The sequence below is a fragment of the Lates calcarifer genome, linkage group LG10 (genome assembly GCF_001640805.2).
Source record: "Lates calcarifer isolate ASB-BC8 linkage group LG10, TLL_Latcal_v3, whole genome shotgun sequence".
In the NCBI taxonomy this organism is placed as follows: domain Eukaryota; kingdom Metazoa; phylum Chordata; class Actinopteri; family Centropomidae; genus Lates; species Lates calcarifer.
Genome location: NC_066842.1, coordinates 13,179,642 through 13,323,820, shown reverse-complemented (window position 1 = coordinate 13,323,820; position 144,179 = coordinate 13,179,642). Strand labels below are relative to the sequence as shown.

The 144,179-nt window shown below is 38.3% G+C and overlaps 1 protein-coding gene and 1 long non-coding RNA gene across 4 annotated transcripts; one reads left to right on the top strand and one right to left on the bottom strand.

The window, feature by feature from the left end:
• Positions 1 to 25,791: 25,791 nt before the first annotated feature.
• LOC108875105 (uncharacterized) lies at positions 25,792 to 119,597 on the bottom strand. The gene is made up of 4 exons (XR_001959818.1): positions 119,335 to 119,597; positions 118,488 to 118,552; positions 118,277 to 118,333; positions 25,792 to 26,100 (listed from the first exon to the last, which is right to left on the bottom strand). It is a non-coding gene; the product is annotated as an uncharacterized LOC108875105 (long non-coding RNA).
• Positions 119,598 to 122,190: 2,593 nt separating this feature from the next.
• lysmd4 (LysM, putative peptidoglycan-binding, domain containing 4) lies at positions 122,191 to 125,923 on the top strand. 3 transcript variants are annotated; one of them, XM_018664408.2, is made up of 3 exons: positions 122,191 to 122,321; positions 123,710 to 123,987; positions 124,096 to 125,923. In XM_018664408.2, the coding sequence occupies exons 2-3, from the start codon at positions 123,724 to 123,726 to the stop codon at positions 124,606 to 124,608; spliced, it is 777 nt and encodes a 258-aa protein (XP_018519924.1). In that variant the 5' UTR covers positions 122,191 to 122,321; positions 123,710 to 123,723; the 3' UTR covers positions 124,609 to 125,923. The 3 variants fall into 3 exon arrangements, with proteins under 3 accessions (XP_018519924.1, XP_018519922.1, XP_018519923.1); XM_018664406.2 differs by having other exon boundaries at positions 122,232 to 122,287; XM_018664407.2 differs by lacking the exon at positions 122,191 to 122,321 and adding an exon at positions 122,332 to 122,992.
• The last annotated feature ends 18,256 nt before the right edge of the window (positions 125,924 to 144,179 follow it).

Below are 144,179 nucleotides of genomic sequence, written 5' to 3'. Positions count from 1 at the left end.
CATCTGGCACTAACCACTTCAAGAGCAAATTTTTTTCAGAGGGTATTTTGTTACAGAGATAATAAAAGAAGCTATGTTAAAACATTAACAGATGGAATGAAGTAAAATATTTGGTCATTAGCTCATAGTTTATACAGTTTAATAAATAGTGACAGTTATACTGGAATTGACCATTTTGCAAAAGCTAATATCCCAGAAATATGAAATAGTATTTTGTTTTCTAGAAATATGAATGAAGAGTCCTGAGTTTTACTTTGAAACATGACCGTTTCTAAATGGCACAATATATTTTTTATGGGTCATTTCTTAACCCCTAACAACTACATCAGATATATGATGTATTGACTGAAATGAACTGAAATCCAAATAAAAACATTCAAGCAGACAAAAAGATAACAGTGGAATACAAAAACAGGCTAAAATAACACTTACTGTAGAATACTGACCATGATCTCATTTGTAACTTACTATGAATTTGTTCTGTCCATCCACATTATTGTGTTTTTTATGTCAGTGTCAATCTTTCAGTGCAATTCCAGACAACGTCCTGAATGTAATGTTGACAAATCAGGATATTTTATCCTTTACCGGTTTAAAAATTTCTGGCTTAGTTATTAAGTGTACTTGCTCCTTTTTCAACGCTTTCCGACCCTCAACCTCAGAGCTGAACTTCCAAATCCCTCCAGTCGGGAAACCATCTGAGTGAGCTCTTAATGAACGCCAAAATAGAGCACTTGTTATTCCAGCTGTTGATACAGGCAGGTTACTGAGTGTATAAACACAGGGAGTACATAATTTTCACTCTTCAAAGTAGCTTGATTTATATCATAGAAAACAGAATTAATAATGCATAATTTGTATCAAATGGAGAACATTTCCAAACATTAGTGCTAGAGTTACATTAGAATACTATGCTATTGAGTCTCCTATATAAGCAGTCACTGCCACCCACAGTTTAAAACCTTACTCACTGTAAGGTAAATAAAGGAACAATCACAGATTTTTTTTTCCACTGACTAATTCCAGCAGAAGAAAAAAAAGAAAAAACAATTAAAAGTCCCTTCCCCTTCCCATCCAGACTATTCCCACGCATTTTTTGGCAGAGCTCTCCTGATGATCTCCAGAGGCTTTGCTTCTTGAGGAACTTGTCAGGAAAAGATCTACATTTCCCAGGGATGAGTGTGGGTGAAAGTGAGAAGGAAACTGCAAGACAGAACAGAAGTTTGAGCACAAGCCAAAAAGTGCGAATTAAAAGTGAAAAGAAGAGTTCATGTATTGACAGAGGGGAGACGTGGGGTTAAGAATTTGAGGACTGGGCTCAGGGTGCAGGGGGATTTGTGATATCCACAGAGAAAGGGAAGAAAAGGATAAACTGAAAAGAAAAAAAATGGCACCTATCTGTCAGGGATCTCGAGCTGACTTTTGTATGTTAAAAGAACTGATGGTATTAAGGAACCAAGGGAGAAATATAGATCCTTTAATATCACTTTTGTTCTTCAAACTGTGACCCACTGAACACAAGTGCATTGCTAATCAGTTTAACCCTGTTATACTGGTTCAGCCCTGCAGTTTCACATGATGTGCGACTGACAGCAGTGCCAGGCCCACTCTAGAGACAGTGTGGCCTGGAGCCCAGGCCAGGGCAAAAGCCCCGACCTCAGAGGCATACTGACCTGGCAGGGGGACACCTCTCATGGCATTTTGACATCAGGTTCAGAGACAATAGAAATCTTTCCAACAGCATCTTATAGACTCCTCAACCTGCCACTATTATGACATTATCCTTATTCAAATGAGGGTTCATTGCTTTTGTTTTTTGATTTGTCTTCAGTGACATTTTGTTGATGGACTGGGTCAGTCCTATGAGTAGTGGGTCACAAGCTGACAAAAATGTCAAAACTGGTTTCCTTGGCTTTTCAAACATACACACACACACACACCATGCCTGTTTGCTTTATCTCTTGAAATGATGCAGCAGAGACAGATTGAGTGACTGATGCAGATCCCCAACAAAAATAAAGGACTAACATTCAACATGGCTTCATTCCTCAGTAACATTTGTAACACAAACCACAATATACATTACATGCATACTGATTTAAAATGGCAGACATATACTGTATATATGATCTACTTAAGTTGACATATGTAATAGTTAAATAAAAATATACACCAGGAAAGATCATTGTAATACAATGTTAAGGACTTTGTTAGCCCCTCCCTTATGACTAATAGTTCAACTAAAGGATTTCTATCTTGTTTTCTTTTAGTCCAGGACATGTTCATCTCAAGGGACCTAGAAACTTCACAAGCCCAACAGGAAGTCACTACCGTCACACCCGTTAGGTCAATAAGCATTTGTGAATCAGGGGAGGCCCTACTCTCAGCTGTGGTTATATTTATATTATGTAGACAAGATTATTCCCTTTCCTTCTCGTGCTCTCTATTCACTCTATGATACAAGAAAGTTTTATACACTACTGTGAGAATCTTAAGTGGGGCTTTGCTGAGAAGAAAGAATTGCTTTTGTTTGTTTCTCTGCTTGTTGTGCTTGGAAATGTGACAAAAGGACTTGAATGCATCACATTTAGCAAGAATACAACCATGATGGTAAACAGTGTCTTTCCTGGCAAAAAGGCTTCACCATGTGATTCCTAACTTTGTTTCGAACATGGACACCTCATCCTGCGTTTGATATCTCACCACTGAATCACAAGATTTACCTTATCCCAGATTTGAACAAATCAGAGGCACACACAGCAGTACTCATTCATCCTATCTTTCAAAACTTTGTGCCAAGCCAACCTGCAAGCCTAAGGCAAAAGTAATTTTAGAGTGTTGTATTATTTTAAAATCTTTTCTTGTTGTTAATATTGTGCCAACAGTGAAAATTAAAAACAAGAATTGCTTTAATTGTGTTATCAGATGACACACATCGGCAGGAAGAATTGCCTAAAAAATGAGGTCAAACAAAAAAATCATCAGGTTTTCATTTCCTTGATGCAAGGCAGATGGTCTATGTTTTTAACTATCCAGAAACTAGCAAAATATCATCACTGAATGCACTCTTGGTACAGCGCCTCTCCTCCAAAATGTGGTTATTTGATGAGCTACACTTTATGCTGACATTGTCGGAGTCTCATTACAAAGCAATACATCCCCATCGTTACATCGCTACTATTGTCAACTGAATGGTAGGACATCAACAAAGAGACAGACAGCTGAAGTTTGCAGGCAACAAATACCTGGAATACCTATAAGATACTATAGACCCCAAAGGGCGGATAGATTCTTGAGTCAGTTAAGGCCAAGTTCCTAACATTTTGCTCAAAACCATACACTATGGTTGACTGAACAGTCAAAGGAGAAATCAGGGGATCACCAAATCGATCCATTGGGATTCACTGGGATTCATCCTCTTGGCACCAAGGGTAACTGTACCAAATGTAATGACGATCTGACCAATAGTTATCAAGACATTTCACTTATAAATGAAAATGCCAACCCCCATGGTGTACAGCATTTCATGGCAATCTATCCAAAAGTTGATGAGATATTTCAGTTAGGACCAACGTGGTTGACCAACCGACTGAAAGACCAACATTACCATTGCTTCAATTGCGCTGCTAACAGTCTAAAAATGTTACCTTGTCTACAAGTGCGGAACTTAGGGTCCTTAGCAGGCCCGTGGTTCCATACCTTAAAATTTAAAACCCATACTTATAACCTAAGACTCATGGTCTTGAATATTTACTGCTTGTCTCATAATGCTTCTTCAACATGTCATGCCAGATGGGAGATATCAGACAATATACATATGTTTTATCAGAACCTTACAGATATTCTAACTGTAAATATGACCAGGAGGACCAGATTTTTTTAATATTTATTTCTTCCAAAGGGAAAAAGGGAAAAATGCACTGCATTTCAAGCTGCATTGGAATCAGTTCAATCCAAACCAACAGAGAACTGGTGCTTTATTTTACATGATATGGGTCTTACATCTGTACTTGGTCACAGGCTACCAAAGAGTAGTGCATGTCAGTTTGTCTTTATTTAGCAACAAGCAAGTTTAATCAATGTTGGGGAAACTGTATGCTTTCTTCTCTCTAATGTGCCATTAAGAGCCATTCAGAGTGACTGAACAGTTGTCACAGAAAGTGGAGAAACACTGAGTAATCAATGATAGTTAAGAACTGTAATTTATCACCTTGCCACAACTGAGGGTTTGCAAAATGAGCCCTCCTGCTTGTAGGGGAGAATGTGTTGGGGGAAGCTTGGGTGATATGGTGGCTGAGGCACACAAGGGTCAGGGCCCAATTACTCTTCATCTACTGCTCCTCATCACCACTGGCAGAAGCACAGTTCAATTGCTGCATTATCTAAGCATATCAATAGTGCGGAATTAAAAGTCATTGATTTTTTGCAAGTTTTTTTTTCTCTCTCTGGTCAAAAGAAGGGAGTTGGGGGCTGTAACATTGAACTGATGTCTTTAAATGAGTAAATGCTAGGTGAGATGGAAAATTGAAAGGGAGGAGCAAATTCAGTTGCTCTTTGTAATATACTGTTAAAAAAAACATGCATAGTCAGTGGTATCAATGTACAACTGATAAAAAAAAGTAGCTTTATCACTAACTTTCTGCCAATACTTTAATGTGAAAATTACATTTACAAAAGTCTGCTTCCATAGAGCTATATTACACAAACAGTGAAGGAAATCAAGATGCACCTTTAAACTTTTGGTATTTGTTACACACGTCTGACTATGAAGTAAGTAAGAGTTCACTGTAAGCTGGAGTCTCTATCATGACCAGAGTAGACCCCTCTGTAAAATGCTCCAACAGACATAAATAAAGATCCTAGCAATCACACATCAATCACACTGTGCATGAACAGTCAGAATGACCACAGCAGGAAAGGGTTGAAAGGGCCAAAAAAAAGAGAAAAATTTCAATTTCAAGAGCATTATTATTTTCATTAATCATAGCCCTGCCATCAACCTATCCTTATGCCTTAGTGAGAGATCTATTATACGCTCCATTTAGCCTCAGCCATATTACCTCATATGTTTTCCTGGCTGACCAAATAAGACTTAAGAGATAAAACAATTTACTGTTCATTATGAGCCATGTCACTGGAATCAATCTATTAACCTGTGTTAACTGGGATGGCTGGCAAGATCTCATGGACTGTATTGAGGTAAAGAAAATGGATATTTATGTTTTGTATGTCTACGGTCATAAAATGACTGGGCATTTAATTTGCCCCCTCCAACTCAGTGGATGGCTTTATTTTTCTGGTGGCCAAGGCACCCTCCTCGCCTTTAAGCAGCCCCTGACCTGTGAAAGATTCTAACAAATTAGCTTCTATTGTGAAGCCAAAGGTGCCATCAATGAGGAGACGCTCCACTGCGCCTAAAGTATGATGGTAGAGGCAAGCAACAGAGCACAGAACCTTGACATGATTGAATTAACCCTTTGTAGGAAATGTGCTGATAAGGATGGTGGTGGAGGGTGGGTTAAAGGCCTATACTGTTTGCCTTGTCTGACAAGAAACAGGTGCTATGCCTAAATCTTGCTTCCTAAACACAATGACTTTGCAGGGACCCTGTTATTAATGTTGAGTCATATCCCCAATACGATTAAATCAAAATTTTGTTTGTGTTGTCTTTAAAAACCAATCTGTGTTACGTATGAAGTGAAATGCATAGTCCTTAAATGTGCTAAATCGCTAGCAAATGTGAATAGCATACCGATATATCAAAACACAGTGGTGGCTAAAACAAAATGAAGCCAGTGTAGAATTAAAAACACTGCAGTATAAGCTTTTAAACCCGTATGTCCCTAACTCAGTATAAAGAGCTAGGTTTATGTGCACCAGAATTACAGTTTTACAGAGGTTTCGTACTCTCAGGCAACTTTTGCTCAACAAATCAGGAAAAGCTCATTAAACCAAAAAAGAAGCAGCAACACCAGTCCGCATACACATAACATTATTGCTAAAGATGCCAACATAGGTGGGGATGACTGCCTCACACACCATCCTTACTACTCTCAAGTGGTCACTGCTGTCGATCTTCACTAGTTCTGTTTAGTGCGTGATTATGCTTGCTAGGTTTTGTCGGTGGCACTAATAAAGTACTTTCAGGATTTCTCTGCGAGAGAGACCGTAGTGGCATCTCCCCCATGCACCTCTTGTCGATCGAGGACTTATGGGTTGAAGGATTAGTTCACACGTTACCCGTATTTCAGCCCAGATGTTGAATGTATAATGTATTGTGTAATACCATGTATAATATTATATAGTAAAACCACAGCCACACCAAATTTTACACCTCGTCTACACAGGCCACAGAGCGGCAACTTCAGTCCTACATCTTTTTCACTGGATGCATCCTGCCACAGTACTGCGGTAGACCAAGACTTGTTTTGGAAGCAGTCACAGCACCATACAACATCACCACAGTTATACACATAATATGGGGGAAAAAATAAATGTAATGGCTACACAGTTCCAAGTCACAGTTACTGTACTGTAAAGCGCGAGTGAAGCACAAGCTGTTACCGATGTAGACCGCTCTGATGTTTAAAACTGAAGCAAATCTGTTCCATCAGATGCCCATGAGACAGATGACTGAAAAACATGGCACCCTGTGTGGACAACCTAGTTTTGAGAAACTTAAATTCTGTGACAGCTTCTCACCAGTCTTACAGTAAGAGGAGTCCAAGGAGGCATCAACTTAGAGTAAAAACCATGATTCATTTCCATTTAAAAACAGGAAGCTTTCAGAGAACAGCTCTATTTGTTCTAAACATAGAAGAAGAGCTGCATATTGATGCCAAATTACTAATGAACAATATTACATACCATTTTAGTTTTCATACAAGTTATAAGTAAGCTTAAATTGTTTAGCAGTAATGTGAAATATTGTGTTATAAAACTTGTGATGGCATGTTATCTTACCCTAAGACCTCAGCATGTACTATGTCCAGTACAGAACTGTTTGATAAAAAAAAATCTATTTTTTCAAAAGCTGATGATAGATGTTATTGTCAGGTAGTTATGGAAACAAAACGTGCTTTGCACAAACCCATTCCTAATCAGAGTTGAGACAACTACATAAAAATGTCACCACACACAACATAATGTTATTTGGCAGTCAAAAAATAATCATACTGGACTGAAATAGGTTCATAAAATTGGTCCTAAAATATGCTAGACTCTGTTTGGATTCTACTGTTCATTTCATGGCATTGTAAAATGACTTTTGAACAAGGATGCTGATATTATCATATTTTAATCAGACTTCAACACCTGTGACACTTTCCATCATGGAGAGAGAGGGTGCCACCTATGAATATATGTTTGGATAGAAAATTAAGTTCATAGGTCACTGGCATGATCTGCGGGCTAACAGGGGGTGAAATGTGCTTATTTGTTTTTAAGTCAAGGCTGATTTCATTAAGACTGGGAAAGGTCAGCTTGACATGAAAAAGAGATTCAGCCTCTGTGGTGAGATCAACCTACACACCAGCCAGAGAGCTGCTGTGCCTGAGGATGCTGGGTTGTCGAGGAATCTAGGTATACTGGTTTACATAAGGCCATAATTCACTTACTATGAACTGCTTACCAGTATAACATAGTCAAGCCACTAGAATTAGAGTAGAATGAAAAGGAAAAAGCCTCAGTACAAAAGGTTGTGTGATTATAAGTCAAAACAATATGTTCATTAATATGGAAACCAAACCAAAGAACCTGTCCGAATGATTATTAAGCTATCAGGATAGGTAAACACCATTTAAAATCAAAATGTTAGCCGTCTCTAGGTCTGAATGTCGAATGGTTTACCCAAGGAAATGTATGTACCTTATACCTTTAGCAGCAGCTATACAAAGGGGAAAAAAAATAAATAAAGGGAAGAAAGGATCCCATACCACAGTATTGCCTTTAGGGGACTAGGAGTGTGGAGAGGACAATGGGGTCAAAGCAACTTGATTTGTATCTTATGTCCTGTGGGACAAGAGAATACACCAGTCAAATCCAAGTTACCTGGCCTTTGGCTACCCCTTTGCTCCTAAACAATAAGCTGGGATACTACTAGATGTCTACCCCAGAGGTGGAAAAAAGGAAGGGAATAAAATTGTGCGTGTAAGAGACAGAGGATGAAGAAAGGGTAGAGTAAGGGTTATAAGAGGTATGATCACAAATCACGGCTGAGCTACAAGGGAATTTTAGAATTAGAGTGAAATATTCTTAATGGTTGGTCATTGTCTTTGCAATCAACATAGATTTCCATTCAAAATACTGTAGAGTTATCAACCAAAGATCAAACTAGTCAGTAAAACAAAATTCAACAAACTGAGGTTGTTTGGTCAAGTGGAGACAGATGGTGGGTGGAAATGCACGCCTGGAATTGAAACAAGCACAAGGAGAAGCAGAGGCAGATCCTGAAATGTCATCAGATATTTGCAGAGTTTGTTTCAATCACCTTTTTGTGCAGCTTTTCCAAGCAGAGAGTTTCTTGGTTGAGCGTAAAACTGTTTTTTTTTTTTTTTTAACATTTCTGCTATTTTCATTCAGGTATTGATATGAGCAAATACAAAATGTGAGTAAAACCAAGGAGACTTACTTAGTGTGCTGATGTGTTCTGTGAAGAGAGTGATGATGTCAAACTGTGAGGCTGCCATCCTCTTGTGCACTTTACTCATCAGCAATGTAATCACTGAAGTGTTTTTGTAATCTTAAGATTTCACTTGTCCACACAGTGTGCATTTCTTTGTCTTCAGAACAACAATAATCTACAATTGTGCTGATAATTATAGATCAAATTCACTGTCCTACAGCTTTTGTTACTATATACTTACATAGGTGGTACAGAATGAGCTAAGTCAGAACGGGAGAGAGAGAGAGAGATGTGCATCCCGCTGTTGCATTCCTATTTTTTTTTAGGAATTTCAAGCACGAATGACCTGATAAAAACCCACTGTATATTTGTTTTCCCCTATAATCCATGCTCACCACACAAATAGAAAATAAACCCATGAAGGCTAAGACACCAATTTGTCTTAAATCACCAAAAGTAAATCTAGGCCAGGCTTGGTGAGGAGTGATTTGGCACATACAGTAAGCTCCTTGTAAGATATGCTCTGAATTATTCAGCTAAACATTTCATTCTTCCTGTCCCATCATCATTATCAGCTACAGTGATCACATGCTGTTTAGTACAATGCTGACCATCACCCATCTGCGACCTTTGACACATCTTTAACATTGTGACTGCATTATTCAAAAGGAATAATTAACAGAATATTACATCCAGAAATCACCAGACTGAGGTAACTGCAAGAATAACAAATACATTCATGACTTTGTTACTGGACGTTTAAAGTTACTGGTTTGGTGATTTCCTAGCCCTGATAACAAAAACTCCACTTCTCCTTTCCAAAACAAATATTTCTGATGAAATAATGCTTCAGTATAATATGTCTGTGTAAATATGGAAGCAAATAAAACAGACGTAGACGTAAACTGTAGTTGATTTGCTTTCCCTAGATCCCTACATCTGTGATAACCATGATGACCATGAAACATGAAACGACCTCCTTTTTTTGTAGTTGCTGATTATCTAATGGAAACTTAATGAACTGTTGAACAATGTGGGGCCTGAAGTGGGCATTTATGGTTTATGGATAATTCTGCTGACAGACAGCTGGGATATTCCAGGTTCATCAGCGCTGCATGACTGCGTTTTCTAGTGGACAAGTAGCAGAGAGTTGTGCAAACCTTGATCTCTAGGGTTATTGGAATGTTTCGATTTACTGGTGAGGTGATTGCATCCCTTATTAACTCTAGCACCATCAAAATACCCTTGTGATTTGACTGTTAGAAATTCTTGTGTTTTTTTTTTTTTTTTTTTCTCCAAAACACTGGTTTCATGAGGCATGTTACGAGAAACAACCAAGGATTAGGTCTTAGTGACCCAAGGCATTGTGGGACTGCCCCTAGATTTCAGTTTTTGCCTTGTAAATGATTGAACAGTATAAAAGTTAAGTTCAAGTGAAGACTGACAGTATTTAGCCTTAAAACTGCACTTATCAACATTTCTGTATGAATAATGGGTAAAATGAGGGGGGTCCCTCAATTATGCCCTGACTGTGAAGTTTGCCTCAGCTCTATGTAGCGTTTTGGTGTCTTTCAGCACACTGTTTTGGGTTTATAGCCGACAGCTTCACTCTTTTGATTCACTCCCACTGCTGTCAGTGCCTCCAGCAGCAGGCATCTGTATTCAGTATAAAAACTTTAGTAAAGCCACTGTATGCTACCTGCCCAGTACTAAAAAGCTGGCTGGTGAGCAAAGTGGAACATTGTGCTACTTAAGAGCCAGATAATTCCCTTTAGAAAGCAGTGGGAGCCAAAACAGAGCTAAAAGGAGAGTTGAAAATTGGACTTGAACTGTAACATGTGCACCACTATAATAATAAGGTGTTAATTTGTCAGTTTTGTGATAATAGCTTGTTGCTCTGACCCCCATTAACAAAAAACAACAATAATGCAGGTGAAAGATATTGCAGTAATAAAAAAATAAAATAAAAAAAAACAGAAAAACCCAAATAATTAAATAAAACTTGTTTATGATCAGGAGCATATTGCAGCACTCCACTGTGGTACCTTCCTTTTTAAACAAATTTTCAGTGGACACAGGTGTAACAATAAATTGGCAACACCACTGGTCAGTCAACTGAACCCCAGAGGTAATTAAGTGTTGAGGTTCTCTTCACACTCCTCTAACCCGTACAGAGGAAATGGCTCTGGTAACCAATTATCAAGCTATGATATGACATGACTCACATAAATAACATCCGCAACTTATGTTTTTACCTCTGCTTCCCTGTGCCATAAGAGTTCATCAGCTGTGTATTGATATGTTTTGGCTTCCAATGAAAGCATTGTTGCAAGAATGGAGGAAAATCAATACAGAAAATATTACCTAGTTTAGATGAGGTTGTGAGGTTACAGTGGTAAAATCACAAAGCAACAAACTAACACCTAGGTTCATATCACCTTTAGGGTTTGGGGTGAAGAAAGAGAGAATTATAGGACAATGTTTACAAGGTATTCCTGACAATGTGGTGTATGATGAATGGAAATATTACAAAGCAACACATGTTTAAATGATCAAAAGACACATTACTACATTTGCACTGCATTCAAACAGATCCTATTCGTGATACTACAGTTAATCATCTCACTTGTATTTGAGCAATGCACCCTTCTGTTTCATTACTGTGACAGTTCTGCCCAAACAACCAGTTTCACTTGAATAGGAACTTATTTACTCGTGTCAAATTAAATTATAGACACATTAGTTCCCATTTCTATCCTATTATCATTCATTTTGCTATTCATTTGATATCACTTTCATAAGAACAATACATTATGACATTGTATTTCCTTGACTATTGCTAGTACAGTACATTATCTTCCATTTCTGCTTCTGCTCTCACTACTCTTCCTTCCACAACTGGTCAATCCATGACTGACTTTCTCTTTTCACTTGGGTTTATTCAAAAGTAAATTACTAGGGCAGTAACCAATGCTGGACTCACCTATTTGTGTGTTTAATTGGCCATGTTGTCGCTGGAGTTAATTGGTTCTCTGAGTCCAGGTAGTTACTAAATGTTTGGCAGCATTAGAACCTCAGCACTTTTCCATTAATGGTGCGTGAAATGAAATGTTTGATACTGCAAATAAAATCAGTGATATTCAAGGATGTTATGGTTGGTAATGTGTTGAAACTGCCATTTAATGGGTCCTAGAAGATTGGGGTAGTGTCAGCCGGAACCGCCTGGGCCCTCTCCTGACATTGCTAGTTGCCTCTCCATTCCCTTAACGACTGTCTACACTGATTACACAGACCCCCCAAAAGCTTAAAGCTGGGGAAACAGTCTCTATTAGTAGTCCAATTAGAGTCATTAGCATATTCTACTTCATTTTGATGCAATGATTATGCTGCACAAAATATAAACCTTATATGGAGGAAAATTACAGTCAGTAAGATCGCCTAAGAAGACAAAAAAATTACCTAGTCTGTTGAGGAAATGGGGGGAAAACTCTGCAGCAGTAACAAAATGACTCTATTTTACATACTGTAATAAAAGTTAAGCTGAAAACAAACATTTTTTTTAAATGAAAAGTGCTCTTGTGAAAGACAGACAAGTGCAAATATTAAGGTGACAGGCAAAAAATTGGTTTCCAAAGGTCTAGTACGAGTAATACTGCCTTGTGAATTTTATAATAGTTGTTCCTCTTATTAAATACAAGAAGTCTTTATAACATCCAGAGATTGAGAATGAATATGAGAAAGAGCATGAAGTAGCTTAAGCACGATAATTACAACTGTGAACCGTAACACAGGTCTTTCCTGTCTTTTAGTGTTGGCCTTTAAAAATAAGTGTATGTCAGTTAAGTGAACAAAGGGAAACGTTTAAACCACAAATGCACAATGCTCTCTCTGTGCATCTGCGTTGTTTTTGGTTGGCAGACTGAAAAAATGTTTGTTTTAGAGTCTGGACATAAAGTGATGAACATATTGAGTTGAAGCCCCCATTTACTTGCCCAAAATGCAATGCAATGCAATTGCAACAATGCAATTTTCAGTACAACCACTGTTTTCGAGAAAATACTGTATGTCCACAGGTGGTTACATGGTGGCTAGGTGCAACCCACATGCAAACAGGTTAAACTCACACTGTTCTGGTTAAAGATTTGAAAATATAGCAAACAACTGTATGTATTCACCAAAATAAAAGTAGGCATACAGCATCTCCTGAAAGGTATCACATAGAGCAGTGCAAAAGTATCTGAAGATTGAAATTTCCTTTTAAGGCAATGCAATGTCATGCAATGTTAACATATCAAAATTTGCTCCATTGCATTCTTTGCCAATATTGCTTGAACTGAGCTGGTGCCATCAATCAATAGCATATTGATTCCTCCTCACAAATCATGAACAATTATAGAGATTTAATCTGACTGTTAATTGCAGCGGCTACAAGAACTGAGTCACTTACAGATGCAAGTAATTCTGATTCTCATGACAACTCTGACAGTGATAAATGGTGAAAACAAAGCAGGGCTGTTTGTGAGAGAGAAGGCTGACGGACAGGTTTTAATGAGCACAGCGGTGTGACAGTATCAGGTGAGAATGGAAATGAGGCCTCAATCTATCTTTGCAAAGGTTATGTCCCTATTTCATAAGAACATACAACCAGACAGTCTTTTGCAATGTAATTGATTTCCTATTCTTGTGCCACTAAACGGACACTGTGATATACCAAATCAGCCACTTCCAGCTTAAATAAAGTCTTTAGTGTTTCACAACAGGACACAAAAATGGCATACGGAAATTACCTTTCAACATACTTGTAATGTTTTGTTTACAATTGAGGTAGCTGATTGTTGTGGTAGACTTTTACTTTTCACCCTGAAGATGAAGAATGCATGATAAATAAATCATTCATAGTTAAATTGAATGTTATTGATAAAGCAGCATGTCTTTCAGCATGTCTCCCATTGAAAAACTATAAATTAGTTGACCTAAGTGCAGTCAAACTTGACATAGATATGTAGATATTATTTTTAACTGCCACTTTAGTTGTAAGAGAAGATGTAGTATAGACTATGAGAGAGAAACAGCAAAATCCTTTGTAGGATCCAACATCATAAGTACAATTACTGACATTATTAACTTAGTAAGTGCCAGTCAATCAGGAATACAGCTGAGACTATTTTCCAGTCACAAAAGTAACTATTTTTAGACTTGATTAGTGTCTTAAGTCATTTTAGGCATTCCCCTAGTTCTAGCTTCATGTTTTGATCAGACAGAAAAACAATACCTGAATAAATAAGTAATGGTAGTAAAGTATTCAAACTGATAAGACTCTTATCACACCTTTGAGTTGCCTGTCATTTAAAGAGAAGGAAATACAGCAAAGGAACAAGGTGAAAAAAAACACAACACGCTACAATAAGATATTGTCATCTATATGTACAGATAAACTGTTTCTCACATCTACCATATATTTGCATATCAATAGGTGAAGGGTTTACATGCTTATGGTCCAAATATCAGCTGATATTTCTCGAGAAAAAAAAGACCTCTAACTTGTGCATAAACTGGTAAACATGCAGCCAGGAACACAAGTCTGCTCTTTGCGATAAATATTCAGTTGCTGATGACTGGACAAGATAACCAATGTGTCTTCAGAGGTTATCAGGGAGACTGCCACATTTGGATATATTTTATCAGAGTTTATCTGTTATCTGTTTAGCTAGTGGCTACCACAGAAATCAAAACAGGGGAGATTTTGAATCAAAATGAGATTGTACTTAGTAAAATCAATATATCTCTCTACATAACCTTTTGTGCAATGTATGGACAACGATGCTAAATTTTCTTCTGCTTTTAAATGTTAATAGAGCATTTTGTAAATGGCTTAAAGTAGTAATCAGTGTTCATCTCACTAAAATGTCTGGCTTATTTGTATTAAAGAAATGTCAATTATGCTATACCAAATAGTGTCATCAACATCAATATCTTGCATTATCTATCAATAAAATACATATACAAGGACCAAAAGGTTGAAAGCTAAAGAATATGAGATTACTAACATCATATTTAATAAATGCCATTTGTATATCCCTGCCGATTTGCTTGATGAAAAAACCCAGTGGATCTGTTTCCAGTAAATGAAGTAGATACAAATTCTATTTTCTATCACCTACACTTTGTGAGAGAATAAAATTGTAATTAATAAAACACCCAACAGCCAGCATCTCAGATTTATTCTATACCTTTTTGCCAATTAGGCCTTTGAAGGTGGGACCTCCTTTGAAAGAGGCTTTTAGATTAATCATATTATCTGCAGGTTCTGAAACAAGAATGGTTCTTGACCTCCTCTTCCATAAGAATCCATTATCTTAAACTATCACAGTAATCCTGGCTTTGGGAGGGGAGCGAAGGAAGCAAGAATCAAGCCTAATAGATAGCAAATAAGATTAATCTATGATCTAAGTGCCGATTACACTTGGACCTGCCCTTGAACACTCAGGTGTAACCTTGAGATCTGCATCCACTCTTAGCCAGCAATTGGATTGAAAGTCCCTTAAGGGCCTTGGGTGGTGGAGGGGCGCTTTGCCAAGACCTTACCCCTGAGAGATCAAAGGCCAAGCAGCTTAACCCTTACAAAACCAAAGGTGTTAAATATCATAGGTAATGGCTAGTTATAACAAATCTATGGAAACCATTTATTGGTGTGCGCCCCCCTCAATATCATTGAGTGCTGGTTAAAGCATATTTTGAATTCCATTATGTATCTATATACATAAAGTGGGATATAAAAAAAAACAATATACCCCACTGGTTATTTTGAAGGATTGGTTTATTTGTTAACAGGAATTAAAATACATTTAATTGATTTAACCTGCATTAATTATATTTAGATAAATTTTAAACATGCTGCCTGGATGTATTCTCTATTGTTCACAAAAACAGGTAGCAGCAGCCTCTGCTCTGAATAATTGTTTTGTGATGGACTGCACATGTTTAACATATGGAGATCAATATATAAGGCTTTCACTCAAGGTTCAGATCAGCAACACGAACGAACTGTAGACAAACACAGACTTGCGGATCGATGTTCCCCTCAGTTTGACTCTGAAGCTGACTATTTGATTAATCTGCCGGGGCAGCCAGGGAAGAGAGACCAGGCATACAATAGCTGATAGTTTCATGCCATTAGGATGGCTAGAGTAATGAAATTTCATTTAATTTGTCAGGAAGAGAGTGCTAATGTTAAAAAGCTTTTGGGTAATAAAAAAAAAGTCTTGAGAGATGTGAAGGAAAGCCTTAAGTAATTACTCTGTGTATCTTGGGTCCTCATGATGGAATATTTACATTACTGTCATGGAGGTCCTAAGAGTAATTAAATTAGTGAGGTGGGTAAGCTCTTTATTCCCACATTTTTCTAGCCTTTTTGTGAAAGAAAAGACTAATATGTGGACAAAGCCACTTTTCCTCATGATGGAATTGCTTTGCAGTCAAGCCACAGCATGCAGGCTTAGTGAATGACTGTTATTTTATAGCATATTAAGTGTATGCCACCTTTACCCTTTTGAACTTGAATGTGTGCGGTACTCCAAACCTTTGACAGTGCAGAATAAGCTTCAACAAACCCATCAAGGGTTTCTTGAAGATATGACAAAGGTGTGGTATTGTTGTATGCAGACATTGCCATTTCTATTATTTTGATTTTGTCACAGTATGTCAAATTAGCACATGACCCTCATCTGTTAAAGCTCAAAATTGGAGGCAGAAAATAAAACCCCTTGTCAACATGAGAGGTGGCAAGTTGCAGCTGACAACTGCAGAAGTTAAGAAAATAGATTGTGAGATGAAATAATGAATGATATGTATTAGAACGGGAACAAGGTTAAGCGTAATGCTATTCCAGTTTACATTCCAAGGGTACAGGCTCCATGATGGTGTTAAAAAAGGTCTTCAGAACAAAATAATCATAAATCCAGCAGGCTGTGTGTTGCGTCTGACATCTCTATCAGGGTATATCAGCATCCTTTCTCACTCTATTCGGGTCTTACCAAGACAGATGTGTGAAAGGGCCTGGAAATGTATCTGACCGCTGGCTTACTCTAATGAATAACTTCCACTTTAGGTCCTGCAATGTAAGCAGAAAATCCACCTTGCAGACGCTGGAGCCCCGTCATGAATCTAACCCGACAGCCGACATAATATAAAGGCGACAACACTTGTATGACTTCCATTTTCTTTGCTTTCTATTGATTTTCAGTTAATAACGGAGGGAAATACTAAACGTCCATGCTGAGTACCTAATAAATCCTGTCTGAGCTTTTTTATTGAGGCGAATTTAATAAAAGCAGTGGGCTAGGCATGGGGATTTGTCTCAGTGAGAGCAGACAAAAAAATAGGGATGAGTGGGGAAGGGTAAATCCAGATGCTAAACACTCATTCAAGTCTGATAACCATGGAAATTCATCCATCCATTTTATGACTCTACGTTCTCCTTTCACATTTACAAAAATCCTTTTAGTTATCAAATGTATAATCTTTTTTAAAATATCCATATCAGGCATGTTTATATTGTCTTGATGACAATAAAAAGGTAGTTCATGTGAAGTTTAAAGGCTATGGCCTGATTGCCATAAATGCACCCAGCCACAAACGACATGATGTCTCGTCAAATTGATAGGAGATACACTATTAACAACAAGTAACTAATGACATGACTGAAAATAGTAACTATGTGATGAAGAACATCTCCCCTCAGGGTGAAATATGTCAACCAATGCATAATTTGTCCCTCACAAACATCAAAACATTTCATTAACTCAGAAATCCACATTTAAAATGAAAACTAAAGAGAAATTGTCCATTTCATTTATGTCAAGGCAAGAGGACTACACCACTACCTCTTTATTCACCCTCAGGTAAAAAAGAAATAGACAACCCTGATATGTCCTACAAAGGTAAAACATCAGCTATGTAGCCATGATGTCAATTGGTTGAGGCAGGAGTTTATATGAAGGCTAATTATGTGCCTTTGAGGAATAATTTAGAGTGCAGCATATCAAAGTTTCAATATGCACCACAGAGTAAAAATAACATGTCAAGTCGAGGTTGATAAAATTTTGCAGTTTCACATTGAGGTTCATTACTAGTGCTTACGTCAATGTCCATGACTTCTTGACCATTTAATATCTCTCCATTACACTTATGAATCCAATAACCGCCCTTGTATGCAATCTAATTATCTAATCTGAAACACAGATTTTCAGGGTAGATCTATTTGTGAAAAAAGCCAATAGTTAAGTAGATACTTAATCTACATTGGGTATAATTTTGAAGTAAAATATTGGTGACTCCTTTTCTATCTCAGTTAAGGACAGGATAAACCTACAAATGAAGATGCTTAAAAACAATCACTAGTCACATCACTACTGATAAAGACAACACTACTGCGGATGCCATTGCATCAACACTTAAAAGGAGCCATTACACAAGACTTCATGTGGATACTTAATTATAAGCATTTTATAAGGATTTTAGCACTCCATTAGACCAGCACCCAAATGCATTTTCATGAACAGAACAATCACCAATCACATAATCATTTACCCAAATTGAAAAACAGTATTACAACACATCCACCTGTAACAGTGGTAATGCTACCTCTCTAAACTGTTTGGGCTGAGATTAACAGGAGTGCCAGAGCTGCATATTCAGTTTCCACTGTGGCTGCACTGTGGTGTGTAGCCTTTTATGTCCTGAGCATGTTTTAAAACACAGTTTCAAAATCCACATGCAACAAGATACCTCTGGCAAATTACATTTTTTGATTGTGGGAACAGTTGCCTCTTAAAATTCCTAACCTCATTAAAGGGGTCAATTTGTACTTCCCTTCAGGACTTTTGTGACAGATTTTCCTTACTGGCAAATTCCCACATCTTTCAAACTCCACGTCCCCAGTTTGCAATGGGTAATTTGCAAGTTTCTGTTGTAAACGTGTAGTCTCCAAGCACAAAGTGAAATGGCTTAAGAGACATCACTTGAGTCACTTTCCATCCACATCACCTGTGGATAATCAAGAGGAAATTTACCTCCAGCAGAGTCACCAGGGTTTTTCCAGTGATTGGTGCATTTTTGTCCCTCTCCCTACAAAATTAGATAAAAGATTATCACATCCTCATTGAGATGCATGTGCAGTAGATGTGCCTGACTCCTACCAGTTGAATTGGTAAAAAAACTGAAATTAATTAAGTAGAATAACAAACTCATTGCTTTCCCTAAGCAGTGATAAAATAATATCAGGAATATTACATAACTGTGGGTATACACTTATTTTTCAGGATATAGGTGCCAGTAAATGCTCAGCTCTATCAATATCACACACAGATGCTACTGTTTCCCTTTCTACTTCCACCTTACAAGCTGTAAGGAGGTCAGTCTTTGACACTAAAGAATAGCCTCTGAGTGAAGTATTGCCTTGAGTTACCTAAAAGCTAAGTAGTTTTGCTAACATTAAATCAATGATCCCTGGTTGGTGTCATTGTGGTGATATGCTACTTATAGCTCTGGTTTGGTAGAGTAAATGTTGTCTTGCAAAATCAATGAACAAAAAGCACCGCCTAATGTTGGCTTTCTGCAGTTGATGGATGGCCAGCAGAAGTCTAACTTTACTGCTTCTACTCCTGATGTAGGTTACTGTAATGGTAATGGTTTGTCTTTCTTATTCTTCCTCCCACTGTCTACTAAACACAGGGAGAAAGAAAAAAACCCAAAAGGCAGACTGGCAATAGTTTTATTTTTGTTTTTTTTCTGACAATATATTTCAGTGAATAAGTGAAAACATTCACTTGGTTGTGGCATGAGAGGAATAATTAGGAATCACTGAAGTCATTATGATTCAAAATGATAAAAATAGATAATTTATTAACATAAGAGGTAAATGTTATACATTTGATAACGATTGATAGTTGAAGTAGAGTCTGCCATTATAGATCCTTTGCCATTGGCTGTATCAGGGCTTGCAGAGTAAATAAATAATTCATCCATAGTTTATTTTCATTACTATTAAATAACTTTTATTAAACTACAGTTAATATTATTATTAGTAAAACATTAATAATAATAACATAATGACATTTAATTAGTGAAGAGCTGTTTTAAATCAAAGTCTAGGACTTGATTTGAAACCTGACCCCAGTGTTAAGGGTTGAATCTTACTTGTGACTTGCAAAATAATTTATCCTACCCACCTTGGATATATAATAAACTCCTTTCAGTAGCTCAGTGTAATTGGCCATTATCAAAGGTTTTGAAGGTTGACAGCTGTCAAATTTCTAGCCAAAAAATAGCTGTGATATTGTTCTTTTGAAGCCACTGCACCAGAGAGTTCTCAACATTTACTATGCCTCTCTTTTTGATTTCCTTAACTGCCTTTTGTCTGTATGAGAAAAAGCCACGCGGGGTCAAGCCATTAAAGGACTACCCTTGCAGTGGCTACATTTTCTCACAATTGAAACCTAGAGCAAGAGATTAAAAGACAATTGATTCAGGGGAAGAGGGAAACCAGGTATACAGACATGATAACCTGCACAGGTCAAGTATCAACATCAGTGACGACACGATTATCTGCAATTACAATTCTATGCCAAGTGCAAAAGAAAGAGCAAGTAGTGTTTAGACCAAGTAGTGAAGACTAAAACAATTACAAAGCAAGGTAAATGGTTAAAATCTATGTGCTCTTTGACTTTTTATCCTAAATACTTTTTATGCAGAGTGATAACATTGTCTACATCAGTGGTTCTCAACCTCCTGGGTTAAGACACCGGAGAACACTTTCGAAAAAAAAAAAGAAAGAAAGAAATTAAGGATGCAGCCAATTATTGCTGGCAACAATGCAAAGTCGTATATGTATAAGAAGGGCGGAACTATTGCATCTGGCTAATACTGCTATATGTTTTGTACCCGTCTATTATTGTCCTAACTGGAGGCGCCCCAATCTGACACATGGAGAACATGCAAACTCAACATAAAACAGGAAACAATAGGTCAAGTCTTGATCTGCACAGAGAGCAGAGTCTCAAGTAATTGAGTGGAGACATTTTCATAATTCAAGTTATAAACATCAAGTACATCATCTTATGGGACTCACAAACATATGGTAATTAACTTTTACTACACCAATATAATATATTAACCCCTCTCCTGATACACACACACCACACACACTACACACACAGACATTACCATATTGCATGAGAGGAATCATTTACTTGATTGGACGTAGCTTTTAAAAACTGAAGAGGTCCAAGAGCCTAGCAGAGGTCTTTTAATTTCCACCATCATGAACAACCAACAAATTAGTATCTATGAAAGATTCATAACATGTCCTCTATCAAAGCAGCAGAAGTGTCAACTTGAAGTAAAAGCAAACATCTGGTAAGGCACCCTGTAAGTCTGCCAATGTAGACTGAAAGCAAAGACATAATGAAATCCTATGAATCATTTTACTTTCCCCTCAAACTGGTGAGGATCCAGGAATCTTCACAATATGTTAACATACTATCTGTTGATTTGAAGTGGCCATCCCAAACTGACTGAAAAGTGAAAAGACATTTCAGGATTTCTTCAAGTCCAAGATATTTAACTAAAGTAAGTTATATGAACAAAGGAATATTAGCTAACAGACCATTTGTATTTGTTTTAACTTGAAAAGTTGAATTCTCAAAACCCAAACCATGACTTTCACTAAAATTGACTTAACTTAAACAAAACATTGATATAGTACACTGTATTCTTCCTCTGTATTCTTCTCACACTTTAAACAGAGTCAGTCATGGGTACTACTCCACTTTTTATTGATAAATACACACCGCAAGTCCTGATTCTCCACAAAATTATGTTTGGATAAAACAACTTATTGATTTACTGTAAAATCCTGTTGATGATAACAGTATTATGTGCAGGACCTTACATTTGTTTTGGGGAGTGTGTCTGTTCTCTTTTAATAAGGCGAGCAGGCGGCACAACAGTTTCCTGTGTTTTTGAGCTAGTAGTACCAGACCTTCTCCATCTACTCAGCTGCTATTATTCTGTCAAGAGTTGCCGTGTTTTCCTGATGAAAGGGAAGTTATTTCATTTCCACCTTTTGTCTGTGTTTGAATGTGAGCGACGCTCTTTCAGCAATATTCACTTGTTTCAACTCCCCTCTCCATCCTAACCAAAATATACAACCTTTCTTTGCCCTATAACTTGCGTTAGTCCCAGAAAAATAGGAATTTCCTCAATTGGTGTAATTCCCCACACCAGATTTCAGCAGTTTTTTCTCCTAGCTTCAGCGAATTCCTGCCTTTCCCTCAGCTGTACAGACGGGCTGCCTGTGGAATGATTACGAGATGAGAGGATAGGCAACAAAGTAGATGCCAACAAAATAATGCTGAATTATTAGAAGAAGTGTTTAATATATTTTTAGTATTTAAAATATGTAAAATATATTTCTTTATATATGCCTATTAGAAATGCATCCTGAACACCAGCACTGATAAACAAAGCATACTGAGGGGTATTTTTGTGCATTACTGGCCCCATGACAGTCATAAACAAAACTGTTTACAGTAGCATTTGCATAAACATTGTGTTAACTCTCGCCCTCTACAAAAGTCCATATCATTTTGAATGATGGATAGATTTGAAAAAACAACTGTGGTACTTGTCAAGGAAGCGCCTTAGAAGCAAGTCCCAAGGTACAATTATCATGTGCCCATATACTATGATTATAAAGTACTTTAAGTGTGCTTCCAAGAACAAATGAAATAAAGATTTGGGACACAGGGAAATAATGATGTTATTTTACATATTTTTGTTCTGTTAGAAGCTTGTAGTGCAATAACATGATAACATTAACTCTGATCACATTCTGCACAGCAAGTGGTCTAAAGCAAATATGGCAGAGTTGTTGTAGAAGATTGTGCGAAAACTGCTATTGGAAAATGGGCCAGATACCAGTGTGCAATACTACTGTTTTTTTTTTTTTTCTTCATTGCAGTGTGTAAAAGTAGAAATATGCGCGCACCTCCACAAACCAGCTGCCACCAAGGCTAAGTGACACCAACACAGAGGTGTCTCAAGTTGCAATACATCTTAAGGCTGCAGGATATTGGCACCAAAATGAGGCTTCATAATACAAAAAGTAAGCAAGAAAACACCAAACCCCTCTTATGAAATAAGTAAACTACTGAAAGCTTACATTTCGGTGCTATGCAGGTGATAATTAAATGTCATGATTCAAATCTGCCAAAAAGTAGCTATTTCTGTCAAGTGCCCCTAAAAACATGATTCCAAATGATCAAGTCAGCTTTATGCATATGCTCTATATCAACCACTGAGCTGAAGTGTGTTATCTTCCACTAGCTTCTAGTGCTTCCGCTAACACTGAGCTAACAGTTGGCTGACTTTGGAGGCACCTTGCTCTCCAAGTGAAGCTCAACCTGCTACAAATGAGAAAAATGGATGAAACTGGTCCTTTAAATTATATAATTAGCAAAACACTACCAAGCCTCACACTCCATAGTTTGGACATGGCCTGTCATCAGTTAGATCAAAATTGATATGTGCCAGGGACACTCCTGGTACACCACCTTTCCGCCACTAAAATTACTGGCTGCGTCTCGCCCTACGCGTCTCCGTGATACAGAACTAGTATTCCATGCTCCAAAGATTCATAATCTAAAAGTCACGGGTGTCCTTCACATCTCACCACTCCTGTTATTGTTGCTACCTGACCTACATCGCCCCTCCAAAAGAGACACTTTGCTTTGTAGGACTGCTGTTAATCCTTTAAGAGAGCTACGAGCTTACCCATCTGCTCCTGCATAACCTGCAATAAAAACTGCAGTCTATTTCATAGCACTGTGCTTAATATTTCATCATCTAAACTGCCATCTTCACTAACCAACTGGTATCTTCACTGCCTACACAACTGTTTTGAGGTCAAATTATGTTTAATTCTGATGAAACACATTTTTTCTCTTCTCCTAGTGAGAGAGCGTTTATCCAGTAATCTCTTGCTTTTGGCTTTTGTCCACTGATGTGCACAATATATGACCTGTCCTCCTGCTGAAGGGAGCAGACACATTAGGAGCAATGAAGCTAATGATATCAGAGCACTCTATAGAGCACATCAGTGCACAGGGATGACAAACCTGTCAGAAGGCATAATCTAGGAGGAGGTCGTAACATTCTCAGAAAACCGTAGCGATTTGCACTTTCTTCTCTGCCATCCCCTAATAATGGAGCACCAGTAAATTCCTTACCTGCCACAAGACAGCGAGTAATAGCCAATAGCCATGTAACAGCCAATGGTATAAAGGAATGAAACATATCAAGGAAAATGGTTGCCTTGCAAGGTGCCTCAGACTTAGTTATAGTCTTAATTCTTAAAAATACCCTGAAATCTTTTATCACATGAAACCAGATTGTCTTGTAAGTGCGAAACAACATAATATTTCTAGGACACTCACCAGAGGTGTATGTACTGTAGCATACTTTAGTTGAGTAGCTCTAAGACTGGAGCAAAGTGCCATTATCAAAGGCCAGCTACTGTGTTAGACCAATTTGTTAACCAGCGTTCAAATGATAATGTGGCTGGCAGTCACTGCTTCTCAAGGTATAACACATGACTTTGTAGGTATTTTTGCCCCAGATTTCTCAGGAAACTTAATTCAGAAACTGATTTAGTTTGATAATTTCATATTCCCAGAAAATCAGAGGCCAATGACAGCCCAGCAAGTGGTATGTTCATCTAATCAGGTCCATGTTGACATATGAATAAAGAAGAAAGAAGCTTATCATATATTGAATCACAGTATATGGTAAATGTTGTATTTTCATGGTCATAAGATGTTCAGTTCAGTGAAACAATTTTCTCAATACAGTTACAATACATTTCTAACCAGGGATACGTGTAGCCCAGGGGTTCATTCTTCTGCAGTTAAAACACCAGCTACAAAAAGCCAACACCACAGATGACATCTCCAACAAACCTGAGGCACTTCTTTTAACACCTTAATATAGCAAGATTTCTAATTGAGAGTGCATGTAAACTATTTAACAAGTCAACAGAAGTCCAAATGGATAGCTTACAGGCTACTTGGGTTCATCTGATAGGGCTGTGTGGGCTGTGTTTTGCCTCGTAGTTACATTAAAAATGATTGTTTCTCAAAAAACCTTGTGCAGTAAACATCTTAAATATATATTAATATCCAGGTGACGGGTGAAAAATATGATATATTCCTATGATATATTCTGTGTGTTAATATGTCCCAATATTAACTGCTTACTTAAGACTCTAACAAAAGCTCTTTCTTTGTTAACAAAATGTAAGATAAATCTTTCATTTTGCTCGTATTTGTAAGAAGTGTTCTACGACAAGATGTAAGTATTTGGATCAGGAGAAAGGAAAGCGATGTTTTGTCTCTCCAACATAGGTTGGATGTCAGAGATAATAGAAAAGATTGGTGAATAGGTCTGAATTTTGAAGCATACATGTGTTAATCCTGCTCTAGATTGCTGTGCTGAGACTGCTTGTATTTACATATGCAGAGGATCCCGCTGTTTTGAGCACACCATTGACAAGACAGAGCAATTAATCATCCCCAAATACTCCTGCCGTGCAACAGACGACCCTTGCAGAACATGCTGCCACAGAGGGTGTGCAGGTGTGAATCAAGCTGCAAGAAAAATTTTCAGAGCCAGTCTCTTCTTCAATCTTCCTTGTTTGTTACAACAATCTCTATATTCAACAAAAATCACACATCTAATGTTTGCTCCTGCCCCGTCTGTGAGTGGAAGATATTTTCTAGCACTGAAACTATTTAAGTTACACTGAAACTCTCTGCAAAATGTTTCATCTTTGTTACAAGGTGATGTTAAGAAGTATAGGTACAAAGGTAAATGTTTTTCCTCAGGCGGATGTGATAAACTGCAGCAGAAACTCAAGTTTGATCACCTAATGTCTTTGGCAAACTGAGTCCACAACTGACTACTCTAAGTCAAATGTAATCTTTAAGGTTAACTTGGCCGTTGTTGTCATGTTTGCCTAATGTTAGATTTTTTTCTTCTGCTTTTATTATGCACAGGACATCCATGCAAAAAGAGCAAACTGCTCTTATTTAACCACCCCATATAAACACCATATAAACAGAGGTTGAGTGAATGAATGGATACATAGTTCCTAAAACGTTTCAGTGTCATTCCGCGTGTCAGATTCACACTTGGAGTCACAGGTCTCTGGCCACCTGACAGGTCTCCACAAACTCATGAAAAAAATATTTGCTTGCTAACTTGCTTGACTTTCTTCAGCTACTCACCAAGTTTTTTTTTCAATCCTTCTGCTGCTTGGTGCTGAACAGTGGGTTTATCAGAGCTTGTCTGCCGAAAATGGCCGCTTATTGCCGGTGGAAATGAGGTTGATGAGAGCAGAGGGACTCAACCATACATGAGACCTGAGGGGCCATAAAACCACAACAATTACCAACAAAGGCAGAAAATCTATGTAAAGCTGCAGAGCCACAGGATAATTATCTGGGATTCACTAGTATATGTAACCTAAAATAATGACATCATAACTATGGAAAAACAATTCTCTAAAGACGGTTTACTTCTCTAACATGGATAATAACTCCTTTTAACTCTGTAACTCTCTCTTTGTATTATAAATCCTGAGAGAAAGCTTCAAATGAATGAGAAACTTTACACCTTTCCATTGTGTATTTGGAGATCAATAAAACATGTAATCTGCAATCTCTGCATACAGTATCAGTTCTATGACTATATCCATTTGCCATGAGAGTTACACTGTAAATCACACAATTAAAAGAATGTGTGAAAATTGAAAATACAAAAAACCTAAATAGGTCTGCAGTTTGCAAGTGTCCATGCCAGCAAATCAGATAGTAGGTTGTCTTATTTCATATCAAAAGACGTTGACTCCCAATCGTTTTCAAACCCCTGGAGCAAGGGAAGATTGTTGAATTTCGCTGAAAACCATCTGCTTGTTCTGAACAACAGGGGATAAGAACATGCTGAGGAGTGAGCTCTCCAGATAGCATGCATTGGCTTCTGATTCTTTCGCCTTTAACGTTCCTTCTGGCATCCTGTCTTTGGAGATAGCACATCCACAGGCCTCTGGGAGGTTCGACTTGTTGATGAGTTGATACATAAGCTGTCTATACTTTGTGTGTAATCTAAACCATGGTGTATCACAATTGCATTTTTCATCTTGGGTACAAAAACAACTCTTTCGGCGATCACCACAATCAGTTTCATTGTGATAAATATTTCTGTTTAAAAAAAACAAAACAAAAAAAAATGGAGGTGGTGTCCAGTGCAGTTTAGCCCAGGCCAGGTTAGACAAATGACACACCTTTATTTAAGCACTGCCCCTACAGCCAAGGGCAATTTGAAGTACAGAAAATAACACCATTGGCTGTATGAACATCTGCTCCCTGGGTATTTGATTTCCCAGGCAGATGTTAGACCCCAGCTGCTATCACAAGATAATTTGTGTGTTTGTGGAGAGAGCTCCCATTTGGCTGTTGTGTTGATGGTTATGTCTTCCTTTTGTGAATCAGCCAGCTTCATTTTAAAGTATGTTTTACAGTCACTCCCACCCTGATGCCCTCTATGCCCCAGACTGTATGAATCCACCTTAGCACGATCCCCACGACCACCACCACAGTATAATGTATATGCACAAAAACTTAAATCATAATAGAATGTACAGTATGCATTAAGTAGAGTTAGACTGATATATCAAATGGGCTGATATATTGGCTGATATGAGTTTAGTGATCATATATCAGTTTGAGATAATTCAGAGACAATGTCAGCATCACATAGTTTGTGATAGTGATCAATCTGATAGTGCTAACAAGCTTATATACTGGTTGTAATTCTTTAATGACAAAATTATAAATATATAAGGAAAAAAAGGTTAAAGGTGCAATATGTAAGCCTTTGCTAACGCTACTTAGCCAAACATTAATAGCAGTTTACTTGCCAAGGGCTTCTTCCATCATTGCGTTTACAAGAGGTTAGAATATGCCCTTTGGGCAGTGCTACTTCTTCATCCTCTCATGTTAGACTAAGAGCAGACTGTGGCAAAGTGGTGTGAGACAGAATGTGCCATTGCTAGCTGCTTAGCATGCTACCTTCAGTAGAGTAAAAGTGATAGAAATAGAAGCAAAACAAAAGTTACCCCTGTGCTGATTTTTACCACTAGAGACAGCTCTTGGCAGGTAAAGAAATGAAGTTTGATGCTGAAATGAAAACATTTAATCTAGAATGGTAAGTAAACAGTTGTTAATGCATTGGCTATGTAGAGACATATATCATGTCTAAGCTCTGGATTCAGAGTGAAATCAAAAGAAGAGTTGTGTTACTTTTAATGTTTTCATGATTTATCTGTGGTCTTGTCCCATTCATGACAAGTCAAAATCTTACTCCCAATGAAATTTAAATCAACAAGCACTGATTTTTACAGATCCTCTATGAGGTACCTTATGTATGTGTCGATAAAGCAAAAGCTTAGGTAAAACAGCAGATATACTGCAGTGCTCTTAAACATAAAATGAATAAATATTATAAAATTGTACAATGAAATGTGAATGTAGACGTTTTCTCTTCACATTATCTACAGAATAAATGGCAATTAAAATGACAATCCACAGTGGAATTACTTCATAGATGTACTGTACTATAAGATAAAATGAATCAAAATTCAACCTAGAGTGTATCAAAATTTAACATATCTGCAAGAGGCAGAATTTCAGAGGCTAAAAATAGTTAGCTTGATTCTGCAACATTATGACCACAGAATCATTACAAATATATGACTGTGTCCTTCAAAGCTGCACCTTAGCCTCACACTCTGACCAGTTCAGGTGCAGGTAATGTCATCATCTGTGACATGTGAAAGAGTAGGCAGTCTACGAAAAGATAACTCAAAGGAGATTAGTCCCACACCTGACCCTGGGAAAAAAAAAAGTGTAGCATTATCTGCTAGAAGAGAAGCATGTCAGAGTCTCACAGGTCTTAACTGACCCCACCACACCCCACTTTTGTTGAAGGCTTTAAATTCTCCCCTCCCAAGTTCAGAGTCGATTTGTTATCAAATCAAGCGTCGAGCGTCTGATTCATTGCTATTCAGCACTCTGGCTGATTTATATGCAGAATGTAAAACAGATGCCTTGTGCGATACATATTTATGGTGAGCCCTGCTCTCACAAGATTTATTATAGGTTCTTTCATCGGGGTGTGCATGAGCTGTGCTATGATGACTTGTATTTCCTCTCAGCTGCCAATGCCAAACTCATTAAAAAGAGGTGTGACTATTAATATACATTGTAATACTGACAGCTCCTAATTTATAACCCAAGTACATGTTTGGGGTTTCTTCTTTCCTGTCCTCTCATTGTTGGGGTGGGGGTAGTGATCTTTTTGTATCTTTATGTGTGCATACATCCTCATGTGTGCACATCTATATTGCACATATACCATGCAAATACAGACACCACTTTTCAAATGCCTTTTTTGTTCTCTTATTATATCTCATATTGATTTATAGGGTGTAGTCCCTTGACCCTTATATACTCTGCTTCTGGCAATACGAAGACTAAACCATATTATGTGAGATTCCAGCTCGAGAGCCAGCTATGAGAGCCTACTAACTACTATTATGTGTAAGAAAAAACAGTGTTCTACAACTATTGGTCTACCTTTAATACAGACCTAATGAAGAGAACAACATAGATTCTCTTGGACAGTATGTTATGTTTTTTCTTTGTAATGATCATTTTAAAAATAAGCTTTCACATTCAAACTGTTTAATATGATATGATGAAGCCTCACATTCTTAAAAAAAAAATCTTCTACACACATGCATGCAAAGATACAGGCACACTCTCACTTATATAGACACCACACAAACACAACACGAGTCACTTGGTTATAGCTGATTATTATTCATTTCACTTGTGATTACTAGTGGCTTCTGGTTATGTGCAAAGTATAAGGGTATATCAACAATATGTTGTTATAGTCGCAGTAAAAACAGGTCAAGGAAAGTTAAAGAATCATACCAGTTGGATAGTCCTAGTTCATTATTACCAGGAATTTTCCATTTTAATACATAAGATTTTAGTGATCCTCTCCCTTTCAGAAGGAAAAATAAAATCACTCACTGCTGTTATTTTTTGTCATTTTTTGAGCAAGGCTAATCAAATCTGACCAGGTGAAGGTATTTTATTGTATACAGAAGAATAAAATATGAGAGTATTGACAAAACAGAGTACAAATGAGTCAGTAAGAATGCTGAACTTCAAAACACACTGCACAGCATAAATCCAATGGTTGAGTGGAGAATTATTGTTTTAAAAAAATTATTCTCTGATGAGCTTTTGTGAAATGCCAATGCAAAAAGATTGTTGTAATTGGAACAATCGCTTTAATAAACCAACCTTGGCCATTGCCAATGCCATTAAATTTTTCTGAATCAATCCAAACATGTTGTCACTGAACATTATTAAGACTTCTTTTTTGATTTTTGATTAGAAATATATAGAGTCAGAATGATCAAAATAGAGGTATGGCACTGCAACATACCACAAAGTACTATTATATAAAGTATAGTATATGCAACCCTCTACAAGTTCTTAATGTTCAAGTTTATGTTTTCCTGCCTCATATCAAATTCTTATAGCATTGTTCATGCCATACTCATGTCATGTGGAAGTTGCTGTAATTACCAGTTTCCTGTTTGTAAATGCTGTTCCTGTCAACGTCCAAATCATAATTATGACTGTGGAACTCTTGTGATATATCACAGTTTGCATTAAATAATATGGAAGTGCCTGAAAAAGCTAATAAACTTGGATGCCTGATGTCAGCCAAAGTCTGTTGTTCAGTGAAATTAAAAATGTTAATGGATATAATGACGATGTAAGAAACATTTAAATCATCATACTACCAACTCTGCAAACATTCAACTGCCCTGAGCTGTCCAATACTCACAAGCTGAAAAGATAGAAGACTTACTCCAACCATGAACTTCCATAATGTTTCTTCATTTCTAAAACACAAAATACATTAACTACTGCTATATTGTGTCTAAGTGTCTAATGTCTTACATTATCTTACATCTTACATTTTTGTTTAGGGAGGGCGCACAAACATCCGGCTCTAATTGTGTCACCCCTTTGTTTGGAATATTTTCATGTTTATATACAAGTACTGATCCAGGCTTCTCTTTTTTTTTTTTTTTTTACACCATTTTTTCACCATTTTACACCACGCCACTCTCTCTCATTGTGGTATTTCAAACAAAAGTTTGCATCTTTTTGCTGTCCACAAGGAGCAACAGAATGGTGGGCTTTTGCTCAGGATACACTTAGAGCTGCACCCTACATGTTGCATTCATTATTTGTTTTTTAGCTGTGTCAGTGTACCCAGAGAAGGAGCTTACGTAGGAGCAACAGTGTGGCAGACTTCACAAATGGAGTGTTGTCTTAAAATGACCAAACCACAAAACTAACTGTGATGGAAGTAGAGAAGGGCGATGGAACGGAGGCTGTGAGAGGCAGAGAAGGGCAGCTCATAAACTATATATTGTTATAACCTCCTCTACTGCTGCCGCTATATTCTATAGCCATGTTTCCATGTATGTTTCAATATAAAATAAAAAAGGATGAACTATTAAGAATAATCAATTAGTTGCAGACAGTTAGCTTAGCTTAGCACAAAGACTGGAAACAGTAGTAAGCAGCTAGCCTGGCTCTCTCTAAATATAACAAAATCTGTCTACAGTACCGGTAGCTCACTAATTCACACGTTATATCTTGTTAGTTTACTCTGTACAAAAACGGAAGTGTGAAAAAGTTGTGGTTTTACGGTTAGGGTTAGCCATGTGCTGTACTAATTCTTGGCCGGGACAGTCTGACAGTCAGACTTCCTGGAGTCTCAGCAATTGCTTGGCAATCTCACTGTAATGTCAAGGCTCCAGGAAGTCACTGCGTCCAAGCAAGAAATAGTCTATGCATGGCAAGTATTATATGGTTTTGGTTAAACTTTAAAACTTTTAAAATATAAAAAGACCTGATGTCATACTGAATGCCACTATAAGTTAATGCTTACTTGAAACATAAAATGGGGATGTTTTTCTTTTTAATTTTTTTATGTTTTTAAGTACAACTACTCTATATGAGCTGCACACGAGTACAGGAGAGACTGTACTTTTGTGAAGTTTACAAAGTTTCTTGGTAAAATGACATTCACTTTAATGTGATTGAGTAGGGGAAAAAGTACATGATGAGCTTTGAATTCGCTAATCTTTGAGGACAAAGAAGCCTCAAAGAAGCCATAGAGCTGCATCAGTCCTATGTTAATTTTTGACAGCAAAAACAGTGGTCTCCAGACTGAAAGAAAGTCTTGGTGCCAAGTAGCCAGATGTTTTACAAGATCTTCTTTGAAGAGAAAGGGCAACTGAAAAATCACTTCCAAAATATTAAGGGCAAATTTTAGCCCTTAAAAAGAGAAAGATCGCTCAAGAAAGGCAATGGTATAACAGGTAGCAAATGCAAAGCAGTAAACACAGGCATTTACTAAATAGATAAACCAAAAACTCTTTACCATTTAATACTACTTGACTGATCATATTTTATCATAATTTTTTGAGAATTAATTTTCAAGAAAATACTCACTTTGATGTAAATGTGAACACTGACATAAAATGTGTTAAAGATTCGTTACATTTTCTGACTTTTAATGGATGTAGACATTTACATTTTTTTTAAATACTATTATATCACTCACACTATTTCGTAAACAGTCCTAACAGTCTCTCTCTCTTGGTAAGACAACACAAGCTAGAGCAGGAAAGAGTGAAACGATTTTGTACTCTTATCCCTTCACGTTCCAAATGCAACCCAGCCATCCATCCCCATTTCTGGCTCTTTGCGTTCCTCCCTCAGCCCACACTTGAGGTGCTTTTATGTTACGCGACCACTCGAATTTGAGCCCAGAGGGACTCTATGGGTCCCTGAGCGAGGCAGCCCCAAAAAATCTATAGACCAGATGTATGATGTTATATGGTCAAACTGGCAAACACAAAAGGTCTAAAAACAAAAGCCATGAATTAACCGAGAGGCTTTCAACAGTGTGTTTTCAAAACAGCCCAGCTGAGAGCTCAGATGCCTCTCCTCCCTCTTAGTCACTCCCTCGCTCCAGTCTTGCTCTCAGCATTACCCCATCTCTCCTTTCTCCCTCACTCACTATCTTCCCCCTTTCTCCGTCTCCTCCTCTCTGTCTTATTCTCTCTCTCTGCCACCCCCCGAGACTAAATGCTTAAAAAGAAAAGAAAGGACACCATTTTTGCTAATTAGTTGAGGACTTAACAGGCGCAGGATATGCTGCCTTAGTTTTTCATCTGCTGTCCACGGGCTGTCGACTGTCCTGTGAAGTTGAGCCTGTGTGGCTAAAAGTAGAAGAAAGGAGCAGGGTAGACACACACAAAATGCCTCAGTGGAGATCCTGAACAGGCCTCCAGTGGGGGTTGAGCTCAAAATGGGGGCCAATCATTAGTATTTAACATTTGGGAATAAAGAAGCCTTAAATTAGAAGTGTAAATGGCTCTGTGCCCCACCTCCATCCTTAGAAATGTTCATAGGCTTTTTTAAATCAGAGAAGGTTTTTTTTGTTGTTGTTGTTCTTTGCTATGTTTGTATGTGTGGAGCTTGCATATGTGGTAACAATAAACTTAAAAAGAGAAAGAAATCAACCTAAACAGTATTTAGTGACAAACCTATTGTAGAATTATGGTTCATATTACTATTTTCACTCAATCATAGTATTTATCTTCATTTTGTACTGAATTGGTTGATTTAAAATGTTCAAAATTGTGTGATTGCAGCAAAGTTTGTCTCAGTGGATTTTATGCAGTGATAAATCAAAAACTCACATTTTGCTTACAGTTGTTACCCTGACAAATGCGAGGACCACACACTCTGGAGACACTGCAGGATGTTATCAGTAGACAGCGATCTGCGTTGTTCATCGCAAATGTTACATAACCAATGTTTATGTAAATGACATTTACTGGATTGAGCTCTCAGGCTAAATGCAGTGTGTAAAAATTTGTTTCAAGTATATTACAGGACATATTCTGCTTTTAGTTGAGGAAATCTATTCAATACAGCAGTCAACACTTTCCTGGCAACCAAAACCACGTCCAGGAAGCGAAGTAGAAAAAACAACACACACACACACACACACACACACACACACGCACACACACACACACACGAGAAAGAACCAAGTTCAAGGCATACAGTTAATTTACATTTCAGAAACCAGCAGGTCAGTTACAAGGTTATTCTAAAAATATTAATTCATAATCCCATTAACATATGCAGGACTATAGCAGACAGCTTTCAACTGTAAACCCTCTTAATACCCAGAACGTATCTCATGTCATTGAGTCTAGGGGGGGAAGGAAACTGACATGGTAAGCCCGAGCGTCCGAGGTTGGAGAAGCACAACAAAGTGGAAAATTAACAGAGTGGAAACTTAATAAACAGTTGCTTCACTGCAGCTCAACTTAGGGTAATTCCCGCAGGAAGAGAAAGGCCAAGAGCAGAGGAACAGCAGTGAGACTCGCAGCAGAGTCCTCTGCTGTGTTAAGACAGGAAGTCAGGGGTGAGGAGAGGGAATCTGGGAGTCAGAGTTCAGCAATCACTATTAAAAAGGGCCAGAGTGGCTGTGGCTTGTAACAGCCCTTCAGCATTTCTGCCTTAAAAGTGATGTTACAAACTACTATCTTTCCCTGATAACTGAGCCAGATAAAGCATGGTAGTTTTGTTGTCATGTCCTAAAACACTTGTATTGAGATCTTTAAGTGGCTGTTATATTGCACGCTAAAAGGAGCAGGATAAAACGGCGTAGGTCTGCTAGCATTCTCAGCTACTTTGCTCAAATGGGTGTATTTATCAGAGATGTAAGACACACATCCTATTAAACCAAGGGCACCAGAGAAATTCCTCACATGATCACCACAGCCCCATAACTGTCTGGGACAAAAATGGAGGCTGCGCCGTATGTCAGTTATATGGAGCAATAACCAACTTAAAGAAGTGTGGTAATAGAGCCATTTACCTGATCCTGAAAAATGAGGACAGAGGACCCCCCCCCCCCCACACACCACACACACACACACCTCTAACCCCCCCATACACACACACAAATAGCTGCACAAGCACTCAAACACATTTTAAGTTTTTAAATGTGTATTTCTGCAAGTTTGCTTACATTTTTATAGCACTTAAAACGATGTCATAAAAACATTCCTAAGATAGAATAATAATAATAATAATAATAATAATAATAATAATAATAATAATAATAATAATATAGATAAAGGATTTTCAAACTTTCTGTTTTTTGGCAGTTATTGAGGGTGTCTGAAGTGTTTATAATTTGACTCCTGTTCAATTGGGGCTCATGGCTGCAGCTTGTGGCTCCAGTATAAAGGTGTTGCTGTTTCATTTTGTGAGTCTGATGCCTGAAGAAGGTCTGAGACCTGCATTTTTAAATACAGTTTGTGCTGACAGTGTGTGGTAATCCAAACTTTCTTTTGCGTGATTTCATTTTTTTTTCCTACCTACCTGTCTACAAGGTGTACATTACATAACACTTGCAAGGTTACACCAGAAATTAGAACAGAAAGAAAAATGAAACACACTTTATAATACAGAATGTTAACATAACATGTTATATTAAATACAGAGCAAGTTGAAATTACTTGAAATTACAGGACATTAAGACATGCTAAGTGATGATTCATTACTTTTTTACTGCTCACATATACTGTGCTCTGCTTCTTTTAATATACCGAAAATCATCTCTTATTTATGTACTGTAGAATATGGTATATGTACAGTAAAGTATGTATAGCAAGATGTTGTATCTCCAACCACTGATATAATTGCTTGTCATGATGTATTACCAGTGTGTGAATAAATGTTTTGTTGTTGATGTTGTGGTTTGTCTTGTTATTGCTGTTGTCACTGTGGTGGCTGGTCTTGTCACACACAAATGCCTATCAGCCCTGTACACTGACTTGCGTTATTGAAATTGTTGAAGATTGCTGATGCAAGGAGGCGAACATACAGTAGTTTAGGTCATTGTGCTTATGTGGTTTTTGACGGGCAGCGTGGAAGTGCTGAGTAATCTGACTCCAATAAACAGTAGAGGGATATACAGTACAAAATAAATAAATATATCACAGATTGCTGAAATGTGGAGTAAAAAATCCTAAAAGGACCACTGCTGTTACCAGCCAGCTCTAAATCCATTGTGGAAAGAGCCTATCATCAATGGCAGCTTAATAACTGCGTGCAAGGGAGCAGAATTAAAATATAAACTTTGTTACATTATCTACACCGCACCAATACTATTTTGTCTTCATTATTTTTGTAGCTATAGACACAATCTCGTAACAGTACAGGCTGGGAGAGTGTGTGAACGAGCATGTTGTTCAGAAGTCAGGCAGGATTATGCTCTGAAATCCTCTGAAACAGGAGCAGCAGGGGCCACTTGAGGCAGGGCAATTGGACAGACTGTGAAGCAGGTCTCCAGTAGAAATGTGCTTATTTATGTAATCATGCAAGAAATATCTATTCTGTTGCTTGTGAAAGCATCTAAGATGGGAACTCCAAGCTCCTCTTTTCTCTGATTCACTATCAAAATAACAGTATAACTGCTCCCCCTGGTGTGCTTATCACTGTATTGCCTGGGAGAATAATCTTGAGTGTAATTAGTATGCACCCTTAGGTCAAAGCACTGACTTGGTAGGAGTGCGTTTCCACACAATGCTCCACCTCAGTAGCCTTTCATTCACCTCTCCTGGCAGGCAGAGTTCTTTACACCTTATTCCAGCGCTTCTTTGAATAAAAAAGAGATTCTCAAAAAAAAAAAAAAAAAAAAAAAAAACACTACAACTTGCACAGCTCAATTAAAACGTTTGATATCACAGTCAAAATGTCAGTGTTGTTTCTTAAGCTAATTTCTAAGTCTTGAGTGTTAAACCTTGAGTGTTAAGAATTAAGATTTATATCTCTGCCAGGGTTCATAAATGGAAAAAAGCTACATGAAGCAACTCACTTTTTCTCCTCTCTTTCCCTCGCCTTCCCACACACACACACATACACACACACACACACACGCACGCTACACAAGCACACACATACACAAGCTCATGTAAAGACAAAATGTACTCCTCATAATTCAGTAAGCTCATAAATCACAGCAGGTTAATGCTCCACAAAACCCCTTCAACATCCTTTAAGTGTTAAATCATCACTTTGTGGAGGGAGTGGGAGAAAAGACAGGAAAAGGGGGCAGGCGAGCAAAAGAGATAGTGTTGTACTTTTTCAAGTATGAAGTCTGGGAGTGTGTGTAGATCTAGCCCTTCAGTCAAATATGTTGCCATGCAAGGGATTAGAGGTCTGTGAAGCACTAGGTCTTGACCTGCAAGCCTTGGAGCCTGACTGTAACCTGACCCTATACCAGGTGTATGCCTATGGGTCAAAGGGTTGGGAAAGCATGCAACAAAAGACAGCTCCTCAATAAAACCCTCACTGCTCCAATTAACCGTTTTAAACCCTGTTTTCGAGCCCGCAAATAGCTCCTGCAGTGCACAAGCACGGGTTTGCAATGTGCGGTGAAAAGCCTCATATTTCCTTAATTGTAGAAGCCCACACAAATGTCAACTAAATGAAATGTGTAGTGTGTATATCCTAATAGAGAGAATGTTAATGGCATGCTTACTCCCTGCACCCGCCCGGCTTTGCTTTTACTTTCAAAATAATTTACTGCGCCTTTAAAGCACCCCGTCATCTGCAGCCAGAGACCCATAACTGTCATGTGAGTCGATCATTTACCCGGCGATCTCCTAAGTGTTACGTGTTAATGGGTGGAAGCTGTAGAAAACATAGGGAAATAACTAACACCTACAGAACCAACAGATCATCTCTGCAGAACGGAAAGCTGTATCATTTCATAACACATTCAGGACTGCGGCGGTTAATCAAGCCACCTGCCAAGAGGACTGCCATATCTCAAGAGCATGTCAGAGGAGAAGTCTTTAAGTATGCTCATATGGGACTGAATAACTGAGTGGGATTCTTCTTTCACTTACATTAGTTGTTGACACTAGGGAATTGGGAACATTATATTTTGTGGTGACAAGGTTAATGTAACATAATGTAAGCCTCTCATATTTGGTGCTTATTTCTAGCCGTAGAGAATACCTGATTTTGTATTTATTTATGTCTAATTGTTGAAATGGAGAATTCAAAGATTAAATAATACACTTCCACACAGAGTTCCATGCTGAACCTCTTCCAGACGTGAACATGATGAATTTTCTGCATACGTACTGAGATCTAAAATAACAAAAAATACCTCTGTAATTATAGCCCTGATTATTTCAGTATTTATTAGGCATTCCAGGCTGGGGTGACCTACCGGCTGAAATTGACTACACTTGAACAAGTCTACGACTGGCTGGCCTCAGAGGGTTATTAATTGCTCCAGCATGCCCTTGCACAATGTGTTTGGATAGGTGTTTCTTGTAGCTAACAAAAAAGCCTTTGTAGTGCTTCACTTTAGTCAGTGACTCAATTAGGGAAGGAAATGAGAGTAAATACAAAAAGCCATTGTCTTTCTTCAAGCCACAGCTTGAGCTGAAGATGTTACATAACTTTACAGTATCTTGTCTGTGTTAAGAATTACACTTTTTAGCTGTAGTTAAGGAGATGTTAGGGGATTGGGGAGTAGGTAAAAGTAATGATGCAACATAAGTGATACTAGAGGTAACCAAGCAGTGTTGTTGACATACATATGTGCTGCACTAAATTAACTTGTGTAGATTCCTAGTCTAGAGTCATTACAAACACGCCTTAAAGGAGCTCAACATTACATGGAACATGAATGCTAAATAATGACACAGTAAAGAGATTCAACCAATGATTATTTTCAGTAATTTTTCTTTGATTAATTGATGAATTGTTTTGTCTGTAAAAGGTATATATATATATATATATATATATATATATATATATATATATATATATATATATATATATGATCAATTAATTGAATAACCAGTCCAGCTGTAGACAACCTAAGGTCCAAATTGGTTGGTTTACATTTCTACTTTAGGTACAACCACTATCAGTATGAAACAATAAGAAATAAAAACCATTGTAAATCATCTGCAGTACAGACAATATCACAACCATCAGGGTAGTGCTGTCAGCACTGAGGTACTTCGCTACAGCATGAAAATTCTAAAAACATACAAGCCTTACAGACAGTTTCCTTTGTAGTACTGTGTTCACACTTTGCCTTGTCTCTCTCTTTCACCTCTGTGTGTCTCTCCCTGCCCAGCTCCTCTCATTCACTCTACTAGTCTTGGAAAGGGGTTTCCTAGTGAGGCGAATTCCAGCGTGCACTTGCCAAGTGACCCATGACCATGGGCGGACAAGGTTACCAGTCCTGACTTTTACAGCCATTTCTGCCTCTATACGAGTCTCTGTGTCTCTCTGCCTGAAATAGTAAGTCAGATACCGTCGTAATGAAAAGCACAGGACTCAGAGACTCAGGACAAACCTGCTGCTCTGATGCCCTCCAGGCTCAAGCTGACAAAAACATCAAGACAACGACAGCAAAGTATGAGAGGTGAACAAAACCCCAGAGGATGTTAGAGAGAGGGGGGAGCAAAAGGTGACAGAGCACTAGAATCTACTCGCTAAAAAAAAGTGCAATTTAGCACCTTTATGGGTTCTTTGTCTTGAACACTGCACCTGTGAGGTAGAACTAATAGGTGCAGTGTAGAACATTTTTTGATGTGGACCTTTTTACATGGTTCTACAATAGAAATAAAACTGTACACAGTGCTGTAGATCTTAACTGTACAGAAGCAGTTTTATACTTCAGCTGTTCTGTATTAAATCTGTGAGCTATGATATATCAAACATATGAATCAGCATTTACTTTTCTGTAAATGGCAGCAGAACTCATAACTGTGTACCATGTAATTTTGACAGATACATAGATACTTACTCTTATAAGAATATAATTTTCCTTTACAAGATAATTCGATTATTATACTTGATTATGTCATTATAGTTTTTGTATTCTTGGAGGAATTATTCTTTTATTATTATAATTATTATTTTTTCTTCTTTTTTCACATTGTGATTAAAAAAAACAAGCAAACTTCTCAGTGCTATCACACACAAGAGACAACATGTCTTGTCCATTGTTTACAACAAGAAAAACAATCCAGCACTACAAAGAGATGTCCCCTGTTATCTGCAGTTCAAAATCTTTTTATGAGTAACACAGTGTGACAGCATGGTCAGTAAGGGCTGATGTGAGCTTCAGTCATGCAGAGCATGGACACTACAAACTGTGCTAGACACAGTGTAGTAAAATAACCCCATCTATAATGCAATAAATTCTGGTTTAAAACATTATGGGTAATATGGGTATGCCAGAAACACTGAACATGGTGTGCATAAAAATTTTAATAGCAAGATTATGACAATTTAAAACTTATGGTATCAATAAACAGTGGTCTAACTTAGTCATCCTGGTGCAGCAGGTTTCTAGTCCACCTATCGTACTGCAGGCCACTACAAGGTTTTGCAAGGTATAATGTCATATCAAACATCAAGCATGTTGTTGTTGCAAAGCAAAGGCTTGATATTATTAGAGTAGCTTAGCCTTAGAGCCGTGCAGCAGTCAAAATAGATATCTCATGCTATGAAATTAAAAGCACCAACTTAAATACTTTGAACTGATTATTGCTTTTTTCACAGTGAAGGATCGAGCTAATTCTTTTTAGGTGATCATCAAACCAGATGGCACACGTTAATCTCCTCATTCATACCCCTCATCTGTTGCAAGAGAATGGCTGTAAAATGGTAACAGGGATGGAACTCAATCATTTTCTTCCCCCTCTATTATTAGCTCTAACGTTGGCTTCAGGTCACGGTGAGTCCACTGGTATTTTGCACTGGGGCCCTCAGTTTATCTACTCTGGTTAAAGGTGTGCTTGCTACCACAGAAAGGCACTGTAGAACGTCGTTGTATACAAAATGTAAATGCCTCAGCTGCATTATCAGCGTAGGACATCCTTTACTCGTGGTAATATGTCAATGGTTTCAAAAATCTGTGTAACACTAAAAGAGAAACTGAAGAAAAAAAGCTGAGAGGCAGCAAATAAGCTACAAAATAAGCAGTAATATTCACTCCAGGTTAAGTCAATGTGTTCATTTTAGTCCTGCAACTTCTCTGTCACTTTTAAGTCAATCTTAAAATATTGTATAGAGCAAAGACTAAAATAAATTAATATTAAAAAATACAAAAGGAACAAACACAACACATCTCTGTGTTGTACAAAATACAGCTACAGTGCTTATTACAATCTATGCACAAGTATCAAACATTAAGGGACCAACAGAGACAATCAATTACAGCCATATCAAACTCCAAATTACATTATACCACTTGCTGTATTTCTGTGTGAGTATGTGTGCATTTTAGTCTATAAAGATTACATCAAGGGGGAGACAGAGGACCAAAAGGATACAGGGCTTTTTTGGGAATCAGATGAAGAGTGAACAAGGAAATGTGAAAGAGAAAAGCATGCATGAATGGAAGCCTGTGCAGTGATGGCACAGTCAGTGTGTGTGTGTGTGTGTGTGTGTGTGTGTGTGTGTGTGCTTGTGTTCATGCGAGTATGAGCTCCTAGTCCCCCAGGGTGCACACCCTGTCAGAGAGATCATAATAAACTGTCATCTGTACAGCCAGGGGTAAAGTTCCATGCTGGTGCTGAGACCACAGGAAGACTGAAACACTAACTGGTGCCATGCTTTAGAAGGTTTCTGTACTGTGAATACACACACAAGCCTAAAGATGTGAAGTGTGAACAGTATTCTTCCTCTCTTAAATAACAATGACACAAGATCAGACACCCTGGAAGCCCTGTACACAGGCTCACAGTTCATACATTACATACAGTGTATGTGTGTATTTATGGATATGTGAGTATATTTATATCTATTTCTATATCTCCTCTAACATCTTGTGGTAAACACGTCCTATCTTGTACTTAAAGGTAATGGTTGACTTTTTTGAAATTTAACCATGACAACATGCCTTCCCTAACATTAACCAAGTACCATGACCATGAACATAGCCATAAAAACATTTAACAATGCTTTAGTTGCTACGGATTTTGGATCACAAGAGCTGATATTGTTGGAAAACAAATGCCTTGTCAGTGAACACGCACTCATATGTTAAGTGTGAACATTTTGCAAATTGCAAGATATGTTGATTAATATTTCCTCATTAAATTAAAAAACATTACAAAATGACATTTCCTTAAGGGCATATTAGCTGTTGCAAATAACAATGTAACCTTCAAAACATAAGTTTTATTTTATATACATGTTGTTGTATTCAGGATGAAAGGCTTAGGCTCTACTATGTAACCACCATACCATTATGAGGGTCGCTAACTGTACAACTGCTAAACTCCTTTAAGGTTTGACCTTTCAGTGCCTGTTAGTCATGCCCTACAGTGTGGTGATGAGCACTGTAGGTAGCATCACAGACATATATGCTTTGAAATAATACACAGAACATTAACATGGATTTAGTGAGACTGACATATGAGCTCTCACAGCCCACCCACTCTCATTCTATAACAAAAACTAGGAATGTCACTTGCAGGCTTGGGGGTCAATTGTAAATGCTCAGTCACTGCAGTGTCATGTGAGGAATTCTTCGCCAACCAGCTCTCAATTTCATGGCAAATTTCCACCGAGGACTACATCTGTTTGGGGAATGTAAAGTGAGGCGGCGGGAGGCAGTTCTCCTGGATTAAGTCTGCTCATCAGTTTATCATTCATCAGACAGCAGGAGTTTCAGTACAGAAGAAAAAGGGAGGAGGAAAAATCCCTAATTTTCTACAGCCATACCTTCCTTTGTACTTCAGGATTAACGACAGGGCTGAGAGAACCCGATGAGTTTAAAGCTTCAGAGGAGAGCAGGGTGAAAGAAAGCCAGATCAGAACAGAGATACCATTAGAGAATCTCATAAATCAAGAGTGCTTATGGCGGGGGAATACGGTCTTAAAGACCATCTGGAGTTTCCAACCTCAACATTTATTTTGAGCTGTCTCCACTGGGAATAAGCTTTTAAGAACAGGATTTTCTTCAGTATCACTACACTTAAGGAGGTTCACTTTATATTGTCCCCACATACTCCATTCTCTGTCAGTGATTAATAAGGAATGGTGGTGTTTAGAGTATACAAAATAAAAAACAAAAGCAATGTAAATGTAAGGACCAGGGGCTGGGCAGCAGCACTGATGTTCAAAGCTTAAGAAAAAAAAGAAAAAATATTTTGCTTAACAACATACTGTATACAGGGACTGTGATGATGACCGGTAAAAAGCCTGTGTCACCCATTCTCCATGATCATCAGGTTGGAGTTGGGGTGACACCCATGCTTCTCAGAAAGATAAGTGAGATTCTCTGCAAGGCCTTCACCGGCCTGCCAGCTTCCTGCAGACACCTCTTCCTTTCTGCGCTTCCTGATGTTATCATAATCCGGGACCCAGAGAGGACCTTTGTGGCTCATGGCCTCGTCTTCCGCTAACACACGTGTGCGTCACATTATCTGCTGAGAGGCCAGACTCCGCATCCTTTCGGGAGGGGGAAGGGTTGTATAGCAATGTCGGGAACAGGAAAAGGAAGTGGACACAACCAGGATTAGGTGAGAGAATGGAAGGAACAGAGTACAATATCTATCCGCCGTCTCCCTTCAATAATTTATAAACAACTGTGTCATATTTTCAAAACTGTAGAAAACAGGTTTTGTACTGTGTCAGCATGGTTAAAGGCATCCATTGGGAATCAAACTGACTGACCCCATGGTGAACAGCTTCAGCATTCATTGGACAGTCTACTGCTATAGTCTGACCTAGCTGGTCCATAAGCGCAATAAGACGAACTGTTAAGAAGAAGAAGAAGAAAAACATTTGTCTCTATGTGTGTTTGCACATGTGCAGATGCTGGCCCACCACTTGGCTGCGGTGTGAGCAAAAGTCAAGCCATGAGCTTGGTCTGGCTCTGCACACTTAACTGGGCTTGGAGCTCTTATTTCAGTAGATGCCTAAGTACAGTTTGACTTTGAAGGCTTTGATCAGGAGGCAATGCTATGGCATTTGACTTCTAGCTAAAAAAAAAAAGCAGTGTGTCAGACCTCTGGGGTCACTGGGATCACTTATCGCGGCTGAAAATAACCAGTGGCAAGTCACGATTTGGGGAATCTAAAAGAGGGCTGACATTAGCAGGTGCCCTGAGGTGGAATAGAGACAGCTACAGAGCAGGTCACTGACCTTGGACCACAGAGAACTTCTTTTTCTTTTTTTTTCTCTTTTTTTTTTTTAAACCCGAGGCCTGGTTTCACTTAGCAGAAAGGTTCTTCAGCTGAAACTGGTGAACACCAACACAACTTCACCAAGTGTATAAAACACTGCAAAATGGAGAACTGATTATTAAAACGCAACAAGGTCGCCCTTTTGTTAAGCCTCTTTATAAAGGAAACATTGGAGGTACTGATTTTAAAAAGAAAGTTGTACAAACATTAAATATGAAATACTGTTGTTTGATGATGAGCAGTACTAATAAATAAATTAAAAAACTGTCAATTAAAACATTTATAATGTAATGATCAAGTAAACTTTTTAGGACACATTAGACATAACTTTGGTATGTCTTAAACTTCAGATCACTCTATTTATTATACATCCTCAGGTTATATAGTGAGCCTAATAAACACAAAACAGTTTAGTACAAAAAGAGACATTTTATCATAGGGTGTAGTGTATATACAGTCAGTATGATAAAGTCTTTCGGGTACATATACACAAGCCTTTCCTCCTTTCAGAGCTCTGCCAATATAAACCACACTCTGCCCAACAGTTATCAGTCCAAACAGATTACATTTAACACTACAGGACATTTTAATCAGATGTGCAGTGGTAGAATTCACATTAAGAAAGCAGCGTATCAGATGTTCGATTAAATGTTTGCTCATTGTGTGTTTTTGACAACAGAGTTCATGGTTGTGACAAATTCAAAAGAATCTGAGTCATATTTGAACAGATCTGTAGCCTGCATTCAAATGTAGTGCTTGCAGTGCTACATTTGCTGATTCAGAGAAAACAGTCTATATAAATTAGGTGCTTATTGATTTTTACTTTAGTGTTCAATCTGCCCACACTCACATGAAAGAGACAGACAACTTGTTGCTGAGCAAACCCAGGAGCGAAGAGAAGAAAGGTTGGCAACTGCCAAGTAAGCGATTTTTTTTTTTTTTGTTTTGTTTTTTTTGTTTTTTTTCTCCATTTCTGTGGAAAACAATGAAACTTTGGAAGTAAATTACTGTAGAATGTAACCTCAGTGTGTGTTTTCTAATCAACTGCTCTTAAAACCTCTTTGCATCAAGAATGAATAGTTTCAGAAAAATGCAAATAGGATGTAATAGTGATTTTCCTGAGTGGACCAACTTTTTCTCATGAAACAACTCAAGATAACAGAAATCACAAAATCATCTTGAAACACTACTCGAGTCACGTCCACGTTTTGATAGCAGATCATGAGCATTACAGAATAATAAAGTTTCCACAAACCTTAAAACATTGTTCCATTATCAGTGACAACTTGTGTTTCACTGCAAAGAATGGCAACACTGGTGGTCTCTGTGATATATTATGTCACAAGGATCATATAGTATTTCCGAAGTAACTCATACAACTCAACACCAGTAATGCCCTGAGCCTTGTGTGACACTAGCAGGTGCTCTTTATTACTGGACCTTCCATACTCACTCTCAAGAATAACTACTGAGAATGTTCTTATCTCCACTGACAATCGTTGCTTTAATGCCAACCAATATTGGTAGTAAATATGGGGATCTTGTTTGGTCTGAATCCAAATCTTTAAGAAACATATGTTGGACAGTGTGATTGTGTCGAGACCTATAACTGGACTGAGTGATTCCAGAGAGAGATCTGGACAACAAAATTATTCATAAATGTTATGGGTTTTTGTTCCCAAGGGGCGATCTAGAGCTCTTTGTAGCACAAGGGCAAGAACATGCATACTGTTGTTCAACCTCTGTCTCACCACTTTCTCTGTCCCCTGTGCAAAAAAGAAAGAAAAAAAAAATCAATGGGGCACAGATGTACACAACTGTGTTTACAAGTTCATCTGAGGACATAATGCCACAGAGGATTAACCCACAAACAAGTGGGAGTGAGGATTTCAAGGTACTGAAATCATAAATTTAAAACATAAAAAAGAAGAAGCTCTGTTATTGTTAGTCATTTTTATCATTAAATGGTAGAAATGTCTACACACCATATTTTCAAAAAATTTTTTAATAAAGCATAACACAGAATTTATATTATGATAAAATGTAGCAGGCAACTGTCCCATATTTGCCATAGTTAATTTGAAAAGCAACTGAAAAGCAATTCCATGCAGGTGTACCGTTTAACATTCAGACTATGTATTTGGAGAACTGCTAAGAAATTTGCTATAGAGGTTCCTAAACACTTGAAAGTGCAATAGGTCCATGAAAAGGTATCTCAAAAACTAACAACGAGATTCCTCTTTAAGCTGGGTGTTCATGGTCCCAAGAAGATGAATCAAACTTCTTTTGGTGACTTCTGGACTTTGATCACCATCACCAGTCTAGAAATTTACAATCCTAACATTTAAATGAAGCGCTCTGAAATGAAAATAAAAGGGTCAAAGAGATGGAATGGTCTATGGTCTTTTTCTCTTAAGCCACCATCAGGACAATCCTACAATGCTGATGGTGAAATTGCCAGTACCTTGTTTGCTTAGTCGAGCGCTTTTGTGTTGCAAGGTGTAATGAACACTGCAGGCAGCTAGGAAGGTTTTATACTTTTAGTGTTGTTAATCCCTAAACCACACACCACCCCTGACTCAGCTGCTGCTCACCCAAACAAGAATGGTGTTCTAATAATGGAAATAATGGTGCCAGTGGAGCCCTTGGAGCTCCAGTACAAAGACTCTGTCTCCTATTAGCTTTGTGGTCAGAAAAGGGAGATATTTGTCTGAATCTGACTGAAGTTTATATATTATTTTGTTGGTCTTGTTTGTAGACTGATTAATTCATTATTTAGTCAATAATGTATCCAGACATTAGATTTAAAAAAGCACATCACAAGTTCTCAGTGCCCAGTCACATCTTCAAATGGCTAAACCCAAAGGTATTTAATTTGCAATTGTGTAAAAGCACCAAACTCTTGCATGTGAGAAGCTAAAACTAAACTAAATACTGAATGGTCAAATCAATCACCCTTTTCTATGTTTGCAAAAAGATCAAACAAAGCTGAAACAAGCTCCTCTACACTGTTAACAGTGTATTAAAAGTCTTAAAAAATATGGCAGGGTGGGAAAGACATAAAAGGGAGAGTGAGGTGGCATGTGAAGGAACAGAGTGCAGAAGGCAGATGGGGAAAGGAGAGACAGATCAATACGAGTCAGGAAATAAGGTAGAAAAGGTTATTTACTTGACATTGATCTGTTGTAGCGGCAGCAGAGCTTGCCCTGTTTCTCTTTTGTTAACCTTTAAGTCCGAGTATACTCACAAATGACGGGGGAGTCAACTAACAGGTGTAAATTATGGATCGAAGAAGGTCGCACTACCTCTGTCACCGACTGGCGCCTATATAGTTACAGCTATGAAGAAATTTAAACATCAATAACGATAATAAGGACAATTTTACTATGCACCAAAGAGAGTTTCCTTCTACAAAGCATTGCCAGTAGTGATGCATAATATTTACTTACTAATCCTGTGCATTGCTAATGTGCAGTATATGTATGTATATATGGAGTTTCATGTGAGTCCTATATGTAAGATAGTGAACTGAAACTACTTCTTACCCTCCAACTGAATGTAGAGCACAGTATTCCTACAGTGCATTTATATTAGGAAATTCAGTCTTACATGATTTAAATCTCCAATGGAGAATGAAGGAAGCAGTGTGCCAAGGTGAAAACTATGTATGAGGAAGTCAGGGTGCTAGATGAGCATGTGTTGTGTCTGATTCTCATAATGTTGGCTTCCTTAATTAAGCACAAGTCTTTCTGCTGATTCACCTAACTACTGATTTTTTGTAATATCCAGGTGTGGAAAAGTAGTCATCATAACCTAACTCACTTTAGTTCCCCAGAACAGGTAATACTGCTAATCTCCATTTCATTAACTGCTAGACTTTGCCTAAACATATTGAAATCAGCTTCATCAATCATTTCTTAGTAGCTAATCTTGTGGGCACTGCCAGCACTTCCTGTGATTGTCTCACAGCGCCTTACCACTGTGATCACATTAAAATGTGTTTCTTGTGAAACACACACAGGAAGTGATGAGCTCACATCAACATCACATTTACACATCAATACTATCTTATCAGCGTTGATGAAAACATAAAAGCTGTGAAAATGGTGAGAAATACTGTAAGGAAGTATTATACCACAAAGGATTGTTGTTGCACCACGCCTGAATGAACAATGTGGAAACAATGTTGTAACCACAGAGGCAACTAGTGGTTTTCATGGTTGAGCTGTGGGTGAAATATTTACTACATGGTAGTGTCATTCATTTTAAATTATTCTAAAATGTTAAATTATTTGAAATAGTACTGCACTGTTAAATGAAAGGCACAGTTGAGGGAAGCATTATGGAAAAGGGCTATAGATGCACAAGTGTAATATCTCGCAATGAAGTAAAAAGGCGAACACCAAAACATTTTCAAATCGCTTCAATCCTGAATGTGGAAATTTGCTTTGTCATGGGGCAAAGTAAGTAAAAACATGTAAACTACTAATGATATAGTTAGAAGGACATTTACTACAGACAGAAGGGTCATGCAGTGCAGTGCACATCAGCAGTGCCTGGCTCCAGCCCAGTGAGCACTTCTAGACATCCATCATGTCTCTTTTTTAGTCCATGAAGATGGCACAGACCTGATGCACTGAATGAGGAACTATTTGTTCTTCCATATGCCAGTACTTGTAATCGGTTTCTCCGGATCTTGCCAAATTTTGCCCTTTGCCAACAAGGGCCACATGTTTCTACAAAGGGAAGTCTGGCAAATGGTATGCTGATGATTTTGTAATTTGGGCTTCAGTGGAAAAAATCCTGATACCACCCAAGTCACTACAACCATATTATTGTTTCATCTGTTCTTTCTATCTTTCTTATATTAAGAGTTTATTAGCATAAATTAAAATCATAAAAAGACGATCACAGTGTCTTAACAATGTTCCAAATATCAAAGATTCATGTATATAATTTCAGGCTATTTCCATTAATTTCTTTTTTTCTTTCTGTCTGCTTGTAGTAGATATCCACCCACCTTAGGGCATGTTGTGTCTGAATGCTGACACCAACAACCTGGCACATCCCTCTACTTACACTCTTAAGGCACTGTAATTTCAAGATTCTTTGGCCACACTTACTGACTGAAACTTAGCCAGTCTCACAGAGTTGGCAGGGCTGCTAAATAAACATGCATTGGTTCCTTAGGTTCACAACCTTTCCACAAGGCACAACCATGTGCTGTAATGGAAACATTCAATGTTGCGCTAAAGGCTTTTTTTTTTTCTGTCATGCTCTTGAATTTCATTTAGTTAGACAAAAAATGGCTGCACATAGAAACCAAATGTGGGTAAGCATTTATGGTAAACTATGAATGCTTGAGTAAATACATCCCTCGCCTTGTCACAAGGGTCATGCAACCCTATGAAAAAACAAAAGTAGACAAAAATATATTTATATACATATTTTAATGTCCTTATACAGGTAAATGTGAAGGCACTTCTCAGAAATCAGTCCATTGTGTATTCTGGTAACTCATTTTCAGAGAGGAAGTAGACCCATGGGGTGAGTTGACCCTAAAAGAGCCAGGAAATTTGTTTTTTCCTCCTGAACTTGGCTATATCTCACTTTCTAGAGGTGCCTGTCCCACTCACTCACTCTCAAGGACCAAGCCAATCTCCCTTTGTAAATAGAACTATGTTTTATAATTCCCCCTCTCTCTCAGATGACCGTATCAATAATGCAGAGGAACCGCATCTGTCCAGAGCCATGAGATTATTTCTCTGATTTGGGCTGACAGTTATGGTAATAGTTTGGCAAACAATCTACTCTAGCAACAATGACCACAGATTACAGCTGTTTTCAGATCAAAGAGACTGCAGAGAGGCCCATGATTGATTGCTCACCTAGAGACAGAGTCAAGCAGTTCAGCCCCCCACACCTCACTTTTTCGCCTCCTTTCTGATAATGGAAAAATTCCTTTATTCCTAATCTTCCTGGGAATCCTGTTATATTTTAAATACCAGAGGGTCCAATTAAGTATTTTACAATATTAACACTTTAACAGCTGCAGTTCTTTTGAAACACACACACACATATATATATATATATATATGTTATTGTTATTATTACATAGTACATCATTGGTTCCTTATGTAAATAAAACACGTTCCATTCTATGCCATGCCACAAAGTAGTAAATGTCCAATTTTCTGTTGCTTTTGCTAGATGATCACATATACCTACTCAGACTTTATATATTACACAAGATAATGAACTTTTGAAACTGTTTTTAGGAAAGGCAAGCTTACCTCCAAAAATGTGAGCCAAGCTAACTACGTGTCAAAAGCAGGATTGTGCTACATGAGAAAAACAGGGGCAGGGCAATGTCTGAATATAGTGGAACAAGTTCTGGTTACCCATCAGAGGTATAACTGAGCCAAACAGCAAACAAGCGATCTGTAATGAGAAAAAGCTGTTTTTCACTTGTACCTTCAGCTGCATATTTAGCCTCACCAGTGTTTGTAACTTTCTGTTATTATTGCTTTGCCCGCCTTTTTCTGTGGTCACAGACAGCACAGAAGAAAAACTGTTGGATGGAGATACAGATTAGTGCTTGTTCTTTCTACCACGGTGGTGTTTACATCTGTGTGCTCCTACAATTTACAGAAAAAACATGCACCACTTCTTGGTAACAATTACCAACCTTTGCTGACATGGAACATGGACAGTTACATACAAGACTACATAGAAGATTGATACCTCTACACGGTATGCTGACTTACATATTTACTGTTTCATTTACTGCAAAACTAGGACTAGCTGCATTGTCAGCAATAGACTGTTGTTGTCTGTGTGTCTATGAGCAAGTAGCTCAGTGAGCTCAGTGCATGCTTTCATACAACTTCAGATACCCTAGCATGTACACAGCATAGCCCTTTAAACTAAAATATGAAGTGAGACACACTCGTTCACTGCGCATCATTGTTTGCTTGGGTGAAGACTCTGTATCTAAATACCTCAGATATCCAACAAAGAAGCTCATTATTTATTAATGACACAAAAGCTGTAACACCATTTGGCTAATATAAATTTGCATATTTATTAAAAAAGAGACATTTGTGATTAATGGCATCCAGCCATGTCACATGTGGATGAGGAGAAAAATCATGGATCCTTGATCATGTAAAGCCCTGATCAGTGCACTAGTGCTCCAACACTGTTCTCTAACAAGAAGCCTATGAATTACCGGTTATGTTGTATAATACACATTATTACACCAATTAGGCAACTATGCAGCATTACACAATAGAGTTATGATATATTGTTTAATATATAAATATGACAAAGTTTACTCAGGCACGTATCTTGTAATTTGAGGAACACACTTCATGACACTACATTACCTGAGATGGCTCTATCAATACACTAATTACAAGTTAGTAGACTGTATTGAACTGTAAAATACTGGGTAGAAATACTGGCTTGTCTACCCTTGATTCAAATGTAACCTATAAAAAAGGAGAAAAATAAAAAAGAGAATTAAAAATTGTCTTGACGACAAGGACATTGTCAGATAAGTGGAGAAGGGCAGTCAGAGAGCTATTTAGAGTGACGGTAAATGGCCTTTTTACCATTCCAGCTACCCCTGCCCTCCTGCCCCCCTTCCCCCGTTTAGGGATGGCATTAGAGACTGCAGACTGACATACATTTTTTATAGCTTCATAAAGTCATCCAATGACCAGGTCACCCTTCTCATAACTAGGGAGCAGAACGCTTGAAAAAAGCCATTCATCACCATGAAAGGGCCTGCTTGTCCAAGCGCCTTCAAACATGCACACAGTCTGGCAAGAGACGCTCAGCACAAATGCTAACGTACTTCTGCCACTAATGCCAGATGACCTTCTCACATCTATTAGCGGGCTGGCTGACGCAGAGGGCAGACACGAGCCCCTCTTGTCTCCGGCAAAGATTTCAATGACAAGGAATAGAAAATATCATGCATGATAATGGCTGTTGCCACCAACAAAGCAATCTTTGCCATTTTTTTTGTAACAATACAAGGTAATGTCAGGTGAATATTAAATAATCTGTGATTAATTATACACGCAAGAAATCTTTGTCTCCAAATATACTGCCCTGTAAATTAGTCGTTATTGTAGAGGTGCAGTTAGAGGTAATATAACAGAATAACATGACATGCTTTTTTAAATATGTCCCCTTTGATTTGGCAAGCCAGAAGGACCTCCGATGTAGAATTGGAACGCCCCTCACAGACAAACCATCAGACCACCAAACCCCATTAGTGGGCAATTAGTGACAGCTGGTGGGTTGTCAGCTTGGTAATGGCCTCAAAAGGAGTACCCACGGAATACAAAAACTACCAGCGATGCAATGGCTTAAACCTTGGCGATAAAAGTCAAAACAGAAAGCTTGAAGTATGGAAACTCATGTTCATTCAGCTCCATTTCCAGATCTAAAAAATGTACGACACTATGTTAGCGACCACTATCAATCTAAGTTGCAGCTGTTTGTAAATGTATGGCATTATTATGAGAATAAAAAACATTCAGGATGACAGCTTCCAATGTTGAGCCTTGTGAAAATGTGGGTATATTCAGCTAATCTCATTTCAACCAAAGGTGTGCTATTTTAGTGCTCTACCAGTTCCTCCTCTTGCTGGCCTTTCATTTCAAAAGCAAGGGCTAAGCTATGAGAGGCACAAGAGGTGGACGGGCAGAGAAGAAGGAGGAGGAGGAGGAGGGGGTTGAAGTAGTTTAATAATTTATTTAAGAGGGAAAGAAGGCAGCCAAGGGGAACAAATAGTGTTTCTCCCAGAACCAAGCCCCTCTGACCCCGGCCCTGCGTACCTGAAGCCCAAGCCCCATCGCATTAGTGAAATTCTTATTTGATGGCATTTTAATATTCTGCCTTGATGACTTTTTAGCAACATTTACTTTCGGAGGTCTCGAGCGCTTCCCCCAGAGGAAATGAAACATGTCAAAACCCATTACGAAAAAATCAAAATTTAAATACCTCAGCCGTGTTAGCGGTAATACACACAATCCCCACCGCTCAGAGGCAAGGCTCACAAACACTCATCTGCTTGCCGGCTCGTAATGAGTCTGTTTGATGGGTAAGCGATTTGTGGGTCACCGAGCATACGTTACAGATCCAATTTAACCCTTGATTGCTTGTACTCTGGAGGACCTGGGAAAACGTGTTATTGAAATTTAATACCAGATCATTTCTTCTTCCTCCCATGCAGGGACAAAGGTATGCTTACATGACTCCTTCGATGGCCTGTGCAGCTGGGGGAGGCAGTGGGAAAAGCGACCAAGGAAGGAAGGGAGAGACAAGACAACAGAGAAAAACAAAGACAATTTTATGCATGAAGGTAATCTTTGCCTCATCTGCAGGTCTTGCTAAACACCAATCCAATTAGCCCCTGAAGGCACTACGCTGAGCACCAACTCAATTGAGTATGGGTTCCCTATCATGTGATATATCACTTTTATAATAATCTTTATAGCAGTTTGCTGTTGATTGTCAAGTGTTGACACTCAAAACAGATGATGATGAATTCAAGGAAACAGAATTAATAACTCTTCTATGAGGATGCTGCCATGTTTTTAGGCAATACAAACTAAAAACTGCACAGGGTACCTTTAAATTATATTATCTAGTGTTTGGGAATGGAAAATCAGCTCTCCTCCATAGAAATGAAAATCAATGACAGTGTTACTCGAAATCAGTGCGGTTGCACTGCTAAAGTTGTAGAGCCAACATGTGTACATGCATCTATAAAGCTGATGGTATGTCATCCAAATTACACAACTGCTGTGAATATTTTTTGTCAAAGCAGTGCATATATAAGACATCTTTCAACTGCAGAAATTCCAGAGATTTTAGGTGACATGAACAATAATTGTGTGGCATAGTAAACGTTACGTATTAATACATTTTTGTCCAGAGGATAAAAGATCGCCTGAGCAGCACATAGTTTTAGGATTTTTTTTTTTTTTTTGGCATGCAACAACATTTAAAGTTGATGACAATTAACACTTTGCCATTTTTAATTTGTTCATACTTGTTGTAGTAAGAGAGAAGAGTTGCGTGTCCTGCTGAAGTATCCTTGAGCAAGACACTGAGCTTGCACATGATGAGTCATTATTAGTCACTCTAAATAACAGCTTCTGTCGACAGCTTAAAATGTAAATTGACCCAAATGGACCCAAAATCTCTTAATGTTTAGAGTTGCGCTTTAGCTGGCTTAGGAAACTCTTTACCGTTTTAAAATGAACACTACTGTGGAGAGGATTTGGAATAGTATCATACCTTACGTATTATCCAATGTGTTTCTGAATCCTTTTTGTTACATTTCATTTTAGGAAATCTGAATAATACTAGAGCTCTGAATGGACTGGTAGAGGAGACTTACTGGTAAGGGGGCTAATTGAGAGCTCAAGTGAGTTGTCGGCAGGCTGGCATGGCTCATTCACAGTATTTGTCATTAGACTCGACTGCAGGGAGAGAACAGAGTGCACTGCACCATTCGTGTGTAACCAAGATTTATGCTAATGTCTCCCTGCATATGCTTATTCTACATATCTACATTAAACTTAATAGACTGTTACATTGCTTCTTAACCTCGGCTTCCATACATGATTACCTTTTCTGATTTCTTTGCAAAATGGCATATAAACACGGGGCAGGGATTTTATCAGCGTGTCAGTGAGTTTGTTTCCAGTGGCAGCCCATGGCTCTCATAATCGTTTTGATACTTCAGGGACTCTATCAAGGATGCTTGCCTAAGAGGCTACAGTTAACATGTCACTATGTAGATTTCCCAGAAAACAGAGCAGACCCCTGGATTTCTAACTCAACGTTTGCCCAGGAGGTCTATATTCTTACTGTCAGTGATAACATTATTTTGACAAAAATAACGAAATCTGAAACAACATTATTACAGCATATTTTAGCTACATAGGACTTTACATTTATTCAACAGTTTGCCGAACAAGGTCAAAGTGTCAATTTATTGGTTTAAAAAATATAAAAATTCAGTTAAAAGCTGCTCTAATCAATATGTTTATATTAACAAGTGATCAAATGATCATGTGTAATGTGAAAGGGTGTCTTCACAGTGACAAATCCACAATCAAGTATCACCAACTCTGTTCTATGAAGCATTTTAGTTGAGTTTTTTGTTTTGGTTTTATGGTCCACAACTTTTTTTGGTTCACTCTCACCATTAGCGTCATTTCCAGCCACAGCAGGCAACTGTTTTCAGCAAAAAAGCTCCAATAAACCCACAGTCTGTTTCCTGACCAGCACCAAACCACAAATAGACAAAGGTAGTGACTAACTGGTGAACATAGTGAAGTTTGTGGAGATCAAACAAGAGGAGAAGTAGATGGAATATTGCAGTGGCAGGCTGTGCATTTCACACCTAGGCTTTCACTGGTGTCCTACCTTAATTAACCCACCTCATTATAATGTCACGGCTATAGAAACCGTCAACAACAGAAACGCAGTATAACAGAACTTTGCATCACAGACAGGCATGTCATGTAGCCAGAATAAATGCCATTACTAAAGCAATGCTATAAAAACCCAATTAACACAATTCAATAAGTCTCCAAACACTGCAGCCACAGCTGCGCCACACACATCATCTCAAGCAGAGGCATCAATATTGACTAATAAAATTACAAAAACATAAACAATAAAATATAGGTAAAGTGCATTTTACTCACCAAAACTACTGATTATTTGTAGACAAATATAAAAAAAACTGCTTCTGTTGAGTGGACATTCTCAGTCCTAAAGCAAATTAAAACAACGAGAAACACGACTGGGCAGGCTCGACTTTCAGCATCAGCCTCCATAGCAATAGATAAGGACTTATTGTTGGAACTGAGATGCACAATAACCTCTACAACAGAGCCACTGAACTCTTCCTTGTCGTCCAGCCATTGTGGGTTAAAAGAACTGCTATTAAACCTATACTAACATGTTTTAGCTTGCGCTAGTAGCTATAGATGCGGTTTGCTAGCTTTGACCAGTACACTCTCTGACCATTCAATCAAATGACATAAAAATGCAGACATTATCGTAGGTCTGCGAGATTCCCCATGGTCTCGTCAACAATCGTTTTGATTGGTTAAAGGATTTGCGAGGCAAGAATTTTATTGCCATTTATCTTAAATTACAGGTTCCTGCACTGTCAATTCTGAAGGCCTCAAAGCAGATTTCTTTTAACTTGGCAACACAGGGCTGAAATCTGATTGGATAAAAGCGCCAACATAAACGGACTGTATTGGAAGCAGTGCAACCAAGAGGAAACCTATGAGATGAAGAGAACAGACTATTGGGAACAGTTTAATACATATAATATTAATGGAAAAAAAACATATATAAAGCCCACCACTGGAAGATTGTACTAACATCAACTAACACCACTCCAAATAATGCTAATATTATTCCATGTCCACTGGATCTGTAAATAGGCAACTGTTACAAGTTTGCCATAAGGTGATAACATAGTAATAATGTTGGGCTTCCAGTGTTCTGTGCCGCCCCAGTGGCCAAAAATCAATTTCCACAGGAAATGGACCAGCTTTATCATACCGGATCTTTTTCTTTCTAACACAAGTTAAGGTTAAGGAATTGTCACAGTTTGTTTTGGTTTAGGCACAACTACACCAGGTTTAGGAAAAGACTGTGGTTTGGGTTCAAATAAATACTTATAATAAACATATGGTTAAGGTTGTGGAAATGTTATTCAGAAAAGAAAAAACACTGGCTGTTTCATGCAGTAAATGAACAACAGGACAACAACAAAGTCCTCCACCCTGACCTCCCCCCAAACACAGACACTGTCACTCTACAAACTATATGTCACCTGACTCCTTCCTTTACCCTGGTCATAATTGAAACAGCTGCCAGAAGTCACCTGACAACTAAACGTAACTATGGGTCATGATAAAAACACGTCTTTTATGTGCTTCAGTGTGGTTCAAAGAGATCCACTGGGTGTTTTAATGTTCTGTTTATTTGTTTTACAATTACTCGTTTGCCACTGTAAATTTTGTGAATACAAGCCGACTACAGCTGTTCTCCTTGATAATGGAGCAAGCTACAAACTTTTAGAGCCATCTCTCAAGCCTACCAAATCTTATAATGCGGCTGCATTTAGGACTAAAACCCATGATATATGGCAGATTGTTATTAAATGTGAAACTGTCAGACTAAGGGCTTTATTTTCATGTGGGCGTATTGTGGGAGCACCGTGCTGGTGAAATGACATTTTCCAGAAGTGCAGAGAGGGGTATTCATCACCTGCATCCATTTGGCATTTTGGTGACTCGCCCTGTGCTGAAGTTGGAGGAGAGCCGCAGCAGGGGTGTGCCACTGGCAAGTCAGCACTGCAATTTTGGTTTCAAGGATGGCAATGTTTAGCACTGTTCACCATCTGCCAGTTAGACAAGCTCAACAGCACTGCGTTTTCAGCAGAACATACAGTGCTAATCATGCAACAGCTATAATATAAACCAAGGCAGAATACAGACGACGAGTGAGTGATAACATACAGAATACATGGTTTAGTCCAAAAATGTGTTGCAATTTTCTCTACACTTGATGAAGTTGCCAATAAATGTCTTCTACCACATGATGTGAGATTATGAAGTAACATGCATGTATTACTTGTCCAATTTCTGAACTGGTTTAGTAAGTGAAACAAAAATCAAATACAATCACAAGCCTAAAATTTAAACCTTCAGTAAATACAGATATGCACAGGGAGACTTTAAGGGCTCTATTTTCATGGCAGCACAATCACAATTTTCCACAATCCAAAAAAAAAAAAAAAATTCATTTCCTTATTTATCCCACCAATTCCTATTTTTCCTTATTTGAAACCTGATATCCATGTGAAAATAATGAAAATCTGAAGTCACAGTCATGTGTTTCCATCACAGTTTAACACGTGATATACTGAATACATCTTTGCTGATGAATTCAGGGTTAACTGAGTCCAGCGGAAAATAAACATCGATAATTTTACAACTAAGGGATGATGAGAAAATCTTTGTAAAAATACAAAAATGACTTATTTGTAAAGATTCAAGATATTTTTATTGTTAATTTTCTCTACATTCAGGACATACAGAAAAATCGTTACTTATGGTATGAGACCCTTATGGAGTCTGTAGCAGTAAGTATTATATCTATGGATAAAAAAATGGCCTCAACACAGTTTTGTTGGTGTCTATATTAGCAAGCTGCAGGAAGCCACTTAAGTGGCATGCAAAACTGACTAGAGCTCCACTTGCCCTAAACAGACCCTAGGCTCTCACTTTACACACCATACACTTTCAACTCCTTTTTCCCCCACACTACCCATTTTGCCAGGCTCTTGACTTACAAATTGCTGCTTTAGACTTGGTTTCATTGTAACGGCTTTCTAGGGAGAAGGGAGGAAACATTTGAAAAAAGCCCACTCAGGACACTTATGTCCCTCCATGCAATACAGCAGAGCCAGTCCTTGGCTAACAGTCAGCACATTGTTTCCGCTTGTCCCTCAAAGTACTAACCTCAGCGCTGTCAATAACCTCTCTATCCATTCTCTAACCTTCCCATCTTTTCAATCTGCTTGGACGACTTCCAAGAATCATGGGAAAAAAAAGTTAAAATGCCCTGGACATAAGCCCTCAATAGCTCAGCGTAATTCCCTCTTTAAATGTAAGACAAAAATATCAGGGCTCTTTAGCATTCCAAAGAGACTGCACAGAGAGCAGTGTTCCCAGTGGACGGGTGACAGGAAGAAGGGCAAGTCCTTCCTTGGCATAAAGAAGCACTGTGTAGAGAGAAGACATTGAGCAAAGGAACCATTTGAGATGATACACATGCACACAATCACTCACACAGTATGCTAATATGCAGATATTGAAACTCTAAACACAAATATTCACTGAAACTTTCATGTGTTCTTTCAGCAAAATGTCCAGCAGGAAATAATATGCTTTATCATATAACATATATCAGCACCAAGAGTCAAGGTCTCATCTTGTAAATGTTTTAATCACCTGCAGAGCATTTACCCTTTGGTTCAGATGTACTATCATAGCAGGCAGCTTTTAAACTCCAATCTCACTGAAAGCAGCGCAAGCCTTTTTATTCCTTTTTTCTTTTTTTTGTTCTACCTAAAACCTAAAACACCACTCCACTCAACAGCCTTGTACATTCCATCACACTCACCATGGCTAAGAATTAAAAGAGTAATCCAATGAAATATTAATTAATTGTGGGGTTTTCACTTAAGCGCACCATTTTCATAATTGTTCCATAAATTATATTTTCCAGTACATTTGCTTTAGATGGATAATTAATTTCTGGCTTTACCCTTTTCAATTTGATTTTGTTTATGGAAACTGCAGAATGCAAATGTTTGTGCGTGTGTGTGTGATTTTAACACAGATTTAGCAGACCTTGTAGCCACCACAATGTGACAGTTATTTGGCTCAACTGTATATATGACAATGTCACAGAGAAGTTCAGAGAATCAAGAGGGTCATGGCTGAACAGATGCATATTACAGTGGTGAAGAGGATTTTGTCAGAATGACAAACGTGTATTACAGTATATGAGAGCTGTAGCTGCATGTTGATGAACAACGGCCAATGTGGATCCTTATTTAATAACAATATAACATTATACAGTAACACTGTTAACAATAAAAAGACTAATCACATTGTTTTCAAGCATGTGAACAAGGATGTACAGGCTTAGGCCTGTAGATGACAAATTGCATCCTCTATGTGTTCAGTAGTTATGACAAGCTGACAATCAATATGGAGACACACAGTGAAACGACAGACATTAAACGCAGACACCTTCGTATACACACATGTAGTTGGTTCCTCCATGTTTGTCCTATGATATTTCTTGAGGCTACAAATGGCAGCTCACTGGCTCCAGAATCTTGTTTAAGTGAGGCCACATTATCATTTCACAAGGCAAAGACAGAAGGCAACATATGCCCAGGACTGTCCTTTGGTCCCTCCGACTCAAAGTATTCATCAAAAAGCTGTGCTCTCCCATGAGCTTGCTGCCATATGCCGCTGGAAAATGTCACCAGTAAAAGTCATAATAATTCACCGGTTTCAGAACTGCATTTGATATTCTTGTTTTTCAAATATTAGGACCCGCATCTCATACTGTGGAGTTATATGTTGCCCAGCAGTGAATATAAGACAACTGTAATCACTGGCCTTTACATCTAGCAGCAGCAGTAGTGGTGTGTCCATGCTACTTTACTCTGTAAACTTGGACTGACATGCATCATCTGAGTTTAACAGTACTGGGCTTACTAAACCTAAAGCTGCATTGCAAAACCCACTTCACCAACCCTTAAGTCTTAAACTGTGATTATCTATTTGCCTCTCACTGATATAAGCCTTTCATGCAGGAGGTATGGGGTTTACTGCATGAGTGTTCAGACTGTGTTGGACACTGTGTTCATCAGACTGCTATTATAGGTAAATCTCTGGTTGTTATGATTAGCACAGGCTCTAGTCTGCAGCTTGCTTTCCATAGCTATACTTCTGATTAAACATAGTTACGCTGGATTACACTGCATGATTGTTATATGAAGTCAAACTTCTATTTCACTTGCTTGTGACGTTGTTGATTAAATCTCATTAAATGAGTTTACACCCAACAGACCCACAGTCAACCATGGTCAGTGATCCATTCAGATCCACTGTCAACGCAGGTTTCCAGTCACAACTGACCACTTCATCACCAGTCAGAGCCCCCACTCTCATTACAGGTGTACAACTAACAAAGATGTTATCCCCTGAGGTAGCAGAAAACTGTGACCACAGTTTCACAAGGGTGTTGGTGGTAAGTGACAGAAGTTTCAAAAAGTGCTAAAAGTACCTAAGAACTTAAATATCTGGTGTCTTTAACACCTTTGGAACTGTCAGATTGTATTTCACCACAACAGAGAAAGAGCTGGAAGAACTGAACATGAGGAATGACAACTAAACATGCCTGCATTGTGGACATGACCACACAAACACTTTACACCCAAATTGGAGTGTTCATTCATTCACTTGTGCATTTTCTATCCTGTGTGACAACATTTTATACACACACACAACAACATGAAATGTCATTATTGTCGCAACCTTGTATGGAAAGAAATTTGTAAACCTTACATCAGTTGTGCAAGCCTACTTAAACTGGGGAACACAAGAGCAATAAAATACCATCTACATAAAAGTGGATTGCCAAGGACATGAGAATTTCATGTCACCAGTAAGATATCTGCTATATTCTGCATTGTCCTTGAAAAATCCTCCTGACATATCTGTAAATGCTTGAATAACCTGAAAATTTAAATAGAAGTGACACCTACAGATTATTATTCTATAATTGGTTTTGAATACCAGAACATGGGTCCTTTGTGACCACTCTACTGAGATAGCACTAAAATCCGCTTACATTTGAAAAGAGGGCTACGGTTTGCATGATGGCCCACTGTGGAGAACAAAAATCAGGTGGGAGGGATAATAGTTTTAATTACAAAATTGGCAAACCAGAACAGACAGTTTAATGCAAAAGGGAGAACAATGTACATGTTTATCAGATAGTGATTTCTGATTAAGCTCTGTGTGGTAAAGGTTGTTTTAGTCATGCCTAATTTGGAGAATCATATTTTTTTACACACACACACACTTGAAAACTTAAAAGGAAATTATGGGGGTTTCCAAAGGAGACTGTTTGGCAGGTTGGAGCTTTGAATAATGGAATTTTTTAAATGGTTGAAATTGGTGTTTTCCTTATTCATGCAAGGACAGAGAGACAGAGAGAGGCAGCACTATTCTGCGTGTTAGATGAGGGAGCTGTGCCGTTATCTGCTGATCCCAGAACTTCCCTTGGAGCACCGGAGTGGGTCTGTATCACGTAGTGCACCCTGCACTGGGACTGTGCAGCCTGCTGACAGGAAAGCTCGATTAGCGAGCCACAAAGAGGCCAATACAGAAGAGCACTTCCTCAGCCAAAGGGGGTTCGTCCGGAGAACACGCTCCAACCCTTTTTCCTGACAGGGGACAGTGACAAACACACACACTGGCTGGCCCACCTTGGGGAATGCATGATGGATTGGGATTTGGTTTCTCTGACACGCGCATGCATGAATCCTTACCCACAACATGACACATACAAACACACAAGGAGCCAGTAAATAAATGCCTACACCCATTTTTGACAGGCAGAGCGACTGTAATCTTTGTTCCATTACTAAAACACAACTGTTAAATTGATTTGGAAACTAACAAAGTTAGGTTTTTGAAAGAATACTGGCAGTCATCCAGAGAATAAGATGAGTATGTTTGGACTAGCCCCAGCCCTGCGCGTGCTGCCTTCGCTCAGACAATGGGATGTAGATGTGGAAGTGGGCCTGGGCCAGATGAGGAAAACGAGATAGCAAGGGCGGGATGAGGGGTGGAGGTGCGCAGAGCACAGACTGGTAGGCTGTTATGGGACCCTGTGGCGGAAGGGCATTGTTCAGCAGAGGAAAAACACAACAACAATAAAAAACAACTCTTCCTGAATCTTTTTATATGATTATGTAGAGAACAATTGAGTGGGTGGGATCCGCTACTTTGAGGATATTGAAAGAAGCCTCTCCTTTGAGACTTGAAATGATCCTTTCACACCTTACCCTGGAACACAAGCAGGAAAATATAACAATGTGAGCTGCTGAGCAAGAAGCATATTGATCAAGAACAGTGTGTCCATTGAGAGAGATTACAATGGCCTTTGGCCTGTGACACATTAAGCAATGAACCAAAGGTTAATGAGGGGAAAATTGAATGATAATGGATCTATTTTTTCAAAGATACAGCATATTATGCATTATGCTTTGGCATAATGCAAAGTCACTCAGTATTAAATCAAATTCAATCTAAAATGAAATCATCTTGGGGAATTAGTGGGTAGGATGAACTTATTTCTTGTCTGCAACACTTACATACATAATATCTAATTTTAAATGAATCTATCTATCTATCTATCTATCTATCTATCTTTTTATCTGACACAGTAAAACCTTGTTTTTATGTATTACTACTGTATGAGTGAGCATGTAAAAGAAAGAGCAGTAAGGGGTGTCTGTGTGTGTGTGTGTGTGTGTGTGTGTGTGTGTGTTTGTGTGTGTTGTATAATTGTATGCTGGCCACATGTCTAGATCTGTGTCCGAATTTTTCAGCTGATACTGCTTGGCTGTAGATTTCACTAACCCTAAGGTCATGCACCTGATATACGTTTGAATCCTGCTGTTTGCTGGAGTGGAGAATCCTCTCAGGGGAAAGACGCGTCCAGAGATAAGAGTCTGGTGTGATGTTGCGCATCTTGGCCCTCAAGGCCTAGACATTGGTTTTCTCTTCATCTCGTTTTCACATTTTTGCAGCTTTCCATTGATTTACTACTAGCTCAGTTCATGGGCTGTTCAAGCAAGGGTTGTTATTGTCTGTACACAGACAGCTGGGGATAAAAACGTTCATGATAAGTCCAAATTTTATCAGCGTAGGTCAATGTAGACACACTCTACCTGTTATCCCCCTCACATAAGAGATTTATCAGGATTCCATTAAGATTGAGAGATCTTAAAGGAATAATTATTGCTGAGAATACGATAAGATGCTGGCAACACAGAGAAGAAGTATTCTAAGTATTCTCTGATTTTTTTTTACTTTATAAGTTTCTGGTGTGCTCCATTAGAAAAACTACTTAAGGCCATTAGTTTTGTCCTTGATTAATGTTTTGGTGAGAGCAAAGACCCTGAGAGTAATTTCACTTTCCTTGCACAACAATTATGGTCCTGAGGTCACTGTTGTGCACAGTGATCTGGTTGTTTTATGAATTACTAGTTGGCTAAGTGTTTCTTAGACCACAGCAGTGGCTTACATACTCATGCATTTTGCAACCAGTTTACATAATTATATATTTCTGCATTATTACTCATGCATTTGTGTTTGATTTTGTAAGTTGCTGTAATTGTTGTAATAAAATACCATAAATTACAACCTTTCGCCATTTTTGTGTAGTTCAAAATTATCGTGAAATGGAGGTATTTTGAAAAATAATGTTGCTAGCTTTACAGATAACAAGATCACAAGCCGTGGCATCTTTATAGTCATCTACTATATTACTCCTCTACAACATATCTTACATTTATAAGTGATAAATGTTGTAAACACTGTGTAGGTATAGCCAGTGATTAAATCCTACAGTAATAACAGGTCAGCAGTGGTAATTGCTCACATTAAAGCAAAGGTACCAGCATTTAACTGTATTTATTGTACTGCAATGTACTACTACCTTAAATCTTGATTGTGATTTTAAACAGGACTAAGACCAGCTAATGTGACTTAACATTAAAAAAAAAAAAAAAAACAGTTTTTCAGTGTAAGTTTCAGATAATAACACTGGTGAAAATACTGCCTTTGAAATGTTCCTGTTTGACGAATTAAGTGAAAGGTGGAGAAAGAGAGAACCCAGTGTGTGAAGGAACCATCTCACTTCTGGGAAAAAAAAAAAAAAAAAAAAAAAAACCTGAACCCGTGGACCTCTTTCTTAAAGGTAAACATTTATTACTTCAGGGGTGCCGGATGGACTGGAAGGCAGTCACTTCACCAGGCTGTAAATGTCATCTTCTCTTTGACACATTAGTGACAAATGAGTCAAGGCTCCAGTGGCAAGAGAGATGCTTTGCCCTTCCTTTCTGTGGTTCAGGCAACTCGTTGGATAAAATCCCAAGCACTGCACCGACAGTAGTAAGGGTTTCAAAGAAATCTTAAGGCATAAATCATGCATTAGATTACCAGCGAAGACAAGACTCCCATTCTTAGCACTAATGTTTTTGACTATAATCTTACAAATTGTGGCCTGGCTATTACAGATCAGCTAGACTTTTTATATTTAGCAAACCTCATTTTAAAATATAAAACTATGACAAAATAATGTTTTATGTTTGTTGTTTTTGAGAAAATATTTAAAGCTCCATTAAAGTTGGGTGATAAATATGTTCTAGTATCTGTAGTAGGGCAGCATTTAAGTGTAGCAAAATTAATGCAAGTGAACTACAGTTGCAGCATGTTAACCTACACTGACACAAAAATACAGCTAGCAGTAGTGTTTGGGGGTGAGGGGTGTGCACTGATTCAAACAGCTGCATCATTACCAGCCTCAATACTGACCTTATCATGTGGATCAGGTATCGGCCAGATTTCTCAGGTCTATAGTGAATACAGTTTTTTGACGTTTAGCAGGTCGGCTTTGGTTTGTGAGGTAAAACAAGAAAAAGACAAGCTACGCACCAGTAGATGGTGACACAAAGAGTTGCACAAGCATGTAATTACCCTGAGCAAAGCCTTTTCCCTTTGCCGTCCTGTGGACAAACAGCAAAAACCAGTAACAGTAGTAATCAAAACAATGGAACTGTGTGTGCTACAGTTATTACACATGACTGTATGCCTAAATGCAGGTCAGGATAGGGTGAAAAAAAAATGAACTGTTGTTGATGCATTACAACAATGCAATCTCATAAATTGGTTTGAAAGAGTTCAAATATGCACAAGCCTAAAAAATGCATCCAAAATGTCTTTTTAGCCTTATATCATGTAACGCCATGTTACGTTATGTCCCAAGAAGTTGAATTGGCATTTTAAGAGTAGGACCAGAACTAACTTGGGTAATTACTAATTTTATAAAAGAGCACAACAATCTCTGGGGGCTTTGAGGTTTTTTTTTTTTTCTGGACTAACATTAGGTTGCCTTCTGGAAGTTCTGACCTGGGCCAGACAGCTAGGCTTCAGAACTGGCAACTGTCTCTCCACGCCATTAATCAGGCACACAGAGGACTGTCTTCCATCCAGATGGGGAGCCGCTCTACAACCACAGAAAAATAAGCAGGCTAATTAATTCTTATTGTTATAGACAGAGGGAGATTAGATGGAGAGAAATTGAGAGGGGCATAAGGAGAGAGAGAGGAGACTAAGTCACCTTTAATGAAGCCCTGGATTCACAATATATTCTGCATACATGGTCATTGTTTCTTCAGCAAAATATATCTAAGACTTGAAATGCTGGATGACTGAATGGGGAGGGCAAAGCGACATCATAGCTAGAGGTTAATGAATGATAAGGAGCCTGGAGCACTGTGGGACACAGTGTGGCAGTGATTAGACAGGTCCAATAGGACATAATCAAACTTTGAGTCCACTTCACAAGGATGAGTGAGATAAATAGAGAGAAATAATTCCCACTGGTTATATTAAAATGCAAGCACTCTGGGTACCCAGTGACACACAGATACCTAAAGGTAAGTGTGGCATAGTACTTGAGTTGTTGGGATGATATCGGTAGATTTCTGCCTCGCATAGATTTTAGGATATTATGCACATCCAGCCCCAGTTAGGTGTTTATGAAGAAGTAGAGCCTTGAGTTTGTTTCTATACTGCAGTGATCAGGCACAATGAATGGTGTAACAAATGAGTAGACATCGTACAATTACTGAAAGAACTAAGTGAAGAAATAGGATTTCCATCAACTTTGATTACAACACAAGTTTTCCACTGAATTCATTCAGGCAGGGCAGGCTGCAATCAATATTTCCTTATTTTCCATCATCACACTGCCAACCATAATTTCAAATACACTATGGTATAATTAAGAGCAGTTTTAGGGTAGGGGAGAACTGGGACTTATCCTTAATCAGCATGCATCTCCTTTGATGTTCTTTCAAACACTACAGTAGTTTAACTTCACCACATTTTTACATGTTCTGAGTACATTAGAAGGAAAAAATACTCCTGCAAACTTTAAACAGTGCTTCACTTCAATGAGCAGTTGCCCTCAGCTTTGTAGTGTCTTTTAGCTCACTGTTTTGGTTTTATAGCTGCAGGTTCACCATTTTGGTAAACTCTCATCATTCTCATCAACCCAGCTTAAAGCCACAGCAGGCAGCTGTTCTATAGGAACTTTGATAAGATAGTAAACATAGTGGAGCATTTTGTAGCTACAGAGGAGACCAAAACAGAGCTAAAAGGAGAAAGAAATGAGGACTTATATTCACCAGGCGGACAGAAGCATAACTTCAAATGAATGATACTGTTCTGGTACTGACACTGCTCTGTGTCAACTTGATATGTAAATAACCCACTATTTGCTAATGTGTTTGCCATATCCACTTAATAAGATGATAATATGTCAATGTTGTGTTTACAGGTTATTGCATTGTGTCCAAGTGGCCAAAAAATAATAATTTAATGCAGATTTAAAGGTTAATTGATCCAGTGATGAGTTAGATATTTATGAGGATTTCTCGTTTACCTGCTCATTCATTGCTAGAAAAGATCCAGATCTTTTTTGCAGGTAGAAATGCTTTTAATACATTAGATAGTACTATTAGATCCAATAGAAACTAACAGCCATGTGTGCAGCTGAGGCTGACACATTGGGCAAATCTTCTGGTCTTTGCCCAAAATCAGTAAACATTTAGTAAGGAGCTGTGTATGTCTCAGGTATTAGAGAAGTCTGATGTGTCTGTGTGCTTTCCCTAGTGTCATGAAATGATAAAAACGTGAGGCTGAAGTCAAGTTTCACAGTGCTTCCAGATGGTTCTGTTTAGATTGTACAACAACTTATTGGTTTTATTATCACATATGAAATACGGAGATAATGTCTGTGCGTGCTCCACATTAATGAGGAAGCAAGTTAAGTAGTGAAATAAATTATGTAAATAAATAAAAACATTAAAGAAAATATGCTTGTTTGCTGTCTTACTCAAAATACACAAAAAGCTTGATTTCATCATTGTGTGTCCACTACAGGCTTAACACAAAGCCTGGAAGCAGGGGGAAACAGTTTGCCCTGCTCAGCCAAAAGTTACCAAATAACACCTTCCAACAACTCCTGAACTGTCTTATTGCATTTTGTATATTGTTAGGTATACAAGCTAATGCCACCAGAGCTAAAGAGTTGAGACAGTATGCACAACTGGAAAACAAAAATCACCTTACAGGGCACCTTGTGAAGTTTTTTAAGTCAAAAATGAAAATTAACTGTACAACAAAAGCATAGGCCAAATTAATTGTGTTTTGTTGCTGTTGTTCTGGTGATTTTTTTTCTTTCTGTCATCTGAGGCAAACATACTACAGTAACAAACAGTGGATAATGATGGAGGATGTCTCTAGAGAACTTGCACAATTATCTCATTTACCCTGAAGCTTCAACTGGCATCTGTGGTTCTCCACCTGAAAATATGACACAAATGGATAGTAGTAGAATAGCATCATTGTGCTTTAGTGACACAGCATACAGTGCTGCTAGTGTTTTATGCTGATCCATATAAGCACCAACAATAAATGCTTGATTTTCAAAAAATATATATATCAGTCAGCTGTGAGTCATTTGAGCATCCAATAAAACTTTATGAGGAAGGAGGGGCACTAACTCTAGGAGGATATTAAGAGAAATTTTGTGCCTCTGTAATTTATTTTTAAAATCCACATAAAATCATTTGTAGGCTATTTTAGGAAATAATCAATACAGACTATTATTTGTCTACAGTTTTAAATTGGGATTCATGCAATGTCACTTTTGGCTTCTGTTGTACTAGCGGAGTTAAATCATGTTTTCACAGGCACTAGCCAGACAGTTATTCAATTATCCTGCTGTTTTCTCAGTTATAAGCTAATATTTTCTGTGTGCAGTAGAAAAAATGTTGTGTATGATGGTAATATATTTAGCAAGGAATGACCTGACAAAAATATTAAAGTATCACTACTAGAGGACATAGGGGAGGAGGAAGACAATGAAGACAAAGATGAAGAATGTGATAAAATATCCACCTTCTAGCTATAAGGAAATTAATCTGACATCACTAAAGATGTCACACACCCACAATATTTGAAATCATTACTATTATAGTAATAACTTTCTAACCACAATATTTGGGATGTACCACATCATTAATGAGCAAACTTCATTCCAGTTACATTTGAGTAAATAAGGTCACTGTATGATTTGACCTCAGGCTACATAACAGGGTCACTGATATTATTCACAAGAATATCTCATGTCATTTATTGAACTACATTAGATGTCCATTAGTTGTCCAACCACAACTAACAGTAAACATTTTGTCATCATTTCTCCCCAGAGTCACTACCTGACTAAATCATGTTTTGAAAAACAAAATTGTCAGTTTTTTGGCACCATATAAACCCATTATTTGTACTGTACTGTCCAGTAAAATTGTCATGAATGATATTTTATGTTTGTTTGCATAAATATCTCTCCTGATTTGAGTATGTTCATTAACTAAAACTAACTTGCCTAATGGCCCATTTTATGCATGCAGTGTTGGTGTATGGGCCAGAGACACTTGCTCTCTTTCTTGTGCAGACATTGTCCCTCATGAACCTGCGAGCATGCTCCTCAACCCCATGTGAGGCTGTGAAGGAATCTATTATTTTTTCAATCCTGAGGGAAGGAAAAAGGTCTCCAGCATCATTATTTTTCTTCAAAATGTAACTGACTTTACTGCACACCCTAATTTGCTTGCCATAATTATAGGTCATGCTCCCTTTTTGTAATTTATAAAACCTTTTGTTCTTATCAATAATGAATGGGCTTTAGCAAATCATGGTGCTATAATATTTTGATATTATGAAAATGCTAATGCGTCAGGGACCTTAAGCCTTATCGGCCAGGTCCGATGCTCTATTAAACAGCCGGCAGAAGAAGTTGGACGCAAATTGCTTATGTTAATGCCCCAGTTGTACCCAGACAGCATGAGGAGTCTGCAATTAATTTCATCCAGGCGGTGGATGGACAGGCAAATTTATTTCCCTTCCACAGGATGGTGGCTCCCCCTCCTTTCTCACAGGTCTCCATGCATAGAATTGGAAAGGCTGTGAGAACAAGAGATAGAGGGTAAAAGGGAAAGTGAGAGGGGAGCGGTAACTTAGGAGCAATCTGTGACCTAATTGAACAGCAGCAAAAAGGGAGGGCAGCTTCAGGGAGACAAGAGGCGAAATCTTCATTCATTCCGCTGACAAGTGTTTTCACAACTTAAACCTGTTTTATTAATTATGTTTGACACTTCCCTAATTACTTTCATTTACATCACATCAGCTCCTAGCAGATGATTAGACTGCATATCAGTTCAGTGCGGTGCTGGAGCACAGGGAGAGGAGTGGATGGCGACTGAGTTATAAAGTGTTGTTTTATTACAAGTAGTCTGATACGATAAGATCTCACATATTCAAAGACAATGTGCCTTGCTTCTCTGTCAACTTATTATGTATTTGTAGTGTGTAAATAATGAAAATAAACTTTCAGTATGCTAGACACTTGAATAGAGTAATGAACATACAAGTCTGCAGAGAGCCCATGTTTCAAATAGCCATCTCTGCTGAGAGCAGTAAACTTTGATGTCTTGTAGAGCACGGCCTATAAAGACTTGATTAATTGACACCACTGTTTCCAGTTATATGAGCCCCTGCTTTCCAAATGCCACACCATGACAGACACACATACAAAAGCATGTTATTTTTATCCTGTGTCCAGATAAGAAAAACGTATCTTCTCACAGGAATATGCAGAGGCAGCAAGCTTAGGTATAGTAACTCTGGCCTCCCTGCTCATCTTGTTAAAAACCCTCATTGGGACTTTCACAGGAGCTGTCAACTTGAGACCCCCCACCTTCTCCTTCACTGTCCTTTTATTTGTAATCGTACACTCTCCTGGGTGATTCCCTCAGTGTGATGACAGCATTTTTTAAAAGAGAGTTTTCCTCAAAAGACAGGTTGTAGGATATCAACACAGGGCTCTACTATGTCATTACCTGGACTAAAATAACAACAGTAAAATGGCTGCAAAGCATCAACAAGTATGGTTCCATGAGTAATGAATGTACAACTGCAGCTATCAATAATTCAGGTAATCTGTTGATTATTTTTTTGGTTCATCGATTTACCATTTAGTCTATGAAATACCCATCACAGCTTCCCAGAGTCCTAGGTAACGTCTTCAAATGTCTTTGTTTTGTTCCACCAAAACTCCAAATCCAAAGATAATAATTTCACAATGATAAAACAAAGACAAGAAGCAAAGTCTTTGATGGGAGAAGCTGGAACCAGAGACTCTTTTCAATACCTCTGCTTTTAAAAATGTCTGAAATGATAATCAGTTATCAAACAACAACTTACAATTATTCTTCTGTTTATTGACTAATTGATTAATCCACTGATCATTTCAGCTCTGAATAACTGTATCTGCTGAGCAAAAGTTCTCTGTTCCATTTGGATGATACCGTGGTTTTCATTAACTGCATTCTTTGTAAAGATGTCTGAGGAAATGAAGATGCCTGAATGCACCTTTAACCTTCAATCAGTCTGATGCTTGAAGGAATGCACTGTTGGATTGTCTGCTTAATCCAAATAACAGTGATTCTTTCATTTTTAAATACATAATGGAAATAGATGAGGGTGACTCATAAAAATTTATACCTCAATTCTCCATTTTAATTTATAGCCCACCCTCCAGGCACATATTATTCAAACATTAATATAAAAAAGAACTATACATCAAAAAGTGTCAGCTTTCACTTTTACTTCCATCCATAGTCATGCATATTATATGTAGACTAAGCTTGACTGCTGCCCGTCTTACAACAATTATACATTAAGTAACTAGCAGAATGATGGATTGATAGATAATGTCCATATTCTGCATTCAGTATACTTAAATTTTAATGACCTTTTCAACACCCCTACTTTCCACTTATATGTTTAGATAATACACTTTATGCAAATTGTAGAATTCTATAAATTTTAGATTTGTCTCTATTCATCTTTCTTTGTGTCTGTGAGAGATGTTCAATGTGAAGTGTGATTAAAATCAAGTTTAAACCATTCATTTTCCCCATTGTGTGTAGCTTCATCCACCCATACACACAATACACACACAGAGACAGACAGAGAGAGAGAGAGAGAGAGAGAGAGAGAGAGAGAGAGAGAGAGAGAGAGAGAGAGAGAGAGCGCGAGTGAGAGAGAGAAATCGAAGCTTGTCTATAACTGAAAACAAATGTCCGTCTATCCATCCAAGTCAAGTACTATATAATACTTCCTTATCTCTGTAATCACTATCAATACTATTGAGATCAACCTCTGCTCAGGGATAAATTAGAAAATAGATGCAGGCTAATCGCCCTGTATAATGTATTGATGTATAATGTTGCTGTTACATTAACAATCATTAACAATCCACTCATGTGATGTGGTACTAACAAACTGTTTGCCTTAGCTACAGGGGGCTAGGTAAACACTCAAATGGCATTTCCTCTTTTTTTTCTGTCCCCACCAGTTTCAGTCCCTTATGTTTGGTAATCGGCATTGGTAAGTCAGAAGACATCAGCTTGCTTGACTCTATTAATTACCACCTGATCCTTTCTTCCTGGATAATTAGGTACCCATTAGTTCTAATCAAGTAGTTACTTAATTATTGCAGTAATTAGTCTAATGGTCTAGCAAATTGAAGCTTTATCACTTTCGGATACTTAATGTTCTTGGCAGAATACATCACAAGTGTCAAGGCTTGGGTTTCAGCAATCAAGCAGTAGAAAACAAAGTTTATACCACGATGATATTGGTCCATTCATGTTTTAATAGGCATGTTACACAGTTTCATGTATAAATGCTCTGAGCTGTGACACTTACATTCCTGTATCCAGTGACAAGCATGCAGTGTATAGAAATATGTAACTTGAGAGATTTTATGTGGTTTCAGCATGAGCAAAACATCACTAGCACATCAACACCTCAGACAAGCAGGGTGAGATTCTGTTTGGTTATTGTGGTGCATTTATGTTAACATACTTGAACAAAGGGAAATACCTCTGATAGCACCGCAGGAGGGCAAGGTAAGCAGCAAGGTTAATCTCACAGCAACCTTTTGATTGGATTCAAGTTCATTCATTTTTCCTTATGGGTTATTTCAATGTTCCATTACACAATAGAGGCATCAATGTGTGTATAGGTTTGGGCAAAAGCAATGCTCCAACATTAGGACTCAACCAGGCCACAGAAGGAAAGTGAATGGGTTGTCTTCAAACTGCAATAAATTGGGCCTGGCTTGTCTGTCATCACCTTCCAATTAGCTGCAGTTTATTGAGTCTGCCAGAGATGAAGGACGTTGGCAGGTGAAGAGAGGTGTCTGAAAGGTGCCTGCACCAGTACACCAAAATTAGATAGAGCCCGCTTGTGACCCAGACATCCACCACCACCTTGACCGAAAGACCTTACAGGCAACACAAAGTGCACACATGTAACACATGTAATGACTACATATGGAGGAAAGAAAAAAAAAACATTTGGGGGAAAAAAATAAACATCAGTGGTGTGTTTTTCACATTTTAGATTATTCAAGATATTTCAGAAACTTAACAATGATATGGGCAAACCAGCCTGTGAGAGTGTCATTTTTTTGAAGCAAAATAATATAATATGATTTCAGGTTCTGACTAAATAGCTGCAACAACACTCAAAAGCAGGAGAGTCTGAACAAAGTCTGTGTTAAGTGAAAAGCTTGTGGTGGGATTTTGTGAAGACTGCCAGCTGATGCAGCTTTCTCACACATGGTCCAGCTAGCATTACTGAGCAAATTAGACCTATTTGTGCAGTCAGCACTGTACAGTCCACAGGCAAAGTCTGTGCATAACATAAACATAAATACAAATACATAAATCTTTGGAAGTCCAAAAAGACATTCGCACAAATCCCCACAGAAATAAGCAGACAAGTAGATGAAAAAATTTACATCACATAAACTCTCACCCCTCACAGCTATGCTGATACTGAAGATCTAATTTCAGCTTAAAGGTTAAAGAAGCAGGCTTGTGATCAGGAGGTCTCCTGTTCAATCCCATGATCAGCAGGATAAATCTGGGTGGCGAAAAGTGAGAGAGCAGCACTGGCCCCTCCCTCATTACCACTACTGAAAGACCCTTTAGCAGGGTGCTTAACACCCAGCTGCTACAGTGGCGCTTCTCAGTGGTCAACAGATCAGACTGAGACTGTGGTTTTATTGAACGACTTCCAGGTGTAAATATGAACAGACACACTTTTCCAGAAATGTCCCTGTAAATATTCAATAACAAGTGAGAGCTTGTAACACATGGAGGATATCAAAATACGTTTTAAATGATGCACTCTAAAACAGAAGTTTCAGATTTTTTTTTAAACAGGTATAAACTAGTCCTCCTTCCTTGACCTATTTGTCACTAAATGCAGACTGCCCCACAAGATGCTTTCTCAGAAAAGTAAAAGGCAAAATTCCGCAGTGTTCCTTGCCGTATGACAGGAGTGTGTGAAAACTGACACACAAGAGTTTTCAAATTGGGGCCCGGGGAGCCGAAGCATAAAATAACTTCAATCTCAGCAGCTCTCCAAGGAATAGAGCAGAAGTGCGACCAACAACAACACAACAACAGAGAGGCAGGAAGGGGTGAAGGTAGGAGTTATTAGAGGATAAAACATGCCTCTCCATCTCACTCCCTCTCTCTCAGGAACCCCAAGGATGATCAATGGATTTAGTCAGAGGGATATTCAAGCAGAAAATTGCTGCCTTTTTGCTTTTCTTTGAAGTATTTCCAGAATACATACTGAAGCCCCTGTCCACCAAGGTTGAAAATAACAGCACAAGTGCAGTCTCTACCAGTAATCCTGGAAAAGGGAGAAAAAGGTGGGGGAGGGTGTTGGCGCGGGCATTGAATGTTAAAGGACGCAGGGAGGCCTAGATTGAAACTTTGCAGGTATAAAATTGAAGGCAGCCAGCTGAACAGACATTGTCAAACTATGGCTATTTTTCAAAAGAACCTCAATGACCAACATGGAAACTTATGGAAATAAATAAAATAAATAAAAAACAGAGCAGTCTAAGGGCCAAGGTACAGGGCAAAGCTATGCAGATATGGTTGCATGATTTATCACAGCCAGTTCACATCTTTTTACTTTAAAGATCCAGTTAACTTTACTGTAAAAATGTTTGCTGCACCAGTAAATCCTAATGTTTATATCTTACTAAAAAAATCCCCATATTTTCCCCTATATTTTATCAATTCACAAACATTAATGGATGCTCTTTATTACCTAATAGGAACCAGGAAATATGATATTTAGGGTCAATGTGATGGTGAATGTTTTGTAAATGAGTCAATGAGCCAAAGAGCACCAGTGACAGCCTGAACTCAAGCACTGGATGGTGAGAACCTCCCCAGCCCCTCGGGGCCCCGGTGGCACTGTGCAGATGACAGCAGAGGCATGTGGCACACTCGTGGCATTATGGATAGGACACGGCGATGGGGGACCAGACTCCTCAGCTCCCTGCTGTGTGGTGTGATGGCCTCATCTGTTTTCCCATCGCTACTCTAATACATCTGCAGCACATTCCCTCCTAATTAAGATTCCACTGTTCTATTTGTCATAGGATGGAGTGGATATCACAGAGGGTAGTTTAGCCACAGTTTTTGGATTAATTGCTAGGCAAATCACCACACACAAGAATGCTCAGTGAGCCTGAGCAAGAATACCAGTGACAATAAGTCTGCTTTTCTTCTTTGTTATTTTTTACAGATAAGCCTCCACAGGGAACAGCCCCCAGAAACTATTTGTCATAGCCTGTTCTTCATGTACATTATTAATGCTTAATTGTGTGCAGTCATTGTAGTCATTGTTTAAAGGCAAGGTTGTTCGCAGTTAAGCATGGATTTGTCTAGATGAGCAGATCTTGGTCAGTCAAAAAAGTGTTGTGGGTTACCTTTAATACTAAAAAAACAAGTGACATGACAGTCAGCCAAATATACCACAGATGTGTTCAGTCATGTGTTTGTCAACAGGGTGTCTGAATATATTTAGAAAAATGTACCTGATGTGATAAATGTTGTTTCCATTGTATCATTACTTCTTTTAGCTGACAAAAACGGTCTCAACAAACCTTCACAAATTCTCAACATGTAGGAACTAAACTAGTCTCAGGCTCGCTGAGCTGACACTCATGAACAGGCCTGGTTCAACCTGCTATCCTTAGACAAAGAATGTGATTTACTCACTTGTATTTGGGATCATTTTGTACACATTCAGCTACATGTTTTGGCAAACAGTAGTAAAAAGTGGCACAGGATTTGATGTGTGTATTCTAATTTTGTATCTGCAAACATAGGCTCTGCCACAGTGTTGAGCCTACACAACTACCTTTGTCACAGTGATTAAAATACCTGAATATAATCATAGTTAATACATGTGACTTGTCCTCAAATGGAAACAAATCAATAGGCAAAATAGGCTTAATTTTTGACACTTAAAATATCTGAGAAAAATCTGACATTAAATTCTCACTTTTATTTGCTCTACTGTACACAATATGCTGGTGTGAGATGTCTATTCACTGTATACTATAAAGTACAACAAATTATATATCATTTTTAAATATTAATTTTCTTTGTAGTTTTAGCAGCACACAATTTCATAATAGTGGCAAACATCTAAATAAAGATATAGTGCCATTCACTACGTTCTCCTTAACGCAGGCAGGCATTAAAGACACTGCATTGTAAATAAGCCAAAATACTAGAGGTGAAACCAGGAGAGAGTAAAAAAAAAAATCCTCCATTTTCAGCATGGTTCCTATCATGTCAAGGGGGAAGGATTTCTTTTTATGGTTTAATTCAACAATAGCATTTGCGATTGGGGTTTTGGGCATCTCAAGGGCATTCCTGGTGAAATTACTGAGACTCTGCACCATTTATCACAGCCTGACATGTGTCATGTTCCAGATTCTGGTGCAGAGAGGTTACAGCTGAAGACAGCTCTCTCTTTGTTGAGCAGCCATCAAAGACAACATCTCGTATTTATCAAAAAAAAGGAAACCCGACAAGAGGATAGGAACTACAAAAGTGCTGTCACATGTTCTCCAATGCCCTTATATTCGGCCATATTAATTTGGACCAATATATAAAAAATACAAGGATCTGTTATTAGAATGAATCTAACCATAACCCCAGAAAAACATGAGTTCATTATTATGTTTACAATCTGGTTAGAGATACACTACATGGTGCACTTTCAGATCAAAACATGATTAAATAAATAAATGTATTTTGCATGTATTGTTGACATGATCCCCACAGAGCAGGTCATCTGTTCTAGTTCAGATGGTGGCAGCTAAATCAAGGATAACTTTTAAAATAATATAAAATGTCAGATGTTACCTTGACATTTTTAAGTGTTCTGCTGTAGTTTGTTTTTTTCATATGTGTATAAGTTTATGCTAGTTCAGGTCTTACTCTATTTGTTTGTCTTTAACCCTTTATACCCTTACCTGCTATCACAAGTGACCTTTACAGTATTATTATTTTTGTAGTCTAATCGTTGCATCACTAAATAAATACAGATATACCTAACTGAATGCAAACTTTTTAAATAGCTTTAGTAAATAAAAACATAGGCAACAGTACAGTGCACTGTAACTTGCTCAGTGCAGACAGGATTTGTGTATCTATCAATATGACATTCATATTTGTATTAACAGTAGTACAGTTTGGATTTTCCAAGTCTATCTTCACACAGTATGAATGTAGAACATTAAGAAAAAGGGGACAAAATCCACAGTCCACATTCCAAGCAAAAATGCATAGCCACATCATATGAATATCTTTGTTCTGGTAGTCATATGTAGATTTATTTGCAGGTGTTTTGTTGAAACAACAAATCTACAGGACATGCAACTACAACAATGTGCAAGAGAAGAAACTGCCAAGGCAAACACAAAAAAGGAAGATAGTCACTTTATTCAGCTAATTCAGACTGCTAAAGCCTCATTTAGCATCAGCTGAACTTCAGAATAAACATGTGCATGAAAGAAAGGACTGTGGATTTTGTTCTCGTCTTTTACATTAGTGATCATTTATAACATTATCTATACCTTGTCTTTGTTGGCTTAATTGGCTGAGTAGCTGATTAAGGTTTAGATCAGCATGCAGCCACTTAATACATTAATCCAACACTACCAAGCTGTGAATAGCTACCAAAGTCAAGGCTCAAGCAACCAGGTTAAAAAAAATGTATAAAAGTCAAATCTTAATTAATTTTATTTGTCTAATATTTTTGTGAACAACAAATGTCAGTTTAACCCAGTGTCTAAAGATGTTTTCTGGGAAATAAATATTTTAAAAAAACATTTAACAACAGTTTAGATCTATTTACTAAATTCCTCAAGCTATCTCTCAGAAAATTTTAGCATCAGCGCCTCACAAAATAGCTCCTTTTAAAAGGCATGTAAAATGTCATTGTTTAAAGAGTGCATCAATAACTGCTGACATAGTTAAATGTAAAGTACCACACAAGGGGTGGGGGTGGGGTGGTGGTGTATAAAATTAATTAATTCTACTGGCACATTATTTATGACTTAATATGATATACTGGTGTGCTTTATAATAACACTGAATGTGCATATTTCTGGAGGAGACAGTGGAGTAATTATGCAGAATGCCTTTTACCATGAATGTACAATATTAATTACAGGCATGGTTGTTTATCAATTGTGAAACACTATTTATAAGCTGTTTGGAAGATTGCCATGATGACCCAGGCTCGTCTCCTATCTTTTACTTTCAACTGCTTATAATGTGACACAAGACATCCCTTTCCACAGCATGTTCCAGGTTAATAGAGGAGGAAGTGATGAAGGAGATCCCATTGTGTAACAAAATGAATCAGAATTCAACCGAAGATTCAAAACTGACAAAAGAGGGAATAAATTAGATAACAATATTACAACATAAATGCCACATTATCTATAACAATATTTTCTGTACACCAAAAGTACATGAAATAACAAGGCTATTTTGTTGACCACCACTGTAAAGGACAAGCAGCAAGTTTACCATGAAATACTGTAAACACTGTAGTTGTGCAACTTGTACTGGTGGTGTTTTCATTTAATTCATCTGCCTCAATTACCTCTTCAAAAAACAGCCAGGTCAGGAAGCAATTTGGAACATGTGCCACTGATGTGCCATCACAGGCATTACTTGCCTAATCCTCTACATTATGTTGGATGAGAATCTGCACTCTGATAGTCTAAAGCACCAAGGAGGATTTGATCCCAGGGCCTTCTGTCTCAGAGTGGCATGTAATAATCATCTGACATAAGTGACCAAGCACTGTGCACTGATAAGTACGCTGGTAGAATTGTTTGCCTTCATATGTGCAGCGTCTACTGAGGCCTGATATTTTTACAGAGACTATGGGAGTACTAGATATGGTGTGAGCTTGGAGGATGTGGGCTGTGGTTTGAAATATGGATGCAAACATTACATTTTAAACCCCTTTTTCCTTGATGGTGCCTCATACAGTGACATCATACATTTATGGGGGAATTATGAAGATAAAATTAACTTACTAAGAGTAATGATTTCCACAACAAGTCAACAACAGCTCAATGTAATTAGATCTTCAGGATTACCAGTGTTAACTTGAATACATTTTCCTAAATCATGATTTGTTAATCAAAACTTGAATGTATAGCTGAACTCTAAAACAAATTAATCAGAGAGACAAGAGCATATAGTAACAGCAAATAAACTGAGAAAACTCAGGGAATCAGTAATAATACTACAGATAATAAAGGTGACATGGAAGCTAAACCTGGATATTTGATGCTAAACTCTCTTCAACAAATGTATTATTTAGTAGCTGAATTATTCTGGGGTAGATACAAAACACGACACGTTATGAGAAAAGCCAGATGTCAGGGTATCTACTAAGAGACCTGAACTCAACGGACCAAATGAAATTCTCTACAAAAGAGGACACCAGTGATTAGGTTTTGAAAAAACCAGGAGGTTGCACTGCTACTGTATATTCATAGGTGTAGAAACTCCAAAGACTGATAGCATGTCAATCAGTATGATTAACTCTTAGCAGCCCTCAACAACCTTCCATGTAAAGCCTGACCCACAAACTGACCAGCTGCAGCACCTAGGCAGAGCTGAAGTAAACAAATAACTGGTGAAGAGTGTGAAGCATCTGGTTTACAGTAAGGTTGAATACATTTTAATTCATACTGAGGAATAAGCATTTTGTAGATCTGACTGTAAGGACTGAACGGGGAACTTAATTTAACTGTTAAAGGTACACAACATCAACTTTATACATCAACTTTATAAGATCAATTTGGTCACCACAAGGAGTAGTGGTGTAATGTATTCTGTGATCCTGTAAGGAGCTTTCCATCATCAGTGTTATTGCAAATTGTGCTTGAGAGTTCAAATTAAAAGAGTTGAATCTTTACAAAGCAGTGGCGCAGAAAGTTTGAGTGTCTGCCAAACAAAGATGGTAAAAGATGCTTTTCAGTTACATTACAGAAAGTGTAGGGTGCAGTGCTATTGGAGTCTGACCCAAACTAAGGATGAAAAGGAAAGGCATTTTGGCCTCTGCTGCTTCAACTTTGACCATACTTTTGCCTTTATCCATCTCCCCACCATTTTGGAAGTGAAATAGTAAATCACTGCAGTGCTCCTTTAAAGGTTGGGTATACTATTACAATAAGAAATGTGGCTTCTTGTGAAGAAAAAAAAAAAAAAAAAACACCTCAACCTGTGATTTATCTTTAAATTTTCACTCAGGAGCAGGACTGCTGAGTAGAAAAAAGGTTGGTGACTAATAGGAAGTACCTTTGCTCCAAATATACCTTAAATAAGCATTTTTTGTTTTTGTTTTGTTTTGTTTTTTTACATTAGAAGACTGTACAATTGTAATTTTACTTCCATTAAAGGAAATACAAAGTAACTACTTCTACTTATAGTACAGATTTTTATTTTTTTTCAGTCAACTAGCAGGATTATCACTGGTAGTTTTATACTGCAGATCAGTGGCTCTATGAAGGTTTCATTTATTACATGTCACTACAATATGCATGTGTTGTATAGAGGTGGTATGCTTGGAGAACACTTTATGCACAGCTTTGAGAGGAAAGGACAGAACCTAGTCTTGCACTGTGCCATGTGTCTTCACTGCCCTCTACAGGATGAAGAGTACCTTGTGATCTATGGTATGTCCTTGTGCCCCCCCAACCCCAACCCCAATTCCCCCACCCCAAAAAAGCCCACAATTTTTACAACCATCCCTTTCAGCACTCAAGATCCTTTGCTTTACTCTGTTCACAGGGATTCCAGTTCCCAGTACAGATATAATATCATTTAAGAGAGTTCATTAAGGTGATATGAAATGACATCTTCACTGTAAAATACAGTTGATCATTTCAGAAAGTACCATCACGATTAATTTCTTTACTTTTACATCCCCTGACATATTTAAAAGTTATGATCGTTATCCTACTGTCTTAGTGGACCAGGTTAATTTAGAGTAGTTGCTGTGTTGTCTGTCACCTGCTGCACTTCTCAGAGAGCACAGAGTAAGATTATCTGGAGCTGAGGTCACTGACCTGAGTTGCTGAGAGCTTAACCAGCAGAGCAATTAACTCGTACACAAATCCGAAACAGCCAGTGGTCCGGGAAAATCTATAGACCTGCTTATCCTAAGGGCCAAGTTTGTCTGCATATTTGTCAGAATCAGAATAATCTTGTCTTAAAACTTACAAATCAGGAAAGGAGACGGGACATGGTTTAAATAAATAATTACTAATACATCATGACTGCAAAGACTAGAGTTCCACAGGGCCAAAATAAATATTAATGTAAGTACTAATATGGGGTGTGATGATTAACATCAATATCACAATGTACATCTTCTTACATACCCACATGCAACTTGTAGAAAAAAATGTCTTAGAGGTTAGTTTTTCACCTTGCAGTTACTTGAATTTTCTCTTGAATTTGTGTCTCTCAAAGAAATGCTTAAGAATTGGTCCATAATAGGAGCTGTTTTGCAATTACACATACTTTATATTTAGCTGTATTCTTGCCTTTATTTATCACTTGCAAGTGCCCTTTGAGCTAAAAGTATCAGTGTCCCAGAATAATCAGTGTAATCTACTTTATAAATTACATCTCCTGTACCATTTAAAAGTACTAATTACTTTAACTCAATAATGTACAAGATCTATATAAGAAATCACCACATGTGACTTCCTCTACCATGTTATTGATGCAACTCTGCAGTTGCACAATAGAACCTCTTTTATAAAATGAGTTATTATAGCATAAACCTTTGACAACAGTCCATGACCCACCAGCTGCAGAGTCAAGAGTTGTAATTACGTGACATGCATCTGAGTGAGCAATTTAGTCTGACATTTTGAGCTCTGACACGCACACAACACGAAACTTTTAAAATGCTGCTAAAAACAATATGGTAAAACTTATCCTCAAATTACCTCCCCACAACATTTCCCTTACTGTATGCATGTGCGTGCTCTCACACTTTGTTGAGCCCACTCTCCCTCACTCTCCCTCTCTCCCTCTCTCTCACTGCCTCTGCTCCTGTCTCAACCTCTTGTCTCCTCTGCACTCTCTCCTCTTCTCTCTCCAGTCTGTGTGTGGGGCAGCTGAGGTAAATGTGCCAAACTGCCCTATTTAGGTCACACTAACAACACAGCACAGTTCACTTGGGATCAAAAGTTTTGACTGCATTCATGACAATAGGGCAATTCAGGTCATAGCATTCTCTATGTGGATTCATCACCAGATATAATGGGCTAACTGCAGGACAAACATCGATGTGCTAACTGCAAGAAAAAAAAATGATCTGGTGGATTTGCTATGCTGCTATCCATCTTCAGGAGTCCAAGAAACATTCATAAAATCAGGTGATCATGTTGCCCTGAGCACTGTACAAAAGGTACAGTATGAGGGCACTGGGGTCAACAGAGGTAAAAGTGACCTGGCTCTTTAAGAAGTGGCAGAGGGAATTACTGATCGTGTGCACAAGGACAGACAGAGCAGCTGCTGTCACTTTTAATGGCATCATAGATTGCTACAGAAGCACCACCACTGGCTTTAGGTTCTTCTGTGATTGTACAAGCTGGACAGAGTAGCGCAGGCCTCACTGCTTCATTGCTCTCTCTGTCCACATGGTTGTCAGCTATTGTCAGGGATACAATGTTATTTCATAAATATTTCAAAGTATGTCTCACAGTGAGCCATACTTCTATGTAGCTACACAATTCCTGTAGTATAAACACCGATTTTTACACATTGAAAATGTAATCTTTCTAACGATCTGAATATCTAAAGGACATTCATGGCATCTGTTGGACACTTTCGAGTAAATTAATATAAAAAGTGTACATATATTTTTAGCATGGGTGGACACAGTAGCAACTGAAGCCTGAGTGGTACCACATCAGGCATAAATGTGCACATAGTCTACAAATATGCTATCACCTCTTAGACTGGGCCAGATTTGTCTTCAATAAAAAAGGGGAGCTTCTTCTCTATGGTCCAACTGCCATATCTAACACTCATCACTACAGTATATGACAGGCACTGTGCTGTGTTCTCCTGCCACTCATTCCTTATCTGTCAAAATATTCTTGCAACCACATTAAGAGGGCAGCAGTGACAAGCTGGCTGTGTGTGTGTGTGTGAGAGAGGCACAGGGGTGGAGGGGTCCAACCGCCGAAGCAAAACAAGATGCACTAATCTGGCGTGATCTGTGACTCCCCCTCATCATCTCATTGGGTGTGAGGTCTTGGGTGTGGTTATTAAGGACACTGATCTTAAATGGGCCTTCTGCTTGCTCACTGATTATTACTCGCTGGGCAGCTGTGGATGGGATCACTGAGTTGTTAGACCTTATTCTAATTTAAGTATTGCATGAGCAATGCTGCATGCAAAAAAAATATATATATAACTTATCTAGTGCATATGCTATAGTTACCTAAATTAATCCATCTGACAACTACCTGCAGTAGCTGATTTCCATAAGAGACCTTTTATCTAAACTATGTCCAATTCAATTTGCAAATGACACCCAGTACGTGTTGCAGTCCAGAGTTTGAGCTACAAGAACATTTATTTTCCAAGTAATTACACATTCATTTCTTTTTTAAAAAACAGATTTTTTTCAGTTTTAAAGTTTTTATTTGCTTTAACTTTTATTCAGTTTTTCATTAGCTAAACAGAGCATCTAGTATTGCACCGAAGTGACAGCGTTGGTTGGGGCATATGTGTGGGGAGTGCAGTAACAAGTTAGTTAGTTAATGCTGGAGGGAAGCAGACATACTTGCTCAAGCTCTGAGTACAAGCAGGAGCTGAGTGTCAGGACCTGTTAGAGGTTTAGAAGTTCTATACACAGTTTACACCCATGTCCAGGGGTGCCTGAAGTCCCACCCCAGCCTACCCTTCCAACAACCTCTGCCCTATGCAGTTTAGCTGTCTCTGGGGTTAATTCCATATCCTGGAGCTGAAACAACAGGATCACAGCCACAGCACTAATACTCAATAGACACTGACCTACTTTGTTGGATTATACGGGGGAAAAAAACTGATCCGCTGCCCTAATGCCAGCAATGAAAACGATCTAATGGTACTAACTGCTCTGTTTAATCTGAAAGCATGCTCATGTTATTAATTTCTCATTATGGGAATGCAGTTCTGCTGATGGGATTAAATGCCCTGCTCTGGCTCTCTTTCATTTGGTGACCTCCCCACAGAAACACAAAGGCTGAAAACCATCTGGCTGGACACTCCCTCATGTCCCTTGTTTATTTGTTTATGCCTCTCATGTGTTTTGTTTGTGTATGAGAGAGGCAGTGGGTTACTCGCCCATGTTAAGGCTTCACAACAATTTGAATGTAAGACAGTGGAGGGGCTGAGTCTTTGTGATACTGCTTTGAAAATAAAACAAAAAAACACTGTTAATGTAACTGCTAGACAAATCCCAGTAAACTCAGGAAACTCTATCATAATTTTGCATATTAAAATATTTGTATTTTCTCCATCTAGCAGATACATAAAATATCAATATCAAACACAACATTGTTTGAGGCTTGTAGAAATGACTTTACAAGTTGTTTCCTCCTGCACAAATTAATGCTCAAATGGACATAGAGTGCCCTTGGCTGGTTGTACATCCAATTTGAACAATCAAAATCTATTTTTCTGGTCCATTACATCACCACCAGGGGGCACTTGATTCCTCAAGCATGCAGTGTTGTGTTTGACAAATTGCCATAGAGGTAACACATGTATTCAGCAAGGGAATTAGGGAACAGGACTGGATTTACAACAAGCCTCCCACCAACTCACTCACCCCTGATTTTCTGTGTGTATAATCTGCTATTTCATGACGGCCAGCAGCTGCAGAGGAAGAGATGCTTTACCTATATTAATCTTGGTTCATATCTCACTGATAACTAGTTAGTGAGCAGGAGAGTAGGAAAGAGTAAAAAAAAAAAAAAAAACTTAATACACCCTACCCACTTTTAATCTGTCTCATTTTTTAAATGACAAACTCACTGCAATTTAAATTCTTCATAGAAGAAAACCCTTAATGCTTTTCTCAGAATATGAAAACTGTACATACTTTAAATGTTTATATTCACTATGAACAGCTGGTAAAATTAAACTGTGGATAAAAGACAACAAAGTCTTATGATGTAAAATAAGTGTGACAAGTTCCCTGGCCTTGTAATGGCAGTTTAATCCAGTGTTGTGATTTCTGCATATAACTGAACATATTGCAGAGGACTGCAATGGTCTAAATTTACCTTCATCTTTAGCAACAAAAAACAAACATGTTTGAGTAGCATATGCAGAGAGCTTGTAGTCTTTGCATTTTCACCAATCTATCACAGCAAATTTGGATATGAAAGGCAACAATTCAAATGGCTGAATAAGCATAAAATATGTCTAAACCTGAAGCTTTCAGTATACCTAATAACACAAACATGACACATAATACATCATATCACCCATTACCAGTTAGCTGTATAAAACAAGATGAAAATATGCAGGCTGTTGACAGATCAGAAAAGGTATTTGCATTACCCTGTGGTATTTCCTATTCAGTCCTACTGGCAGTGGTTGTAACAGTGTGTGTAAGAGGTTTCAAAACAGCAATGTTTTCACACTATAGTCAGGGCAATTGCTAGTTTACTGCTATGTATTTTAACAGTGTGCAACACAGATAAAACACAGATAAACAGTTGTCTGTATAGATATCTTCTACCATCAAAAAATATTTCTGACTTTAAATGTGGTGGATTTCTCCCCAAAGAATATACAGATTTGTCAATTTGTTGTAACAAATTCCAAAGGTGACATTTATAAAAGCACAGCTATAACAAGTATATTTAAAGCTTGTACCTTTAAGTTCAAAGAGTAAACCCTGGGGGGCGAATGCTATAAATTATTTGCAAGGGAAAAGGCATGATGCATCTTTTAACATGTGCAGTCATTTCAGAGTGCAAAACCTACAAATGTCATGTCCTCTTAAGATCAGAAGTAATTGGTCAGGCTGCACAACAAGGCACAGGGGTAACGAGGCAGTTTGCCACTGTAACAGACTCAAATGACATACTGTGTAGCATGTCAGTGAGCTAATAGACCCCATCGCACAAGGAGAGACCACAGTTTCATTCTGTCTTATCAAATTAAGTTAAAGAGATGCATTTCTTTTTTCACCCACAAGCAACATTATTCCCCTGTACTACCTGATTCTTCAAAGCTACTAAAGATTAATATGGCAGTGTAAGTATATAAATTAAAGCTAAATGCTAAATTCTATCACCAAGCACTGTGAGAAAAAAATGATCATTTAAAAATATGTATATTTTGTCTATTTTCATCTTATAAAAATGCTATCAGACTAATTCAAAAACACTACTGCATTATGTTCAAAAACAGGGACATGTGAACATGACATAGGATAATTTATTGAGCTAAGGAGACAAGTCATTGTATTCCAGTGTTGTAGGTTTAGCCAAGGAGTGACATTGAAGTGTAAAGGCCATTAAGAGGGCAAAGAAGGGGGGATGGTGTGCATTACGGTTGGCTCATGGAGCAGTGACCAGGCCCTGTGGTGCCTCACAGCTGCAAGGAAAAGGATGACGACAAGGGAAGCAGGTGATGTGCTCCAAGTGGCCCTCCACCACTTTGCAGCCTGCAGTGTGCTTCCTTATACCCATAAGAGATCAGATGTCAGATCTGATGAATATGGCTCAGATCACAATACAAATGAAATACATGTTTAAAATTAGATCCATATCAACTTTAACAGCAGACATGAAAAGTATAATCCTAATGCATACTGTAATGTGACATTTGCTTGATTTGTTTTCTTTTTATCTTAAGATGCAAAAGCTATTTAAGATACAGTAAAACACTATTATGGCTTGTTTGTTATTGTCATCGTAGATATTAATAAAATCATTATGAGAAAGCATAAGATACTGGATTACCTTTTTTTGTTGTTTTTTTGTTTTTATTTACTTTTATGTACCTGAGTAGCTGAATTAGCAGATGCTAATAACCCAGTGCAAATAAACCTGAATGGTACATACATTTGATGATAATGACAAATATGTCTTTAATCAAGACAGACAGATGACCTAACCTAGAATGTATATACTGCATATACTGTATATTCCTTGCACTGGTAATTTCACCAGAGGACACACTAGGAGTAAAAAGTGGATATTTTTGGTCAGCCTGCAGAGAGGAACACTTCTGACAATGTGGGGCAAGCTGTCCATTTGGACATTTCATTTTAAAAATGGAAAATGGAAAAAATGCATGCAATGCAACTATAATTTACCTCAGGATGAGCAAATCCAAGAGTGACTTGCATAGTAAACAAATGGATTTGAAGCCATGTTTTCCATCTTTAGAACAATAGAAAATATGCAGGCAACTTAAATGACATCCCTGTGTCAAACACATCATGAAAATTCACCTGATGTGATGAGACTAGAAGTTAACATTGCAAACAGTGGAACTGCTGTTTGAAGGTGAAGTTGATGCTGCTTCATAAGAACATGACTGTCATACTCCCATCATTTGGTAAGTGGGTCACAGGACTGTACATGACCCAGACATGGGTCTCGCCCCTCAGGGTCATGGGGGCCAGTCAGGCATGAGGTGCCAACTGAGCGCCTCTGATTTGACTCCCAGTTAGGTGGCCTGAGCTGAGCCCCTGAGTTGAGCCCCTGGCTCACTCTCCTGACACAAGGCACTGTTTGTAAGGAACCCCAGGGTTCACACAGTCACAGTCACATGTCTTCAGCGGGACACTACCATGGTATGCTAGGATGGACACCACTACCCCTCAGTCTCTCCCCTTCTCTTTCCCTCTCCCTCATATTAACTAATAAATTTCTACTCCATAGCGCTGTCGTTGACTTAGATTCTTATTGAGAATTTAAACTTAAATGCAACCAATTCAAAAATTGTTTTTAGCAATATCCCATCTTTGTTCACTATAGGTAATTTGGTGAATGTATGAGATAATATGAATCCAAAAACAAAATCTATATACATCTGATTAAATTTTTGCAAGGCAAAACATTCAGGACAATCAGAGTAATTATGTAATGGTAGCAATCATACTTGGTAGAGTAGCCATGTTTTTGATAGAAATGGTTTATATGACGTTCTGTCACTGAGGAAAAAAAGGTCTGTTTTGTTATATGTATTAATACGTTTAGGTTAAAGTTTAACATACTGTATGTCAATTGCATATAGCAAAACTCTTTCTTGTGTATGTTTTCAACTGTTTCTGCCCCGTCTTTGTAGCCTCACTTTAAGACAGAAGACAATGTCCAACCTGATAAGCCTCCTCTCAAACCAGGTACAAAGCATGCTACTAACAACTATGAACAGAATTTTATTTAATATTGAGTACTTTTATGTGGCCCCAGAAATCTTCTTTCAGCCAAGGAAAGTCAAAAAAGCAATTCTGTTTTACCTGCCCAGGGTCTGCTGATTGAAATCACAGCATTGCAAATAGGGCAGACATCAGTCTGTCAGTGGGGCCCCCTGCAGTGACAGAAAAGCTTTTTTCCAGAACTGGATGATGGACATGATTTATAAAGCTGTTCCAAGAAAAAAAAAAAAAAACAACTAGGCCAAAATGGACAAGAGGACATACCATCCAGAATATAATAAAAATATCCGTACAGATTAAAAAGTCAGACTTTTAGCAGTATCTATGAAGATTTATTTCTTTAATGAAGCTAACCAACAGCAAGTTAAATCAAAGTCAGAGTCTAGATGTAGCCAGCAACCAACCAAATGCTGCCTGGTCAGAAAGTTTGAGTGGGGGATATTAGAATGCAATACTAATTAATTCAACTGCCCCATGTAACCCTAAGACAATTCCTACTCCAGACTGTAATATCTTTATTGATCTTGGGAATGCTTCAGTGGACTCCCTGCGTTTATCTCGCCATTAAAAGCATCTCTTGTGATGAACCACAATTTAATTAGATGACAATCACTGTTAACAGTGCACAGCTAACGTCACAAAATTTGCACATTAGTGCTGGCAGTGATAAATTTCAGCATCCCAGCAGGGACAACTCACATCCTTCACTTAACCTGATCTTTTACAAGATAGTGCTGTTTTATAACTTCATAATAAAGGGTGACACATGGGAAGTTTAAAAATACCAACAGTCATACCCACATACTTTTCCACTGAAGTATTGGTACATGGTTTTATTGCCATGGTGCAAAACTGAAAATGACCTAATGACACAAGAGTGCAAATAGAAACTCTCAAAACAAACACTGAGGAACTTATCCAAGGTTATGTATGTCTCATCATATTCAGCTGTGAAGCCTGACAATAGGAGCAATGTATAAAAACAACCACTGGAGGGCAGCATACAATTTAAACACCATGAACCTGAGTTTCACACACTAGGATACTATACAAAAAATGGGAACAGAGAGGAATTTAAGAAAAAGTTAGGGGTATTTTCCAAAAACAGAGAGTCAAAAAAAACATTCAAGCTAAGCTTATTCACCTCCTGGGAAATTAATGACACTGACACTCTAGTGAGACAACAAACAAATCTTGTGGACAAAACTACAAAAATGGATGTAATTCAGAGAAAATAACATCTATTAGAACACTGATGTTCATTGGGTGTTTTCTAAAGTATGATATGTGTCAATTCACAATCAAGAATAAGGACTATTTGACCTGCAGAGCTGACACTTCATACAAAGGGTCATCAAGACAACAATGGGAAGACACAGTATTTTTGGCAAGGGGCATAGGTGGAGGCCAGGGGCTAATAGCAATGAGGGATTTGTCAGTCATCCCTGTATTTAATAATCCCTAGCTCTCCATTTTCTGCTGTTTGTTTATATTAACCTCTGGTTGAACCCTCTTTAGTGGCAGCCTCTTTTGCCAGAAAGTTCAGTGAACATTCAGCACGGAAGCAGAGAGCATGTCATCTCGAATCTATTAGCCCACAGGGGAGATTGCAGCATCCAGCAGTCAGTGTGCCTCTCTCTCTCTCTCTCTCTCTCTCTCTCTCTCTCTCTCTGCCCCACTCACTCTTTCGCTCTCAAACATACACATGCGCACACACTTGCAAACACATACACACATAACTGCACAGACTAGGTGAGCTTCCAACCCACACACTTTCCATACTGATGGTGCATGTAAGTGAGATTATTGCATACAGTGCCCTGGTTCTGACCTCGCCTTTTCACTCATGCTTAATAATCTCATCATACCATGCACTATATCACAGAGCTCTACCGAGCTAAGACACTATAGCTTAGTAAACAGGAGACAGAGGGGAGATAAGTTTATAATTATTGATTTTGTTGATATTGTTTTATTTCCTAGAATCTTATGGATAGAAAAAAGAAATAAAGAATGCTATGTGACATACATCTCATGTTGTGGATACAATGAGTACCATATTGTGCTATGTCACAACGATGTCCAGCTCCTCTAAAGCTATTAGCAAAGTACCAGTGATCACACATTGGGCTACTGGAGAAGTAACACTGAAAATATAAGAATGGTTTATGAAATCATAAACAGCCACCCACTATTCGCATTTTTATGTACGTAAAAGTATCAATCCAAAAATGCAAAAACAATTACTTTTATGTAAATGCATCGAAGTATTATCAGCTAAATGTACTTCCACTACAATATAGTTGATTATCATACAGACAGACCTATAGAATCACATTGGACTGTAAAGGTGAAAAATAATGTAACACACATTGTGATACTATTTCGAGTACTTGCATTCAGATGTTAAAATATTGCATTGGCTCATTGTGTGGTGGCTATTAGTACAGTATTAACGAAGTAAGTTACTCATATGAACTGAAAATGAAATTAAAATGTCTTCAAAACTTTATGGCAGCACCACTCCTAGGAATCGTAAGGTAGATGGTAGACAGACACGCATGCACACATACACAAAACTGAATTTAATGTAGAAGTAGACTTGTAATTAGCTTTGATTATTGGCAGATTAATATTATTGGTGTCTGTGTGGTGTCATTCAGCATAGTCACATAAGATAAGATCAGTTTTTTTATTTGTCATGTGTAAGATGGTGAGAGGTAAGTATAAATAAAATGAAATACATGATACCTCCCATTGCTCTAGGTATCCTGAATGTCCTGCAGGTGAGAACTTAAGGCAAGCTGCATTTCAAAACCAATCTAACTCCCATGCACACAATAGCTTTATATTGCCACATCAATGTTTCAGATGAAAAACCTGTTCAATGTTAAGGTCTTACTGTACATTAGCACTGCAGTTATGAGGCCATTTGTGTGACACAGTGGTTTTAGCTGCGTGATCTTTTATCTTACTAATGATGTGAAGGACCATGTTATTTTTGAAATACTGCTAACGCTGTATAAGTCAGCATTTGGCTGTATTCCTCATTGATATATGTGAACATCTCTCTTATATAATGTCATCATATTTTTCTCAGTTCTGTTTTTTAGACATTGCATTAAAAGCATGACACTACTAGCACGTTTAGTCACATGGTGCTCATCAGTGTGACAGTCTCGTTTATGGGCCACTGCACATCTGATTTAGTCACCTCCTAGTTAACTCTACAGATGACGTAGATGACATGAAGTGCTGAGACATGAGATAAGACACAGGTTATAACATATTCTTAATCGAAACGCAGTCAGCGCACCTTAAAGAAAAGGTTTATAGTCATTCTAATGCACTGTTTCTTTCCCAGCTAATGTCCAAAGAGCCCTGTGCAGCACTGGGTCACAGTCTTGATATATGGTATAAGCCTTGGCTGTAGAAGCTGTTCTACTTCATCCCTAACACAAAACGTGGTTTATGTATATAGCCTATACATCAGTACTGCACTATCTGATTATGTCAGTTGTAGATGTTGTTCCTCTGTATCAACTTCTGTAGGGCAATCCTCATCTCTGCTTGAGGCAGGCGGCTACTGGCATTACAGACCCGAAACTCAAACCAAACTGTGGCCAATCGAGTTGCATTGTGGGTGATGTAGAGCACTAAGGATGGGCAATATTGTATCGTTTGCCACAGTAAAAATTACTCATCCCATGATAATAACGACAAACTCTAGTTGATCACATATTTGCGTGTGTGGGGCACTTGCAGCCTGCAGCTCACATAGCAGAACAAGAATAAGCATGGCGGAGGTGGAATTGAAGCTGAGGAGTAGTTACCTTGACAATTACAAAACAGGCACCGTGCCCTGCCAACATGACCCCCCTGCCCTCCCGAGAAAAGCAAAGGAAAAAAAAGTACAAATGAAAAAATCATTTACGGTCACGTTTCTCTCCCCACCTCTTGTTTCACGTGCATCTCCGTGGACACATGCACGGAGCAGAAAATTAATTGTTATTGTGATATCAACATGCGCGTGCATTTCACAAAGACTGCATAAACTGCGAGTTAAATGGTATATTTCCATGTGCTCTGCATTCACGCTCTACTAGTCAATATGTTTGGCCGATCAGATGGAGCTGTTCTGCCCTAGACGCCTGCCCCCTGTGTAGATGCTATACACTGAGGTAGAAGCACACAGAGAGTTAGGTAGTGACCAGATTACGCTTGACTTCTTTCTGACGGTCAACATGTCCGTTCATATTGAGGAATTCCGGCCATGTAGAACAACTACCGCACGTGTTAAACAGCCATATAACAGCCTACATTTAGACAACAATAAAGCACAAATGTTATGATCCAACAAATGTAATTTATTTAAAATGGTCAGCACAAGTGAACTCCCACAGAGATGTCTGCTCAGACATGTCAGAGTCGTGCTAAATGTTAATATGCAAGTTGAGCCGAGTCACATGATCAAACAGTGAGTGAAACAGTGGAGGTAAAACCAAACTTTTGCATGATATATTATGTGTAAAAAGGGATAACTCCATTATTTTTGAACTTGGTTAATGTTTTTGGGTGTAAATAACTGATGGACACGTCTTTGTCCCTAGCAGCATTGATCAAATGTGAACCTGTGTTCGTTGCAATAGCTGCTGCAACGAAAACAAGCAGTGCACTTGTCCACATCAAAGTCCAAAATAAGTTATCCTTTCAGTTAGCAACATCTTTAATATATCACACACCAGACTAGTAATTTGGCAGATTTTCCACCAGACATTTTGGCCGGTGATGTTTTCACCTGCCAGTGAACGATGCATGATACCGGCAAAAAGCTCCGGCATATGCTGGCTAACGTACCGTCTGCTGACAATTGTAGGCAAGCAGAAAATGCATAATAATTATTCTTATAAGCATTTGTTTATTGTTGGAATTCTCCACTAGCAGAGTGTTGCACAGGCTTTGACCCCCATGAGAGCGGTGCCTCACACAAGTTATGTGTGAAGAGGCAGAGAGCAGCAAAAGAACCATTTTCTTCAATAAGAGTGTGTTTTCGCATGTTTTCCTAATATCGTGCAGCCCTAACAAGTACCAGAAAATACAGCCCATCCCTATAGGCACCAGGTTTTGACAAGAAAGAAGAATGCATAGAACAAAACGGACATCTCTGATTCTGCTGCATTGACACATCAGTTTAAAATACTTTTTTAAACTGCCCATCATGAGTTCAACAATGTTATTGAGGCAAAATGCTAAATCAGAGGAATACCCAATCCGAATCCAAAACTGATCCAAAGCTGTATTTTTTTTAATCCATTACTGGCTACTTAACTACACTTGGAAACAACTGGCAGAGTCAGAGAAGGACAGGGAGGCATTTCTTAACAAATTACATTTGAACATTTACAACCTAGACCTGACAAAACAGACAAGAGCTCTATTTCAAACCCCACAAGAGGTTAAAAAGTAGAGTCAAGAATGGATCTTGGGAGTATTTTCAATACATAAAATACACCCCTCATGTTTTGGTAGGTTAAGTATGGTATGGAATGCCATATCCAGCGGAAAATGACTACCAACCAAGATGTGTGACAGAATAGGTCTTTAAATTAAATAAATAAATAGTCTTTTCTTGATCACAATGCAGAATTTCTTTATCACAGTTATGTTCTCAAAGGGATTTAAAGCATCACATTAGGAAACAGTGAGTGAAAAAATAGAATGAATGAAGCTGATCCTGGCATCTTTTCTAGGACTGTTAAATTGTAAATCAAAATTGATTTGATATTATAATTCATATAAAATTTCCTTACATTTTTCTCATCTTTCATTGGCTCTTATATCTTTTTCCTGCATTAACAACAATATGAATTACTGACCTGTCTCACAATTATTGCATAATAAACATAAACATCTTTTCGTGCAAATTCACAACTTGGTGAGATTATTCCTGTAAATCTCCTCTAAGGGTTGGGGGTAAAACTCATTAAGCATGAGTACATCCTTATGGGAGAAGTCAGTTTCATCCTCATTAAATACATTTCAGTGTCCCCATTTATCTTGCTGGCCCATTTTCCTCAAAAACATGCTGCTTAACCTGGACCAGCTTCTGAACACAAGATAACCTCCAGCATATACCCACAGCATCACTGTGCTTGATCATATTTAAACAGCCAGCTCTCTCTCTTAATTTCCAGAGGCGTGTTCAGATTAGTATCCCACCAACTGCTTAGAGAGTCACACTCTGGGACAGCAGAGATTTAATACAGCACCTTTTATAAGAACAGCATTAAGATTCATGAGGGTGGAGCAGGCTACAGCAGTTTAACATAGAGTGAGTTAACATATACCCTCCAAGGCTAAAGAAAGTAATTAGAAGAACTTCCCATGCTTCTTCAGGTAAAAAAAAGGTATGTGTGATTTCCAGGGGTGTTACTCAAAGAAAAAGGTTACTGAAAGAGCAGCACAATGTTGAGGGTTTAATATTTTCACTTTAAACCACTAGGGGGCACAAAAATTAAAACAAGCCAACAAATGTGCAGTCACACCTGTACCACCTGCTAATCAAGTTGTCATGGATAACACATTAGCAAACAATTGCTCACTTGCACATCTAGCAGAGCAACATTAGTGTTTATTTGGAATCATGTGTCTGACCAAAAGACACAAAACGCAGCCTGGTATGATGAGTCTCAACTTCTGCTGAGAAACGCAGATGGTAGGGTCAGATTTTGACGTCATGGCATGAATCCATGGACCCAACCTGGCATGTGTCAACAGTCCAGGGTGAAGGTGGTGGTGAAATTGCGATGGGAAACATTTTGTTGGATTCTTGTTTTCTTATTTGCTTTTGCTATGCAGCCAGTGATATTGGTGATAAGGCAGTGCTAAATGTCAAGACCATTTTAAAAGGACACATAACTCTGTTAACGGAGTTGCATTTACTTTGATTTCAGTCCAAGAATTTGGTTCTCTCAGAGAGTACTGTTTTACTTGGTAATAATCAAATACCCATAAATTATGCAAATGAACTCAATATTAAAAGAAATACAAAATGCAAATGTATCAGTGACATCATGCTAATTGTTTCTTGTTTTGTAGTTTACTGTGGAGACTAACAATATCACAAGCAATAATTGTAGTACAATCTGCCATTTTAGGTGAGAAAGTCCCTGCAGCCAATTATTATGTGTCTACTACTGTAAGTTATGGAGATGAAACAGAGGGTATATATTCTATCACAGAACCAAGAGTATATTAAATCTTATGAGACGGCTTCCCACTAAACAGCAGTAGCACTAAAAAGACAATCTAAGTTCAGTTACTTATTGTTAAACAGAATAATAAATGAAGTTTGTAAACTACCTCATGTAACCCATGCTCAGTGGCCACAGTCTCATGCCTGTATAAATTTAATTAGAAATCCTTTGGGATGAGTTTCCTGTGCAAAGCCCAGAGGTGATGTTTCATGTTTTGATGCCAGTATTTCCCCTGCACTTGTATGAGGGGTTAAGTGAAGGTAGTAAAGGTTTGTTTGCTTCCATATTGCTCCCTGTCGTCACCGGTAAGCAGCTACAATGTGTCTTGAAAGTCAACTTATAAAAGTTTTATGGAACTCAGAGAGCTTAAGTGATCTTCCCCAGCTCTGCAGTAGCCTGCAGCATGCAGGATGTCTGCTTATATTAATTTCATGGAGTTTAAGAGGTCACCAAACTCATTTGGAGATTCTTACTCATTTATGAACTCTGCAACCCTCCTATTCTGCAGTGCTCTAAGCTACTGGTCTTGAGATGCTTAAATTTACATGGAATATTATATGGCTAGGTGGCAAAAAGTATAGTGCATTTGGAGTTTAAAGTACATAGGGCTGAATGAAAATGCACTTTGAAATGACATTTACCTGCGTTTTAATGAAAAGTAAGGTGAGCAAGCTGGTGTTTTATCTGCCTTGTGTGTTGGGAATTGGGCATCTAGAGCAAGGAAGGCTGGGTTAGGAATAGGGGCTTTGGGGAAATTGGTTTATCCAATATTCAGAAGATTTCCAATAAGACAATGGACTTCTCACAAAGCAGCTTAGCTGGAGAGCAGTGAGACCCTGAGAGTGAAACTGAGTAAATGAGCTCACAAGCTGATCTTAACTCTCAGACAAGGCACGCTGACCATGAAACAGAAAATACAGAGCATTCCTTTCAATTAAAAATGACATTAAGATCCTAAAGCAGGACTATGAGAGGGAAGTAGTTAAGGCTCATCTTAAAGGTTAATCTGATGGTGCTCTCACACACCGACCTCACCTCAAAGCAGTCTGACTCTCATAGTGGGGACAGCTTCACTGTCCCTTCACAGAAGCCCTTTGATAAAGCCAGTTTGTGGCAGTCTTACGTCTGCAGCAGATCTCCCAATGAGAGTGTTTAAAACCAATGAGGCCTCACATCTGTGCAGGGACTGAGCTTGGTCAGTGGGGTAGTGGGTGATTAATTGATGGTCACATCTCGCTGACTGCTGCCCACACCGCTTTGATGAAGAGGGATTAGGTTGTGCACCACAGGCTCAGCTGATAATAGGAGAACGGAGAGGAAATGCTCATGTCACGCTCCATGGCAAGGATTTCAATCAAAGAACCACTTCATTCAGAGAGCCAAGACTTTTAAAAACAAGTAAAACCTTTAGCTTCCTGCAGCTTTTTTAGGAAGTAACTGTGCCATGATTAAAAGTTGGCTTCTTTCTAATTGGCTGCATGATATAGATGAACCTATTTTTAATTAAAATATATACTGCAGATGTACTGAGTAAAACGGTCTTTGAAATATTTATAGAAAATAAAAGACTTCCTGCTCCCTGCAGGTTACAATATTCCTCACTAACATATCATACAATGAATTTTTTCCCCTTAAGATCATTTTACTGTTACAGGTAAAAACTGCAATAAAATGGAATAATGTTAATGCATTAGCCAATTAATATGTCATAAGTTTTACTCTTATCTCTGATAAGTAGTGGTATTTATGGAGTTAGAGGCAGTCTGACAAAGAGTATCCCTGTGTCTTTAATTTAAAATTCAATTTTACATCCCTGTGTCTTCAGTTAATACGATAATGCCATTAAGTTAAACTCAGCTACAAACACCCATGGTATTGAGAATTAGGAAAATATAAGCATAACTATTTGATGTGAAAAATATTCATGCTCAAGCAGAAGAAGTCTTTCTTAGCAACAATATTGTACATATGATGAAAATGGACTTCATAGAGGGTGGAGGGAAATGATTGTCTTGGGGTTGTAAGGTTTAGGTCTGGTTTCATCTATCTGAGCCTTTATTTAGCCCCCTGTCCTGTCTCGGTACATGCTGAACTGAGATCAGTCTGCCGTTTTCCCTGGAGACAACAGTAATGTCACATACTGACTTGGCACACCAATATTTCACATCCAAACCAAACCTATTAAGAATGACTACTTACCATAGACAAGATATGTCCTTCACAGCAGCAACCTTCACATTCAGTGTATTTTCAATCTGCGCACACCCACACAGACACATAGATGAACACATGTGCACACACACAAATTGCTGTGCATATTTTTTGTGTTATATTTCATCCACTGGCACATGTGATGGTGTTGTCCTTCCTGCAAACACCCTTTCCATACCCTTGAAATCTTAAAACACATACTGTACCTGAACCAGTATTTTGTGATACCATTGAAAATGTAGCATAGAACAATCTTTTTGCAAATTCAGTACAGGACTGTAAGTATGATGTAAATTGCAGGAGACACAATGATGTTGACCTTAGATCTTATTTATAAAATCTAACTCCAATTACAGTTTCAGTGGAAGAACACAAAAAACCACTAAAAATGACAATTGTTTTTTATTCTGACTAAGGTGTGGACATTAATTACTAATTAATCCTCTCAAATTCCTTAATCTGTGCTTGCATATTAATAATATATGCACACAAATTATTACTTTTGCTCTAAACTGTTTGATTCATGCGCTCAAATAGATAATCTTCTATACCTGGTGCTGACGTTAAACACTGCGTTGTGGGGTCTCTCTCTGATTAAATATCAATTTAAGTGCCAGTTCACATCAAAATCTACCAAATTTGTGTCGCACCCGCCATCTCAGTGCAAACAGGTGCGTTGTGTGTTGTTATCAGGTAGTTACCCAAAACGATATGCACAAAAACAGAACAGTAGTTGACAAACACAGGATTGTGACAAATGAGGCCTGAGTCTTAGGATTTGTACAACATGCAACTAAATAACTGTAATCCATAGTGATCTTAGATTTGAAGCCTGCTGTTTTGGCACATTAAGTGCTGTAGCTGCTTAACCCTAACCATATTTAAGCTACAGTCTCAGTCATGATGTTCACCTAATCTTAAATCTGCAATAGCTATTTTTTAACACTGCCTATTTATACATCCAGCAGATACAAAGGATTAGCATTCATTTGAAGTTGGGTTTCTGTCTGTGAATTACTCTCCTTTTAGCTTTGAATTTGGTCTCCACCAGTAAATGAGCTGATCACCAGCTAGTCACTTATTTTGTATGTCTGCGGTTTGGTGCTGGGCAGGTAATGTACGTTGGGTTTAAAGAGTTTTCTTGCTGAAACCAGCTTCCTGCTGCAGCTGAAAAACTATGCTATGAAAGAGTGAACCAAAACAGCTCCATTGAGCTGAGGGCAACTGCAGAGTTGGGTGATAATTCTCTGTGGGATCATTAGCAACTTCTTTTACATTACACATAGTCATTGATCCATTGTTATTATAAAAATATTAATAGACAGACTATTAGGCATTAGTATTATTTCATGATTTGAGAAATTAGAGACTACAGTACATCTGTTTCCTGTGGCAAAGAACAGCAGAGTTTGATTTATGTTCTCCCCTATTCTATTGAACTATACAAAGGAACTCTCCACCTTGACCGCTCTATTAAAGTAAGAAGCCAAAGTTATCAATCGAGGTGGTGAGTGGAAGGCAAGTCTTCTCAACAAGCCATGCTTCCTCAGCCTAATGGATCATACTACGCTGCGGAGAGCAAAAGAGAGAGAGACAGAGACCGAGTGAGTGAGACAGAGAGAGCAGGATGTTGCTTCTACTGTACGGTTTTGACTGATTATGCATTTTTTTCTTAAGCTATTCATAGAAGATAGATTCATCATTCCAATTTGTCAAGCTAGCAAAGATTTCAATTAATTATGTGCAGCGAAAGACTGGGTGTATTAGGCCTCTCTGTCAGCACTAGTCTGAGTCCCCATTTACTGGACTCAAAATAAAGAGGTATCAGAGAGGTGCTTGGATCCACCAGTAATTAATTTGATGAATGCCTTAGCGGCACAAATAGTGGCAGCCGTGCATCTTTTCATCAGACACCAGCAGCAGTCTCCGTGCTCGGTGCTAATTTGAAGGGGGCAGCTCATCTGTATAGTGGATGTGTTTGTGGCTGGGTCTATTCTTCAACCCATGTACTCACAGCCTCCTGCTGTCCAGACAGTGTGTGGGGGCCTTATGTTTTCTGTCAACTTTGTCCTTGTGCCAAGCAACTTGCTCCACTTAGTGCCCAGTTTTTTGACTTTGTGGCCTGAACTTGATAATGGGAGGCCTACCGGATTAATGGAAGGTGCAGTCATGTCATTTCCTGGGTGCTGCTCTTGTGGTTTTTCCAGACACAGAATTGCAGTAATTGACCATCATATCATGTACTGTACGTGGCAGGTGCAAAATTGATAAACATTGTGATGAAAACTCCAATCTGATGAACTACCAATAATCCATTAGAGAAAAATGTCTGATTACAATCTTTAGGGATAAGGGTACATCTACACAATGATAGATGTAGTAGGTAACATGGTGGGAGGTGTGATTGGGCCAATCTAAAATGATGGATCATATTATTGTTATTAGGTGAAAGCCTCAATGGCAGCTATTTGTGATGCACACCGTCAATGTCGACAGGAGCTTCAGCCGAACAAAGAAATAATTGGACGAGTGCCACATAATTCAGGTTCATATTTTCACAAGTGGGGGAACCTCATTATAAATCAGGTCAGCCACTGATACAAGACCATAAATCAAAGACAGACATAGCTCGAACAATTAGATAATTACTAGACCACCGTGTCACCGCTGCTGAGATGTTTTGCCGTGCCACTGAGAAGGAGTGAACAAAGTAACCAACAGCGCTAAGAACCCACAATCATACTTTTCTGTGGAGAAGAGATGACAATTTAAAAAATAAAAGGCGTAAATAGAAATATTGAAATGTTGGTGATGCTCTGGAGGGCAGTCTAAACATTAACCTTTTGCAGCAATTGCTTTCGTAGTGAAAATAATTATAGGACCACAAGTAAAACTGCAACAAATTCCCAATTGTTACTTAAGTGATAAGTATACATATCAACTGTCACCTCTGGTCAGCCACTACCAGTTCTTTCCTCTGATTAAAGCTAAAAGTGATGATATACATGGTGGAAAGGGTCTCTTCACTACATGATTGCATGGACTGCCACTGACCCCTAGTGTTGCTCAAATGTTCAGCTGCACTGCTTGAACTACAGTATGAAAGCCTGTTACTCTAATTATATCTACGGTCTTGATTACCCCTAGGCAGAGAAGCTGCCTGAAATCCAGAGGCAGGGGTCCAATTGACCCCAATTGAAAGTGTCATTTCACAGGATTGCCAAGTTGGAGATGCTCTTGCAGCCCAGGATGCGTGGATGTTAATTCAATGTTCCTCCTCCACTTTATTGTTTGATATTTGAGCAGCTCCTCCACTCTGCCCCCCTCTGCTTGGCTGGGCGGGTGTAGTGCTGCCTGCACTGTTCTTGTGTCAAACCAGAGCGCAAGGAAGCTCCAACAGCAGTCAAAAATTGAGGTCACAGCACAAGAGTGAACCAACTGGAACAGATTGTTGTGGAACCTCCAGGCTTTTGCAGACACGTGTTGATCCCAGCACGGCATGTCCTCGCTTTTACCTTCCCAACCCAGTCTTCACAACTCCCTTGACAGCAGTTTATGGATAGGGAGAATGTCCAGGTCTTTCAACTTTACTGCAGCATTTCATCATTACATGCATCAAATATCCCTATTCATGTGTAAACTATATGACAGTAATAATCAATTTTCCATTTTTGAAATATCAAAATCTTGGAACTTATGGCTGTTTATCTGAATATTGAAGAGAGATATAAATAAATGAATAAATAAATAATTGAAAACTGCACCAACACTCTGGAGTTTAACCCGTCATTCTTTTCTTACTAACTAAGAGGCACATAATCAGGAGCTATTCTGCATTTTCTCCCCATTTTTCTCATCACACCACAACATTTACTCAGCACTGTCTATACAACTGTATAATATAGAGATCAACATCTTCTTTTACAAAGAAAACAACTTTTGGGCACGCAGGGACATAAAAATCCATTTAGTTTGGGGTAGTTTTCTGTGGAAATCGGAAAAATGCAAAATATACCCATATCTATATTTTAGCTCATACCGTGCATGTGTATCAGCTAAATTTAAGGACATTTATGCTTGCAATATCACATGACAGTTGCTTTGGTCTGCGCTTTCCCAACCAAGCTGAACAAAATGTAAATGTCTCATTAGATCATTGTCTCTAAAGCACTTTAAATAGATACTAAAACCGCTCTGCATAAGCCCCATCTGTTCTACTACATATCCCCATGGAGAAGAGGCAGTGTTTTAAGGCACAATTGATCCTTTAATAATGTCATGACCATTGTATGACCCATAGCAGGGGGTGTGTTTGTTTTAGAGATGGGGGAGGGTGGGAATTCACACACATCATGTAGAGAGAAGCAAACGTGTAAAGGTCTGGTGATGGGTGATGGGAGGGAGACAGGTACAGTGTCTCTGTTTAAGTACACTGGGATTCAAAGAGTCGTCTTGTGTTGACTGACTACATTTGGTAACATTTCAGACATTCTGTCATTATTGTCACTTTACATGAGAGCTGGGACAGCAAAGAGGGAGCACTGACAGCAGATTGACCCCAGATGCTGTTCATTTGATTGATATCTCTACAGACAATGATCTTTTTCTGCACTGCAGTGGCGGTTACATAGGGAGGCGTTGGGAGGGGGCAAATACAGGAGAAATGTCACACCAGGGAAGTCAGCGAGGCGTAAAGCCCTGCCTGACGAGCACAGGGTCAGTGGCTCCTCTCTGCCCCCTTTGTGCCCCGGGTAAAATGATCTAAGTGATTCTGGACCTCTGCCACCGATCTGCTGGAGTGCAGGAGTCAACCGCGTAGGCATGGCAGAGTGAAGGCTGGCAAAGGATTTGCTGGTAAAACTGCATGTAGTGTGCTATCGCCTAGAGGACAGACTCATTCCTTTTGGTCATTTCATTACATGTTTTTCCAAAACTAGGACATATTCTGACCAGATACATAAACTATTTACATGATCATGTCAATAAGAAATGTCCAACACACATAGGTTAAATATATTCACATCATTTTTTGCATCAGACTGTGTTGTAAAGCTTTTACTGCTCCATTTCACCCTTATACAGAAATCTTTCTGATGCTGACGGTGTTTCTTTATTTATAGCTGGATAGTTGAGCCTCCCAGATGATGAATAAAGGCGAGAGGTTAAGATTACATTGTTCTGGTAAATTACTTGCACAGAATTGCTGCAAGGCAGAAGCCATATCAGTGGATACATCCTTACAGACCGCAGCAGAGAATGTACAATATGTCTGATCTAGCTTCTGGTTGTAAGCTGTCTGTGTCTGATGATTGTGATCAACCATAATTAAATGTGCTAATACTGTCTTTGTCTCTGTTCATTTAGGAAGCTGGAGACTGCAACAAGAACACACAAAACCCACTGATTTTCCTTCTCTTGTCAGACATACTCCAGGTTTATATCCATGCATTTATTAAAATCTATTTCTTTAATGAAAATGTCTTCTCATACTTAACATAGCATATAAATCTTCAGAGTTATTTTACAATTCTCTTATTGTATGCATTTCAGAAGGTATAGTCAATAAAGGGTTTTATGGATGTTAATCATCAACAAGTAAAGTATGTGCATCTAGATGTGTTTGTGTGTGAAAGAGTCAGAGGGAGCAAGTTATGTGGCAAGCTCGTCACTGTGCAGGGTAATAAGGTCAATGCAAAAAATAACCCAGGGGCACATTTCCCAGCAAATGTGCAGAAACACATACACATACACACAAATAAACACACACACACCACTGTCCCGGCCTTATGTTGCAGAATCCAAACCAATCGAGTCAATTGCCAGAAAACATGACATGACCTTTCAGATTCACTGAGCATCAACCATGAGTGGGACTGGCGTGCTTTCCGTTTCAGCGCACCCTCTGCCCCGCCCGCCAACTCCGTCACCCCCAGGGCCCTAAACCCTCCACAAATAATTACTCTCGGTGGAGTCTGCACTCCACAAGACAGAGCCAAAAAAACTTGACTCTGATCTTGACCCATACTTAGGGTACTCTCGCTATTAAATCATCCCTCACAGGGGTTTTAATATTTTAACAATTCAGTCATCATAAATTGAAAATGAGTAAGGTCAAGTTCATGTTTAGACATATCTGTTCAAAATATATGTTGTGGGCTATAGCATCCACAGGGGAAAAAAAATCAGTTTTGTTTCTGGAAGGTAAGATGTAACATATCCCCATTGGATGCCACGTTAAAATGTAGGTGAAATATTGTATGGGCCCTATGCTCTTCTTCTGTAACCTTCAGTTTACATGACAAGAAATATAGACTCTGATTTTCCAAATTGCTCAAAATAACAGCTCAAAGCAAAGCAATCAAACTTTTATCTGTAAGTAATTCTCTTTTAAGTCAAAGATTATGTTTTTGTTATCATATATTCAGAGAAACCCACACTTGTATTTGTATTTTGAGTAAATCCACAAAGCAAAAAGTAACATAACTGATATTGTCAGCTTCTTTATGCTGCACATGATCAGAAATACTCTATTTCCACGGTGATGGGGACTGAAGTGAGAGAGCAGATGCAAAGAGGAAGTGGATTCCTTAATTAAAAAACTTCCATGCCTTTGATTGAAACACATCACTGATGTAATATGACTACTAACTATTGGTCAAAAAACACACCCTGCCATTCACCCCTGCTCTCTTTTATGCAATATTTTTGCATATCACCACCTAATAGTGCAAGACACGATTATAGCCTCACCGATTTGGATGGGTTTTGATACCAATACTGATATTGATATCAGTAGAAAAATTTGTTAACAATATATTGGCCAATAGTCTTTTTGCCTAGAGCAAAACAGCAAGGCTTGCCCTTTGGCCAGGTAGGTGCTGGAGTTGCCTCATTGGTCGTTGCTTTCAAAATGAATTAGCGTGAAGTTAATGTTACGCAATCTGGGGGGCATTTACAGGCAGTGTTGCCAACTTAGCACCTTTGTCACTAGATTTACTGATTTTTCAGACTCCTTTAGAGACTTTTTGTCAAAAGTGACAAAGCTAGCAACATTTGGAGGAGTCACCAGCATTGTCCTGCAAGCACAAGGTTGGGCTTTCCCTGTGGAGACATACCTCCCTGTGCATCTCATTCAACTGACCACACAGTGGCTGACATATAAGTGAATGAGCTTCTAACCTTCTCTTTAAATGATCATGTTACAAGTAAATGTAGCCAAACTCACAACACAACCATTGTTTTTAATGTATGTATATGGTGATTCTGTCAGACGTCACATTTGTACAAGTTTTGTCCAATTACAACACAACTTTTTTAAATCTAGTGTTTCGTGGATTGGGGTCAAAGCTGTGACCACTGTTTATTTCCTCATACTTTATTTTTAATGTTATACATGGTACCTGAGTTCAATTTGTGAAATATAAATAAAGCAAATGCAAACTGAACATAAAGCAAGTCCTCCTTGAAATTCAAACGTGTGGGTTTACATTGCCTATAAAATATGAGACATCTAAGCAGAGACTTCTGTTTAAGTCTTTGGTGTTTAAAATCTAGCAGACAATGGCAAAATGTCAGGGGTCAAACAACCAGGTTGATGCAGTGAGTGGACTAATACCTGATTTGTACCACCGTTCTGCATGGCAGCACCTGGTTAAGTCATGGATCACTGAGGATTGTAGCAACTGACACTCAACAGTGAACTTAAACAATGTCATCAGCAACCTTAATAGCTAGCCACTGAGCTGTAACCAGAAGACTGCTACTCACTAGGGCACAAAACGATCTCTTCATAATTCAACAGAGCAAAACTGATTCTCTTCAAAATATGTACAATATAGGCCTGTTTTACTGTTGAGTTTACAAAGATTACTGGTACTGCTTTAAAGACACTTTTTTTGACAGATAGTGGGGATTGTACACATATTAAATACAAATTATATTTAGTTTAAATTATTTCTGGCCATTTTTTCAAAGTATTCCATAGGTTTCAAGATTCATTTTCTACCTACTAGCCAAAACATTAATTCATTCAATATCTATACCACATATCCGTTAAGGGTCGCGGGGGGGCTGGAGTCTATCCCATCTGACATTGGGCAAGAGGTGAGGTACACCCTGGACAGATCACCAGTCCATCGCAATAGCCAATAATTGTTTTCTATTAATTTCAAAACAGAATGAAAATCAACTTGCAAAGATATCAGGCCTCCTTAGTAGCACAGTCAAGAGCAGATATAGTTTTAATAAGTCCCTCATATTGTAATAATGCTGTGACATCCAAAATATGGAAGTCAGCTGCTGAACCGCAATCTTTTTTATGTAAAAAATGACCACATTTACATTATCCTTTTGACAACATTCATCTTGGCTTAGAGTGTTTCACTGCTTACTCCAGCAGATGGGTTTAATCGCTGGTGTTTGAGACTGTAAGCACTTGCACTATGTGCTTTATTGGACAGCAGTACTTGTGATAAATGAAGCCTATAGTATTTCTTTTCTTTTTTGGCACAGATTTTTCAGTACAGTTACGGATACACTTTTCCTGTCTGTTTCCTGTTGGACAGTCTCATCTACTGGGTGGCCAAGCAGGACTTTTAAATGGCCAAAATATCTCAACACCACTAATGTCTTTTGACAGTGTTTATCCACAAAACTCCTTATGTTTAAGATTGTTGTGACTGTTGCGCTAACTCACTATTTACCAACGCAAAGTTTCCTCTGAAGGAGTACACAACCTTTGATTACCAAACAATAGCATGTGGCGGGTTTGGCTAACTCAACCTATACAGTGCTGATTTAGGGAAGTGGGCTGTGCATTCCTAAATTACTGTCCTATGATTGGTTAGGAATAGATTTGTCTCAATGTAATTGCCAAGCAATGTATCCCATTGACAGCATGGGTGTCTCATTTTCTTATGAGGCTATATTTATCACCTTCCCATCACCCAGTCCTAGTTGGAGGCATTGATTTTACCTTCAAGCACCAAGCTGTAAAACTGATTTCTTCCTGCTAATACAAAAGAGAAGGATAATATAACTTAAAGAAAAAGGAAAACTTCACTGTGCTGGATTTAGAGCTGAAATGATTAGTCAATTATTAGATTAAACAACCACTAGAAAATTAAAGATTTCATTTCACAGTCATTTTAAGTTAAAAATGCCACTCCTCTCCAACTTCTCAAATGTCCAGATGTAATGTTTTCTTGGTCATATTTCCAAATTTAATATGTTTGGATTTTGGACTGTTGGTTGGACACTTGATGATGTTACCTTATGTTTTGGACATTTTATAGACAAAACAGCCAATCAATTTATTGAGAAAATAATCTGCACATTAATCAATAACAAAAATAATCCTTAGTTGTAGCCCTAGTTGGATTACCTATCTTAAGCATTTTATAAGTATGTGAGTTGATTTACTAGGTGATTTATAGTATGTGTTTCACAACATTTGGCAATAGCGTAAAGCATATGCGATTTGCAAAATGATTTTCGGCATGAATCGATTCAGAACTACAGAAGATACTTGATTCTTATGTGAATATTTTTTTCAGCCACCCCTATGGAATTAGTTACAGGAGATGTCAGTGTACAAAGGGCAATACGGAACTGATGAAGATTGCAAAAGAAGATCAAATGTCAGGATTTTGATCACTGGTTTTTATTTTGACTTTGATGGTGACTGCCCCCTCTATTATCCTCTTTGTTTCTAAATAGATAGAATATAATAAGCCCGCTACAATGCAAGGTCAAGCACATTTAACCCTAAACATTTAGCTTATTCCACTGTCACATCTGCATCATCAAATTAATGTCAAGCTACCACGCATTTTTTTCCTCTGTGAGGATAAACCTTTGTGACACACACAGCAGGGAGGATCCAACAAGTCTCTTTTCATTTAACTCAAAATGAGGAAGGCAGAATGATATGGGGCCAAAAGTCTTAATACAACAATCTTATTTCATGGAGGATACTGCCCTTTACCCCTTTTTTGTGCCTGTGAAGTTGATTTGAAGTCATGGTTAGTCCTTTTGATATGAGGTTAGGTCAGACCAATTTGCCACCTGGCGAGGAAGGGGAAGTAGGGAGGTACATTTTTTAATTGTCAGGTCACTTGGTGCAGGGACAGAAGATCCTTTGGGCACATTGTCTGTCTTTGTGTGAGGGACCAGCCATCTGAAATCCCCCACCTCATTATGCGAGAGGGAAGATTAATTGACCAGTTCACTAACTGGCAGCCTGAAGACTAGATCAACTTAGCAAGGGAACTCACCAATTAAGACTGGACTACAGCACCTTTTCTTATACCAAGAGTAATCCTTTTTATTATCATTAGTCTCTACAGTCCTGTGAGGAAGATCAAGGCTAAGCTGCCCCTTGTCAGCATCACAAAAAAGACTACAGGCTGTGACAGCATGATTTAATGTTAGTGATAGCACTGGGTTACTCCAAATGCTGCCGAGCTGGAGTCACCTCAATAAGGTTGCAATAAACATGCACTTGCATGAACTAATCAATTTAATTAACAACAATGTAATATATATATGGTCCAAAGCAGTTGTAAATGTCAGTGGGTTGTTATATCTTTTTTTTTCCCCAACACCTATTCCCAACTAATCTAAACAAACAGGAGGTGTTATACAAGAGAGTTATTATTCACCAACTGGAGGCCAGATATATGACTTTCATGAAATCTTTAGGGGACTGCATCCTTGGATTATGCTGTACATCACTCCAGGTCATAGAAACTGTATTACAAATATAACAACTGGGTGTGTGTAAAAACCCAATATGACGATTCTTTCATTTTGCAGCTGAAGTCCAGGCCAATTTCCTCTATAAATTGCTGCACCAATGTGACATTTTGGCTAAGATTAACCTTACAATAGCACATACTTTATTTCCTTTTTCTCAAAGCTTTTAAAGTTTCTTATCAATCTTTTTCTTGAGATTTCAATTTCAGTGAGGGATGCTGTAGCAATCATTCAAAAGCACACACACCAGCACTTGAATTCACACCTGTGATTTTTCAAAAGCTACCACAATGAAAGCTTTTCAAAACAGCTTTAAAGTCTTGAGACACACAACAAAGTATGTTTTATTTTTACTATTTTATTTGCCTTATTTATAATACATGGCATATCAGGCCCAAAATGCCATTTATATTCTTCAGCAAAAAGGTTGTTGTCAAACCACTATGTGTTGTGGTAAAACTAACTGGAGGGGATGGATATGTCATGACCACAGAGGTGTCAGAGATCTGGTGCCAACACCTGTCGGTTCCCAGGGAGCTTGCATCTCCAATAAAAATACTGACTTTGACATAAAGCATAAAACACATCCATACATATACACATAGCTGAATAGACACACACATTCTTGCTTTGTCTTTCATGCACACACAAATGCTTTGAGGGGAAACCGAGTGCTGAAAAGATGTCATCATCACTCTCTTCAGGAGACCATTATGGATAGAAAGCTAATATACTCCACAGATATTCCAGCATCTTTTTCACCAAGGGCTGCATATCCCTCGTGGGTGATCTGTAAAATTGGTTGACATTTTCCTGACTGCAATTAACCTTCGATTTGACTCTCAGTTTTGCCTGTCTTCTTATATTGTCTTCTTGAAAACATGGCAAAGGGATAGCATGGTCAGAAACAGCTGCATTGTTTCCTGATGTTGACCATCTCGTTTTTTTTGGCCTAATTGTTCTCTTTCCCTGTGGATGACCACCAAATGGAGAGAAGATGTACTTCATCAGTAGGTCATGGCATTCTCTACAGAAGGTTAATACAGTATTGCTCTTTGTTGTGTTGTGTAAAATACCTTTTGAAGTGAATGATGAGTGCCACTATGTTTTGTTCCTGTTACAACAGGCAGATATGTGTAACACATGCAGTAATATCATCAATGACCATTTAGTCTTCATGTTGAGAATCATCTTTTGTTTTTTCATTCTTTAAATATCTGAGTCCAATGTTATTTCTACAGCTCACTGGGAATCTTATTTTCTCTTAAGCTATATTAGTTGTGCTTGTACAGGTCAGTCACCTCTGTTCATCTGGATTACAGGGATTATAATCGTGTATTTTTCTCTATAGCACCCCTCCCCCAGATCCCTCTTTTTATCCTTTTCTGTGGTTCATTCAGAGGTCAGTGATCGCTTGTGTTTTGCAGGACTTCCCCATAAACCAATCTGACAGTTTACATGTCTCTTCATCATCTACAGTACACTACCTCCCCAGTCAGTCATAAATTACAGTTTTTATCTTCTCTAATTAGATAATCATGTTTTAAGTTCCTCGTGGTGCTCAGTTTCCTAGACTACAAAAAGAGAAGAGGAATTTAGTGCTTTAGAGGATTATACTTAATAACTAACATTAAATAAGCTTCTTACCGAGTACCAGATTTACAGTTGCTGTGATATTGCATTATGTGGCTGCATATGCTCAAAACACAGGTACATGAGAATTAGGAGTGTAATGATTCAATCATCTCACAATTTGGTACAAGGGCTCAGGATTCGATACACTCACGATACATCTAAGGATATATCAGGAAAGAATTAAAACAATTGGAGAAACGATTAGAGAATTCTTTTGTATTTCTTCTTGGTGTAAACTGCAAAAAAACACTTTTCAAATTTCCTGTTGCCACTAAACCCTGTTTCTAATAGCGTTTCCTTATTGCAAACTAAATTCAAATGTAAAAATAAAATCTTTCTCGCAGTTATTCTCTTATTCTGCGGTTTACAGAGCAAAAGAGAGGACAGTGTATTGGCCATAATATGAGGCAGTATTTTTCCCCTGGTACAACTATATTTCCATTTGTTTAGCCTAATTATGCTGCTAAGCTAGCAAGTGTTGTCCATCTGTGTACAGTGAGTTTTTTGGAGTTAATCAGCCTTAAAATTCTTTGGTTAGTTCAGTTTAACCTGCAGGAGTTTCTGAAGCTGTTCTGCTGCGACAGAGGAAATAAATTAATGACAACTGAAAACAACTTCACAGCATCTCCTGGCATCTCTATTGCAAAAATGAAATGCGGGGTAAATCTGTCAAACAGCCGAGAATTACAGCTGTTACAGATGATGAGTCTAAAAAATATTAACTGTCAGAGAAAACCATTATGCAAGAAGAATAAGAATGAGAGATGGGTTGACTCAATACAGTCACTCAGTCAGCTGATTAGTGGTCACTAGGAAAGCGAACTGTCTACAGACAACCGGCTGAACAGAACCCAGAAGCCAGATGCTGTTTCATTGCCAGAGGCTGAGGAAAGATGAGAAAATTGCAGTCCAAACCTATTCACTTTAATTCTTCTTTTACCAGTGTTATTTCGTATAGTGCACAGCGTCGCAATCCATATCGACACGTTTTCTGAAATCGCGATGCATCATGTCACAGTGCATTGTTACACCCATAACGTGCATGCATGATCATATAGAGTTGTGTATCTCCCTTGGCAACTCATATTTGGAAAGATGGTTAATGATCCAATACTAAAATAACACATTTGTAACAATATGATACACTGCAATTCAATTCCACTTCAATATGACTAGGCTAGTGTCAGCAGCAAAAGTTAGCATTATTTGCCTGTAAATTTACCATCTTTTAGAGGGATGCAGCACACTTGAAATTGCAAAGATATTGGGTCGTGATCACAGAACTATCAAATGTTTTGTTGCAAAAGGTCAACAAGGTTGAAAGAAATGTGTTGAGAAAAAAAGATGCTAATTAACTGCCAAAGATTTACCAAAAATCAAGTGTGAAGCTACTAGGAACCTGTATGGCTTGCCAGTAAAGGCCTTAAAGGTGACAGGAAAATGACATGGCCCCCTTCCTCACCTGACTTAAACCCTATTGAGAACTCGGGGGCTCTTTTTAAACAGGAGATTTATCATGAAGGAAAACAGTACACCTCTCTGAACAGTGTCTGGGAGGCTGTGGTTGCTGCTGCACAAAAAGTTGATCGTCAGATTAAGAAATTGACAGACTCCATGGATGGAAGGCTTGTGACAGTTATTGAAAAGAAGGGTGGCTGTATCGGACACTGATTATTTTTTGTGGAAATGTTAGAAATGTTTATTTGTAAGTTTTCAGTTGTTTGTTCATTATTTTCACTTTAACAGATGAAAATAAACAAGTGAGATGGGGAAAATATTAGTTTTTCATTTAGTTGCCTAATAATTCTGCACATCAATATTTGCCAAATAATTGAGCACACTGAGATAGCCTCTTAAGAAAGACAAAACCTGACTTTTAATTTCTTAAATATTCAGGTTTGAGCTTTATTAACATTTTGTATTGAGCAAGAGCACTGTAGTTGTTAAAAAATAAAATTAAAAACACAACTTGCCTAATAATTGTGCACGCAGTGTACTTTGATCAGGAAACAGCATCAGGCATTTTCACTTGATTTTTAAACAACAGAATTTAATTTTTCTTATGTTCTTTACATGAAGCTGATATAATTGTTTATAGATTTTTGTTTTTTTTTTCATGTCACTGTCATTGCCTACCCTCAAAAGTATCCATCAGGTCCATTGCAGCATTTTTACAGGTTCTATCCACTGTATAAAGTTGTCACAGCAGTGCACGAAGAGCACAGTCTTCTATACAATAATCAATATTTCAATGCATCTCATTCTCCCCATCTTCAGCAATGATTTAATGGCAGGAAAGTTGAGGTCATGTAGTGGTACATACACTGAGTCATAAAACCACAGTGCAGTGCCTGAACATAGCTGGCATACATTATTAAAATCCTATGGTCAGAAGGAAGCTCACATTCTATAAAACAACATAGCAAAGGCAGTGATGCTTGTGACTGCAGTTTGAACTCGCACTGAGGATACCAAGCATTAAAAGATATATATATTTCAAATATAGCCTATTACACGAAGACTTTCAACTCAATGTTTCCTGAGATCATATTAAAGGTGTAGTAAAAAATTACAATTAACCTACCCAGTTAAAAATTAGCTTGTTACTCTTAGCCACAAACACAATTTCTTAGTTTTTGTCAAACACCGTGGACATTAGGGAGCAGACTTTAGGATTAACCTCAAACCAGTGTACAGTTCAGCAGACAGTGAAGTACTGACATTTGTTAGAATTTTGTTAGGTTTAAGCTGAAAGCTAACTTTCCAATCAGGCTTTAGAAGACTAAATCTTCTTCTACTCTTCAACAGTCTATTATAAAAGTTTACCTGCACTGTGTCATTTTAAGGATGCTGTGGCCAGTGATATGGTTTAAGGAGGGAGCATTCTGTGAATATGAATGTTTTCAAACACATAACACTGTGAAAAAAGCTCAAATTTAAACAAGGTCACAAAGGCTTGTGCCCTTGTTTAACAGAGGTACAGGCTACAAACACAGATGGCATCATGATCCAGTACCATGCCCCAAATGTCCTAGCCCTGGTACACAGCTAGGGCGAGGTTATACAGAGCCTCAGATCTCATAGGGCTGGAGTGCTGGCTCAACGTCAATCACAGTAATGTTAGCTGACACACTGGTGAGGGTGGTGACAGGGCAAGGTTATGTGTCACTGTACGCTCATGGCCTGCATGAAGACCAGGACTGCAAGAGTTCTGTCTCATGTGAGGGGTCACCCTTAGGCTTTGGGATCCAAATTAATATACCCCACTACAGTTGTGCTGCACCTATCAGCAAATTGCCCCCCCAGTTCCCTGGCTGAAGGCCTTCCTTGCCTGAAATTACACCCACAGCAGCCTGAAATACACCATCATTGGCACATCATTATAATATGTAAGGATGCTTGCTTTTTAGCCACCATGTTTGCCCTCGATTGCTGTCCTCACAGATGCTTTGTTAACTTTATAATTTGTTGTCTAATATTCAGTTAAATACTGAACATTTTTATGGCAACGTAGTTTCAAATTTTAGTAGAAATTCTTTCTACTCCCCTGTTCATTGATTCTATTTACAAATGAGAATGGGGCATCAACTAATGACTTTTTTCATTATCAATTAACGGGCCAAGATTTTTTTGATATTGAATATCAAAATATATGGAAAAATGTCCATTACAAGTTCCCAGATGCCAAGGTGAGATTTTCACATTGCTTCTTTTGTCCCAAAACCCAAAATAATCAGTTAACAATAATAAAAATGGAGAAAATCATCAAATCTTCACATTTAAGAGGCTGTAACCATCAAATGTTTGTCATTTTTTCTAGGATAATCAGTGATAATCAATAATGAAAATAATGCCAATTAATTTTTTTGTCAACTGCAACTGAGCAATCTATTAATGACTGCAGTTTTAATGAATGACCACTGAGCTTAGGAAGACTTTTAAAACCAACCAAATGGGCAAATGCATATTTATCAAAATCCAAGCCATTTCTCTTAGTTCCTAAAAGGCATCCTGATGAAACACACAATAAATGATTAATTTGGTCTTTATCCAAATATCTTGAGAAAATATACTGTGCATTAATTTAACTCCTTAAGGGTTAAGAACGACTAAATTAGATACAGAATTACTGCCAACCCAGCTAAACCCATTACCACTCGAACAATGTTGTAGAGTTATATTACAACATGAGATTTAAACATGCAGTGATGATGTGTTGATTTCAATGTTCCTCTACTGGTGATGGATTGTTGAATTAGGCCCCTCTGAGTTGTGAATCACCTTCACCTGGGCAGTTGACATTTAATCAATAAACATCTGAACTGTTGCCATGACCCTGAGCCATAAGAATTCAATTTGGCCTCCCCATACCAACTGCTGCAGGACACCCGCGGATTTCCGAGACAAACCTCCAGTCACCTGTGGTTCATCTCAACATCCACTCAGCTGATGAAAACAAAAATCTTATGCTCTATTTTTTGCGAGACAAATAATCAAATGTTTCTTACAGTGTATGGCAACAGGATGTAATCAGGCTTGTGTCAACATGTCAGTAACAATGAAAAGAATTACTGATGCTGACATGAAAGATTTACCCTTGTCATGCATGTAGATTATGCATTCACTTGCCTTCAAAACTTTTTAAAAAATCACAAGACTTCCTGTGAGGATTGTAATTTTGATGAAAATTTTAGCTCCCCAAAGCCCCAAGCCATTTCATCTATCACTGCACTGATTCAACTAGTGCTATAACTATAGTTATAGCATGAAATATCTGCATTTAAAGGTTTTGTCAAAGAAACAGTTAATGAGTGTACTGTATAAAGCCAGCTGTTGTGCATGCATATGTAACATTTATGTGTGTTTTTTTAGGGGCAACAGTTAATTTAATAAAATTATCATTTAAGAAAAAACACTTTTTGTATTTAATACAAAAAAATACAATATACTGCAATGTGGCCATATAGCAATGAGTTCATACATGTGGCATATATGAATCTTTCACCTCAATAAATATTTAATCTTTGTTCTGAATCATTTAAAGCAAAGCCCTTTCTGTTGTTCTTCGGGCAACATGTGCATGCAGTGTACACGGCTTTATCTGCACTTCCCCATTCCTCCCTTTTCCCCCTCTCTCTCTGTCTCCCTCTCGGTTTCCTCTCTTTATCTCTCTATCTCTCTCTCTGCCAGTTGGACAAGCTGCTCAGTGGCCCTGAAATATGGCACATTATGCCGCTCTGTTGATCATCGTTCAGTGCTACACCCTGAATCTGAATGCAATGTAAATGATATGATTCCTTCTAAGGCAACATTAACTTTACTATCGTTCAGCTTTTTTCAAGTGCAAAGGTTGACTTCATGAGACAATGAAGTCAAGAGTAAGGTTCACTTTAACTTAATGCGGTGGCTGTGCTGGCAAAAAACGTAACACTAACGAAAACAATTTCTAAGCAATCATGGTTTAAAGAGCAATAGTATGAGCACATGAGATCAATGACTATTAAACTTTTAATTAAGAGATTGGTTTATATCCTTAAACAGTCACTTTGAGTTGACTATGCTGTCTAGTTAAAGGAGTCAACTGGAGGTCATTTGTGGTTTCTGGCTGAGTGGGTATGCATATGTGGAAAGAAACACTAGAATATGCATGACTGCTATTAAGTTCATGTTTAACCAGTCTTGCTTGTAGCTTAGCCCTGTATCAAATGTAATTTAAAATAACATACTGTATTTCACAGAAGGCAAGAATCTAACTACTGAGTATAAGAAATATGCTGTATCCATGACAAATTGCTCAAGTCGCAACCCAGATTAAAGCTTACTTCCACAAGTTCATTCAGTAATAGTATTTGCCTTCTGCAGGGGAAAATACTGTGCATCAGTCAACAGGTCAGCTGCAAAAATTTGCACACATATTTGTCTAATACATGAAATTGCATAGTTCTACTAATGAAAACCGGGAATTTTACAGTTTTTCTAATCTTGAACAATTCACCCCGAACCATATAATTTAGTGTCACAGAAATTATTACTTCCATCTTCCAGTTTCAGCTCATAGAACAGAAAAGAGCTGTTTATTACGTCTCTATAGGCTGTTATCACTATTATCTTTCCATTTAGCAGCATACTAAGCTAATATCTCCATTAATGATCCATTTTACAACACACTGCACATGTTAACCATACTGCTGTTTGTACATTTGTCCCCATTTGGAGAAATGCTGCAACCTGGCTATACTCTCCTGCTGTAACAAAAATAAATAAATAAGATGAATGTATTCTTTATGTGTATTTGGTCGACTGACCTAACCTGAGGTTGTGTTCATGTTAGTCACATGCAATTCTAAATTAGTAGCATATGACATACCCATTCCCCCAAACACCATTTTCAGTTAACACAGAACCTTATCTGGACATTTTTCATGAAAATCTATGAACTATGGAAATTTAAGAGTTGTTATGTCCATAAGTCAACTTCCAGCAACTTGTTACAGCCTTCCTTTATTTCACCGTTTTGTATGGAACTAGCTAGGAACATAGGAAGATGTTGTCAGCCATCATTGAGCACAACACAATCAACACACACAACCAACACTACACCTATTTGCTGCGAAAATAATAATGAGCAGCGATGAGGTGTATTTTAATTCAACTGCACTCAACTGCCTAAACATGCACTACAGATAAAGAAAACACAAGGTAAAACAGGTTACCTGTTCACTCACCAACATTACTGAAATATATAAAGCAGAAAATAACTGAGTCTGACATCATATTGTCTTTACTATCAACAATCTTTACCAGCATGAGAAACTTTGAGAAAACAAACACACCCCAAGCTGACCAATCACAGTTCCTGCCGTCTCCTCATGATTAACACACACACCACAAATATACAAAGACAGCAACAGAAGAGATTCTATTCCATTCAGAAGAGAGATCTGTCTTGATACTGATATACTGATATGGCCTTAAGTCAGACTTGGTGTCACTTTCCACAAAGATCATTTTATTATCATTATATCAACATTTATGCTCAGTTTGTACAAAAAAAATCCCTGACAAGAAAGAAATGGCCCTACAGTATGGACAATTACATTTTTGAAAGAACATCTGGTCACATATTGCACGAACCTCTCACTTGCCAGTCTCTGTGTCACTTTCCACATCACCGTCTTGAGCACAGACAACTACAATAGCTTGAAAAGGTGCCATTGAAAAGTTGCTTTCTTGAATGTTTGAAGACTGGTTACGCCACGATTCAATTAGCCATGTGAAAAATGTTCCATGGTAACACCCGCCACTACACCAATGTCATGGTCTGTGTGATAACAACAGAACTTACCTCATAACTTCTGTCTTTATGCCCCAGGTGCTCTTTCTCCATATGAAACTCTGATGCCTGTTTTAACAACAAGTATGTCATACTCTGATGTCTGTTTTGACAACTTTTTTTTGTTCTTACACTTACTATAAATTACCAAAAAAAGACAGTGACTACAAATCACAAGTAACTATCACATTAGGTAACATCATAGTTCAGTCTAAATTCTCACCTGTTCAGTCTTCCCTCTCCGTTTGGCTTGGACTCCTATTCATATTTTTCCTTCTGATACTGCACCTGTATAAATCATAGGTGAGCTTCAATATTAATGTCATACTCTTTGTATAATTTATTTACCATTAGGTCAACCTTATCCAAAGAAAAAAAAACTTGAACTGCAGCATGTTTCTGGCACAGCACTTTTACTCTGAAGTACTGTTAACCACTACAGAGCAGCACTTCAACATGCAGCATACTATAGATTTTACAGAACCAAAAGACTAGCTAACGCTGCAGCCAAACAGTAGCCTCCTCTTTTCTGTGACAATAACCTTGGACATTATAGTGGCTCACTCTGAAGTCTTTTCTTCTATAAGCAAAGACTGGGAGAAAGCCAGCCAACTCCACAACACAGACAAACATAAATATGACATGGAAATTATACTCCGTTTTTAAATGTTAGTATGCTATACAATTAAAAGTACTACAATAAAGTATACGGTGGTTTTTAAAGTGGACACTGAGGCTAGTTGGAAACCACTCCGGATTATACAAACAAATTCAAGTTTTAGTCGATTCTGGTCCACAACTGATTGTCCCCGCAATGATTAAAAGTACCTGCATCTTAATATCTAGCTAACCAGAGGCTGCCGGTTTTCTTTTAGCTAATGTTTTTGGGCTGAGTTTTTAAGACACGGCTAGCTTACCGTGGCTAACGCCCCTCCATATTTAGCTCATTTAGCTGAAAAGTGGTAAATTTACGCTATTTTTCTGCTTTCTACTTGTGTGAGTAACTTTAATTTAATTTAATCTTACGTTTTAAGGTAACAATTTGAGACTTTAAATCATTATTTGTTTACCATTTATCGTCCTGGGCACTGCACAGCCTCTGCGTGCCAACCGAGCTTCACCACACAGGTGTTTGGGAAGACTAATTAGCAAGGCGGAAGAGACTAGTCCACGTTAAACACCGTCTCAACCCCATTTTAGACGTACATCTCATCGTGTCGGCGATTTTCATGTCGATTCTCACGTTTATAACAAGCCCAGAGTCACTTTTCTGCTGATTAAAGTTGTACATCTCATGGGAGGTTAAGCAGTTCCATTTATTCAAACAAATGCGGGCTGTTCGGGATTGGCCAATCGGATGGATGACGTTTGTTACGCCCCCCCTACACACGCAACGCAGACGCACGAATCAGAGAAGGCATTTTAAAACGACGTTCACAGATTCGTGACTCACCTCCGATGTGTCTACGGTACCCTGTGTTCTTTTTGTAGTTCATTCTGTCTTACCAGGACACGTTTAATTGTTGGTCATTTGTAATACGGTGTTGGTTATGGTAATCAGTGGTGAAAACCTTAATATTTGTTTTTTTTGTTGTTGTTTTTTCAGGCTGTAATGTATTAATTTGTGGTCTAATTTTGGAATCACATGTTTATAAAATTTGCTTCACTGTCTAGATGTTACTGATGCTATTTTGAATAAATCAGCTTCTTTGAGGGGCTGTAAGTGATAGAATAATGCCCTCTAATGTCTCTTATACAGGATAACATACCGTAATTTCCTATAATCTATATAAGCCGCTACTTTTTTCACACGCTTTGAAACTTGCGGCTTAAACAATGATGCGGCTAATTTATAGATTTTTACGGGTTAACGAGCTTCATGCCGCAAAAACATTTAGACACCTGCGGCTTATAGACAAGTGCGGACAAGTGCGGCCTGTATATGTACTTTTTTTTTTTCTTTTTTAAATTTAGTGGGTGCGGCTTATAGTCAGGTGCGCTCAATAGTCCGGAAATTACGGTACTTACTGTATGCTAGCTGTTAGCTAAATAACCAGGATAACCTGAGCTGCTGCATGGTTGGTGTGTTATTTATAGTTTTTGCAATACACTGAAATAAATAATCAAGAAAAGTAGCACATGGAGGACATTGTCTAAAAAAAAACTGCTGCTGTCATCAGTCAGTCATCTCTTGGGTAGTATGCCTCGAAACCATAATCCCTCAAATCTTGTGTAAAAATTGATATTTTTCATCAGCTGGACACTGGACTTTTACTCCTGGAGTGAAATATTGACTTTCACTTAAGATAAACTTTAGGCTATTGTGGGGGGATTGCATTGGTCAAAGTTCTTCACAGGGTAAAAACAGTAGTCTGGTGTACACTGACCAGTACATTATGTGAAAAACATGGACAGAGCAGTGAAAAACTACATTATGCTGACAATGGTTTCAGCTAATCCTGGGGTTTAGAACTGTGATTGAGTTGATTACATTATTTTATTGATTGGGTATATGCTGTGGGGCTCATATCTTTCTTCCTAATAGTGCTCACCATGCAGGATGTGGGGCAGATTGCTGGGTATGTTTTGAGCTTTGCTTGCTCACTGCTTGTAGCCTATATGATATGATAGAAGGAGTTCTACTCTATTTTTGCGGTGGCATCCACCAGGCGTAAGCATTACTTCAATTGTTTTGGCTAAACTAACAAGCTAATGATTCCATACCTGTTAACAAAAGCGGTAAATAACAAAGTAGGATCAAAATAATGCTTTGTCCCATGCCACAAATGTCTCAGCATCACTTTCTCCTGATAAACAACCCTGGTAACAAGAGATATGAAAGAACAATAGCCCCATCTAGTGGCCTAAGAAGGCACCACCACTACCCTGACCTTCCTTAAACCTCTTTGGCTTCTTCCCTGAGGACCCAGGGAACCAATATTCACTTTCTAGCATCCTCTCAGCCTAAGGCCATGTGCTATTGCTGTCTTCACCAACACCAACACCAACATGTCTCATACTGGGAAACCCACAGATGGATAGTGGAGAGGAGGAAAATTTACAGCCCCCGTGCTTCAATGGCTTAGATGAGATGTAATGATGACTTTCTACCAACAGATGTCAGAAGGAAAGTAGCTTTTTAGTTACTAAATATTAAATAGCATATAATTTTGAAGAAAATACCTTAAAAAAGAATGCTCATATGCTATTTTTGTATTATACACCCTCAGTTTATAATTGTATATTTTGATAAGTATATAGTAAGCAATGCAGAGAGGGAACTGTAGTGGTGATGTTTTGTAAAATATATGCTTCAGGCACATTTTTAGTTAGAGCTGTAAGACATAAAAAAATGAACCGAAGCATGTGTGTTTTATTTTATTTCAAATATGAACTGCACACATCTTGTATATTTTTTTAGATCTAGTGTTCTCTGTGTTGTATACTGAAATGTTTGGAGCTAGAGTCTGTACTGTGGTATACCATCATATGATGAATATAACATGAATAAAATAAAATACCTGTAAATTTAGTCATATGCCTTGGTATGTAACTCGGTCTCTTTGGCTTCTAAGCTGGTTTTGATACACTTTTTCATGACTGACTTTACAGCAACATGTTCCTGTGGCCTGAATGCTTTCAATCATATTAAATTGTCCTAAACATTAGTGAACTGCATTTATTTTAGCTGGGTGTACCTAATAAACTGGGTGTGTATATCACACACTGCAGATAATCACAACATAAACAAACAACAACAATAAAAAAATAAAAAAAAAATCCTCATCATAATTCAATTCAATTCAACTTTTTTGGGGAGAGTTCCTTAGAAATAAAAATATGTTATTGTTATCAATGCTGTGACACATTCCAGAGCAGTGGGTGGCGGTAGAATAACTACTGTTTATGACAACCTCTTTTAGAAAGGGTAGAAGAAGAAGAAGTAGGCTAACCAGTAGCTACTGCCACCGCTTGTTGCTGTAATGTTAAAGCTAAGCTGGGACGGACTGTCGTGGGAAGGCGGTGGGTTGCGTTACTGTTAAAGCAGTTGGACAAGGTAACCGGGTGGAAAGAGCGCAGTCTGACTTTAAAAGTCTGTGAAACTGTATTTTCTATTGGTACCGTTTGTCCATGTGGTCTCAAACAGCACGAGCTTAAAGTGTCGCTGAGGCTGAAGTAAAGCAGTTCGCCGACTTGCTTTCTGCCACGGTGCCGATAGTTGGCTGAACACATGCAAGAGCTAAACCTAACCCTGCTAGCGTTAGCTATGCTGCCTTCAGGTGCTGCTTGTGGGCTCCGTCCTTCGACAACTTAATTTGTAAACTTACACTGCTGAGTAAATGACGTGTGTCAGTCAGGAATTCGAGATGTATGATGACCCATAGAAATATTGTGAACAGAGCTAACTTAGTTTGTAACCTGTGTTAAATAAATAATCACCGTCAGTACTTAAAACGCTATGTGTATTGATTAAGGTGCTGTCACTGTCCAGGTGCGGTTTAAACAAACTTTGTTTAGGTTCGTTTGGGATCGCATGCATTGACCCCGCTCGGGTCATAAGCAGTTCTACCGATCAGCCATAACGTTAAAACGGTAACTAGTTTCAGTGTTGTGACTGATCGGTGTATGTGACATTTAAAATATGATTTTTCCTGAGATACTACTTTTAGGTTTCCATATGGTCAAAGTTAACCATGGCAGCACTTTCTCTTGAAGGAAATAAACAAGGTATAAAGTAGAAACCTGGCTATCTGCCAGTCGGTTGAATATTTTTTTGTTTACCTCTACTGGGCTTGAGTCACTGAGATTCTCCGGTGAATGCATCAGTGCTGTCCACCCACTAAATATTGTTAGTCAGCACTGGTATGAAAATTGACTCTTGCACCTTGTGACCTTGTGAGTGTTATATAAGAAGCTGTATGTTGAGGGGAAAAATGTTCAAAATAGACCTGTAGGTTAGTCTGTTAGTCAACGGACATACAATTAATTAACAACTCAACTATTTTGATTATTGATTGATAATTTAAGCCTATTTCAAGTAAAACTCCAGTCATTCTCTGATTCTAGCTAATCCACTGTGACGATTTGCTGCTTTTCTCTGGTTTATGGCATTGTAAACTACATAATTAGTCAAATGATTAATGAAAATAATTGTAAGTTACAGGCCCAGATGGATTTTAACAAAAGAATTGTAATTTTATCTTGATTAATAGATCGAGGTGCTCAAATTTTAGTCTTGCTCTATCTATGCAAATCAAATTTTTTAACATAAGCTGAGATGCAACTGTAACTGACAGTCTTGAGTGCTTATTTAAATATGCGTTACAAAACATATATTTACACAGAATGTATATATGAATACAAAATCCTAACTAAGATATTAATTTAATTTGTATGAACTTGTTTGCTATACTTTCAATGTTGGAATTGGGATATTCCTCACAGGTTTGTGTTTCATCATGCGGCGGGGGGAGCACGTTCCACGGGCTTTCCAGGCCCCGGTGGATGTCCATGCCAGCGCAGATGGCCAGGTGTATATGTTCAAGAGGAGGCCGAATGAGTCAGCTGCGTCCTCAGATGACGAGGAGCTTAGTGTCATGGAGATGAAGCCACAGGTTTTCCGAGAGCTGGAGCAGGACAGGCTGAGGAACGTCCAGTTGCTGGAGAGGAAGGTGTTAGATGGTGACAATCTTAACAAGCTTGCACTACAATATGGCTGTAAGGTAAAGATTTTTAATAGTCACTAAAGTTTTTTTTTTTTTTATGATTTCTGGTCAAGTAATTGTGCTACATTGATATTAATGTACCTTCATTCCTATTTCTGCCAACAGGTGGCAGATATAAAGCGGGTGAACAACCTTATGCAGGAGCAAGATTTATTTGCACTGAAATCTATCAAAATACCAGTTCAGAAACACAGCTTTTTAACAGAGACTTACACAGACCTAAGTGACCCTCAAGAGGAGATGCCACATTCATCTACAACACTAGCAAGGCCTCAGGACAGAGCCAGAGCCCAGCCACATCTACAGGAGGTCACAGACTTTCTAATGGAGGTGGATAATGACATTGAGAAACTGATTCAGACTACAAATGATCAAGATGAGGATTTCTCGGATAACCCAGAGAAAGAGTCTAGGTTTGGTTTTAAAGGACAGGGCCTGACCGGTCATGGTGCAGACTGGGGGATCCAGTGGTGGAACGCTGTGGTTGCCATGCTTCTGATCGGCATCGTCCTGCCGTTATTTTACGTAATTTATTTCAAAACGGTAGCTGGTGCTTCACAGTCACCCACTGCCTCTTCAAACACCTCAGCATCGGGCTCCACTACAAGAGGACCTTAGTATTTTCAAGAACCAGGATAGTGCAGACTTGAGCCTCTGAAAACCAGAATCATTTTAAGACTGATGGGTGAGATGGTCTCAGAAGTATGTGACAATCAAGATAAATCCAAATCTCTTAACATTTTAGCTCAGTGCAATAACACCATGTGCCTAGCTTATGCCAGTGAATTTTACCTTTAATTAAACTATAACTGTGATGATTGAGGCAGAGACTTCAATGATTGCATTGAAGTGAAGCAGCTGCACACTGTCCTCATTTTTGTGTGATAATGTAGGGCACCAGCATTTCATCAAACAGCTTTCATAGCATACAGTTTTCTGACATGACATCCTTGGTACTGTGTAGTCCTGATCCTTTGAAAAACTCTTGATGCTTGTTGCGATCTTAGTTCCTCAGGTGCTTTACTGAATCTGAGGAGGTACTTTTGCTTAGGCCCTATCCACAACCTGCCTTTCCACCTCTGCCTTTCGTCAGTATCAACACATTAAATGTCATTTCAGTGTCAGGCATTAGCCGAAAAATTAATATCTGTTGCTGCACAATAACATTTTTTTAAACACTTCCCCAAAACCATGAAATGTGAGATATATTGTATTCTTCTGTTGCTAAAACAGTATGAGGTTACACTATAGCTGACATGGGTTTAAGCATTATTTGTGTGCCTTTTTTTTTTTTTTTTTTTTTTTTTTTTTTTTGGCTCTAACTTATTTTTTTGTGGCCTTGTGTTCATTGTTTAGACATTTACCATGCACCTCATGCCTTTTCTCTGGGTGTGACAAATGCCAAAAGTGTGAATTGTGTTTACCGTAACAAAGTGTTTATTTGATAATTTGCTATTTTTAAAATACAAGGTGTTGCATTTTGAAAATGACATTGTCTCATCTACGAGACCCCAGAGTGGGAGATTTAGGAAAGTGCCTTAAAACTTTATTGTCAAATTTATATTGTATTGCACAATCCCATCTTAAACTGTCTGATGGGAAGTTGAGTCCACCATGAACGGGTGGTGAGTTTGGCCTGGCTTGTCCAATGCACTTTTTAAAGTCTGAAGTATTTTAATTTAATGAATCTACAAAAATTATTATGTTGACATAAGTCTGAATCTTTTCATTCAGCATGTTTCTATTTATCACAGACTTGTGCTCAGTTTATAGCAACAGCACTACAAACTGCAGCCTCCACAATGATCACAGTTAAATCAACACCTCTTTAACACACTATAACCATCATGAAGGGAGGATTTATTGCAGGACTGATGTATTAGACTGCATTAGTTTTAGCCAGTTGTTCTTAATAAACTGACAGTTGAGTGTATTATAGTGTGGAAGTGTCTCTGTAGTGTTCTCTGGCATGTTGATGTGTCTTGTTTTTTGTGATTTGGGAATGTATAATGAGATTATAGATGCTCACAGACACATAATGAAGTGGCATAAAAGAACTCACTACAGCCAGTATACAACATACAGTACATATGTTATGTTTGGAATACTTGCAGTACCCACAGTTACCAAAAGATGACAGCAGGCGCAAACTGCTGTAGTGTGTGATTGTTTCTGGAGGGATGGAGTCAGACAATCTTATGCCCTCACTGCTCCTGAGTAAGACTAACTGTATTACATAGGTGACATGCTGATTTTGGATTACAAATGACTGTCAAAATTGCTTTTAATTGAATTTATTTTTTAGTAAATTACAATAAAGCCTGTGTGGCAGCTTAACGTCTAAGTCTTCTAGGTATTGCTAGAGTTGTAGGTCTAGTGAACATTACATATCAGCAGCTAAATAAAGCACTTTATGGAGAACCTGAACTTCTGCCTGGTCAGTTAGCAGTTTATTAAACAACCTCTTTAAAGGAACTAACTATGTAAGATGTGTGGCTGGACAAACTTGGACATAGTTACAGTTATATTTACATTAAAATTCAAAATATTAAAAGTATATGAGAAACAACTCTAGTGTGATCGTGATTTTTTAACATTTGCTGTGGTTTGTTACCTCAACACAATACAAAGATTGAAGTTGGATGAAGTTGCACTTACTTTCTAAACCAAGTGAAAAAGTCCAATGTTGGAGTACTGACTAAATTAAAGAAGAAACACATCATTTGTACACTCCTAGACACCATAGTTAGTGCTTTAAATTTGAACAAAGAATATACACATACAACAAAACACACAGTAGAACTGAAACATGATTTCACTCTTTATCACAAGCAGCAAGGCTTTAAAGGCCATAAGGCAAAATGAATTGGCTTGCTTTCCCCTTCTCTGCAGAAGTACAAGTACAAGGTCAGCAACAGAGCAGCACTGCTAACTCTAATATGAAATCCAGTGTCTGGCACATGGATGCTTGCCGTAACAGGGTCTGAACCTGGTTACTCTGGTCAAAAGATACTATCACAAAACACTGCCGTCCAAACAGCTTGTGCCATGTGTTTAAAGCAAAAAACATAGGGTATATCTTCTTTTATCTTTAACACATCTTAACTTATAACCTGTGTGTGTAAGTCCTCTACTTCAGGAAATCAGTCCACTACACGTGCCTACAAGTGAGGGGAAAACAAGCTATATTAGCATTTTCTAAGACTCAAGGATAAAAGTTGTAGCTTTATTGCTGCAGAGGCTCTGCGCCTCTTATTATTCCATGACCTGAGACCCTCATCTCATAACTACAGCTCACGAACCCCGCTCTGATCTAGCTCCAGGCCGCAGAGCTCTGGCACGCTGCCATCTCCCAGGCTGAGTCTTATCCTACTGTTGATACCCCCCCCCCCCCCCTTCCTCTACCTCCAACCTGGACACTTCTGCTCCCTGCCTTTCTTTATTTGATGAAATCCATATCAAGTCTGCTCCTGTAGAGGACAGATTTACTAAATATAATCTAATTCTTGCCATCAACAATCCAAATACAGTATGGTGTGGCTGATTAGTATTAATGTCAATTAGCAGAAGGGGATGATTGACATATAACTGTCAGATTATATTGAAAGAAGTACATTTTACTTGTAGATTTACATTGAACATAATTTTCCACCTAGCATATATTTGTGCACACTCTGTGTATGGGTGTGTTTTAAGGGTGGTGCCACAGAAAAGCTGGTTTTGTATCCAGCACATTTTTTGGAGCAGACTTGTGCTTTTATAGAGGTGGGGGCTGAAGCAGAGGGGGCTTTCCCCCTTGAACAAAGCACAACCATCCATACAGTATGGGTGGAGGGTAAATAGAGTGAAAAGATTCATGAGTGAACCGAAGCTCTGCAGCTTTAAGAAGTTTGCACACTTGAGCAGCTGGCAGCGGGCCACTTGGCCAACATAAACAGCCCTAATCCTTTTTCCAAGGAGCTTTCAACACTCATCTCTCTGGCACATCGGCCACTGACTCACTCTCTCTCCCTGACATTCCTGTCTGCATGGAGTTCCACAGGGCCGGCACCAGGAGGCGCTGTGGCCCTTGCAATGTAAACACAGTAAGGTTGTGCGCTGTTGATCATTATTCACTGCTAAGGTATGTGCCTTCCTTTGATTTTCCCCTGAAGCGAAACAGGTCTCAGTTTTCACTCTTTCTTAGTGGGAATGGAGGCTTAGTTTCACGATGTCATGTTGACCCGAAGCCCACAGAAGTACGGGTTGTTCATGAAATTGGTGTTGACAGAAGTAAACTGGGAACTTTCACATGGTCTCTGTTCTTCACCACCAGATTTTTTTGTCAGCTTTTTTGTTGAAAGGTGATCAGTAGTTTTTAGACTTGTCTCCACTTTTAATGCCAGATTAACTCTGTTAATACTCACAAGTAGACACTGAAACCTTAAAATTCAGTCAAACAAATATAACAAAGTAGATTCAATGAATTTCATGAATTAAAAGAAAACTGATTATTAGTATTATAAATGAAAATACAGTCAAGATATTTTTTGTGTGAGTGAGGCTAATGTCTGTTTCTGTGGGGGCAGGGAGATCCAAGGTTTTGATTTCCTTCGCTCCCGGGGGGATTTGGCAGACACAGGGTAATTTGTAGTGAAATTTCCAGCACAGTTTGTTTTGCAGGTGGCTGAGAACGAAGGCAGGGCGTGGTGGGGAATGAGAGAAGCAATTTGCTGTCTGTGGGCTGTGAATGTGTGTATTGTTGCACAGCAGTAGGTTTAGTGTTGTGCTGGTATGTGCTACAGTCAGGGCTGGACTGGTGGAAGGGAGGCAGCAGCAGCAGACATTCATGAACAAATGTATGCATGCGGATGTGTTGAAAAGGATTTCTATTAAGTACATTTTTTACTTGTTGTATACACTGAGCAGTTACTTTTCACTTTTCGTGTATCAACATGAAAAGACTAGTGTCGGTCTGACACAGGAGTGAAAGAACTATTTCAATCTGTGAAAGAGGTCACATGACAAAGCAACATGAGTATGTATTTGAAGGCTCTTGCCAGGAGACATTTCAGTCTCGCAGCCTTCAGAGTGGATTCAATTAAAAATTCTTCTCTTTGAATCCCCAGCCAGAATTTCAATGTATAAATCCATGCCAGATGTTAGAGCACCACTTGAAGAACACACAAGGTGTCAAGGAAAGAGCTAAGATTGTTTTAATGTTTTTATCAGCATATCATTTAGCCTCATGAGAAACATATATCTGTATCATTAAAACTAATCCATCAGAGAAATCAGAAGATATACCACTGAAGGATATTTAACTGCTAGAGTGCAGTTTTTTAAAATACAGTGGATCTTCTTGTTGAATGAGAATATATGATATTTCATATGCATGCTGTACGTTATCCCTTAAGTCTGAGTCTATGTAAGCAAGGGATCATCTGGAGACGCAGCTGGCCGGAGAATGTGATGTTCTGTCAGTCATGTTCCTGCAGGGGCGGCTGTTTTTCTTTCGCCCCCGCTGTGGAGGAACCAATTGTGCAGCACCTGTTTTACATTCCACCCGGGCTTTGGAGGGGTCTTCACTCGAGAGACGGTTCTAGTCAAACTACACAGAGAGAGTATGTGAAGAGAGCAAATTTATATAGTCCTTCATTGCTGTTGTCTCTTGAATCCTTGTTACACCTCTCAGACGTCAGTAATTAGTCCCAGAGTGGCAATGTTGTATGTATAGTCCTCACTATAGGTTGTCTGAGTATGTTGTCATTGCCTGAGGTGTACTAACAGCACAATAAAATAGTGTTGATATACACCACATCTTTGAATAATTAAGAGAAAGATTAAATGAGATATACTGTAATGTCTGTTCCACTTACTGTACCACCTGCAGTTGTGATCTTAAGCAGTGGCTGCTCAACTTCACTGACACAAAAAAATATTAAATAAGAACTCTGAAAATGTGTTATATGATGCTCTGTATAAATTCAGTGATAAAATGTGTTTAAAGATGTTTATACACTCATTGGCCACTTTATCAGGTATGCCTGTGCAATCTACTGTAAATCACTACAACATCTCTGCCATAAATTCTACCTTTACAAAGCTATAATGATCTGTTTTTGCTGACATTGTTGAAAATGTGTAAAATTGAATCCTATATTTATCACTGAGGTCATAGTCAAAGGTGACGTTGTATTGAGCTGTATTATATTTGGAGGTGTTTGTTGTTGAGATGTTTGATTGGGTTCTTGATACAATCATTACTGTCATTTATATGGAAAAATATATTATTTTGTAACTTATTTTACCACATATTTCATGTTTTAAAATTTTAAGAATTGGAGACTGAGTCAGTTAGACATGTTTATAACATTTGTAATGTGTATCTGAGGAATTCACACTTTTCAGTAATACTGGAGTCACTGCAGGTGTTGAGAAATGTGAGTTTTAGATTTTTATTTTCTGAGAGAAAAGCAAAAAAAAAAAAAAAAAAAAAGAATGCACAAGTAAGTCACTTACACAATTCAGAAAACAGTTTTAAAGTCTAACTATCTTATCTTGAGTGCTGTTCAGATCACATACTCTTTCATACAAACATGCTCTCCATTGTGTCCTCGTTAGCTGCAGAGGACAATGTAAAATGCTGGCAGTAAGAAATAATCCACTGAGACAGGCTTGGATGAGAAGAGGATAATGGGTTGGACATGCCTCTTTAAATCACTGGACGCAACTCAACCAAGCACCTGCTTGGCTTGAAGGAGCACATCAAGATATAAACAGGAGGCTCAATATGGGCTCTCAGTACTCTGTTAGTATATTACACCTGCAGTGCTGATGAAATTAAAGCCATTACGAGGCAAACAATAAAAAGAAAACCACCACTTTAAAGTTTGTTGGGAGCCATTAAACCAGCCAAGTGCCTTTATACACATCATACTCCCTCTGAAGACACTGGCAAACCACGCTAATAAACATTCAGCATGATCAGAGTTTATTATGAGAGTTAATCAGGTGTAAATTGCTTGAGAAGACACTGATTGACTTAAGATACAGAATTAAGAATTAATTTTCTTAGTATTCTTCTCTGTCAGCTTCTAGATGCCAAATTAAACACATTATACCTACTGGCTTTAAAATAACTATCCAGAGAGACCATTGTCTTTTTCTATTTTCTGCCTCTGAGACATTTCCAAAGCCTTAACACAAAATCAGACCTCTTGATCTAAGCAGCAGAACTGTGTGTCAAACAGCTGTGTCAGACCAGGTGCAGTCTGCTCAGCTCTCCAGTCACAATTTATACCATAATTCCTGGCGGATAATTCGTAGCTCACCACTGCCAGATGAAGACTATTAAAAAGTGGATGGCTTTTTAAACTGGAACCCCCCCCCCCCATTAACAGACATTTCTCAGTCTGTGGTTTTATACCACACAAGGACTCTTGGGTTGTTTTTTTTTTTTTTTTGGTTGTTTTTTTTTTTTTTGTAAAATAACAGGGAGGATAATGCAAGTATGTACACTGTAGTGAGTGTTAATGACATGAAAATCCTCCTCTGTCGCCTTCATTCAAGTCACATCACACCAAGCGCATTGTTAACAACAACTGGAACAATGCTAAAAGTAATTATGCCAGGAGACAAAAAAATCACCCCAGCACCCCAGCTATGAGCCCAGCGCGGCAATTTGTTTGGAAGATGACACGGGTAATGAGAACCACTCGCTTGCTGGACTCCATAAATTCTGTCAGGGTTTTGGAGGTTGCAAGGCTCAATACTCTGCTCATCCCTCTGAAGTACTTGAAAAACATTCATCGCACGTCACGCTGAGAAATGCCGAATTTCCTGCCATTCCCAGATGTTCCCGTGCAGATGTTCTCAGAGGAGTCTTTCAAAGGAAAATTTATTTGCTTGAGAAAGCTGTTCTTATGTTTGCCGTTGCTCGCAAAAGTTTGGCGTTTGCAAATCATTCAACACAAAGTTTGGTCTGAAACACACCAAAGATTTGACATGGCCCGAATGCGGTGTAAAGAAAAGCTCTGTATACTTAAAGTAGACACGTCCCAATGTCCATTTTGCATAAATAAAAAGATACAAGTGGTAAAGATATGTATTTTAATGTGTGTGATTGTGACATGTTTTATGTGAAGATAGATAACAATAGATGGAAAAGGTCAATTCAAGTGAATTTCTATAATTTATCCAAAGTTAATTACTTAAAATCATTTCACTGGATGATGTGTGTTAAGTGTGGAAGACTACACCTTATTCTGCAGCTGCATTGTACACTGACACAACCAAGTGGCAGATAGTGACTGTCAAATGAAGCACCACAGATTGGTAGGGTAAAGCAAAGGTGATCAAAACATGATAGAGGACTTGGTCAACAATGAGAGTGGACACAGAGAACAAGCATCTATCTCTCATCACAGGGCTCACAAAGCCATACATGGGGGAGTACTTGTCAGCACCTTCCCTTTGGCAAACAGCTCCTGATCCAAGGCCAGATAAAGACAGTGACAGAGCCTTTATACCTCAAGACTGAATTGTAACCTTGAAGATTATTTGGCATTGGAGGGAGACGGTCAAAAGCCGGTCCAAAAGACCTTTTCAATTCGAAATGAGTCATGACGGCTGTTTTTATTCTGAAATGCTTTATGCAGTCCAGAATATGCAGACTTGAGAGATGTAAACTGATCTGTGTGTTTGTGTGTACACAGTTAGGTTGATTGGTCATTAATTGTGCTCGCTGTCTCCAGATGCAAGCAGATCTTTCAGCAGATTTCAACAGCCAAAGCCAGTGTATAAACTGAGGGCGGTGGGTGCAAGTTTTGGGCGTTCTTTTGCGTGTGAAATGGAAAATGAAGAGTGTGAGACAACAACAGGAAAGTTAGGGGTCAAGTAGGGTCCAACAAGGATGTGCAGTCCAGGTTGCTGTTCTCAAACTTACGGTCAGTCCTCTATCAGTATCAGTCAGAACAAAGCATCACTGGTCTCTATGCTGGTGTTCTCACACTCTCCCACACTGGAGAGAGGTGCAGCTGGAATATTGGCTGTGTTTGTCTGATTGACAGCCAGTCAGGATGCATGACAACTTTGTTTGATACAGGAGTAAGAAATTAGATTATTTTTTTCCAGTCTAAACACTTTTCTGTGACCTTGATTAAACAAGACTTGTTTGCCATCTTAGTTTAGCTTGTAAGTATGCAGACATTCGCTAATTAAATTCAACTACAGATGAGGCTACTTGAAATTATTTTTGCAGGTACTTGTACCTTGAATATCTCTGGCAGTCCATCCAACATTTGTTGAGCCTAAAAACCTCAAAAACCAAAGCTGTTTACCTGCTGGTGGAGGAAAAGTCAGAGTATCATCAAAGTCAGTAGGACTCATCTTTTGGAGACCAATTTCATGCCCATCCATCCTGTAGTTGTTGAGATATTCCAGCCCATGTGGGATCACATCACAAGGTCAAAGAAAATGTGAAGATCATTAGAACTTGGAAAAAGATAACTAGTCTGCCAGGAGAATCTGAGTGAACTATCTGACTGAGCTGCAAAAAAGTTTAAGTAGGTCATGAATGTGCGGCCTGTCAGACATTTCTGGAGCAAGTTATTATGGGATAAAAACACGGTTTTCTTTTGTAATCAACGGTGCAAGGACACAAGTGCCAACGTTAGAGAATTTTATCAGCTCTGATGAAGGCTGGCGTAAAGATACTTCTGTATCAGTAAAACTCACTTAGAAACCGAGCTAATCAACACTTTTAAACTGTACGCATAGATGCTCACCACTTTAATAGTACCAAGATAGCGATCAGGATTAGTGGAATATGCCCCTTGAGAAATGTAAGCACACTCTTCTCCCTTTGCCTCTAAGCTCTGTGATAAACATACAAGCAGCCACAGACTTGTGTACTGAGAAAGATCATAGACAGACTGCTGAGCCTCAGACTTGCTGTGGTCTGTCTTAATACTGAAGATGCTGCTAAATATTCATGGGAAATTCAAGCACGCACAGGCTTTTTAGTGCAGATATTAAATACTAATATCAGTTAATAAAAGAAAGATTAACAAAGTTGCAGAATATTTTACACAAGAGAATAATCTAGAAGACTTGAAGAAAAATGAAAAAGTAAGACCTAAAATTATTATGAACAGTTAATCTTCATTTTTTTCCAGGGATAAATCTGTTTTCCCAGCTCACACTTTTACTGTTCATGTCTCATATTTAAGGAAACATGAAACACCTAATATAAAATGGTACACATATATGTACATTCATACCCATGTAAGTATAGACTTACATATATTAACATAAACATGCATATCAGTATGCACATTTCTACGTACAATAATTAATAAGCAACTTTATTTAGGGATATGGTAGATGGGAAAAAGTTCCATTTTGTGATTAAATAGTGGAGAAACAATCGAAAACTGAAACAACAACTGGTTTGATTAACTTTTTGAACGTGGGTGGCAGTTAGACGTCATGCTGCAGTGCATGTAGTACTTAAGTCTATTTATAGTCCTAATTTTTATGACTTGAGATCTGATACATGGAGAAACACTTGACTTGATATGACGACTTGCTTTACGAATGCACTATAAAATCACACTTACTCATTTTCTCCTCATTCTGGATTTGATATGAAATCATTTTCCCCGTGTTGATATGTTTTTCTGACCTGATTTGTGCTCCCATGGATACAGCTGCTGTGTGTGGAGGAAGAGTGGGGGAATGGAAAACATGATTCCTTTCTATGCTTAGAGGTACAGTGTACGCAGACTGTATGTGTGTGTATGTGTCAGAGTGATGACAATGAAGCCTCCCAACACACTGTAACCTGATGCCAAAGGTCAGACTTTGTTCTACACTTGAAAATTCGGTGAGCCACTCAGATCAGCGGGGGAGGTGTGTTTTTAGCTTTTAGCTCCATGTACTGTAACTACCACTCTTTGGCACTTTTATATCTGTATCAGTCAGGGAGTCATTGAATCTGTCAGTCAAAGTCTCTGACTCACCGAACACAAGGTGAATAGCTGTTATGTTGCCAAGAACAAGGCAGACTAGCTGTTGACTCTCAATCCAGTATTCTCAATAAGACAGACAATAGTGTTTCATATAACACTTTGTCTATCAGTAGAAATGAATTATTGTGTGAAGCCTTGACCTCTTCTCTCTTAGTTTGACTTGAAAGGACTTGACAGTCTTCTGCACTCACTTGAGACTTGTAAAGAATTGCGTGGGACTAGTTCTGGGACTTTTATCTAATGACATAGTTGACCTGGAACTTGGGAAACTTCATTTATTTTTTTCCTGTTTTTTTTCCATGCTGTTGGTCCATATTGAAATATCTTAACAACATTTGAACGGATTTCCATGAAATTTTGTACAAACAGTCATGGCTCCCAGAGGATCAATCCTAATGACCTCTTGACATTTTCTCTAGCACCACTATGAGGTTCACATTTATGGTTTGTGGTGAAATGTCTATGCAACTACTGGATAAATTGCCATGAATTTCAGTTCAGACATCCCCCTTAGGATGAATCTGAGTAACTCTCTTGATCCCCAGACTTTTCATTTAGCGCCATCAGAAGGTCAAAATATTATTTTTGGTTTGTGACTAATACCTTCAAAACAAACTACATGTTAGCATTGTCAGTGTGAACAAGTACAACCTCGCAGATACATTAATGTGGCTGTCTATCTAGTTAGAAAATATATAGTATTTGTCTACACAATGTCTTAGGTGTTCAATTACTTACTATGTATGCTAGGATTTACCTTTTGATGACATGCTGTAATTTGTCTTTCTCTCTGACATTCACTCAGTCACTGTGCTTCATCTATTGTAGGTATTTTAGTTAACGATTACCTATTATTTCCCAGAAAACAAGCCTATTCATCAACTCAGCAGGGCTAACAGCAGAGCCTGAAAAACTGCCATTAATCAAATTATAGCTTTGCTGAAAAAAAGTAAAGAAAAAATATATCCCATATGAGGTACTTTAAAAGTAGCTGTATTTTAAGGATACTTAAATGTTTTGAGGGGAATTTGTCCTTCAAATTTCACAAGTCTTAGTGACTCAAAATAAATCTCTTCTCTCATCCAGGCTTCAAAAATAAACAGAGCTTTGTGTTCACAACTTGTTGGAGCGGTGGACAGAGGAGGTGCTGAGCTGCTCCTGCTCTCAGGGCCTCTTCATTGTCACCATCTGGTTCTCCTTGACACCCGAGAGGTTTCCGAGGTGTTCCCTAAGCCTCATCAGGTCGGACCATTGAAGCCCCTCTCAGCACAGCAATGAGTGAGTGACAACAGCCTCCCAGAGATAAGAGCAGAGAGAGAGCGGGAGAAAGACCTCTGGATGGCAGTGGTTCCTCACTGTGTGTGTGTGTGTGTGTCCCTGTATCTTTCTGTGGAGGTGATGAGTGAGAACCAGGCCCAGGGGGGATCACGTCACCACAGAGATAGCCACCATCGCCTAGCAACCTCAGCCCTCAGGCCCACTGAAGGAAGTGCAAAGTGAAAGCTGATCCTCTTTAAAGAAAATGTGCTAATAATGGATCTTTTCAAGCAGACAAAAACCTGAAATGTAGTAAACATTTTGCCTTTGTTTGATGTCTTTAAAGGATATCTGGTGATATTCTATATTTTCCTTATTTTAAACAAATCCCATGACCAAAACAAATAGCTAATGAATTGAGGGTGACAATTTCCTTCATATTTGAGAACATGGACGCTGTAGTCTATTTCAAGTTGGTGTACATCGTCCTGCTGTTGAAGATACTTGCTTGCACACCAATTCTGCAGCTTAAGATTGTCTCCAACGAATGTAGTGTTTACTCCAGTCTGAGTAACATTTGCTAAAAACAACAGTGCCCAGTTGATTATAAGGAAATCACTGAGCCTTTCTTTTTTATAAATCAAAGTATATTTGTTATGTTTTTAAAAGTTTTAGATCTTCAGTAGAATCAAAACAGCTTAGGACTGAGTGCCACAGAGAGGCTGGAAAATATTGAGTGACTGACAGATGTTGGCCTTGTGTTGGGATTTGTTGACAGTAACAAAAAATGTAGAATAAAACCAGCCTCAGCCTTTAATGAACACAAATCCCAGTGTTTTACAATCCAAGTTATAATTGGTTCATAAAATGGATGATCAATTTTGTAAATAAAATTAGTAGGTGATAAAAAGGGCAATTTCAAAATCAATACTGCATTAATGCCAAAGCTGTGACATTGGAATGAAAGTTAGTAAATATAAAGAGAAGTATGCTTGTGCGTTAATTCTAAACGACTCTGCCTAATGTCAGATGTCCTTGATAAAGTGAGCCTGTTACTAGCTGTCACTCTGCCCCCAGCCAACAGCGTCCAGACTCTGAGCTCATTTCAGTCGTGTTACTAGACAAATGATTGTCTTCCTGTGAGACACCCCTGGCGAGGCATGTCAATACTGCAGGTGCAGTTGGGCCTGAAATTGCTTTGTTTAAACTTGTCAGGTTGGAATGGAGATTTTTTTTAAAAAGAAGGATCTGTCCTCATTTGCACAGCTAAGGCACTGCAAACCTACAGAGATTTGCACCTCAAACTGCTGTGTTTTTGTTTGTTGGTTGTTTTTTTGAAAAGAAACAGAAGCTGAAGAATCTGCAATTTGATTAGAGAATAATTTAGCTTTATTTTTAGTAGTGCTGTCAAGAATTAAAACTATTCATTTTCCTTCCTTCCTTATAAACATTTGGTTTTCTAAATATTGATGTTTACTAGTCTTGTGTTACACTGATTGAGAGAAGCTGTTAAAAGTGGAATGTGATGGGATATGCACTTCAGACACTGGACTAATTCACATTAATGTTTGAGGATATTTAAAGTGATGTTTCTGCATGTAAAATGGGCCTCAATATTTGGTATATTCACATAGTATCTCTTCATGTTATTGTTTGTGCCTCACTACACTTCATCTGAACACACATTGTAGTTAGTATGTTTCCATAGTGTGTATAGCCCCTTTTATTTTCTATTTTTCATACTTCATACTGACATTTCAGCTCCATACAGTGCATACATTATGAAACTTCCACTTCAAATGGCATTCCACTACTTTTACCACATACACATGAACTAGCATTTCAAATACATTCCTCTCTTTTTCTTCTACTGCTATTTCAACAGCATTCAATGGTTGACACTTCAAACCCTTTCAGGTCTCACGTCTGAACAACAAAAAAGCTTCTTCAGCTCATCCAACTCTCACAGCTTCCACTGTCGATACACAATTTATTCCAGATTCATTTGGTGCTTACAGTTGGGCTGACACTTTAACTGACATCGCGTCTCATTTTCTACCACTTGAACTGGCACCAATTCCTTTCAGGACTTCCACTTGCATCAGCAACGCTTTGGCTGACACTTCGGTTCCTTGCGGTGCCTCAGCTTCCAGTGAATCTTCAGTTCCTTTCAGTACTTCTAACCCCTGCATATACTTAAACTTCTTTTAATACGTCCATTTTAACTACCCTTTCAGCATTTCCTCTATGCTATATGTTGAACTGTGAATTTGCAGCAGTTAACATGAATTATCCTCAGAAAATGTGGCCTTTTCTGGTCTCATCTCAATGTTTTATCTCATCTTAAGGTAGCACAAACTTTGTCAACTCTTTACTTTCATGTCTAAACTGACTAACCTAGACCTGTTTGGCATTTTCACAGGTGTCAAGATTGGTTTCAGTTAAAAGAATGCAAAGTATGACCGCTTTCAAACGCTTCTAATGTACGGATTACGCGGGCTTGAATAGTCTTTCCCCCCAATTTGTTGCGAGGACAAAGGGCAATGATGCACATTCCTGAGAGCAGCAGTGGAGAAACATTCCATCCACTGTTTGTAATTGTTCACAGCTGCAAGGAGAGTCTGCTTCCTATTTGTCACATTCATGGGTCAAGCGTTACCATATTCTTCATAATCACTGGCAAAATAGAAGTAAAGCTTTAGGAGGAAAAGAGTGTTTATGTACACTTACTGAAGAAGGTGAAGCGGTGCAGCTGTTCGCCTTCCTCTGACTCTGCTACTTGTTCATCTTCTGCGCTTTGTTATTGTGAGGATGTACCCGCCATTTATCTATTTGAGCAGAGGACTGTAAATAAGACCTTGTCAAGTGTTTCTGAAGGCTTCTGCTGGCTGTGTCACAGCATGACGCTGTCATTGTGTAAAAGGTGTCTCTCCTTCTACCTCCAGCTTGTTTCGCATGGGAGCATATGAGGTTAGGATAAAAGCTGTGAAAGGTAATGCTGATTTGACTCTTTGCAATGTATTAAATACCATAAAATGCATCCTTGCCAAGTCACTTAGCAGCATTCTCTCTGTCTTTTTAAGTCAAATTTCAAGGGTGTCACAGCAGCCATGTTAGTATTAATCTTTTTTATAGAAGGATATTTTAAATATGCACAAATTACCGGTAGATCACAAACTGTCTTTTCCAGTTACAGTGCACTCCCTGTTGGAGCTACTCTAGAGCCACAATATCAAAAATAAGTGTTATGATTGTGTATGTGTGCAAAAGAGTGTGTGTGTATGTGTGTGTTTGCACAGGTGCCAAAAAAATCCAGCTCTGTGTGTACAATATGTGCTTGTGCTGAGAGTGAATGCAAGTGGCTCTCCACTTAAGAACAGAGCGGCACCACAGTCGGCTTTGTTGTTTATAATCATGGTCTGTAACAAACTATGGCTCGTACAGGCAGCAGAAAGACAGCATATATATCTCAAGGTAGCTGCTTTACAGTCAGCTCGGATCAACCTTTCCAGAATGGAATAAAAACACGCGCATTTGCTTTGTCTAACACATGGAGAGCTAAATTGTGTTTTTAATGTCCATTGTTTCAAAGGAAAACAACAAACATGACCGATTCATGCTAAGAAACTGAGATCAGCTGGAGCAGAAAACCTCAGTCATCTTGTTCAAGTAAAACGTTTTGCCCAAGCCACGAAATTATAGTTTCTAAGCTTGTGGGCAAGGGAATGTGAGTGACGGTTTTTCTTGCGGACCTTGGATATGTTTTCAGGAACCACAGACCCTTAGAGATATCTGCTGCCAGGAGAGGGAGCTGTAGTTCCTAAAGTCTCTTGGTTCTTCTGCCTACAAATGCTGTTTGCTATCACCAGCTTGAATATTAAAAACTGCAGTAATATCTGTGCTCAACTACATGCAGTGTGCTGTTGCATTTAATGTAACATGTGTAGTAATTCTTCCTGTGCCATGTGTCTTATCATCAGGAATGAGTGACAATGGTTTCAACAGCCAAAAGCTCAAACTCTAAACAATGTGATGGTCTTATTGCAAAACTTTATGTTGTTTTCTTGTTTTGACTGTGTCATAAACATTGTCTTCTTGTCCGCCCATACGTCTGTTGAAGCTGCATCTCCTCCTCATTAACCCCCTGAATTAAACACAGGTTGACATTTTGGACTGTCTCTGAATATAGCTTTTTAAAGCTGCAGTTTACTACCTCATTGTTTGTGATGTGTGCTTGCATAAATGCATGTGCGTGCATGGATATATGTATGTGTGCTTGCACTCTGATGAGTTGTATGCTAATGCAGTGATGTGGTTTGCAGACACCCCCCCCCCCCCCCCCCGCTGGTCTGAGGTAAAACAGCTGCCTTGGCTGCTTTGCCTCCAGCTGCTTCCAAATTGTCCCACCATTAAGCTATTATATGTTTACAACCACAGCACCGAGCGAGCCCACTAGGTGCTAGAGGTCCTGATGATCCTCCTCTGTTGTAATGCATCATTATCCCGGTTTCTTATTACACAGCTTATGCCACACTGCAATTAGTTGTAATACAATTAGGCACACTATCTTAACTGAGCTGTAAAGGTACCAGGCAGTATTTTATACTGTCCTAATGACCTGCGTTAAAAAAAAAATCTTCAAAGTTTATTTACTGAATCATGCATATCCCCGTGACATACAGTTTTATTAACAGTGTACTGCACCAGTAAATGGATACTGCTTGATCTAATGTTGTCATTATGCATGAAAAAGTGATGCACAGATGCTTCTGAATTAAGTCCCTTCAAACAACAAATGTGTGATTTCACATAAACAAGATTTTTGCTCTCTAACATAAGCTTCGTATGCACTCATTTATTCCTCCTTTCAGTCTGGAGCTGCAGGAGAGTGCCCACTCAGAGGAGAGAAGCACAAACACATTGATCTTATTTGGACAGGCTTTTGTCTGGGATACATCCAAACCCAAACAGCCAGGGGAAGCACCACAACAGGGTGTAAGTAATTCTCTTGCAACCCAGACACACTCTGCATAGGTTACAGACAGAGCAAAGCCACTTGTATCATTCAAAACAGTGTTATTTCTTCATTCGGCGTGTAATGATTTATTTAACTGATACAGTCTCTTTTGTTTTTCCTCTCCTGTTCGTTTTTAAAGAGTGGTTATGCTGGAGTATTTTCATCAATGCTGCTTCAAGCTGAGCTAAACGTTGTGTGCCAAAGAGGTGTTTCTCTGTCAGAAAATGCAGCCCAAAAAGACATCTGGTTTATGTTATGACAACACTGCTCTAAGACGCAGCTTGTATACAACTCAACCAGTTAGCAGCTTTCGAAAATTGGAAGCATTCACTGTATGCATGTTTCTTATTAACTACGAATACAGAATAATACAGTACTTCAGTATATTCCACACATTCAATACCTATTTCACAATAACTAGAGTCTGTTTACTGAAGGGAATCTATAGAATAATGAACCACTGAGTAACACAGACAACATGTATGTGTCTTTTCTTCTTCACAGTTTAGCATACAGCCGTCATGATCACTTGTCACTAATGTTAAATATGATTTCTTTTTGCCCTTAATTTCTATGATGATGCCACTAATCTCATTTTCTTTGCCAAATGTAAACACAGTCATGCTGGTACAGACAGTAAAGGGACAATGGAGATGTTATTCTGATATTTTCTCTCAGTGTTTATAGTAGCATTTTTCAAGAGAGAATTTCCCCTGTTTTATTTACATTTTATGGAGAGAAAAAAAATACAGAATACTGCTGATCCAAGACTGAGGATGGAGGAGGACTGCTGATGAACTCATAGAGGAAAACACAGTAAATAATAAAAACTGAGCTTCAGGATAAAACTCTTGTGTCCTGATGAGGCACTGTGATAGACATATAAACAACTGCCATATACTGTTTACACAATAAAAAGGGGCTGCAACTAACAATGACTTATATTAATAATTAATCTGCTGGTTGTTTCATCTGATTAGGATGACATTTGAGAAGTTTCTTTTTAACTTGAAAAAAGACTGACTCATTTTTTCAACTTTTGCTTGGATGATATTATCGCTCAAATAGATATAAAACAGCAGATAAGACCACACAGGTGGTGGAGGAGGGACTACAGTGTCAGTAGAATCAAAGGGTTTATAACAGTGGAAACATGAATGTTGTCAGCAAATTTCATGGCAAGCTGCCCGTTGAGATAGGTTGAGATGAGATAGGTTGGATACAGTTTTGTAATTTTGGTCTGAGGATGGTGCATGACAAGGGTTCATCCTATGGAGGTCATGAATATCCTAAACTAAAACTAATTTGCAAATTAATATTTATTTTGTGCAAGTGGAAACTTTGGCGAGATTGTAACAGTAGATGAAAAGGTCAAGGGGTCTTTAACACTATTGGGAACCATGAACACAAATCCCATGGCCAGTATTTATGTTTTAGTAGGATGTAATTACTGTAATTATTCAGTAGGTGTGGCATTCAAGGATTTCTCAGGGCCATTTAAATTCCTGTAAATTCAAGGATTTGAGCAAATGTTAAAATGAGGGAACAGTCTTCCCCTGTGTTTGTATCACTCACAGAAGTATTTCAAAGCAACAGGTTCCCACTTTTATCTGCCATCTGTTTAGAATAAGGCAGCAGAAAATACTAATTCAAATCAGAGCCAGGTTTACGCTCAACTGGTTGCACAGGGATAACATCAGATATGCAGCTCTGTAGCTTTATGGCTTATTGGTAGATTTGGTTTTGACTGGATCTGTATCTGCAATTGCATCAAATAAGTTCTTACCAGGATTAAAGGAAGTGTGTTACACCTCAAAAAAGTCAAGTGATGCTTTGAAAATTATTCACAAACTAACAATATTTAGTCTCCATATCTTATCAGCCATTTGTTTTCAGTTTAACATGCACAGTTTGAGTATACAAGATAGTTTTACTTTTCTTCAGTTTGTTTTTACTTTTGCTCCCCACTAAATTCACAGCACAGACAAACCCCTGTTTTCCATTTAATCCTGAGTGTGATGTAGCAAATCTCCTTTGGAAGACAAAAGAATCACATACAGTAGATTGTCTATGGTGATCCCTTGACATTTACAAAAGAATTATGGGACTAAGTTGGTTGCAGAATTATGTTTTTTTTTTTTGTAATAGTTGCTATCTAGCCCCAAATTAGACAGCATGTGTTGATGCATTCTGTAGTGATTACAGTGGCGGCTACCAAGTCATACATAAAAAATACTGCACAAAAATTCCTTATATCATCTATACCCTATACCCGTGATATCATCTTATAGATGCTCTAATGAAGGTGTTATGTAGCAGATTTGTCAGCCTATTGCTTACAAACCAATCTACCAAAGGGATCAACACATGAGGTGATTCTTTTTCTGCTTTTGTCCTCTAGAGTACCACCTTTTTTCTTAACTTCATTCAACCGAACAGTGCAGGAGAAATGCACATCTGTTTCCTCCTTTTTACAAATAAAAAGTTGGACTCAAAAGGAATAAAACTAACCCTTGTTCAATTGAATACACTAAGGAGTTTTGCTGGTATGCCCAGTGGTATATGGTGGCAAATGTTATCAACATTTATGCAAGACGTTCCTATTTAACTGACATTGTTGACTCAGTTAACTGACTTAAAGACTCTTGTTTTAACATTATCTTACGATTAATCACTCATTTTTCAGCAAAACTCACATGGGCATTCTATGGGTGTCACTTGATTATCAAGCCAGATTTAGATTAATCCAATGCTTTTGCATTCAGCTGTGATGAACCAGCAACTGTGCTGTACCAGCAACACCACTGGATTCAACTAAAGAGAATATATAGGCTCTCACTCCACAGATATGATAATAGAGACATGCATACTGCTTGATGCTTATTGCAATGTGTAAGTAAGGT

Bases quoted from the DNA above. Each gene is read 5' to 3' on its own strand.
- lysmd4 (XM_018664406.2), top strand. From the start codon at position 122,248: ATGTTAAAGCTAAGCTGGGACGGACTGTCGTGGGAAGGCG. The intron at 122,288-123,709 runs GTGGGTTGCGTT...TATTCCTCACAG, and splicing joins CGGACTGTCGTGGGAAGGCG to GTTTGTGTTTCATCATGCGG. The intron at 123,988-124,095 runs GTAAAGATTTTT...TTCTGCCAACAG, and splicing joins CACTACAATATGGCTGTAAG to GTGGCAGATATAAAGCGGGT.